This window comes from Sarcophilus harrisii, chromosome 1 (genome assembly GCF_902635505.1).
Source record: "Sarcophilus harrisii chromosome 1, mSarHar1.11, whole genome shotgun sequence".
Taxonomy (NCBI): Eukaryota; Metazoa; Chordata; class Mammalia; order Dasyuromorphia; family Dasyuridae; genus Sarcophilus; species Sarcophilus harrisii.
In genome coordinates this window covers 673,662,938-673,788,223 of record NC_045426.1, presented here as the reverse complement: position 1 = coordinate 673,788,223, position 125,286 = coordinate 673,662,938, and the positions used below count along the sequence as shown (strand labels likewise).

The following is a 125,286-nucleotide window of genomic DNA, read 5'->3' as shown; positions in this document are numbered from 1 at the left end:
TAGCATGTGACTTATAAATACAGTACCCAGAAAGAAACCTAGGTTTAACTTTACAAATCTCAAAGGGCTACACCCTTATACTGTTCTCTTGATTTTTCTTACTTCATACTTCATCCGTTCAAATTAGACTTTCCAAGTTTGCCTGAATTCTTCACAGACCTTATTATTTTTTTTTCTGGCATAGTCATGCTTTTTTTCAACTAGGTAAAAGAGGCCATTTTTTGCCTCATTTCTTACCTAGCCTTAATCACTGATTAGCTATTGCCTCAATGAAACTGAGACACACTGAAGACCTTAACTTTAAGACCAAGGTTTGTCTATGCTCCAAATCATTATTAATCAGAGAAATGCAAATTAAGACAACTCTGAGATACCACTACACACCTGTCAGATTGGCTAGAATGACAGGGAAAGATAATGTGGAATGTTGGAGGGGATGTGGGAGGACTAGGACACTGATACTTTGTTGGTGGAATTGTGAATACATCCAGCCATTCTGGAGAGCAATTTGGAACTATGCTCAAAAAGTTATCAAACTGTGCATACCCTTTGATCCAGCAATGTTTCTATTGGGCTTATACCCAAAGAGATACTAAAGAAGGGAAAGGGACCAGTATGTGCCAAAATGTTTGTGGCAGCCTAGTTTGTAGTGGCTAGAAGCTGGAAAATGAATGGATGCCCATCATTGGAGAATGGTTGGGTAAATTGTGGTATATGAATGTTATGGAATATTATTGTTCTGTAAGAAATGACCAGCAGGATGAATACAGAGAGCATTGGTAAGACTTACATGAACTGATGCTGAGTGAAATGAGCAGAACCAGGAGATCATTATATACTTCAACAATGATACCGTATGAGGATGTATTCTGATGGAAATGGACTTCTTCGACAAAGAGAAGATCTAACTCAGTTTCAATTGATCAAGGATGGACAGAAGCAGCTATACCCAAAGAAAGAACACTGGGAAATGAATGTAAACGGCTTGCATTTTTGTTTTTCTTCCTAGGTTATTTATACCCTCTGAATCCAATTCTCCCTGTACAACAAGAGAACTGTCCGGTTCTGCACACATATATTGTATCTAAGATATACTGTAACCTATTTAACATGTATAGGACTGCTTGCCATCTCGGGGAGGGGGTGGAAGGAGGGAGGGGAAAAATCGGAACAGAAGTGAGTGCAAGAGATAATGTTGTAAAAAATTACCCTGGCATGGGTTCTGTCAATAAAAAATTATTAAAAAAAACAAACAAACAAAACACAAATAAAAACCAAAGTGAGCCTCAGATGCTTACTGTGCAACCCGAAGTAAAAAAAAAAAAGACCAAGGTTTGTCTCTGCATCCAGGGTCATCTCCAGTCGTCCTGATCTCTTCTGGCCACTGGACCCAGATGGCTCTGGAGGGTAAAATGAAGCAGGTAACCTTAACAGACCTCCCAAATTTAAATCCAGTTCACTTGCATTTCATAGCACCACTTCCCTAAGGTCATAATCTTCTTTGAGAATGAAGGACAAACAGCAACAACTTCACACTGCATCAGTTCAAATGAGTCTCTCCAAGTTTCTCTGAATTCTTCATAGACTTTTTTTCTGGCACCATCATGCTTCATGATGTTCCTATTCCATAATTATCTGGACATTTCCCAATTAATCAACATTTACCCACTTTGTTTCCAGGAGTTTATTTTAATTTACTGACATAAACAATGCTATTATGAATATTTTGACATGTACATATGGGTTTTTTTGTCATTGATCTTTTTGAGGTATATGTCCGGTATTTGGATCATAGGGTGGAAAAATATTGCTGATTTAAATCACTTTTCTCACATAATTCTCACATGTTTTCCAGAAGATTCAGACCAGTTGCATCAGGATTAATAGACCTTTGCAGTCCAATTCCCCATTACAGTGAAGGATATTAAAACCATGTGACTTGTCCATGGTCACAAGATATAAAATGTCTAAAGAATTATTTAAATGTCTTCTTGAGTCCAAAACCTGTACTTAATCCACTTAGCTGCCTTGTATATTAGTATGTCTGTGACATACATAACTTCTGGGTTAGCTTCTGACTATATCCTAGTTCTCTGTGTAAATTGTATGACTTGTTCTCCTGGTTCTGTTAATCTGCATCAGTTCACACAAATTGAGATTTTCTGAAACCATAGCATTCATCGTTATCTTATAACACAATATTTTGTCACATAACTTGTTCAATTATTCCCCCAGCTAAGGAGCATCCCTTCTGTTTCCAATTCTTTGCCATCACAAAAAGAGTTACTAAATGTTTTTGTACATATAGGCCTTTTTCTTCTTTCCTGGATCTCTTTAGAGTAGAGATATAATAGCGTATTGCTGGATATGCACAGTTTAAAAGCTTTCAGGGCATAATTCCAAATTGTTTTGCAGAGTTATTGGACCAGTTCATACCTCTAATCAATAATGCATTAGTATAGTTATTTTCTCACATCCCATTTGTAATTTTTTTTGGTCATCTCAGCCAATCTGATGAGGGTAAAAGTGACACCCCAGAGTTGTTTTAATGTTGACTTCTCTTAATGATTTAGAGCTTTTTTTTCATATTTTTCAAGATATAGATAACTTGGAATTCTTTCCCTGAAAACTGCCTATTCGTATCATTTGACCATTTATCTATAATCTCCATCTACATAGTCATTTAATTTAGCTTGTGACTTATAATATTATATTTCAGAGAAAAACTTCCTTGATTCCTCCAGTCTCTTCAGGGCAGGGACAAGGTGTTATCCTTTGCTTGTCTGGAGCCCTGCCAAGGTCTGTTACAGGGCTAATTATCAAATGCTTATTATATTGAGCCTGGAGTTTCCCATTCCTTGTTTTTCTTTTTAATAGCACAGTAGTCTCATGCCTCTGCTTGTCTTTTCAATTCTGTGGAAATCCTCAGACTTAGGAGGTGATTCACAGAGACAACATCTGGAAGGGAAAATTCTGATGATCCTGATATGGAAAATTCATCTTGTCTTCATCTGGGTTTCAATGAGCTTCTTGTTATTGTGCTTATGGGGGGAACAATTTCTAAAATTGTTTAAAATATAGGGAGAGAAGGAGCTAGAGCAGGGTCCAGGGAGGAGTTTGATTGTCTAAAGATATACTAATCAATTAGGCCAATTCCAATAGATTTGTGATGGAGAGAGCCATCTGCATCCACAGAGAGGACTATGGGGACTGAATGTGGATCACAGCATAGTATTTTCACCTTTTTTTTTGTTGTTGTTTGCTTGCTTTTTCTCTCTGATTTTTTTTTCTTTTTAATCTGATTTTTCTTGTGCACCATGATAAATTTGGAAATACATCTGGAAGAATTGCACAAGTTTAATCTATATTGGATTAATTGCTGTCTAGGGGAGAGGGAGATGGGGAGGGAGAGAGAAAAATTTGAAACACAAGGTTTTGCAAGGGTGAATGTTGAAAACTATCTTTGCATTATTTTGAAAAATAAAAAGCTAATTATTTTATAAAACATTATACTAATCAAGACAGTCTCAGAGGTTGGAGGCTGGATAGATGGATTAACAATGGACTAGAGCTTCACATCATTCTATGCTATCAAGACAGTCTGACCCTGATTATGACTGATAATAGGAACACAATAATAGGAACTTAGCAGTTCCTGAGAATAAGCTGGTTCAGAGTTCACATCAGTAGGTGCTATTATTAATCCCAATTTTATAATTTAGAAGACTGAAGCAAAGAAAGGTAAGTGACTTACCCAGCATCACCCAGCTAGTCAGTGGGCTGAGGCTGGATTTAAAATAGATCTTCCTGACACCACTGGACAGCTAAGTGGTGCAGTAGGTAACAGGCCTGGAGTTAAGAACATTCATCTTCCTGAGTTCAAACCTGGCCTGAGACATTTACCAGCTGTGTGACCCTGGAAAAGTCACTTAATCCTGTTTTCTTCCATTTCCTCATTTCTGAAATGAACTGGAGAAGAAATTGGGAAACCACTGGTATCTTTGCCAAGAAAAGCCCAAATGGGGTCACAAAGAGTAGGACTGAAATGACCAACCAACTTCCTTCCAAGCCCAGTGTTCAACCCACTACACTCTCTGGCTGTTAGTGCCAGCAACACAGGCAATGCCCATAAATAACCCAGGGCACATAGTGACTATGTTTCCAGGTGCAAACAGATGCTAAGTGTAGTGATCTTAAATAGGAATCCTGCAACAAAGATGGTGCCTGGGAGCCATAAGGAAATAAGAGATCCAGCATTGCAGAGCACAGACTGCTAGAATCCTGCTCAGCGAGCCCTTAACCCCCTTTTTCTTTTCTTTTTTTATTTTATTTTATTTTTATTTAATAGGCTTTTATTTACAGGTTATATGCATGGGTAACTTTACAGCATTAAAAATTGCCAAACCGCTTGTTCCAATTTTTCACCTCTTACCCCACCCCCACCCCCTCCCCTAGATGGCAGGATGACCAGTAGATTTAACCCCCTTTTTCTCCCTGTGAGACAGTAAATGTCCTTTCCTGTCTTCCTTCTTTTGTTATCTATACCCAAAGGTCTGGGAGAAAAATACGAGGAGCTCTAGGAAAGCGAAATAGTGATGACTTCGGAATAAAAATATATTTGACTACATATATACAACGAAGGTTATAGCACCCTCCAAAATCTGTAAAGAAATAAGGGAGGAGAGACGGGTGGACAGGGAAGCAAAGGATGGGGGAAGAAGACAAGGGAGGGATCCATAGGTAGAGGGAGGTTAAGTAATAGCAAGACAAGTTAGAAGCAGAATTAAAAGCAAAGGGTAAAGCAGAGATAGGAAACATACTTGTGTACGTAGATATGTGTATTATCTATCTACATATGTGTATATAAATATATCCTTTCTTAACCATAGCCTGGGTGGGGAGGATAAAAAGGGAAGAAAAGAATAAAGTAAAAAACAGTGCACAGCAGAGAAGAAAAGAACTATTTATAAGAAAGTAAAGAAAAGATGGATACTCATGAATATAATTCTTCTACTTATATATATACTTTCTTGAATTAGTATTTGTTGTCATGTCAAATGACATGTGTCATTTGTGTGTCATGACACATGTCATGACATATGTATGTCATTTGAATTCTTTCTGGTATTCTGCTGGGTACATGATACTGTTCTCTTTTTTGTTTCATCTTGTTATATATTCCTTTTGTTTTTCTTTTGTCTTATTTTGTTTCTTTAAATAAATTTGAAAAAAATAAAACAAACAAAATAAAAGTTTTTTTTTTTTTAAAGTTGTGTTTGGTCTGCTTTCTTTTTTGCTTTATTCTATGCATAATCAACTATGTATAAACATAGTATGTTGTTTCTGAGTCCATAAATTCATTATGAAACAACCCTAGACTATAGTAATTTCACATTATGGAGGCTTCAGCCAGGTAGAGAATAGAGTATTTTAGTATTTAATATTTTAATACATTGCATCCCCTAGGTTAAACTTGGAATCTGGGCAGTGAGATTTTAACAAAAATTGCTTTTGTGATGGAGATGAGAAGAGCATCCTTCTTAAAGGCTTAAAAACATCATCTGGTGGCCTAAAAATATGCACTAATCTATTAGAAACAGCTACCTCTGTGGGAATGTCCCTGAGTAGTTGAGTGTTTGGCCAGATCTAATAACTAAAGCAGATCACCATCTGGTGGCTAATTCAGAGATTGTTCCTGATTAAATAAACTGTTTTGCTGTATACATGGTAGAGCCATGTTTCCCAAAATGCTTGAGGGAAGTAAAAATAAGCCACAATAAAAGAAAGGGTCACATGTCAGGGTCTATTTTGTAGAAGAGAGAGAAAGTTTTAGCACATTTTTGACTTTTTTACACAATTTATGGTGTATAACTTAAGGGCTTGTTTCTTTTTGATTAGGTATGGGCTGATCTATATGCTCTGTAAAGTTTCTTCCAAGTCTGAGATTTGATGACTGTGAACCTCAAAATGGGCTCAGATGGGTTTTTTTTTTGAAGGAAAGTCCTTTTTTTTTCTCCTTGTGGACAGAATTGAAGAACCTGGATAATAGTGTCATTTACCCAACATTATCTAATCCTGGTTATCCTTTGTAGGATACAATTCCTTAAAGATGGTTCTTCCATCATTTTAGTTCAACAAGCATTAATATTAAGACACTGTGCTAGGCTACACAAACCAATGGAACACACCAAATTAATATCAAAAAAGCAATCGGGCTCTAAGTAATTGTAATGGCCAGTCTCGGTCCTGAGAACAGGACCTCTTCCTCTCAGCAGAAAGGTGGGGGGGCTATGAGTGCAGAATGCTGCCTACATTGTCAGACAGTCCTTAAATCTGTTGGTTTTGCTGCACTTTCTTTGAGAGAAGACAGGGTTTAAATCTGGGGACTGGTTGATAAACTACTGTATGCAGAAATTATTATTTGACAATCATAAAACTTGCTAAAGCCACAGAATAATAAATTTAAAAATCCTTTACAATCTTTTTAGATTGACTTCATATTCATGTGTCCTTCCTCCTCACTAGTTTATACATCACATTCTATTGCCCAGGTTGTCTTCAATACTGGGAATGCTTTTCTTCTTTGTCTCTGACTCTCAGCAGCGAGATTGGTATTGTTCAGTCATTTCAGTCACATTTGACTCTGTGACCTCATTTGGAGTTTTCTTGGCAGAGATGCTAGAGAAGTTTGTCCTTCTTCAGCTTATTTTAATAGACAAAGAAACTGAGATAATAGGGTTAAGTGACTTGCCCAGGGTCACACAGCTGGTAAGTGTCTGAGGCCAGATTAAAACTCGGACAAGTCTAATTGACTCCATGCCCAGCACCCTATCCACTGAATCATCTAGATGCCCTTTGAATCCTTAGCTTCCTCCAAAGTTTAATTCAAACACCACCTGCTATAGGAGGCCTTTTTTGATCACCCTAAAAATAATTTTTTTACGTTTTGCATCAATTTGCCAATGTGGTATTTCTTCCAACAAAATGTAAGTTGCTTGAAAGAAGGGGCTGCTTCCTTTGGTCTTGGTCTTCTTAGAGCCCAGCACAATGCCTGGTCTATAATAGGCCCTTAATGAATTCATGATGAATGAATGGGTGAATCAAGGGACTTACTTTTGGACCTAGTCCCTTGAGGCCGCTGCCATGTGGCCAAAATGATTGGTTCAAGAAATAAAAACGCCACTAATGAAGTGATATTAGAATTTATTTTAGTTTAGATTTATCCCAAATTTACTCCTGAACACTGATGATTCTTAGAATGCTAAAATTTCCATTTAAAGAATAGCGCCCATTCAAAAAGACCCACTGCCTATCTTGGGCACAAGGTTCCATGTCAACCGATTTTGATTGTCACACCCATATTTCTGGATCATGTGGAATCATATATAGTCATTAATACTTCAGTGAAGCCTTGGAAGGCAATTCGACAGTAAACCCTGTCAGGATGAGCCACGGCCTGTCCCCAGGCCCTCCAGGCCAAGGTTCTATCAGAAACTTGCTGTGTTTTCCAGGCCATCTTCACTTCCCAAGAGAAGCCAAGTAGGTATACCAGAAGAGAGCCACTATATTGGCAAACAGCACTCGAAACTGGCAAAGGAAGAGCAGGCAGAGTCAGGGTGAGGGAGGTGGAGGGGAGAGGAGAATGTTCTTACATGAGGCTATCTGCTCTTCCTCACTTCTGCCGGTGGCTAGCCCTTCAGTCAGGGCTGTACCAAGAAGCGGCTTAATGCTTTAAATGTCCAAGCTCTAGTGCCAACCACCACAGCACATTCTAATCACCAGACAGCAGCTTACACTGACTGCCACACCAGAACCCAAACGGACCTCCATGCTGTAGCCAGGGCCCAACACCTTGCTATCACCCGCTCAGATCACAGCCAATGCTGGCCCCAACTACAGGTCATCGTGATGGCTGTGTGCTGTACTGACCATCTGGCCACCACCTTTCTAGCAACTGTTGCACAGCTAGCCATCATGTGGTTAACAGCCCACGCTAGCCAACGATCAAGTCGATTGAATAAATCAGGTGGCTAGGAGGGTGCCACAGTACACAGAGTGCTGGACCTGGAAGCTGAAAGACCTGCTTCAAATCTTGCCTCAGATACTTATTTGTTTTCTCTGCATAAGTCAATCTTGTCTCAGATACTTAATTGTTCTCTCTGCATAAGTCATTTATATTTTGCTTGCCTCTCTTTCCTCATCTGTAAAATGGAGATAATAATAGCACTTACCTCCCAGGATTGTTCTATCAAATGAGATAATACTCGTAGCAAATCCTTAAAGTTATATATAAATGCTATCCCTCCTCCTCCTCATTATTATTGCTATGTACTATACTGACCTCTCTGTCATAATCCAATATTGAAAACCAAACCAGAGTCCACAATAACTACAGCCCGACACAAACAGACCAACTTGATCTGATCCCCATGCTGGAGCTCATTCCCATCACCCCTCTATATTAAGACCCAAAGTCCATGTGGACCACAACTCCATGACCCAAAGAGCCTACTATGCTGTGACCCATTCTGATTAGCACACCATAATCCCTCTTACTTTTATACCAAGACAGAATGTGATCATTATACCCTAGCCAATTTGACTCACTGTGTTTGAGCAAATATCCTGATTTTTAAAAAATAAGTTGGAGAGAGGAGAAGCATAGAATTTGTAAACTATAGACTGGTGGGTTTGATTTCAATTCTTGGTTAAACTCTAGAATGTATTATTAAAGAGATGGTTAGTGAAGATACAGAAAGTGAAACAGTGACTATAAAAACCCCTATGGCTTCCTCAGGAATAAGTGGTCATAGCGGACTAAGTTTATTTCCCTTACTTTTCCTATTATAAATCAGAGGAATGCTCTGAGAATCAGAACATAAATACAGATTTCAGCAAAGCATTTATCAAAATATAACATCTCTGTTATCTCTGCAAACAAGATAAAGCAATGTAGATGCTATAAAAAATGAGTTGGGAGGATTTGGAACCAGATGAATAACTAGATCCAAACGGTGATAATAACTCACTTTGGGAGGAAGTCTCCAGAGAAGTGCCTTAGAGGTTTGTTTTTGGCCCTGGGTTTCTAAAACTATCTTTCTGCCAACAACTTAGAGCTCTGTTTACTGACAGACGAAGTGAGGCTAGAAGACGTAGCTAACATGCTGGATTATATAGCTGGGATACAAAAAAGATCTCAAGAGGTTAAAATGATAAACCCAATCTAACAAACTGAAATTTTAAAAGGTTGCAAAGATCTATCTCTGGTACCAGATGATCAATTTCCTAAGTATAGGATGGGACAATGTTATTGGACAGCAAGCTCAATTTTAGTGAATAATAATACATGGCAATCAAAAAGGCTAATGTTGTTCTGAGCCTTCTTAAGACAAGATATAATATTCAGAATTTGGGAGACTGTACAGATCATATCTCTAGTTGTGTGTTCAGTTCAGGGAACATTTTAGAGAGAATGTTGTAAAGCTGCATAATATCCAGATGAAGTGGCTTATGATGTAAATGATCAAGAACGTTGGGAGCCACATCATATGAGTGTTGGTTAAAGGAGCTTGGGAGGTCTACCCCAGAGAAAAGACCTGGAATAGGGTAGAGGGGATGGAACAGAATAATTGTCCTTACTTTTGCTTGATCCCAGAGAAAATCAGAAGTAGGAGCAAAGGGCAGAAGAGAGGCTACTTCTATCCCTCTAGCCTGGAAAGTCTTCCCACCTCACCTTCATCTCTTAGCATCTTTAGCTTTCTTCAAGATTTAGGCTTAGAGCTTCCTAAAAATAGAATGGGTCACTTTGAGAAGCAGGTTGATCTTGTTTATGGGGTGTGGCCCAGGGGATTCCTTTTTAGATAAGGGCAGGGGTATATAACCTTTGAACTCTCCCAACTCTGAGATTCTGAGAATGCATCAACAATACCAAAGGACTGAAGTCAAGTACTTTTGACTGTGGAAGGTCCCTGAAAAGATCCCAAGCTAGAATAGAGAGAAAGTGGACTCTGAGAGTGAACAACGAAAGCAAAGATATCCCTTAAAAGCATATGTTTCCTTATTTTTTTTATTTTGCTGAGGCAAATAGGGTTAAGTGACTTGCTCATGTTCACACAGCTAAGAAGTGTTAAGTGTCTGAGACCAGATTTGAACTCGGGTCCTCCTGAATTCAGCGCTGGTGCTCTATCCACTGTGCCACCTAACTGCCCCAGTTTCTTTATTTTCAGATAGATTCAAATCATCATGATGAAGATAATAGGGATTGTAATAATCATCTTATTAGAAATCTCTCTGGAATAATGAGTGAGAAAGTGAAATTGAACTATGGCCATACAACTCCAGAATAATTTCTTACCTGCAGAGGGATATAGTTAATGTTAATAAACTGAATTGGAGTCCATACTTTCCAGTTCATTTGTAGAGCAGGCCAGTAACCTGTTTTCACCTTTGCAAAGAAGGCTGCCATGTCTTTTCCCTAGAAAATGAGGAAAAGTGTTGATGTTGAAATGACACACCTATGGCCATCAGATACTACTTACCACCACACTGGTCCTCTGCGATCTCAAGCCTTCCACATTTTTGGCCATTGTGGATTTGGAGACAGACCCTTCTGGGTTTGTTCACTTACCTGGGATCAGTGATCAAATGCTCAAAATATACACACATCCCCCAAGTTCTTTCATTCTCCTTGATCCTCTATTGTGGGTATTCAAGCACCAAGAAAGATTTGCTTGGGAATAAGAACTGGAGCACTGTTTTCCCCCAAAGCTAGACTGAACAGAAGAGGCCTCCTGAGGCTAGTGCTGCTAGTGTGAAGGTCAAAGGCCACACATCTTAAGTAGTCAACATTCAACAAGCATTTATGAGGTGATAACTATGTGTGTTGGCACTGTGCTGAGTGTTGGAAACGAGAAGAAAAAAACAAGACTGCCCTCAAAGAGCTTACTTTCTACTTTACAGATAAATGAGCCCAGATAATTTGAGGAGCACCAACAACTCAGTTCTTTCTTCTGCAAAATGAGGCAATTGGTCTAGATGATCATTGAAGGCTGTTCAGGCCCCAAATCTATGCTTAATTAGGAGGATCAGGAAAGGCTTTCTATGGAAGGTGACCCCAAAACTAAGTCAGGAGGATGTACATTTCAGGCATGGTGGACATGATACCTAAATTTATTCTCCAGGGGACAGTGTATATATCCAGAAATGCACCTCAGACTGGATATATTGCAGGGTAATTTATATGCAGGATAGGAGATATAGAGAGTGAATATGGGATTAGGTTTTGTGGGCTATAGGGACTCAATCCACATATGTAGGTTTTTATTTTCTTGCTAAATCTTTTGTTAGCATCCCTTTTTCCTCCATGGAACATTACCCAATTGACTATTCCTACAGCTCCTGTGGCATTCTACTTTATATTGCTCTTATCCATTAGCATTGCATATCTCCCCCACATCTCAGATGAATGTAAGCTCCCAGAGGGCAGGAATTAATCAATAAATAAGCATTTACTATGTATATCTACTGTGTTTCAGGCTCTATACTAAGAGCTGGGGAGACAAAGAAAAATGTAAAAAAAATCCCTGCTCTTGGAGAATATAGAGTTTATAATCTAATGGGGGAGACGGAATATTCCTATATAGGGATATGGCTTGGACTTGTGATGTCAGTGATATAGGCAACTCCTTTATTTATTTATTTTCTTTTGCTGAGGCAACTGGGGTTAAGTGATTTGCCCAGGTTCACACAGCTAGAAAGTATTAAGTGTCTGAGGCTGGATTTGAACTTCAATCCCTCTAACTTCAGGGTCAGCACTCTATCCACTGCTTCATCTAGCTGCCCTGGCAACTCCTTTATGAGGAAAGGCCTACTTTGAAAGGGATTTTCTTTTCTCTTTTAAGTTTTTACAAGTGAGCCATTTACTTTGAACCTTCTTTTCTTAGAGAGTTGCTCAGAGTCAGGGATTCCAAGAGGCAGAAGTAAAGAGTGAATGTATTCCAGTTGGGGAGGGACAAAAGCACGGAGCCAGAGAGGAAGTATTCTGTATAAGAGCAATTCGGCCAGGATGCTTGGATGTGGAGGTTGTGGAAGGGAGTATATTAAAAGCAGATTAGGATAGGGTTGTGAAGATCTTTAAATAATAAACAGAGACTATATTTGATCCTTGAGGTAACAGGGAGCCATTGTAGTTTAGCGAGTAAAAGAGCGACATGACACTGTGTTCTCATTTCTGCATCTCTGAACCACTGCCTTGAGCAAAAGGCCTTGATTATAATTTACACTTCACATATACATATTAAGTTGAATTGAATTAACACTGTCTTCTGGAAATTGGTAAGTGAAAATGATCATATGGCAGAGACCAACCTCAAGAAGGTTCATGCAGAAGAAGAAGAAGAACAGGAAGGCTGGGCCAAAAACAAGCCGGTCCACTAGGAGCCTCTTGACTCCTGAAAAGGAGACAGCAGCAGGGATCCAGTGGTCCAGGTACAGGTAGAAGAAGTGACTGAGAGGCCCTGAGAAGAAGAAGCTGGCCCACACCCCCACAACATGGTTAGTTGTGACTTCTGTCCATGGTGCTGACCGGACTCAGCCTGCACCAGGATGGCTCAAACCCTTCTTGCCTATAGGACAGTGAGAGACTCACTAGCCACTAGCCACTTTGGCCAGCAACCATGAGCTATTCTTTTGTCTCCTACAGTTGGACACCCAATTCTCTATAACCAGGTACTCTGGGCAGGGGTTCTTAACTTGGGGTTGGTGAACCTTAAAAATTAATAGTTAGGTAACTCTTTAAATATAATTAGTTTTCTTTGCTATCCTTTGTATTTTATATTGTGAACTTAACATTATTCAGAGAAGGGGTCTACAGTCTTCACCAGATCTGCCAAAGGGGCTTGGGATAAACACAATAAGGTTAACACTGAAGAGGTCCTGAGATCCTTTCTGTGGGTCCAAGAGGTCAAAACTATTTTGATTTCTAATGTATTAAATATGAATAACTATAAACAAAAGCTCCTTGGAGATCCCCAACATTTTTAAGCATGTAAAGGGATTAGAACTATTCATATGGAGCAACTAGAACAGAGGCTAGCTGGGCTTGAGTTGGGCCATCTCTGTGGAGGCTTGTTTGGGCACTAAATGCTGAAGGCACCTGGAAGTTGCCTCAGGTGCCTGTAATGCTTGGCTTGTTGAAAACCTGAGTTTAAATTTTGCTTCTGACACTCACTAGATACATGACTATGAGTAAATTGCTTCAACTCTCTCAATTTCTGATTTCTCATCTGTGAAATGAGAAGAATAATGCCTGAAGTACCTACCTCACAGGGTCGTGGAGAGACTCAAATCCTGACTGTCACTTCCTTCCTGTTACTTCCAAGCCATTTAACCTCCCTTTGACTCAGTCTCTTCACCTGTAGAATGAGGGAGAGGTGGACTAGATGATCTCTGACATCCCTTCTAGCTCCAAGTCTAGGATTCCATACAATTATGTGCACATAAATATGTCTTGTAAATCTTAAACACTATAAATGATAGCTATAAATATATAGCTATTGAGCTATATGGCTCAATGAGACTGATGGTTCAATAGTCAGTGTTGGACTCTTGACTCTTACTAATTCTCTGTGTAACCCTGGGCAGGTCACTTAGCCTCAAAGTGCCTCACTTTCCTCCTGTGTAAAATTAAAAATTGAATTTTGATGCAGGTCATCTTGTCTGCATGCCCCTAAAGAGGGACACCTGGAAACGGGGAATGATTTGCAAGAACATACATTGTTTTTCTTGCGGGAAATTTTAAAAAATCATAACTACATGAATTCTTAGGACCCCAAAGACTTGTTTTGGATACAAATGTTACCAGTTTTGAACTTGGGTACTGCTCTGTAGCAATCCAGCACAAGGGACTCAGGCATAGGCTTCTTTAGGTTGAGCCCCATCCTCCACAAAGGGATGGGGAGAGACTTCAGGCTTCAGACACCAACAATCTTACTTCTCCCAGAGCTTCTGGGAACAGTTCCTTCAGATTCCAGTGCTTCTCCTGCCTGGAGCCACCAGCTCCTGCAAAGGCAGCCCAGCTGAGAAATGCCTCTGACGTGTCCTCCCTCTGCTAGTTCTCTGCCTTTGACTTAATTCGATGCCCTATAATTCTGATCCAACTCTCTGAGTTCTATTTCCTAGACTGAAGCTGCTACTTCTGCCACTTCCACTTCCACTCCCTTCTTCCCCCTCCTTTTACCATCACTACTAGTGCTATCAGCACCACAACTACTATCGTACTACTATTACTACCATCACCACTACTACCACTCCTACAATTACTACTACTACCACCACCACCACCACCTCTACCACTACATTTACTACTACCACCACTGCTATCATTACTACCACAATTACCACTAACACCACTAGGAGTACTACAACCACCACTATTATTATTGCTACAACCACTACTGTCACCACGATCAACACTACTAACACTATCACCTCCACCACTAGTATATTCCTACCAGCACCACTACCACTACTACTACTACCCACCACCACTACTACTATTACTTTTACCACCACCACTACTAATACTACTACTACAACCACCACCAATCACTATCACCACCACTACCACTAACTACTACTACTAGAACTACTAACACTACTACCATCACTACTACTAATACTACTATCACCTTTACTACTAATACTAGTAACACCACTACCACTACTACTACTAAAACTACTATTACTACTACCACTAAAACTACTACTGCCACTATTATCACTACTATTACTATAACCACTACAACCACCACTACTACTAAATATAACCACTACCACCACCACTACTAATACTACCACCACCATTACCACCAGTACTAGTACTATTACCAACCACTACCACTACTCCCTTCTATTATTACTAATACCATACTACTACTATCACAGACTACTACTAGTACTACCACCACAAATACTACCACAACTACTGGTAGTATTACACTATTATTACTACAACCACCACTACTACACTATTATTACTACAACCCCTACCATTACCACTACCACCACCATCTCTATTAATACTAGTACCACCACCACCATTACACTACAATGACTACAACCACAACTATCCCACAACCACTATTACTAGTACTATCACCACCACCACTACTAGTAATACTACCACCACCACTACCACTATGACTATCACTACTATCACCACCATCACCACTAATTACTAATACTAACACTATTACTACTACTATTATTACTACTAGCACCACTACCATGAGAACGACTACCACTACCACCACTGCTGCTACTTCCACTATTACCACCACCACTACTATGACTACAACCACTATACCACCACTACTAGTACTACTACCAGCACCAACACTACTACTACTAGCACTACTACTATCACCATCATCACCATACTAGTAGTACTACCACTACCACTACTACCATTACTACTACTATTACTACATTACCACTCTCCCAATACTACTACTAATTCCAGCACCACCACTATTCCTTCTACAACAACCACCACCACCACCATTACTACCACTATTAGTAGTACTACTATTACCACCACCATTATCACTATTACTACTATTGCTATTACTAGTACAACTAACATCCTCACTACTACTACTTACTACTACTACTACCACCATCACCAACAGTACAACTACTATTACAACCACTCAATCACTACTATTACTATCACCAGTACCAGTACTATAACTACTACTATCACCACCACTACTATTAGTAATACTACCTTTACCACTACCAGTACAACTACTACTACCACCACTACTAGTAGTAGTACTGCTACCACCACTATGACCACCATCATTACTACTGCTACTACTTGTGCTGCTGCTATTATTACTACTGTTACTACTATTTGGTCTAGACTTGGGATTTCAGGGAGTTCCTGGAGAAGCAGCTCCCTTCTTCTACTTATGATCTTAGAGAATTGCACAGGATAGACACTAAGAGGTCAAGGGCCCAAGGTAAAACAACCTTTAGGCATCTTAGGCAAGACTTGAAGCCAAGTCTTCTGACCCCAAGTGTGGCTCTTACTAACTGCTATTCTTGTTGCTGTCTTTATACAAACCCTGTGGGATTTCAGATGAGCAGAGCAGGTGTTCCTGTTCCTTTCCAGAGAAATAGCAACGCTACCAAATTATAACTTATGTCTAAGGAGTCTTAAAGTTTGCAGAGTACTTTCCTTACAATTTCTCACGGAGTGGGGAATGACAGTGTAACTATTCTCATTTTTATAGAAGAGAGTACTGATATTGGGAATATGAACTGTCTAGATTAGGAGCACATAGCTATTAAGGCTCTGAAGCAAGTTTTGAATTTGGAGTTTCCTACTCTGAGTTATAACTTTATCCTATCTATCTATTTCACCTCTTAAATTATATATCCTGGGCACCTCTCTGTATTAATTACATGTTTTGTTTCTTTCCAAATTTAAGAATTTCGATGACTATGAAGTCTGGAGTCCTGCCTCTAACATATGCTGGTTGTGTAACTGGTCAAAGTCCTTTCTCTCTCAGTCCCCTGTCAGGTGATTTGCCAATCTGAAGGTTGGTGGCTTGGAGTCAGGAAGATCTGAATTCAAATCTCACTTGTCTCACTTGCTAGCTATGTGATCCTGGGCAAGTCATTTAATCTCTGTCATTGTAAATGAAAATATGTAAAATGAAAGAGTTGATTAAATGACCTCTCAGGTCCCTTTCTGCACTAAATCTATGAATTTATGATTATGGTACTTCAAGGTTGACATACAATCGCAGATTTCATTCTTCTTGACAAAACAAATAAATGAGCCCTGAAACAAAACAAAGATAACAACAATAGGCTCTATGTGAAGACAGAAGTAGGAATAAATGCTATATAGCTGTGGCATTTTCCAGTTTTCTTTTGTGCCTCTTTTTTGGAAGGTTGGAACTTAAAAGAACCATTAATGGCTAATTGTCTAATCTGGAGCTGATTCCTTCTGTTAACCCAATCTATGCTGATATGTAAGGGTCTTTTCTTTTTTTTTTCTTTTATTTTTTACAAGGCATTTGGGGTTAAGTGACTTGTCCAGGGTCACACAGCTAGTAAGTGTTAAGTGTCTGAGGCTGGAATTGAACTCAGTTCCTCTTAGCTGCCTCCTTCTTAAGTGTCTTAATATCAGACCCTTACTCACCCAAAAATAGCATATCTGAGAGGCCCTCTGAGGTCCAGATTTTGAAACCATCTTCCCTTTTTCCGGACTCTCTCAATGATCTGGGACAGGAAGTTCCCAAATGCTGACAGAATCCCACTGTAGGCAGAGGACATGTAGTTAGAAGGATGTTTGTCTTTATGGATGGGGGAGGAGAAGGGAAATAATATGTATTTAAGTAGCTAAAGGGCTGGATCATAAAAAGATGAATGGGATTTGTTCTGCTTGACTCCAATGGAGAACGAAGACCAATGGGTGAAAATGGGAGAGAGGAGGAAGGTGGCAAACATAAGCTTGAGATGAGAAAAAAAAATCTTTCCAACCATTTTTCCAGCTACATCCTAAAGTGGCAAGGGTTGCCTGCCATTGGAGGTCTTCAAGCAAAGACCTCCCTAGTTCCTTCAACCAATCTTATAATTTTGAGTCTCTTTCCTATCTTGACCATCCATACTGGTATGCTCCAGCTCATCAATGTCCTTTCTAAAATATGACACCCATACTGGTCCAGACCAAGGTTTGAACGAGGGAAAGGACAATTCAATAGATTAAATATTTCAAAATTGGAAAACTCCTAAGAGTTTCTGCATCTTCTCTCTAGCACAAGTTGAGACCAAAGTTTTTAACTTTCTCTCCTTAGCTCTGTCTCTCCACGCCATTCTTTGTCTGGATTGCACTAAATGTAGGAGATCACTTATCGGAAAAGCCCTCCAAGGACCAGGAAAAGAGATGAGGATAGGTTTCAAATTTAACTACCCTGGGAATGAAGTTTCCTTTCCTCATCATAACTGGGGGTCTGAGAGATAGGGCAAATCTAAATATAAGCCAGAATGCAATAGGCAGAATCTCTAAGAGAAAAGATGGAATAAACCAAGTGGAGTTTCCCGCTTTTCTGTTCCCACTCCCCCCTTCTCCTAAAATATCAGCAAAAAGGTAGACCAGAATGCTTGTCTGGCAACTGGAACAATCCAATATGCATTTATTAAAGGGCCTCCATGTACAAAGCATTGTGTTCAACACTAACACTAGGGTTAGACAATTTCCCTGCCCTGGAGGGGAAGGAAAGTGAAACAATGTGTTCACAGATTAATACAAAATATATACAAAGCAAATCCTGTGCAATGAGGGAAGGGGAGTGAAGGAATACTATCATCTGAGGGGATACCTGAAAGCCTTGGGCAGGAAAGAGCATTAGATCTAAGTAAGCCTTGAAAAGACAAAAGTGAGGAGAAATATAAGGCATGGGGGCAATCTGTACTGAGATATATAAACAAGAAATGGAATGTCCTATAACAGAGAATGTAAGTAGGATGGAAGTTTTAGGTGGAAGTTAGAATCAGTGAAGAGTAGCAGTGGGAAATAAGCCTGAAAAAGGAGGTTAAAGTGAAGGATTTTAAGTCCCATACTGATGAATTTATATTTTATTCCAAGGCATAGAGAACCATGGAAGCTTCTTGACAAAAAGGAGAATTATCTTTCTTTCTTCTTCCTCGACTTTCCCTCTCCCCCCTCCCCCCCCCCCCTTTATGAACAGGCCTCATGTAGGGAACCTCTCAGAAAAGTCCTCCTAGTAAGCACCTGTTTTCCAGCTTGGTTTAGGAGAGCTGCCTGACCAGAGAGGAGTTAAATGACTTATTTGCCCAGGATCATACAGGTAGTAAGTATATACCCGTTCTGCTTATTCTGTGGCCACGCTACCAGCCTATCCAATATGCCAGGCTGCCTCACAAGTCAGATGTGTACTGTAAAAATATAATCTGGGCAGCTGTATATTGGACAGACTGAATAGGAGAAAGGCTGGAGCCAGGGAGGCAAAGGGAGGGAGGCTATTGCAACAGTCCAGAAGGAAGCTGATGGACAATGCGGTGTCAGTGGAAGAAGATGACAGATGCAAGATATATTTTGGAGACAAGTAACAAGACAAGAGATGGATTGGCTCCTGCCTTGAAGTTGATTGTTAATTGAGCACTGGAGCTCTGTTTGGAAATCAGAGCCTTGCCTCATGGCTGCAGAGTGAAGGCAGTGATCATAGACATGCTTTGCAAAAATGCTGCCTCTATAGTTTATGGGAAAAGAAGAAAAGCACCTCCTCCCTGAAATCCCAACAAACAGAAAGGCCCTGCTGAACAGCTGTGGGAGCCACGGAATGAAGAGGGCAGGGGGCTTGAGAGGCAAGAGGAAACCAGTAGGGACACGCAGCTGTGCTCCACCCGGTCCCCAGTATTTCAGCTTCCCCTACCTTCAAAATCAAAGGGGGGGAGGAGGAGGAAGGGGGAAAAGCTTTCAGACTCCTCCCCCAGCATCTCAATCTGTCCTTAAATCAAGGGTAACTGCAGCTACAAGTCTAGGGGACGATGCCCTATTTACGGCAACCCCCAAACAAACCCAGAAGCCCCCTGTGTGCCACCGTTTACAGGCCAGGCCCCTCCAGCTGCTTCCCTGTGAGTCCGGGAGGGGAGAGGCGGGGTTCCAGGGAGGTCGGCTGTGGGGAGGGGAACCAGGGCGGAGCCTTGCTCTGACGCTCCGCCTACGACAGAAGGGGTTTCCTGGTCACTGGGAGGTAACCAGAGAAACAGAAGCGCGTGCCCCTGATTAATTGCGATCTTATAGAAAAAGGTTTCCCAAACTCTTACGGCAGCACTCTCCCGCCCCCCTACCCATTCCCTTTCCCCTTCCCCCTCCCCCTCCCCCAACCTTGGCCCCACCCCTACCCCCTTGGTGCCTAGCCCCTCTCGCAGTCCCCAGCAAACCGTTGATCAGCACCTTTCTGCTCTGGTCTCAGATCCTGGCTCCGCGTCCCTGTCCCTTTCCCCCCGGTTTGCTACGCTTCCTCACCACGGCACCCGTTTCCCCCTCTCCAACTCCCAGATCCTACATTCCTGATCCCTTCTCCGATTTCTCTGATCCTTTCGCCTCTCCAATCCCGCTTTTCCTAGGTCCCACTCCGATTCCCTCTTCCACCCTTCCTCCCCTGATCCCATTTCCTCTATCCTCTCTTCCACCCCCGTTCCCCCAACCCCCTCCTCCATTCCTCTTCCCCCAGTCTCCTCCTCCATCTCCGCTCCCATGGTCCCTTCCTCCATCCCCATCCTCTGGATCTCTCTCTCCTGATTCTCCCCTCCAGTCCAATTCTTTGGAACCCATTACCCCGTTCCCTCCCCCCGTCCTCACTCTTCCGATCGCCTTCTCTCAGACCCCTCCTTCCTCTCCTATACTTCTGTCTCCTCTTCCATCTCCTCTTTCCCAGTCTCCCCCTCTGCCTCTCTTCTCTCGAGCCCTCTCCTCCAGTCCACCCCTCTTTCCCCCAAACTCGGATGCTTCTACTCCAGTCTCCTCCATCACCTCCTCCACTTACTGTACCACCAGACCGATTTCCGCCCTACTCGCCCTCTCCCCTCTCCCCGGCTCACTGCCCCATTCCTTCTCCCCAGGACGCCTACTCTATCCCCTTTTCCATCACAATTCCCGAGATCCCGCCGCCGCAGCGTCCTCTACCTCCGCAGCCCCCTCCGCTCTCCCCAGAACAACCCACTCCCCCATCGTTCTCTCCCATTCCACTCTTCCGTCTCAGCTCCTCCGATCCCTCTCTCCTTCCCCCGTACATCCCGGCTCCCCCCTCCCGTTCCCATGGTTCCTTCCTCCTTTCCCCCTTTCACAGTCCCCTCCCCCATGCCCGCTCCCTCCCTCAACCCAACCTCCCCTCTCCCTCTCTTCTGATCCCCCCCTCCATCCCTACTGCCCTATTCCCCTCCCCAGATCTCCCCCATTCCAGCTCTCCCAATCCCCTCCCTTCTCCCCCCTCCCCTACTCCACTCCCCCAGCACAATTTTCCTCTTCAGATATCGTCATCGAACACCAAGACCTCTGTCCTCTCCCTGACTCCCCTCCCTCTTCCTCGCTTCTCCAGACCCAGAATCCCCCTCCCTCAGTTGCCAGTTCCTCTGCCCCATGCCCGTCCACTCTTTCTTCTCCCCCAGCCCCACTAGCCCGGTCCCCTCCCCCATCCCCGGTCTGCAGTTCCAGCCCCCCCTCCTCCCTCCTTAACTTCCTCTCCACTCCCTCCGTCTCCACCAACACCTCCAATCCCGTCTCCCACTCTCAGTCCTTTTCCACGTTCCCACGCACCTCTCTTATCCCATTCTTCTGTTCTCATTCCTCCATCGTCCTTCCCTGTTCCCCTCCATCCCCAATTTCTCGGTCCCCTCCTCCAACATCCCTAATCTCCAGGTCCCTCTCCCATGATCCTGTGGTCTCTTCGCACTGATCTCCTTTCCCATGCGTTTCTTTCGGCACTGACCCTCGGCTCCCCTTCCCCGATCTTTCTCCTGATTAACTGTCCCATCCCTTTACCTTGCCTCACTGTCACCTGAATTCCGATCCCCCCCACATGCTGCCCTTCTGATCCCTCTTCCAGATTTTTGGTCGTCCTCCCCAAATCCTTCACACCTTATCCTTCCCCTTAGATAGTTCTCCCTGATCCTTTTCTCTCTTTGCTCTCCCTTGATCTTTTCCCAAGATCATTCACTCCCGATCTTTTCACCTTGGTTACTCTCCTCTGATCTCTCCAAGATTTCCCCTGATTTTTTTTCTCCAGATCACTCACTCCTGATCTTTTTTCCAAGATCAGTTTCTCCTAATGTTTCCCCAAATCATTCTTTCTCGATCTTTTCCTTAGATCACTTTCTCCTAATCCTTTCCCGTAGATCATTCTGGATCTCCCTTTCCCCCAAAATCTCTCTCCTGTGGTTTGGAACCCTTTCTTTCCCTAGATTGCGTTTCCTAGATCCTTTCCTCCAATGGTTCTTCCCCAATCCCCCCTCCCTCCCCAGTGGCTCCTCCCAGATCGCTTTCCTTTGATCTTCCTCCTTAAGTAGCTCTTCCCAGATCTATTTCCCGGATTCCCCGAGCTCCTCTCAGTGACGCCTCCCGAATCCTCCTCCTCCTCCTCTGATTCCTTTCCCCGAGTATCTCTCCCTGGATCCCTTCCCTCTGATCTTCCTCCCCAACATGGTTCTCCCCAGATCCCCCCTTCCCGGCTCTCCCCCGACCCCTTTCGCTCCGACTGTGCGGACCTGGTGGCCGCCTTGGTGAGCACCGGGTAGAGGCGCAACAGCAGCAAATACTGCTTCAGCGCCCGCTGGGGGAGCGACCTGGCCCCGGCCCGCAGCGTGGACACCTCCGGAGCCATCGGCAGAAGGCCAGCCCAATGCGGGCCCCGACGAGACCTCGGCTCTAGGGCAAAGGCAGGGGACGGCCTTCCATTTCTAGCCCTCGGGAGCGGCGCCGGGCGACGCCCGCGGGGACTTCGGGCAGCTGCGCGCACGAAGCCCGGACTTTTTCCTGGTTCCCTAAGCCTTTCCCTCCTCTCCCGGGCGGCCGACGCAGCCATTGGAGCACCGTGGGGCGTGGCGCAGCTTGCCTCCTGATTGGACGCTTTTCCAGAGGGTTAGGGGGACGGGCCATGTTCTCGCGAGAGTTGGGCGGAACGCGCGAAATTTCTCCCGGGAACTAAGAAGGCCCGGCGGAGAACGGCGGCCAGAGAGTGTGGAGGCAGAGGCGAGATGGTGTCCCGGGAGCGCGGGTGGAGGCGCGCCGAGCCCGGGGAGGAGGTCGAGAACAGTCGGTGAGAGCTGCTGTCCCGCCAGCCCCTGAGCCCCCGCTGTCCCAGAGCCTCTCCCTGCCCGCCTCTCCAGGCCCCGGACCCTCCCTGCTAGTCTTACCCGGATCCGGGGTCCCAGCGCTTCTCTGGGCGGCTCCCCTCATCTCCGGGGTGGGCAGACTTCCGCGCGCGCCGGGACCCCGAATCGGGAGCGCCCCGGGTCTCCGCCTGTGCGCCCCCGGGCCCGGCGGCTGCCCTTCCCCCTCACCGCCGCCCTTCCTGCCCTCCCTTCTCTCTCCCTCGGCTTATTTCCCCGTTTCCTTGCTCCCGGGATGCTGCGGGGCCCCGCCCTCTTGTGGCCTTCCTGTCCCGCTCCACCCCTGGTGAGCGTTCTCCGCGCCAGGGATGCTCCTGTCCAGTAGTGACCTGGCCGGCGTCTTCCCCCGCTCGCCAGACGGTTCCGCGGGGGTCTTCCTGAGCTCCGTAGGGCAGAGCCCCTTGTGATCCTGGAATTGTCCGCCCTCTTCTATACCTTTCAGCTTCACCGCCCACGCGGAGTTACCTTTGGATGCCTTGCCCGACCCTTTTCTACCCCTGCTTCATTTGCCATCTGAATAATCAATTCCAAATTAACTTTGGGAAAAATCAGGAAACCTGGAGCCTGGGTCCACTAAAAATGTGCGTTCTTTTTACTAATTAACTCACCATCCCACTCACCATAGACTGATCGTTTTATCTTCCAAACTCTTTCATGACTTTTTTCCCCTTTTCTCAGCTAAAAACCCCGCTTCTTATTTTGCTGAAAGAATTCCTTCTTTTCCTTTCCTTCTCATCCCACATGAAGGGATGTCTTCCTCTTTTATCTCCTTGTGTGAGACAGAGATGGTCCTTCTTGCCAAGGCAAGCCCCTCCACTTCCATTCTTCTACTGAAAATTCCCTATTTTATCAGCTTCACTCTGTCACTTAGTTGCCAGTCTCTTCTTCCATTAGCTGCTGCCACAAACATGTATATGTCTCTGTGCTCACTGGAATCATCTGGCCTGTTAAATAGTATTCCAGGCTTCTCCATCTTTTTGTAGCCAAACTCTTTGAGAAGATGTGGTCGATATCTACTTTCTTTCCTTTTGCTCTCTTCTTAACTCTGTATATTCTGGCTTCTGATTTCAGCACTCAACCAAAATCTTTTAATTGCCAAATCGGTAAGACTTCTGAATCCTTGTTCTTGCCCTCCCTCTTGCCATCATAGCTTTGATGATGTCATTTAAATGCTTCTTGTTCACAATTTTTGCTCTTGGAAGTTTTTGTGAAACTATTCTCTTTTGATCCCCTTCCCTATCTGCTCATTCCAACTCCCCTTAGGCTCTGACCTGGGCCCTCTTCTTCCTCTATACCAGGGGTGTAAAAAATCTTTGGCCAGTGAGCCATATAAGGCCCATGAAATAATTTGGTAATTCATCCATAGGCAGTGATGAGCTGAAGGCTAGGTACAGTAACCTCCCACTGGGCTTGGGTTCTATAAATTGATAATTTCGTATGGCTCAAGAATGATGCTACATATGTTGTATTTAACATATACTTTAACATATTTAACATGTATGGGTCAACCTGCCACCTGGGAGGGAGGGGGTGGGGGGAAGGAGGAGAAAAGTTGAAATGGAAGGTTTTACAAGGGTCAATGCTGAAAAATTACCCATGCATATATTTTACAAATAAAAAGATATATCTATATCTATATATCTATATCTATACACACATATATATAAACAAATATTTATTATTATAATATTTGATTATATATCATATATATTACATACACACATATAAATATATAAATTATATATCAAATATAATAAATGTAATTATTTATAATATATATTATAATATAATGTAATAATAATATAATGTTATTATAATAATATATATATGTGTATATAATGTTGTTAAAAATAACCAGATGACCCTTGAGAGAAAAAAGATTCTCTTCTCTTGCTCTAATATTTTTGCATTTGGTAATTTCAGTTCCCATAGATTCAGTTATCATCTCTCTACTGATGATTCTCAAATCTTATCTCACCCTAACCTTTTTGCTGACCATCTTCAGCTGCCTTTTGGAAATCTCTTGAACTCAATACATCTAAAACCTAACTTGTTACTTTTCCTCTCAAACCCTTCTCTCTTCCTAATTTCTTTATTACTGTTAAAATTACCATCATTTTCTTAGGGACTTAGGCAAACAACCTTGTATCATTCTCAACATATTCCCTCATATCACCCTTACAACTCCACCCTGCCCTGACTTTAGTCCAATCTTTTGCCAAAGGCTAGTCAGTTTTACCTGTTTAACATCTCTCTTCTTTAATACTGTAGCCACCCTGATGGAGGCTCTCATCATTTCAGGCCTGAATTGTTGTACTAGTCTGCAAGTTGATGTGTCTGCCACTGATCTCCCCCCTATTTTGTTTTCTCTTAATGGTAGTAAGAATAATCATACTAATATTTATAGAGTGCCTACTGACAGGCAGTGTACTAAGCACTTTACAAATATTACCTCATTTGGTCCTCAGAACAACCCTGTGAAAGGTAGGTGATATTACTATCCCATTTAGCAGGTGAGAAAATTGAGGCAAATAGAGGTTAACTGTTTCAGGATTACAAAACTAGTAAATATCTAGAGTTGAACTCAATTCTTCTGACTCCAGGCCCAGCACTCTATCTACTGCTTTGATTAGAGCTATTTAGCTTCAATTAACTGTCCAAGTATCTTCCTAAAGCATAAGACTTTGCACTCACAGAATACTTTCCCTTTGTCTCTCTGCCTCCTGGCTCCCTTGCTTTCTTCCAGTCCCAGCTAAAATCCTTCCTAAAAGGAGCCTTTTTTGAGAGCTTGGCCCAGAGCCTGGCCCATAGTAGATGCTTTATGAATGTTTATTGACTATCTTCTCTTCTTAGATACCTTCTCCTCTCTGGGCTTTTGTGATACTTGTCTGATCAAATCTTCTCAATCTTCTTTGCTGGCTTATCCACTTTATGCCCCCCTACTGGATGTCCCACACATTTCTATTCCAGGCCCTCTTTTTTCTTGTATATTCTTTCTCTTGGTAACCTCAAGTTACCTGATGGTAACCTCATCGGTTCTCATAAATTTAACTATCACTTTTATGTAAATAACTTCCAGATCTCTTTATCTAGTCCTGACTCTCCTTTAGATCCTTTAGATCTCCTTTAGAATATTTACCTTCTTAAATTATTAATGTAGGGGTCATGTAAAAATTTCTCAAATGAAAAGGGGTCATAATTGAAAAAGTTTAAGAAGCCTTGGATGGTCATAAGTGAAAAAGTTTAAGGAGCCCTGGATTAGATCACCAGTTGACTTTTAGACATTTCAAATTCTAAATGTTTTGGTCACAACCCAAACTCAATTCATTATCAGCTTATCTCAAATAGAACTCATTTTTTCCCCTCCTAGACCTTTTCCTCTTTCAAACTTAGCTGTTGCTGTCAAAGATACTATTATTCTTCCAGTATTTCAGGTTTGTGATCTTGGTATCCTGGCTTTATCCTCATTCTTTCTCATCTCATAGGTTCAATCAATTGCCAAATCTTGAACTTTCTACTGTTACTACCATACTCTTTCTCTCTACCCAAACATCTACCACTTGGGTTCCCTTATCCTTCTTCACTTAAATCATTATAGTATTTTCCTTGTCTTGAGTCTCTCATTACCTGTTCTTCTTATATACTGCTGCTAAATTCATTTTTTTTGATTGAATATTTGACATGTGATTACCCTACTCAGCCATTTCTAGGGGCTTTTCCTGAATTCTTTTCCCTTATATCCCTCCTAATCTAAAAGTAATGTTTTATTTAAAATAATCAACTGCAGAAATTTAGGGTGGGAGAGGCAAAGCTAGATAGCCATTGATGTAGCCTCTTCTTTTTTTATTGATGAAAACAGCACCATTCCTCCATTCATCAAGTTTCATTCCTTCCAGATCATCCTTGACTCCTTATTTTCATTCAAAAATCCAGGGCTCCTTAAACTTTTTCACTTATGACCATCCAAGGCTTCATATATATACTTATATAACTAAACAGTGGCTGTCTCCATAAAATCTCTTAAATGAGGTCCTCTTCTCTCTACTCATAGCCTAGATTAGCTCAGAGTAGGCTATTATTTTTTTCCTTAATATTGAATAGATTCTAAATTGATCACCTTGCTTAAATCTCCCCATTCTAATCTATCTTCCATGCAACTTCCAAAGTGGTTTTCTGGTTTTCCTTTTCAACTGTTTACTGAGTACATGCCAGTGGCTCCCTGTTGCCTATAGGATCAAATATAAACTTGTTTGGCATTTAAAACTCATTACATTATTGGTCCCTCTCTCTTTCTTGTCTTATTTATCTTATTGTCTCAGCCTTCTTTACATGACACACCATCTCCTTATGCCTTTGCCTGACCAATTTCCCATACCTAGGAAGAGGTAGTTTTTTACCTTTTCACCTTTGCCTCTTGGAATTTCTAATATTCCTTTAAGATTTGACTTGGGTCCCCACTTGCTTAAGCTATTCCCTTCTTGCCTATTCCCTCCCCTCCAAGGTTATCTTGTATCTCTGCTATATATGTGTTTTGTATATTCCTGAGCATATATTTTTGACGTGTTACAATGTAAGTTTCATGAGGGGAGAGATTGTTTTTCTTTTGTTTTTGTATTCTAGACTAGTGCCTGCCATGTAATTGCTGTTTAATTCAAGGCAGGCTAGATGACCATCATTAGGGATTTTGTAGAAAGGATTCCTATTGTTGTTTAGGTTGCATTGGTTTGGGTCTCAGATCCTCGCCAGCTTTTAGACTTTTTGTTCTCTCCCTCTCAGATTTCTCATAATATTTTCTCTGAAACTTTTTATTGCACTGATCTCATTTTGTCTTGCATTGTTGTTAACTTGTTTATGTGTCCTGGTTATCATACTACATTATCAATTTCTGGATATCCAGAAGTCTTTCTCTTATACTTAATAATAGTTATTAGAGGCTCTTATGACCTTTTTTATGGACTTTAAAGTAGTCTTTTAGAAACCTGTCATCCGTCTCTTACCTAATCCAAGTCATCTTACCTGCTACTATCATTTTTTTAAGGCATGGTTCTTCCATGTTAAGAGGCTATTGTAATAATCTAGGTGTAGGCAATAAACACTTGATTCAGGATGGCAATAGTGGCTTGACATTAGTCCAAAGGATTTGACGAAGGAAAAATTAATAGCAATTAATGATTGATTAGTCATGGAGGAGCAGGAAAAGGAATCAGGGGTTTCACATCAAATTTAAATGCTCTATATTATGTATTCTACAACCAAGAAATTTAATTCACATATAACAGGATTTTTGCTATGTCTGGGTCTAGTGTGTTGATGTTATCTTCAAACATAGAGGATAGATTTTCCATTCTTCTACACAGGGATGATGGCTCTTCCTCTACTTCACTCTCTGCTCTCAAGCGATTGGAGCGGAGTCAGTGGACGGACAAGATGGATGCAAGATTTGGTTTTGAAAGACTACAGGAGCCAGAAGAGAAGACTGGCTGGCTAATCAACATGCACCCGGTAAGCACCTTGGTTTTCTCTTCTCATTACATTATTTCTAGCTTAGGGACATCTACTCTATGTGCTGTTGGGAGAGGTAACATGATGTGTATTGGGAAATGGAAAGGTGTTAATCCTGGATTGAAGAGTGATCAGTCATTATCTCCTAGCAAGTGAAGGGGAAATAGTAACTCTTTATGTTTCTGGTCCTGTCTCCAGTGCTTATTAGTTATCTAACCATGAGTCTGATTTCTCTGGCACTCGGGTTTTCTGATGAAACAGTAGTAATAATAACGGTAATGTTTATTTGTGAAAATCAAATGAAATAATTTTTTTAAAGTTTATATTCAATTGTACTCAACACTTTGTGACCTTGTGAACTGTACTGCCTTTGGGGTTAAGATATTGGAGTGGTTTGTCATTTTTTTCTTCTGTGAAAAATTATGTGATTTATTAAGTGACATAGTTGGTGAGTGTCTGAGGCCAGATTTGAATTAGGTCTTCCTGACTCTAGGCCCAGAGCTTTACCCACAAAGCCACCTCATTGTTCCATAAAGTTATTGTAACCTAATGAGGCTATGTACCTGTCAGCTGTCATTGCTACTTAGTATTTCTTGCCCTGGTAACAGAAACAGGTAGTAGGTGACCCTGTTTAAAAGTAAAAAGCACTTTTGATAAAAAGGAGCTGTTAATATTCTATAGAAAGGGCTTGGATTTGTCAAGAAGACTTTGTGATCAATGTAGCCTGCTGTCTTCTCTTTTTAGACTGAGATTTTAGATGAAGATAAGCGTTTGGTCAGTGCAGTGGATTACTACTTCATCCAAGATGATGGCAGCCGATTTAAGGTAAGGGGATCTCTCTCATGAGTAATCTAAGTACTTCTTGGTGTTTTGGCAAGTTTTGCCTGAACCAAGAGGAATCTAGTTACTACCAATTTCATAAGATTTTCCCCTGAGTAAAAGAGTTAGCAGGTTCTCTATTATTAGAGGTGTTGAAGCAGAAAGTGGATGATCACTTGGCAAAGATAGCTTTTCAGTTAGAAGTTGGTCTTTGAAGTGCCTTCTGCCTCTGAAATTCTGTAATGTAGGAGTTATAGGAATCAATGCACTTCCACCTGTAGCAGAGTGAGAAAACATAATCCCCAAATCTCCTCATCCTCACCTGTCATTCTTTATGTATCCAGGTTCTGATGCAAGATCTTGGTTTAAGATCCTCCCTGGGACTCAGTTTCCTCATCTGAAAATAAGTGGATTGGAACAGATGGCTTCTGAATTTCCTTTCTGTTTTGCTTTGCTCTTTATGTTCAATATGAGCCTAGAAGAGCACTGACAAACCTTATGTTGAAAGTCATTTGAAAAGTTTAAATAATTATAATGTGATTTTAATTGGCTTTGTTATTTGAATTAGGTAACATCAACTCCAATGGCCATATACAGAGGTTAATTAAGGTTAAACCTTAATAAGTAATGGTTTGTAATTTCTTGAGAAAGTCAGTGGGTGATACTTGATCTTGAGGAGTCTGTGAGGTAGTGGAGAATTTAATTGCTGTTTGCATATAGATTGAGATTTAATAACCATCTGTGAAGCAATTCTCCCTGACAAGGTTGAAGCAAAAGAGTGAGAAGACAGAGGGAAAAAAACTTATTCTGTGAAAGGATTGAATTTAATCTTTATATTGCAAATAAACAAGAAGATTTTTAAGAGACTTGCCTACAATCTTGGCTTCTTAATAGTAGGACTGTGTTCCAGAAGTGCAGAGAAGTAAAGAGTAAATAACAGTGATGGGTAGGATGTGTGATTATAACTGTGATGTTTCTTATAACTAAAACATTATAAATAAGTATTTACCTCTTTGACCAGTAATTATATTGTTTAAAAAATTTTGTAGCAAAATGTTGATAATTTTTAAGCTTCGGAGATTAGAAACTTTGATATATAGTGGGACTTGTTTATAAAAAAAATATTTTCTCCAGTGTAATAAATAATATTTAATAACATGGACTAAGGGCTCAGAGCTAATTTTTTAAATGAGAAAGTTGTTGCAATTTTAAAAATTCATAAGGAAATGTTTAAATGTACCTTTGGATTACTTAAGAACTCAAGAGGATAAGAATAAAAGTGGTAACCAGTCCAGTAGCAGGCTGAAGAGTAACTATCTCATGTGAAGATGATTGACTTTCAAACTCTGCTACAAAAGAAAGTTTCCTAGTTGTTTGTTCTTTAACTTCTCCACCATTAAATGAGATATTTACAAAGTGCTTAATAAAATGCCTGATACATAGTAAATGCTTAATAAAAACTTACTCTATTCTTTACATTAACTTCTGATTGGGGGCCTTGTGTTATCCTCTCTGTGCTTTATTATAGTATTAAGAATAGTAGTACATCCTTTGCTGCTGCCAAGGAATGCTGAAAAGAACACCTGCCCTCCTTTCTTCCCTTTTTAAAATTCTTGCTTGGATGAGTTGTGATGACTCTTGTTCTTTTCCAGGTGGCACTGACTTATAAGCCATATTTCTACATAGCAACAAGGAAGGTAAATATGTGTATTTTGTTGAATCCTGATTTATGTGATCTGTGCATTACTTTGTAGTGGGCCTTGGAATCTGGAAAAAAAAGGTTTATAGAGTGGAAAGTCAGGAGATGCATTACGTTTTAAAGGGAAGAGCTCAATTTCTGATCTCATTGTAGGGTTGTGAGCGAGAAGTGTCATCTTTTCTCTCTAAGAAGTTTCAGGGGAAAATTGCTAAATTGGAGACTGTTCCCAAAGAAGATCTGGACTTGGTAAGTGTTTCATGTACGAGACTGGAAGAAACTTAGGAAATGAGTTAGTTTGCTGTTTTGTGGACTGGGGAACAGTGAGGGTTGGAACTGGAGAATCATCAAAGGACCTTGGCTTGATTTAATTTAAAGTGTTCTCTCAGTCAAGGTGCTCAAGAACTCCCATGTTCTTTGAGCTAGTTTCCATTTGACTTTGTTGTATTATAGTCACTCTTGGTCTCCTTCATTCATTAGTATAATCTCTTCTTGCATTTATTAACAAGATTTATTTTCATTTCATAGTCAAATCACTTGGTGGGCTTGAAGCGAAATTATATCAAACTTTCTTTCAACACTGTGGATGATCTTGTAAAAGTGAGGAAGGAGATTTCCCCAGCTGTGAAGAAGAATCGAGAGCGGGATAACACCAGTGATACCTATACAGCTATGTTGTCTAGGTAAGCTGCAAACAGAACAATTGCAATGTCCTAGACGATATCCATTCCATTTTTCTGATCCTAATGAAGTAAGTATGTGTTCTTATGGAGCAGCACTTTCAGCATGATGTCAGGCTTCATTTGGTTGAAATATCTTTAAGAAATCAGAACAAGTGCTAATATATTTCATATGTTCAGTGGACCAATAATTTTTTTTTTTTAATCTTGATTTAGGGAGTAAAGTATACCTTATGTCTTACTAAAGGAAGTGTTTGTGGATTGATTCCATTCCGAAGTTGATTTTAAGTCACAAGTATATTTTATGATTTTTATCAGTTTTAGATGTTTAGAAAATATTAATTATGAAAAACCTGATGTGTAAAAACTGAAACTAGAAGGTGCAGGAGAAAGAATAGTAAAGGAAGTAGAAGTACTACTACTACTACTACTACTACTACTACTACTACTACTACTACTACTACTACTAGAAGAAGAAACATCTCACTTTAGACAGAAGGCAAGCTAGTCTGAAATACTGAAGCCTCTTATAACTTTCACATATTCTGAAGATGGATTTTTAGAATGCTCTAATCATTGATCACTTCTTAAACCTTCTGTTTAGCATATAAAAGCATATAAAAACAGTGAGTGTGAAATCTAGTGTCAGCAGTTTCCAGTTCTTATGAAATAACAGAGGAACACATAGTAAATAGTAGTAGGGTGTAGTTGGGGGAATAGACTCCTTCTCTCCAGGAACTCAGACCTGACTCTTTATTGGCACAGTTCACATTTGTGAACTCTTATTTGTAAGTCTTAGAATTTCATATTCTTAAGGACCATCTTGATGAACTCAATTAATTTTGATTTTTGTATTCATAGTACCAACTTTTCTGTTTTCATCTCTATAAGTGTGCAACCTGGATTAGAGGAATTAATAATTATTTTTCCTTTTTTGTGGAGTGCATTGATGGGCGGTAGTGTAACTACTGATGAAGAGGGGGCCTCTAAGAAGATCGCTGACCAGTTGGACAATGTTGTTGACATGCGAGAGTATGATGTTCCTTACCACATTCGTTTGTCCATTGACCTGAAGATCCATGTGGTGAGTACCAAGCTTGAGTGGTGCTTGCTTTGGGAAGAAGACCTTGATGTCAAGGAAATGCTGAAGTGAAACTGAGTATGTGAACTGAAGTGTAGAACTTCTTATTTAACATGAGCTATCTTTTTTGGTCCTCCTTATAGGCTCATTGGTATAATGTCCGGTACCGGGGCAGTTCCCTTCCCATTGAAATCACCCGACGAGATGACCTTGTTGAACGACCTGTAAGTAATACTGATACTTTCTTAGCTGAAGTTATGACAAGCTCTTTCCATAGGACCTCATGCCCTTTACTCAGAGTAGAATTGAGTGTTGGTGGTTTGGGATGTTTGCCACAAGGGGGCAAAGGAGAGCTAATCAATCGTTCATGTACTTTTCCATCAGGAACTGACTTGAAACCATTTCATTTTACAGAAATGACTTTTAAGTATCATCATCTTTTTGACTGTAATGATTTATACCTGTGCAATTAGACAAGGGAGCCCATATTGGCCATTTCTAATACCTTTGGACTGGAATCTGGGGACAAAAATCCACCAGTGAATTGTGTTTGAGAGGACAAGGGTCAGAAGGAGCATTACGGATCTATATGCCTTGGGACCAAGAAAGAAAAGCCTTGGGCTTCCCTTCTCTCAGAAATGGAAGTGTTATTATCCTAAAGAAGGCCAGCTAGATTGCCACTGAACCTGCTGTATCTTTTGTTACTTTCAGGATCCTGTAGTTTTGGCATTTGACATTGAAACAACCAAACTGCCTCTCAAGTTCCCAGATGCAGAGACTGACCAGATTATGATGATCTCTTACATGGTAGATGGTCAGGTGAGTGCCTGGTCCAGCATTTGAAATCTAAGTCAGAATATAAGCTGAGAAGTCATTCATCATCTCTAGTCATATTGGTTACAACTTCCTAAACAGCGTGGGAAGATTAGGGAGTGCCTTCTAATCTTAGAACTTGAATCTTAATATGTTTCTTCTTTCAGAGGATAGGACGTCACAGAATGACCATTAAAGTTATATGTAGGAGGGATGGTCAGCCACATTTTGATGGAGTGATTTGGTTTTTATTTGTGTTTCTGTTAGTACTATTTTTAACTACAGGTTTCTACCCAACTTCATTAGGGATACCTGATCACCAACAGGGAGATTGTCTCTGAGGACATTGAAGATTTTGAATTCACCCCTAAACCAGAATATGAGGGACCCTTTTGTGTTTTCAATGAACCTGATGAGGTATGCATGTTTTTTTTTTTTTTTTTTTTGACTGAGGCAATTGGGGTTAAGTGACTTACCCGGGGTCACACAACTGGGAAATGTTAAGTGTCTGAGGCAGATTTGATCTCAGGTCCTCCTGACTTGAGGGCTGGAGTACTCTATCCACTATGCCAGCTAGCTGCCCCTCATGTTCTTCTTAAGAGAAGTTATCAGTTCTTTCTCATTCCTAGGGAGCTCTCCCTGCCCCCAAAGAGTGTTTTGAAAGAAGCCACTAATTTGCTGCTATTTTTTTTTGTCATGAATTAACATTGTACCTCATTGAACTTAGTTGAAAATAAAGGTATTAACCCGTCACGGGAGGGATTGATGTTAGATTTTTCCAGGAATAAATGAATGGAATAACATTTTAAAAATACTTAACTATGTACTAAGCAGTGGGGATACAAAAAGAGAAAAACAAGATTGTCTCTGTTCTCAAGGAGAACTTTCCTAAATTGGGGAGACAACATATAAAGTTGGGTGATTAGGACCAATCCTAATTAGTAGGGCAGATGACCTTGCCTGAAGGTCTGGCGAGGGAATGTGCAGCACTAGGCTTGGTGGGCCAGAAAGCAGAACATTTGATAATACAAATGTTAAATCCTGATGATCTTAACACTATCATCCATAGGTAATTGATGATTCTTTGTTCATCTGTGATGTGAGTGACCATGTCCCTTGTCTTGGAATTAGGATTGGTTGAAGGTCCTAGCTCATTACTATTGCAAAGGAATCAGTGGATGGGAGGACCTCGATGTAACAGGGGCTCTCATTTCCTTCTCGAAAGAATGTTAGTCCACAGACAAAAAGATGGAAACTATCAGTAGGGAGTTTAATGGGAAAACTCTCCTGGGCCTTTTAGTGCCTAGAATCTGGATTTAGTGATGGGATCTGGATATTTTGTAGATAATAGTAGGAGAGAGGTCAGGTTTCTTCTGCCAAGGAGTGTTTAAGCCAATAAAAATGTAGCAAATAGGTCTTAAAAGATAGACAAAGCTATTGACCATTATATCCTTTTACTGATTTTAGGCTCATTTAATTCAGAGGTGGTTTGAACATGTTCAGGAAACCAAACCTACCATCATGGTGACCTATAATGGTGACTTTTTTGATTGGTAAGTGTAAAAGCTTAAAGTTTCACTGACAGTTATGAAGAGCTAAGAATTGGGGTAGAGGGGTTTTCTTGACTGAATGGCTATGCTGCTCAGTATATTCCATTCTGATAAGAGGGCACTCTCTCTTCCCAAGGAACTTGTGATAAAGTGAAAAAGAGACAGTAATTGCTGCAATTTTTGCAATTCATACTCTAGGAAAGTTCCATCATTCTGGATCCTTGAGTTTGTCATTCTTTATAAGATGAAGAGAGATAGTATTTGGCATTTATCTTGTTCACAGAGTTGATTGTAAGCATTTCCTTTTGATACAGTAGTAGTAATAATGTAATAATTTTTATACAATTGTTTTCAGTCATATATGACTCTTTGTGACCGCATTTGGGATCTTCTTGGCAAAGATAATGGAGCAGTTTGCCATTTTCTTTTCTAGCTCATTTTACAGCTGGGGAAACTGAGGCAAGCAGGGTAAAGTGTCTTGCCTTACAGTCACCCACCTAAGAAGTGTCTGAGGCCACATTTGAACTCAGGAAACTCATGACTCCAGCTCTGGCCCTCCATGCACTTTGGTACTACTTATTTGCCCTAATTTAATAAAAATTCATGGTTATTTAGCATTTTATGATTCTACAACAGTTTAACTCTCTGAGCAAGATAGAGTACAGATCATTTCCCTATTGAAGATCACCCAATTTGTGAGAGGGTAGGAACCTAACTGGATCTTAGTGCATTGTTTCTTTGCAGTCTTCCTTTGGCATTATGGCATTAAAGGGGATACACGAGAGAGTATACTCTTGTGAAGACCGAGTTAGTACCCTGGATACCTTAGAATCAGCCAGAGTCGGGATAAGCAAACGTCCTTGGTCTTTATTATTGGTCTGTAGGGGTAGAAATTTAATTGGTTGGACGCAGGATCTCCACGACCTCTCCGCTTTGTCTCCTGTCCAAAAGTGACTCTGGCTAGTCTTACTCCACCCCCTAGTCCCTCCCACAATTCTCTGTATACACCAATTATCGAGCCAGCACAGAATAGTGGGAAGGGCCATTTTCCAAGCACATGCTAATAGAGTACTGTCCAATTGGTAATTAGCCTTAAGTGCTCGGTTGTCCAACCTCAGTGCATCAACTCAAGAGTTTCAGCCCTTTACATTCTCTACTGTCATCCTTCCCTGTTTGCTTTGTTTTATTCCTTTCCATCTTGCTCTAGGCCATTTGTGGAAGCCAGGGCAGCAGTTCATGGACTGAGTATGCATCAGGAGATTGGATTCCAAAAGGATAGTCAAGGGGAGTACAAGTCCTCTCAGTGCATCCACATGGACTGTCTCAGGTGGGTGCTGCAGTGCTTCTTCCCTCCAAGGGACTTGTGGTGCTGTGCTCACACTACCAAGCTGTAGCATTCTTGGTTGGATGAGACTGAGTCAGAGTAGGAAGTCCTACCAGCCACAAGGATCATGGGAGTTGGATCTAGGAGGCACCTACCTGAGAGGCCTCCTAAGCCAACTGCTCTCATGCTATAGAAGAGTGTAGTAAAGCCTGCCACGGTAAATGAAGTATTTTGCCAAAGGTTATAGAGATAGTAAATGGCAAAGGCAGGATTTTAATCCAGGTCCTTTGATTCCAAATCCCTTGTTTTCTTCACTGAATTATGCAGTTCTCATAAGCAGTTACACCCTTGGGGGGAGGCGGGGGCTGCCTACGTTTTGCTTGTCTTTGTTAACTCTTCTTGATACACAGTAAGGATCTTTTGTCTTTATTCTTTTCATTTCCAGATGGGTAAAGAGGGACAGTTACCTTCCAGTGGGCAGCCACAACCTTAAAGCTGCAGCCAAAGCCAAGCTAGGGTATGACCCTGTGGAGTTGGACCCTGAGGATATGTGTCGAATGGCCACTGAGGAGCCTCAGGTACCATTGACCCCCATGGCTTTTGTGGACCATTAGATAGCAAGTGCCCTGGGTCTTTGAGGAAGATGGACAGTGAATATACCACTTAAAAGAAGGAGCATTGCAAGTTAAGACAACTCTGAGATACCACTACACACCTGTCAGACTGGCTAGAATGAAAGGGAAAGATAATGCGGAATGTTGGAGGAGATGTGGGAAAACAGGGACACTAATACATTGTTGGAGGAATTGTGAATACATCCAACCATTCTGGAAAGCAATTTGGAACTATTCTCAAAAAGTTATCAAACTGTGCATACCCTTTGATCCAGCAGTGTTACTACTGGACTTATATCCCAAAGAGATCTTAAAGAAGGGAAAGAGACCTGTATGTGCAAGAATGTTTGTGGCAGCCCTCTTTGTATGCCAGAAACTGGAATCTGAGTAGATGCCCATTAATTGGAGAATGGCTGAATAAATTATGATATATAAATATTATAGAATATTATTGTTCGGTAAGAAATGACCAATAGGACTATTTCAGAAAGGTCTGGAGAGACTTACATGAACTGATGTTGAGTGAAATGAGCAGAACCAGGAGATCATTATATACTTCAGCAACAATACTATATGATGATCAATCCTGATGGACCTGGTCATCTTCAGCAATGAGATGAACCAAATCAGTTCTAATGGAGCAGTAATGAACTGAACCAGCTACACCCAGCGAAAGAACTCTGGGAGATGACTAAGAACCATTACATTGAATTCCCAATCCCTATGTTTTTGCCCGCCTGCATTTTTGATTTCTTTCACAGGCAAATTGTACAATATTTCAGAGTCCAATTCTTTTTGTACAGCAAAATAACAGTTTTGACATGTATACCTAATTTGTATTTAATTTATACTTTAATATATTTAACATGTATTGGTCATCCTGCCATCTAGGGGAGGGGGTGGAGAGGAGGGGAAAAATTGGAACAAAAAGTTTGGCAATTGTCAATGCTGTAAAATTACCCATGCATATAACATGTAAATAAAAAAGCTATTTAAAAAAAAAAGAAGAGCATTGAGTACTGGTATCTTGCCACTTAGGAGGGCTGCTTTTCCTAATTTGACATTTACTGTTGTGAATGCTCCAGCTTACCTCAAGTGGCCAGAAACTTAATTCTATATGGCCTCCTTCTATATTGCTAGTTATTCACCAATATTTTAGATTTTCTTTGAGTTTGTTACTGTATATAGCCACATTTAATTTGGGTTCTTTCACTTTTCTTCTCAGACACTAGCTACATATTCAGTATCGGATGCTGTTGCTACTTATTACATGTATATGAAGTATGTCCATCCCTTCATCTTTGCTCTCTGCACCATTATCCCCATGGAACCAGATGAGGTTAGTGCAACCTTTGCCCTTGGTGTGTATCTGTATTAGTGATATCCAATGAGACTTCTGTATGAGACAATATAGAGAGCTTCCTAATGGAGAAAGCTGTGGTGATGGGATAGTAGTCATTATGGAAGATGAGTCTTGCTACATCCCTTCAGGGAACTTCATCTACCTAGGACAATAAAGATCTTAAGTAAAAAAGAGAATCTAGAGCCCTCAATGACATCAGTGAGTCAATGAATAAATCACTTAATTGTAAAACTCTGTTAAGCTCTTGCACATAGAGAAGCTGGAGCATCCAGCCTGCTCTCATATTCTAATAGAGGAGATAGCACACCTCTGGAAGGTTTCAGCTGTAAGTCAGATGGAAAAGTCCCATGGTCTCTAAGAATAGAGCAGCAAAGCAGGAAGTCATGCTTCTTTAATAGTCTTTTGCAGGGATTAAAATCCTATCGGTTTCTGATGTTGAGCTCTTTGAACAATGTAGAGAACTTTTTTCTTTGGGTCGTCAATAACTGTGTGTAGCACCTGGAGGAGCAGCTGCTGGGCTGCCATAGGGACTGTTTCTCAGGAGGAGAGTTGAAAGCAGTAAGCTGGAAGTATTGCTGTTCCCAAGGCTCTTGGTTTTAGGGTCCTGGGCTGAATCCATCAAGTCTGAGAGGAGATGTGTAAAGATGTGGTGATGGTTGGTCTTGCCTGACATGTGCTGCCTCCTATCTCTCTGGCTGCTTCAGCCAGGTGGGCTTGCCCACGTGTGAGTACCAGTTGGTTGGCAGTTGGGGAGGATAACCTTCTGGCTCCTTCTTCACAGGAGTTGTCTTCTCAGGGACACAGGCCTGGGCTAGAAGCAAGAAAACTGATCTGGACAGAGGTGCCCAATATGTAGCTCATGGACCTCTTGGGGACCAAATACTCTTTAAGTGTGACCTGAACTAGATTAAAATGTAATTGGAAAACATCAAGATAAATAAAAATAAAACAAAATGTAGATAATGTTTATATGTGTTTTCCTAATACGCAGCCCACCAAAGTTCCCTTCACAGGGAACATATGTGTAGTGCCTTCTCATTTCTGTTTTGATAGCACTGGTCCAAGGGGTACTGCTACTCAGAGTATTTGTGTCCATCCTGACTGAGGCAGTCAGTCATGCAGTTGTTGCTTGTGGTGTTGAGGAAGGCAGGCTCTTTCTCCACAATGAATTCTCCCATTAGTGATGATTGCAGGGGCTGCATTGGAGGCAGGTTGGTGGGCTTGTGGGTCCTTCCATTCTCAAGGCTTTTGGTTTTTCCCCATAGGTCCTGCGGAAGGGCTCGGGGACCTTGTGCGAGGCCTTGTTGATGGTCCAGGCTTTCCATGCCAACATAGTTTTTCCTAACAAGCAAGAACAGGAGTTCAACAAACTGACTGAAGATGGCCACGTATTGGACTCAGAGACTTACGTTGGGGGCCATGTGGAGGCGCTGGAGTCCGGTGTCTTCCGCAGTGACATTCCCTGCCGATTTAAAATGGTGCACCTCTTTTCTGCTCTCCTTGCTTTCCTCTTGGCTGCTTTGGGAGTCTGGATGTCCATGTCCCTGCTTTGTGGGTGACAGGAGCCAGTGTGGGATGGTGTAGATAGTAACTTTTCCTTCTTCTCTGGACATCCACCCCTTGCATTCTTAGGGCGTTCTTGAGCCCATCCCACAGTACTTAGGGTGCCATTTATTAAGATCATTATGTTGCAGTAACCTTCCTTCTTGGTGCCTCTTTGGGGATCAGCAGGGATTCTAGATAACATGTGGATTGTCAAGTAGTCAAGCATTTAGTGCCTGCTGTGTGCTAGGCACTGTGCTAATCCCTGGGGATACAAGGAAAGACAATAACTTCCCAGTTCTCCAGACATTCATATTCTCATAGTCACAGAATGACTGTAACGTCAGGAGATTGCTTTCATAGGTCATTTCTAAAAGTGGCTGATTTCTTTGGCACTACATACACATTAAAGCATATTTTCTAGTTGCTATATGGAGTTTTTAAGGTGCTCTTCCAAATAATGTGTGTATTGATCCTGTAGACAAAGTTTAGGCTAATTCATTTGACCTTTGTCAGTAGAGAGAGCTCCAGAGTGTACAAGTAATGTGAGTTATAGTCTTAAAAAACTGGATCAGCCATGTAGGGCAGCCATACAACATAGGCGCTGAGGATCAGTGCAGTAATATTTCTTCCTGTTATTGTGTCATCTTGTCTCTCTGCTAGAATCCTGCAGCCTTTGACTTCTTGCTGCAGCGTGTGGAGAAGACCATGCGCCATGCTATTGAAGAAGAGGAGAACGTGCCCATTGACCAGGTTACCAACTTCCAAGAGGTAACAGTCCACGACCCTTTGGGAAAACAAGATGGGGAGGTCTGAGAAACTTCTGAAGTAACGTGCTTTAAATGTCTAGTTCTTCTTGTGTGTTCAGATGGTCATTGTTTCATCATGCTCTTGATCCCTGCATTTGTCACTTTTTCCTTTTATGAAGCTTTATAGACACTATCTTCCAATGGAAATTTGGAGAGGATTGAAGTTAGATGGGATCCTCCTTTTTTGCTTCCACTATTATTTCGAGTAAATTTCATCAAAATGATATTCTTACTTCAGCTATTCAGTGACCTTCTAACTGGACTTTTTGCTTCCTCTTATCCTTCTTTAATACATCTTTTACACTGCAGAAACAGTATTCTTTCTGTACAATTTAAACAATATGTTTTGTTGATATTCACTTCTTTTTCCACATCCCCATCTATTATGTTGGATTCCCCAAGCTCCTTCTTGTAACAACTAACAAGTCAAGCAAAATTAGTTCACATCTGAAGATGTCCATATCCCTCATCTTGGCTGAGAACTGAGAGAGTTATGTCTCACCAGGCTGGAGGCTGGGATTAGATACCGTGTTGATCAGAGTTTTCACATGGACCAGGGATTGGTATACTTGACGCCTCCTTTTGATTATGCTTCTTGATCACACAGGCTGTCATATTGTCTGTGATATTGGTCCTGACCACAGGCCTTTGCAGATAGTTGGTATTAAATGCTTTTTGAATTTTGTCCAAGGATAATGGAAATAAAACTTATATTTGAATTTTGATTCAGATTTTGATCCTAATTTTGGTTGTTCCTTAAAGGAATAACCCCTAGACAACAACCTTATCTGCTTTGATTTTCAATTTATATTTCCTTTTCCTCCTTCTGTAGGTGTGTGATGAAATTAAAAACAAACTGACCTCCCTCAAGGATGTTCCCAATCGAATTGAGTGTCCTCTCATATACCACCTGGATGTGGGTGCTATGTACCCCAATATTATCCTCACTAACAGGCTGCAGGTGAGGACAAGCTTCTCTTATTAGAATTGCTGGGAGTTTGTTTAATCAAAGTTTTCATTCTGTCTCTCTTTTTAATGTCTAGCCTTCTGCCATAGTGAACGAGGCCACGTGTGCTGCTTGTGACTTTAATAAACCAGGTGCTAATTGTCAGCGAAGGATGACCTGGCAGTGGAGGGGAGAGTTCAGTGAGTATCTGGTCATCATTGGACAGATAGTTGCTCATTTTAAACACAGCTACTTTTAAAAGGATTCATATCCTCTGGTCTTTTTTTTACCTTTGTCCTCTTGCTAGTGCCTGCCAGCCGCAGCGAGTATCATCGTATTCAGCAGCAGCTGGAATCAGAGAAGTTTCCGCCATTGTTCCCAGACAAACCAGCCCGGGCATTTCATGAGCTGTCCCGAGAAGAGCAGGCTAAATATGAGAAGAAGCGACTGGCAGGCAAGTACTCTGTTGGTGATCTTCATCAGGGTTTCTGCATTGGAAACAGTTAAAAAATCATAATAATAAAGCTTTTTATTTTCAAAATAATGCAAAGATAGTTTTCAGTATTCACTCAGGCAAAACCTTGTGTTCCAAATTTTTCTCCCTCCATTCCCCCCCACTCCCTCTCCCTAGACAGCAAGTAACCCAATATAGCTTAAACATGAACAGTTCTTTTAAAGATAATTTCCACATTTATCATGCTGCACAAGAAAAATCAGATCAAAAAGGGAAAAAAAAAATGAGGAAAAAAAAGCATGCAAAAAAACCCAACAACAAAAATGGTGAAAATACTATGTTGTGATCCATATTCAGTCCCCATAGTCCTATCTCTGGATGCAGATGGCTCTTTCCATTATAAGATTATTGGAATTGCCCTGAGTCACCTTATTGTTGAAAAGAGTTGAAGACCATCACATAAGTGTTGTTGCCATGTACAATGTTCTCTTGATTCTGCTCACTTCACTTGGCATCAGTTCATGTAAGTCTCTCCAGGCTTTTCTGAAATCATCCTGCAGATTGTTTATTACAGAAAATAATATTTCATAACATTCATATATCATAATTTATTCAGCCATTCCTCAACTGATGGGCATCCACTCAGTTGCCAGTTTCTTGCCACTACAACGAAGACTGCTACAAACATTTTTGCCCATTTGGGTCCTTTTCCCTTTTTTATGATCTTTTTGGGATACAGGCCCAGTAGAGACACTGCTGGATCAAAGGGTATGCACAGCTTGATAACTATTTGGGCACAGTTCCATATTCCTCTCCAAAATGTTTGCATCAGTTTACAACTCCACCAACAATGTATTAGTGACAAACATTCTTAATATGTTAAAATGAATTAAACTGCACCTGTCATGGTGTATCCTACCTTCTTCCTTAAATTGCCCTAAGTGCATGTATATTCTATCAATATTGCTGCAGAATTGGGCTCTATTTTATTTGTCTTACTGTGGTATGTTTCTAATTTGGCTCCAGTTGTCTAAATCTTTTGGGAAAATCCCATTCAGACAACGTGGACCCAACAGCCCCTTCTCACCATGGGATCTGGTGATCCAGGGAGACACAAGTCCTCTCACTGGAAGTCCTTTGTCTCCATTGTGGTACAGATTATTGCCGGAAAGCTTACAAGAAGATCCACATCACCAAAGTGGAAGAACGTCTCACCACCATCTGCCAGCGGGAAAACTCCTTCTACGTAGACACTGTTCGAGCTTTCCGTGACCGACGATATGAGTTCAAAGGACTCCATAAGGTAAAGAAGTCATGGCCTGCTTGGGAGTGTTGTGGGTTGTGTGTGTGGGGGGTTTGGAAGAGACCTCATCTGAGTCCCCTCTGTGAACATCCCTTTCTGAGCCGAGAAACTTTTGGCTGGTTTTCTTCCCTGAGTGGGATCCTTCAGTCTTGAAAGGTCTATCGTAAACGCCCACGCTCAGATGGACAGTGAGTTTCAGTTCCTTGGGCTTTGAGCCCACACCCAATTAGGGGTATGATATGAACCTGTCTTAGTGAGGGGTTCCTGCAGTGTAAGCTTTTATGGTTGAATGTTTTTGATCTATTATCTTTATTTATTTTTTATTTTTTTGCTGAGGCATTTGGAGTTAAGTGACTTGCCCAGGGTCAAATAGCTAGAAAGTGTTAAATGTCTGAGGCCTAGATTTGAACTCGGGTCCTTCTGACTTTGGGGCTGGCGCTCTATCCACTGCACCACCTAGCTGCCCCTTTCCTATTATCTTTAGAGAGAGAGAATTTCATTCAGTTATTTTCTGTTTGCCTCAGTTTCCTCATATGTAATCATGGGGATAATAACACTTACCTCCCAGGTGATTGTGGTAATCAAATATGACAATATTTGTAAAGTACTTAATAGTGTCAAGCACATAATGGACACTGATTAAATGTTAGCTTTATCATCATCATCATCATTATTGTTATTATCTGGAGGTACCAATATACCAATGTATATTGAGGTCTTAAGTTTGAGTGCTTCTGCTTTTTATGTATTTAACATAATTAGTAACAAAGATTTAGAATTCATTGAGCTTTCAGGGATGACTTTTCTCTGTCCCTGATTCAGGTATGGAAGAAGAAGCTGTCTGCTGCCATGGAAATGGGAGATGCTGCTGAAGTCAAGCGATGTAAAAACATGGAGATTTTGTATGATTCCTTGCAGCTGGCTCACAAGTGTATCCTCAACTCTTTCTATGGCTATGTGATGCGCAAAGGGTATGTAGATACAGCTGATGGAGCTCCCCCTATCTTCATTATTAGGCTTCCTATCTTTTCCCTTTCTTCTCATTAACAGTTGATAATCTTAAGCTGTAATCTTTACAGCTGATATCAGTGAGGTACAAGTGCTGAGGAAGTTCACAGTAAAGAAGGATGACATCTGGTTTGGGGAGATGAGGGAAGGTTTCCTGCAGAAGGTGCAACTGGAGCATAGCTCGGATTCCAGTAGGCAAAAATGGGAAGAAGGAGAACATTGCAGAATGAGCCAGGGTATCAAGGAAAAAGCTCAGGACCTTTTTGAGAGATGACAAGTAGGCTAGTTTGATTGGAGTCTGGGAATATAGTAAAACAGGAGGGGACAAGGCTAAAAAGACAGAATGAAGTTACTACCTTTGGGAACCAGCAAAGATTTCTGAACAAGGGGCAATATCAGATAATAAAAACACTTGAGGATTTGTTTGGTGCTTGACATACGTCATCTCCAAGCAACCTTGTGAGGTAGATATCATAGGATCATAGATTTAGAACTCCAAAGAATCCAAGAAAGCAGCTATTCTAGCTCCTTCATTTAACAGACAAGGAAAGTAGGCCTTGGAGAGGATGGACTTGCCCAGATGGAATAGTGTCAGAACTGGCATTGGAATTTGAGTCTAGTGGCTCCATATCTAGCGAGACCATATGACCATATTGCCATTCATCATTAGAGATGCACTTTAATTAAGAATGATTTGGTAGGGATGTCTGCAACATATTATTAGGGAGAATTATTAGAGAAAGGGAATGTTTACTGATTGTAATATTGGAATATGAAGTCCTAAGTGGCAACTGAGAAACCCCCCCCCCCCCCCCACTCCCAACAACCTCAACTATAGCAATTGCAAAGGTAAGTAGAGGATTTATAAAAGTGATTACATGGCAAGTGTTGTGTTATGTACTAGGGATACAAAGACAGAAAGCAGACAGTTCCTCTTCTTAGTGAGTTTATAGTCTGATGAGGGAAGGCAATACCTAAAGGAGATCCTGGGGATGGTATAGAGGGTACCCATGAAGTAGCAGAAGAGAAGGAAAATGATTCTGAAGAAGGTCCAGGGATGAGTGAGGTGACATGTAGTTGCAATTATTCCTAAATGGCAGTCCTGGGGAGAGAGGGAGTCATCAGTGAAGAGGAAGAGCCCTGGTGTGGAGAAATGTATTAAATGGGGAGAATGCCAGGATTACTGTGTAGCTAGAGTTGGCAGGACTTGCCAGGTGATGTTCTGAGAGATGACTGAAGATTTGAGCTTGGATGACTGACATGTGGATGTTCATGGAGTCATCCATAGAAATAGGGGGTGTTGGAAGGACGAGCCAGCAGGTTGGGATGAGTGCAAAGGTGATGCTAGTTTGGGACATATCCAAAATCCACAGGAAAGCAAGGAGAAAAGGGCATCTCTTTTCTAGAGACTTGTCTTTGCGTAGAGACCTCAAAGAATCTGCTCCTTTGCCTCAGAGTTTTTTTTTTGAATACCACCACAGAAACAAAAATGAATTTCATGAGAAGATTGGTCATTAGAGTTATTTTTTGAATACCACCACAGAAACAAAAGTGAATCTCATGAGAAGATTGGTCATTATACCTTAGAATCAGGAGTCTTACCTTTTCTGCTCACTACTAAGAGATTAGTAGTTTGTTTTTTCCCCCAGATTTTTTTTTTTTTTTTTTTTTTTACCTCTTTTGACTCTCCAGCAGAGATGTTCCTCCTCTTCCTCCATGACCTCATTGCCAGGCTGTTTGCTTTACAGGGCTCGATGGTATTCCATGGAGATGGCAGGAATTGTCTGTTTCACGGGAGCCAATATCATCACACAGGCCCGGGAGCTGATCGAGCAGATTGGGTGAGTGCTGAGCATAGATTCCATGGATCAGCCATTGAGGAATGTAAGGGAAACCAGACAACCAGAAGGCATAGGGAGCTCATATGTAGTTTGACATTGTGAAGCTCATTATAAAGAATCATTAAATGGTCCTGAGTTGTATGCAAGTCTCAGAGTTGAAGGGGTCCTGAAAGAGTTCTAAAAAGTCATGAACGGTCATGTGCCAAACCTGATGCAAAATCCCTCATACAAGATCATCAACTCAATTCAAGTACCTTCAATGAGTTTTCCTATATTAGGAAGCTCTTTATGTTAAGCCAGAACTCCTGTGATGTATGGTCACTAGTGTTGCTTTGTTCCTCCAGAAGCACACAGAAAACAAGCTCATTGCTCTTGTGCAGGATAGCTCTTCAGACATCTGAAGATAATTTGCTTGTTCTTTCTCTGACCCCAGGTTTTTTCTTTAGACTAATATCCCCCCTTGATAGTATAGTTCTCGGTTACCTTTCTGGCCTTCCTTCCCCTGCCTTCCTGGTTGTCCTTCTGGATTCATCCACTTTGGAACTGTCTTCACTGAATGTGACACCTGTGTCCAGACGCAATGCTCCAGTTGTACCCTGGAACACAGTACAATGAGGCTATTACCATCTTGGATCTGGAAACAAGACTTCTATTAATGCACCCTGAGATTGTTAGCTTTGGGGAGATTCAGACCACAATCTTGCCTCATGGAGATTCTCTTAACCCAACTCTGGGGTCCTTTTGACATTCACTTAGCCATTTCTTAGACAAGATGATCACTTGGCTTGGTATGTTTTGGTGAGCATATCTCCATTCTTTTGTCTTTGCAACAGACATGTATTAAATACCTAATTATTCACAGAAAATTAGATTACAATGCAGTTAGCTGGAGGTTATCTCCAGTGGAATGGCTCAAGGATCTGTTTTTGACCCTGTGCAGTTCAATATTTTTATCAATGATTTAGATAAAGGCACAAGACGGCACATTTCATCTCATTTGTGGATGACACAGACCTGGGAGGGAGAACAGTAGATGACAATGTCAGAATTCAAAAGGATCTTGACAAGTTGGAGCAGCAAGCCTAATATGATAAAATGAAATTCAGTGGGGTAAATTTCAAGTCATCAGATCAAGATTGGGGAATAGTAGTTCTTTGGCAGTAATTCTGAAAAAGACTTGTAGGTCTTTGGCTGTGTGGTATAGCTGTCAAAAAGCCATTGTGATCTTGGGCTGGTTTAAGGTAAGAAGGGCATATGCTTTATGAATCATGCTGGGAGAAAAAAAATCAGAACAAAAGAGAAAAACCACAAGAGAGAGAAGGGAAAAAACAACAACAGAAAAAAAGAAGTGAACATAGCATGGGTTGATTTACATTCTGTCTCCTTAGTTCTTTTTTCTGGATGCAGATAACATTTTCTGTCCAAAGTCTATTGGGATTGCTTTGAATCAGTGAAACACTGAGAAGAACCTAATTTTTCATAATTGATCATCATACATTCTTGCTGTTACTGTGTGTAAAGCAGGGGTCCTCAAACTACGGCTGCGGGCCAGATGCGGCAGCTGAGGACGATTATCCCTCTCACCCAGGGCTATGAAGTTTCTTTATTTAAAGGCCCACAAAACAAAGTTTTTGTTTTTACTATAGTCCGGCCCTCCAACAGTCTGAGGGACAGTGAACTGGCCCCTATTTAAAAAGTTTGAGGACCCCTGGTGTAAAGTATTCCTGGTTCTGCTTGTTTCACTCAGTATCAGTGAGGCAGTTTTTCTATCTAGTAGCCTGGATTTGAACTCAGGTCTTCCTGACTAGGCCTACTTCTCTATTGCATCACCAGTTGGCTCTACAAAGAATGAGCTTACATTCTAATGCAGAGACAACAAGTACATATGCAAGAATACGCAGCATTAATATAAATTTAATAAATACAAGTATGTATAGAGCAGTTAAAGAGAAGGTAGTTTGCACTGGCAGTTGGGAGACTCAGGCACGGCTTCATGGAGAAGATATGGGAGATGATGCATTAAAGAAAAAGGGTGAGGAGAGAAGGTAGTTCAAGCATTGGGGATAGTCGGTACATAGGACACTTGGAATATCATGAGTAAGGAACAGAGAATGGTCAGTGTGGCTATTTTTCAGAGGGTGGAGGAGAGGGGAATAATGTCCAAGGAGGCTGGAAGATAGATTGGAGCAAGGTACATGAGACTTTACAGGCAAACACTTTACACACTTCATCGGGTATTTATAGTGGGTGGATTTGGCCTGAATCACTTCGCTGTTGAAAAGAGCCACATCCATCAGAATTGATCATCACATAATCTTGTCTTTGCTATGTAGAATGATCGCTTGGTTCAATTCACTTCACTCAGCATCAGTTCATGTCTCTTCAGACCTTTCTGAAATCATCCTGCTGATCATCTCTTACAGAACAATAATATTCCATGACATTCATATACCACAACTTATTCACCCATTCTCCAACTGATGGGCATATAGTGAATGGACTAGAAAGTTACTAAGACCTCTAACTCAGTGATTCTTTGATATGCAAGGTATTGACATAGAAAGACAGAATGGAATATCAATGCTCATAGTGAGATATGTACACATGGGAGGATATAGAAACCAGGGATTGCTAGTTAGAATAGGATACCGAAGAGGACATCCTTTAAAAGTTTCACTGATCCATTTTTGACCAGACATAGATGCTGATACATCTGCACCTGGCCTAAGTACATGACCACCCTCACCAGGATAGTTTCTAGACTTTCAGGCATGTCCTCCAACATTTAATATGTGGCTTCCATTCCAGGAGACCTCTAGAGCTTGACACGGATGGAATCTGGTGTGTCCTACCAAACAGCTTTCCAGAAAATTTTGTCATCAAGTCAACCAATGCAAAGAAGCCCAAGGTGACCATCTCCTATCCTGGAGCTATGTTAAATATCATGGTGAAGGTAAGTCAATGGAATTAGCTTTTTCTTAACTTTCAATTAACTTAATGGGACTGTATTTAATTTTCCAAATAGATGTAAAGATAGTTTTCAACATACATTTTTAAAATAACAGCCTTTTATTTTCAAAACACATGCAAAGATAGTTTTCAACATTCATCTTGCAAAATCTTGTGTTCCAAATTTTTTCCCTCTTTTCCCACCCCCTTCTCTAGTAATCCAATATACATTAAACATATGCAGTTCTTCTGTATATATTTCCATATTTATACCACACAAGAAAAATCAGATCAAAAAAGGGTGAAAAGGGGAAAAAAAAGCAGGCTAGTAACAACAACAAAAAAAAGTGAAAATACTATGTTGTGATCCACATTCAGTCCCCATCATCCTCTCTCTGGATGCAGATGGCTCTCTCCATCACAAGTCTATTGGAATTGACCTGAATCACCTCATTGTTGAGAAGAGCCACGTCCGTCAGAGTTGGTCATCACATAATCTTGATGTTGCTGTGTACAATGTTCTCTTGGTTCTACTTACTTCACTTAGCATCAGTTCATGTAAGTCTCTTCAGGCCTTTCTGAAATCATCCTGCTGATCGTTTCTTATAGAATAATATTCCTTAACATTCATATACCATAACTTATTCAGCCATTTTCCAATTCATGGGCATCCACTCAGTTTCCAGTTTCTTGCTGCTACAAAAGGCTACCACAAATACTTTTGCATATCAACATATGTTTCTGTAAAATTTTGTGTTCCACATTTTTCTCCCTTTCTCCCTTACCTTCCCCTTTCTCAAGAAAGCAAGCAATCTGCTATAGGTAAAACATATGCAATCCTTTTAATCAACTACAGTCCTATTTGCAAACCCAAACTATTGTTTTGCACAGGATTATCAGTGGCAAATGTGTGAAATAGGAGAAGAGAGAAAAGGAAGCAGTGATTAATAACAGAAGATCATGCTTGATTTGTATTTTATTGTTAGTTGAAGAGAGGACACAAGTGAGATGATCCTGAATCAATGGGGAAGTACTCCATACCATGAGTAAGGGGATTAAAAGTGGAACCTCAGAATAAAATCATGTGTGCTTGCTTGGTTAGTAGTGGAGAAGAAATAACTTTATTGAAAAGTAATCTCACTTGAATAAATCATTAACTGTTTGTCCTTTCTTCTTGAAGAGGTCCTTAACATCAGGGAGGTGATATCATGACATGCAAGTTAATTGCATTTCAGTGAGAGAGGGCTGGACAGAGTCACCTGCCTCATTTTCCCCTCCAGAGCCAATTGGTTCCAGTGGCTGGATAGAGATCAGGACAACTGGAGATGGCTTGATGCAGTAGAAGTTTTTTTTAAGTCAAGTTCTTCAACAGGCCCCAGTGTGACTGAGGCCGAACTCATTTAGGGATTGAGGCTAGGTAGAAATTGAGGCAAAAAATGGCCTTCTTCACCTAGGCAAAAGAAATCTAAAGTTTTAAGATTTGAATCTCTGTTCTCTGACTCCACATTCAACACTATCTCATAGCTTTAATATTATGTGCTCTATGATTGCTCCCAGCTCAGACCCTGATTCTAAGCTCTCGCCCAACACAAACATTCTGTACTCCAAGTTCCCTCCAACTCTGCCAACCTGTGCATCTAAGAATATGTTGATCATTCAACATGGGGGGTTCATATGGACCCCCATCAGAGTTTATGGGTATGAATATTCCCTTTACCCTTGAAGGTCATGACCTAGCCATTCCTTTTTATGAGTAATTGACTTAAAATAGTGCTTCAATACAGTGAAGTGCTTTACATATGATCTCATTTGATCCTTGCAACAGTGCTATGGAGAAGACATAACAGCTCATAGTTCCATTTTGCTGATGAGAAAGCAGCTTTGAAGAGGTTGAGTTATGAAGTCTTTTGAAAATTACTTTTCATTAGGTTATTGAAGCAGAGAAGGCATCAGCCTTGCAACTGAGCAGTAAAATAGAGAGAAAGCAAGACACATAAGGAAGTAGAAGATGCAAGATGAGAAAAAGAAAAGGAAATTGGAAATCATGTGCTTTTAATGTTTAGTCCTTTCAGAGAAGTCTTAGTCAAATTTATTTGACATGACTCCGCATCATTTTGCACTTCTTTTCACAGTTTTCAAAAGTTTTTGATACATTTGACAAGGCTGTAATAAACAATCATGACATCTAGTGGCAAAAGGGGGAAGCAGAAACAACTTCAAAAATCTTCACTTATGTCAGTGGAAATGATTTTGGAATTTTTGCTGCAGGGAGAACAAAAGTGTGGTGGGGAGAGTATTGGACTTAGAAGAATCAGATCTCACTTTCAACTTACTACTTGTGCAATCCTGAGCATCTGTTTTCTTCTCTGTGAGATGGGAACAATAATAATAAATTCAAATGATGCTAATGTCTATTTTTTGAAGTAGTTTGTGACTTTATTCTAAAATATCTTTTTAATCTCGTATATAAATTGTTCCTTTCCTGTGCTTTACAGTGAAGCCAGCCTGGTTTTCTTGATGTTCTTCACAAAAGTATACCTATTATTTCCCCACATTTGTACGGGTTAGTTTCCATGTTTGGAAGTTGCCTCTGCTTCATTTCCTTCACAAGTCAGTCCAAGTGCCACCTTTTACATGAAACCTTTCCTGATCCTCCCAGATGTTCATGTCCTTTCCTCCATAATGATTTTGTACTTTGTATGCATTTTGTATGTCTAATCAATGTACTTGTTTTCCTGATAGAATATAAGCTTCCTAAGAGTGTTTAATTTTTGTCTCCCAACACCTGTCACTATGCCTGACATATGGTAGATATTTAATAATTGCTCACTTCCTTCCTTGTTTGGTAAAACACTTTGCAAACTTTTAAATCCTGTGTAAATGTTAACTACTACTATTGTTATTAGACTGAAAAGTTTAGTGCATGACAGGGGAGGCCTCTAAAATATATTTAGAAAAATGAAGTTGAGCCTGATTTTGGAGAACTTTAAATATTTTATGAAGGAATTATATTTTGTCCTAGAGACAATAAGAAACCAATGGTGATTTTTGAGTGAGGGTCAAGATATTGGGGAGATTATTTTGGCAACTTCGGAAAAGTAGTTTGCAGGGGATAAAGACTGGAGATGGAGAGACCAATGATGAAGCAATAGTTTATTTGTTTATTCTCCAATGTTTCTTTAATAAATAATAAATGGCATCTTTTGAAAATAGTCAACTATGTCTTCCATCACACATAGGTTATATATATAGAAGTTCTATTTTTAAAGATCCAATCCTCATTGCTTTCTAATCCAATAGGCATTAATTACCCATTGGACATTTTGAACTAGATGGGCTATAGTATAGTATTTCAAAATTTGCTGTTTCTCTTTGGAACATCAACATCTGTCTTGTTAACTCAGATGCACTATCTTAGGATCATCCTAGATTCCTCAGTCTCACTCATTGAGTTGATGCTATAGTTTAATATCCATTTAGTTGAGGTTATAGTTTAATAAGTATCTGAACTGAAGGAGTGGTTACATATGAGAGGAGAGAAAAAGATAGTTTTGAGAGCTGTTGTAGAAGTAAGATTAGTAAGATTTGGCAATGATTAGCTATGGGGATCAAGGGAAAGAAAGAGTCAAAGATGATGCTTAAAGTAAGTAGAAGGATGATGTGGCGCTTGACAGAAATAGGGAAATGTGGAAGGAGGGTAAATTTCAAGGGGAAGATAACATTATGAACATGTTGCATCTTAAAATGTAAAAAGAACATTATGATGGAGATATTTAAATAAGATTTTGAATCTAATCTGTGTCTAGTCCAATTGAGTGGGACTAGCGTTTAGGAGAATAATTACTACTGGATATATAGATGCTAATAGAACCATGGGAAGGGAAGTTGCCAAAATCATCTCTCTGATTTATAACAAGGAAAAGAGTATATATCGAGAAGGGACAAAGACCTAGGATTAAAGCCTTTGGGGACACTAATATTTAGGAAGCAGGAGAAGAATGATTTTCTTCAGGAAAGAAGATAGGATGAGAAATATAAGTAGTAGGAGAATTAGGAGAGGGCATTGTCACTGAAACAGAGATTGGAGGATGACAGTGTTAAAAGGTGTAGTGGACAAAGTAAGATGGAAACTTAGAAAAGTAATTGAATTTAGCATTTATTTACTTACTGATGATCTGGAACAAAAGTTTTCCTATAGTGTTGGGAATTGAATTTTTAGTCATATGAAAAGGTACTTCAAATCACTGTTGATAGAGAAATTGAAATTAAGACAACTCTGAGATACCATGTCAGATTGGCTAAGATGACAGGAAAAGATGACTGATGTTGGAGGGGATGTGGGAAAGCTGGGACACTGATACATTGTTGGTGGAATTGTGAATGGATCTAACCATTGTGAAGAGCAATTTCGAACTATGCTCAAAAATATTTTGGAATTATGCTCAAACTGTATATACTCTTAGACCCAATAGTGTTTCTACTGGACTTAATATCCCAAAGAGATCTTAAAGGAGGGAAAGGGACTCACATGTGCAAAAACGTTTGTGTCAGCCCTTTTTGTAGTGACAAGAAAAAGTGGCTTCCCATCAGTTGGAGAATGGCTGAATAAGTTATGGTATATGAATGTTATGGAATATTATTGTTCTATTAAAAACGACCAACAGGATGATTTCAGAGAGATCTGGAGAGACTTACATGAACTGATGCTAAGTGAAATGAGTAGAACCAAGAGATCATTATACACAGCAATAAGACTATAATGATGATCAATTCTGATGGATGTGGCTGTCTTCAACAATGAGATGATTCAAACCAGTTCCAATTTTTCAGTGATGAAGAAAGCCATATTATCCAGAGAGAAGTTTGTGGGAATTGAAGGTGGCATTTCCATGCTTTCTCCTGATGTTTGCTTACATTTTGCTTTCCTTCTCAGGGTTTGTTTTTTTTTTTCTTTCTAGATCTAATTTTTCTTCTGCAGCAAGATAACTGTATAAATATGTATACATATATTAGATTTAACATATATTTTAACATGTATTGAACTACCTGCCATCTAGGGGAGGAGGTGAGGGGAAAGAAGGAAGAATTTGGAACTGAAAGTTTGGCAAGGGTCAATGTTGAAAAATTACCAGTGCATATGTTTTGTAGATAAAAAGCTTTAATTAAAAAAAAAAAGTGTTGGGATGAAAGACAGATTAAAAATATTGAGGAGTAGAGCATTAATTGGAAGCAATAAAGATAATTTTTTTGTAAAAAAATTCTTTTTAAAAATTCTTTATTTCTTTTGCACATTCATTTAAAGGAAATTTTGAATTTGAAATTTTCTCCCTCCCACCTCTGATCTATCCAATAACGCAAGAAATGTGATATCAATTGTACATGCAAAATCATGCAAAGCATTTCCATATTGGCTATGTTGCAAAAGAAAGCAAGACAAATAAAGTGAGAGAATTTATGCTTTAATCTGTATTGATAATCAGTTCTTTTGTTAATGTAAATAGCATTTTCCTTTATATATTTTTAGAATAGTCTTGGATCGTTATAGTGATTGGGATACCCAAGTCATTTCACAGTTTGATCATTGTACAATATTGCTGTTATTATATAGATTGTTTTCTGATGTTGCTCCTTTCACTTTGCATCAGTTCACATAAGTCTTTCCAGGTTTTCCTGAAGCCATCCTTCCTGCTCATCATTTCTTATGGTGCAGTAATAGTCCATCAAAATCATATACCACATCTCGTCCAGTCATTCTCCAATAAGAGCATCCTCTTAATTTTCAATTCTTTGCTGTCACAAAAAGCTGCTATAAACATTTTTAGCAGGTATTTTTCCTTTTTCTTTAATGTCTTTGGGATATAGAGCTAATAGTAGTATTGTTGGGCCAAACGGTATGCACAGTTTGATTGCCTTTTGAGCATAGTTCTAAATTGCCCTCTAGAATGTTTGGATCAGCTCCATCAGCAGTGTTGTCCCAGTTTCCCACCAATATTTGTTATTTTCCTTTTATGTCATATTAGCTAATCTGAATGTGAGGCAGTAGGTATGAGAATGATATTTTTTTTTTTTTGAGAATGATATTTCAAAGTTGTTTTAATTTATATTCTCTAATCAATGATGATTCAGAGCATTTTTTTAGATGACCATAAGTAGCTTTGATAACTTCTGAAAATTGCCTGTTCATATTCTTTGATCATTTATCTACTGGAGAAATGACTTGTATTCTTAAAAACTTGACTTAGTTTTCTATGTATTTGAGAAATGAAGCCTTTTATAAGATTTTTACTATGAAAGGAATCAGTGATAAAAAAAAAAATGGAAGGAATGGCATAGTAATATCAAATTTACTTGAGAATCGAGAGACTTTTAGGCAGTAGGAAAAGAGCAGTACCTAAGGAAAGGCTGAGGATGAAAGATAGGGATTGATCTAAAGGACATATTCCTCGGGGAGAAAGGAAGATTCAGAATCAAGGATACCAGTAGAGGAACTGATCTTGGTTATAAGAGTCAATTCAAGTCTAGAATGAAGAAAGAGAATGGAGACCTTTGAGGTATGAAGTAGGGAAGCAGAGCCTCAGAGACACCTTGATTGTCTCAAGTGAGGTGCTCTAGTGAGATGGATTGAAGAGAAATGGCATAGAAGACTTAAGATAGAAGATTTGTAATGGTTCTTGGAGAAGGGAGTATGACTGAGAGTCGGGGAATGATGGAGGATTGTCCTGCAGTGGTGAGAGCCAAGATTAAATAGCATAAATTTGTAATGGACTGAGTCACCATGGTTGGTATTTCTTTCATTGGCTCTTGGCCCAGTTTTAATGGTGGGAGAAGATAGTTTGTAGAAATATCACAGAGTGGAGGGGGTTAGCTTGACATGAGAGGCCAGGGAGGAGAGATTCAAGGCTGTAGTAGGACCATGGAGAGTTGAATTGTGGTCTGGACACCAGACTCCTAGAAAGGAAGAAGAATGGGCTGGCATTTGATAGACTACTGTAACAAGTATATGATATGGCTAAATGATGGAACCTCTGTTAATGTGCTATATGTATGCTTAATACCATTAAGAAGCTTTATGTAACCAATTATGTAGTCCCCACAGAGTATCATTTTTCTTCTTAAAATGATTAAAAGTTTATAAATGTCACATCTTTGTTCTTATATCATTGATGATTTATTTGCTTATTTCCTATGGGATTATGTGATACTCTTTACACTAGGATTTCTAAAAGCAGGGACTTTCTGTATATTTAGAATTAGAATATATTTTCATTTCAGTTTTGAATTTGACAAATTCTATTTTACTTCAAACAAAATAATTAAGTTATATTGTAGAGATTTAATCTTGGAGACATTAGAAAGGTATCCTGATTGAATTTGACCAAACCACCCATAGAACTGTAATAATATCTCTTAAATTGATGCAGAATACCAACTCATCTCTTTGTGTTACTGTTTTTCTGATTTTGAGCATGTTGTTTCTCCAATTAGGAAATAAATTTCTCTTGGTAGACTTATACCCTTCTCTTGGAGCTCTCCAAGTTACTGCCTCTACAGTCCTTTCTCTGCTGTGCTCTCCTTTCCACGGTTAGCTTGGATTCTCAAGGAATGGGGGAGTGCATCTAGCAGTATCTGTCCTCTGACCTGTACAGCATTAACATTTTAACCTCATTTAAACTTCAATTAAAATTTTAACCTCATCCCCTTTATTCTGCAGCTTCTAAGAAATAAAAATGTTCTTCTTTCTCATAGAAAGACTATGCAGCCTTAGTGTTTACATGGATTACAAAGAGAGCTGACTTGAATATTATGGAAGTGAAATCCCTGCCTTGAGTTCAGGAGTATTCTTCTGATGGATGTAGGGAAGGGAAGGGCTTAGAAAGATGATGTCCTTGTTTGATTTGTTCTAATGAGTTGCCTGTGAGGGAATTTGTAATTCTCTTTCCACTTAAGTACTGCCTAGAGCTCCGGAGACCTTAACTCTGGAGAGTGAGAGATTTTTGTCTGTTCACCTGCAGGAAGGCTTCACAAATGATCAGTATCAAGAGCTTACTGAGCCCACTTCCCTCACTTACATCACCCGCTCAGAAAACAGCATCTTCTTTGAAGTGGATGGTCCATACCTTGCTATGATTCTTCCAGCTTCCAAGGAGGAGGGGAAGAAACTGAAGAAAAGGTAGAAGAAACTCTTCCTAGTTAGAGAATATTGACTGTGGAATTGAGTTTAGCATGTGTAGACCAGCTGAAGGTTGAGAACCCAGCACTTCCATAAGCCAATGGGACAAACAGTAGGAAGTTCTGCCAATTCCTAAAGGAATGGAATTGATGGCCAAAGATTTTGAATGTGAAGAATAATTTCTTGGAGGAGTTTTTGCGCCTGATTTTGAGATTCTTTTTTTGCTAACTCAGTTGGCAGATGGGCTTTGAGAACTGCTATTTCTAGATTATCTATTATTGCCTTGTAGCCAAAGCAGGAAGGAGCCTCTTTGAGCTTAATGGAGCCCGTCCTCCAACAGTAGCCAATGCTGGGCTCTTTAGCTTGATAGGACATGGTAGAGCTTATAGCCTTTGAGAATTCAGGTCTCACCTTGGTGCCAGAATGACACACTGAGAAGACCCTCCTCAATGGTTATGGCACAGAGGATGGTTATGTTATTTTTAAACTGCCTGTGTTCCTGTGAGAGTTCTCCTATGGGGACAGGACAGCTCTTGGTTCAAGAACAACAGGCTGGATGTGGAGGGGCATCAGGGGCATGGCAACCTACCTGCACATAGAAGAGAAGGGTAAAGGACATGTCCACTAACTGATTTCCTACACTCTTGTAGATATGCTGTGTTCAATGAAGATGGCTCCTTGGCTGAGCTAAAGGGCTTTGAGGTCAAACGGCGTGGAGAACTACAGCTGATTAAGATCTTCCAGTCGTCAGTGTTTGAAGCATTCCTAAAGGGCAACACCTTGGAGGAGGTCTATGGGTCTGTTGCCAAAGTAGCAGATTATTGGTTAGATGTTCTCTACAGCAGGGTACGTATTGCTCCTGGTGTGCACTGTTTTTACATGTGGTAGTACTAGGGAGCACTGTCCATTTACAGTGAATATACTTTATATGTGTTATCTTAGTGTGAGTCAGGATGGTGGTCTTCTCATATTTGAAGGGCAGTCATGTGAAAGAAGGATTAGACTCCTATGGGGTTGAACTAGGAACATTGTTACAGAGAATCAGGTTCAAGTTGCAAAGATGGTCTTCTTAAAGTCCAAAAGTCAAGCAGGCTGCCCAAAGGGCTCACTGCGTCTCCTCACCCAATGACTTCATGACCACCTGCTGAGATATTATAGCGGGCCTTCCTGGTCGGCTCTGAGGTGGAATTTTTGGCATCCTCAGTGTATTGTTTGCAGCCCTGGGATTCTGCAAAGCCCAGCTAAATGTGCTCACTTTGATGTTTCTCCCATGTGACATTGCAGTCCTCCATGCATTGCCTCCTTGCTTCTGCTCCTTAGAACCCCTCAAGTCTTGCTTTTTAAAAATAATTTGTATGGCATTTTTCCACAGGATTTATTCACAGACCTTCCTGTTGAGAGGAGAGGTTTCATTACCTTTTCTTCGGAATTGTTATTTTTTTTTAGTTTCAGTATACTCTAATCTTTTCATTAGGAATGCTTGGAAGTCCTTTGTTTCATTCATTAAGGTTTATATTTTTCCTCTACAATACACTCAGTTTTGTGTTTAGTTGTTTAGTCATGTCTGACTCTGTAACCTCATGAACCATAGCACTCCAAAACTTTCTCACTCTCTTAAAAGTCTATCCAAGCTCATGTTTGTTCTTTCCATGACACTGTGTTTATCCATGACCCTCATCCTTGGCCATCCCCTTTTCCTTTTGCTTTTAATCTTTACCAACATCAACTTTTCTCATGAGTTCTACCTTCTCATTATATTCAGTTTAGTAATTAAGATATTTTTGATTGTAAATCTCCCTCTTCCGCTCCTCCTCTTCTCCTAACCCTCTTTGCCTTCCAGAATTTTGCATTCAAAACCTTTGTTCTCTTCTTGTGGTAGCTACTAAGTTATATGTAATCCTCTCTGTGATCTTCTCCTTTGCCCTCTGATTCTAAAATCTCTAGGTAATTATTGAAATATTTTGGTCAGATTAACTTTTTTGGTCATAGCTTTCAGGTACAATGATTCTTAAATTATCTTTCCTTGTTCTGTTTTCCAGATCAGTTGTTTTTGCTTTGAGTTACCTTGCTTTTTTTTTCTATTTTTTCAATCCTTTGACTTTGTTTTTGATAGATCTTAAAATTTCCTGAAGTCATTATCTTCTATGTGGTCCATTTTAATTTTCCAGGAATTTATTGAATGGATAAAGGTTTCCTGTCTCTTGTGATAATCTGTTTATTACCTTTCAATCATTTTTTTCCTTAGCTCTCATCTCTTTTATAATTTTTTTCTCTAATGTTATAAAAATATTTTTTGACACTTTAAAAAAAAAACCCAACCTTTTTTTTTTTTTTTTTTTTTTTTAAACCCCTATTTGCTTCCAGGAATTATTTGAATTTGTGCCCAAGCTATAATTTTTTTTGATACTTTGCTTGTAGATATTTTGGAGTCATTTGCTTTTAGGTTTATGTCTTGAGCATACCTGTCATCATCACAGCTTTTAATGATGGGATTCTTTACTTTGTTTGCCTGTTCTTTCAGCCTACTTCTTGACTCCAGACTAGTTCTTAGGGCCAGTCTCTGCACACTTCTGGAGAGAATGTTTGTGCTGCTGCAACTGCTGCTTTCATAAGAGTATTGCATATTGTATGATTCCAGAATCTTAGAAACACAAGACTAAGAACCTTCCAACTTGTGTAATTTCTGAAGTGGTCTGATTCCACGGCAAAATTTGATGGATCACTCTCTCCCTCTTCCCCCAACTCTGGTGTGAACTCTTAAAATTCATGATCTGGGTTTGGGTCTGAACAATGTGCCTATGAGCTTACCCTGTTTGGAGTTCTAGTAGATTGCTTTTGGACTCTCCTATTCTTAGCCAGGCTGGAAGCTGTGTTGATTCAGTAACAGAACTAGAAGTTTCCTTTTGTGCTAAGATTCCATCCCTACTTATTCTGCTGTAGATTTTAGACTTAGCTAGAACTAAGATCCTGCTTTGCTTCTAGGGTCTAAGCCATATAATGCTTCTTGTTTCTGAACTTGTGCTTTGCTTGGTACACAGCCTAGAACCTAGAATGACATCTTTAGATACGTATCCTCAACTTGGTTTCCTCTGAAACTGGGAAGTCAGCAACTGATCCCTGCACTGTTTTTTCTGTATCTCTGTACCCTGCACAATTTTAAACTCCTCTTTGATTTGGGTCTTGTCCTGGCATACAATCTTTTCCTGTTCTAGAATATTTGATATGACCATTCCTGGTTAGATTTTGTATCTAGTGTTTAAAGATGTCTCTGACTATCTTCCAATGCTGACCTGGACTAGAAAAATATCTTATTGCAATTTTTTTTTTCTTGGATTTCCTGATAGTGCTCAATTGGTTGCATTTTCTAGCATCTTTCTTTCTTTTTTTTTTTTTTTTAAGTTTTCAAAGCTCCCTTTAAACATTTTCTCTTACACAAGGCATTTCATATCCCTCAGGTTGCTAATGACCTACCAAAAATTATCTTTTACTTACTTTATTAATATTTTATTATTTTTAATATAACCTTATAAGTATACATGCTGTTGTTTTTACTTTTGTAATCTCAGTGCCTAGCCCAGTGCATAGTAGACACTGAGTGTTTGTTGATCTCATTTGATCCTTATAGTGAATCAGAAAGCTAGGGAGGAAAAGAAAGATGAATGGTTCTGGCAAGGATCACAGAGCTAAAAGTGTCAAAGTTAGGTCTCTAGCCCAGACCTTCGGAATCTCATTCTAGCCCTCATTCCCTAATACTGTGCTGCTTAGCCTTATTGTGTGAGTTTCTGTGGGAGACAGGTATAAGTAACCCAAAAGAGTCAAATCATCCCTTCTGCCTTTGAAGGCAGATAAACCCTTAGGCTTAATGAATTCTGACCAAAGGAAGTTTTCCTCACTAATGTTTTTTTTGAAATCTCCCTCAGCTAATTTAGAGAATCATAGAATAGAGGCCTTCAAGATCATTTATTCTAATTCCTGTCCTTCTTCTTTTTAATAAATGCAGAAAGTGAAGTTAAATGGGGCAGCTTGGTGGCAAGTGGATAGAATTCTGGGCCTGGAGTCAGGAACACCTGTGTTCAAATCTAGCCTCAGATATTTCCTAGCTGTGTGACTCTGGGCAAGTCCCTTAACTCTGTTTGCCTCGGGTACCTCATCTGTAAAATGAGCTAGAGAAGCACATGGCCAACCATTCCAGTATCTGTGCCAAGAGAACCCCAGATGAGGTCACAGAGTCGACACAATTAAAGTGACTGAACAATAATGATAAAAGAGTAAATGATAGGTAAAAGGTCAAAAGACAAGTGGCAGGACTAGGAAGAGACCCTCTATTATCCCAACCCTCAGTCCAATATATATTCCATCATATCCTGCTGTAAATATATTCAGACTATAGAAATTCTGAAATGGGAAATTCCATGTGAGGGACAATCTAAGGGGAAATGTTGTTAGGCTTCCATACTGTTAACATATCCCTAGAAATGGTTTGTGGACTCTCCTCCCTAGGCAGCCAACATGCCAGACTCAGAACTGTTTGAACTGATCTCTGAAAACCGCTCCATGTCTCGGAAACTGGAAGACTATGGAGAGCAAAAATCCACATCCATCAGTACAGCCAAGAGACTGGCCGAGTTCTTGGGAGATCAGATGGTGAAGGATGCTGGGCTGAGCTGTCGCTTCATCATTTCCCGCAAACCTGAAGGGTCTCCAGTCACAGAGAGGTAATTATTACAAGAAGCTCAAAGTGCTGATGATGCATTGAGAAAGAAGGAGTCAGAAGGTTAAGAAAAGATATGCACATTACGATCAAGCAAGATTGAGCATTAACTGAGTCTCTCTGGGATATCTGTGATTGGATTACAAACGTTTTACGGGCCAAGCAATGGGATTTGTCAGGGATGATAAATAGGAAGAGCACATTCTGTTCTGGATAATGGGGTAGAGGAGGTGCTGGGTCCTTTTGGCGAATAACATGGACATTGCTGTGTTACCTAGGGCCATCCCACTTGCTATTTTCCAAGCAGAGCCCACAGTAAGAAAACACTTCCTCCGGAAATGGCTCAAGAGCTCTTCCCTGCAAGACTTTGACATTCGGACAGTAAGTCATAAGACTGTTCTATACCCAACTCCTCAAGAAGGGAATCCTGGCAAATGAGACTATCCAGGATTCACCAGGATGACGCCTGACCCAAAGGCTTGCAGATTTAGAATTGGAAGGGACCTCGTGGGTCACCTAGTCCAGCCCTCTCCATTTACAGATGAGAAAACTGAGGCTCATCCAGGTTAAGTGATCTGCCTGTGGTCACACAACTAGGTGGAAGCAGAGATGAGATTTGAACCACTGGGTGCTCAGAAACCAAAGCCAATGCTCTTTCCCCTGGACATCCTGCCTCCCTGGCCATTTTTTTGTGACTCTCAGTGAGTTCCTGCAGTCACAGGACTCTAGAATTACCTTAGTGGCTAAAAGTGACATGTGGCTGGAACAATGGGAAAGCTTGATGCTGGTGTAAAAAATACCAGTACAGAGGACAGCCAACTTGTACCTGTTCTCCAAAATGTGCTTTCTGTTTCTCGTGCCTCTTGGTCCTCTGATTGTGTTTTTCTGAATCACATTCATAAATAGATCCTGGACTGGGATTACTACATCGAAAGACTTGGGAGTGCCATCCAGAAGATCATCACCATTCCTGCAGCCCTGCAGCAGGTATGATTGAGAGCCACAAGAAGAGGGCCCAGAGCAGCCCGAGAGCTGGACAAACACCTTTCCCTGATCCGGATGCTGTTTTCTCTAGGTGAAGAACCCAGTGCCACGTGTCCGACACCCTGATTGGCTACATAAGAAGCTGATGGAGAAGCATGATATATATAAGCAGAAGAAGATCAGTGAGCTTTTTATTCACGAGGGCAAAAGACAGGTAAGAAGGACCTTGTTGAGGACAGATTAGGGATGCATGGTCAAGGGAGTGTCTGTCTCAAGACAAGAGACAGAGCTCGCAGCAATGCAGGTATGTAGCATTGGCGTCCAAACCTGCTTGATATGCCTTACCTTGGTGATGAGGCTTTTATGATAGCACTCCCAGCCTGGCCAGCTCCTTCTTCACCCCGCCCCCCAGGGAACATATTCTTCTTACCTGTTAGACTTAAAAGCATCACCTGTTGCTTTTAAGCTAAAACTGTCCTCTCTGCAATTGCTTAACCATGATCTATTATTTCAGCCCTTTCTAGATTCCTCCCAGCATCTCTTTTGCAAATCTCATTTCCTTAAATTCTTTTTCTTCCTCTGAAAAAATTTTCTTTGGTGAATGCTTCTTTTTTATTTTAAATATTTTTTTCTCAATATTTCTTTTTTCTTTCTTTTTTTTTTTTTTTTTTTTTTTTTTTTGCTGAGGCAGTTGGAGTTAAGTGACTTGCCCAGGGTCACATAGCCGGGAAGTGTTGTGTCTCAGACACTTTGTTTTGAACTCAGGTCCTTCTGCCTTCAGAACTGGTGTTCTATCCACCGCGCTGTCTAGCTATCCCTGAATGCTTCTTATTCTTAAGTATTTTCTGTTTAATTTCATTCTAGTCATTAGACACAAGTATTTCTGTCTTTCTCTTTTTGGTGAGAAACAAAAAATAGTCTGCCTTTCTTTCTAAATAGCTTGCTTTTGCCTCAACATCCCTTCTTTCCATACTTCCTGATCATCAGCTTAGACGTGTCATGTGGTCTGTCAGTCAAGACATCATCATTTTGATAATGATAAGGGAATGGTACTTACTGAACAACTACCAGATGTCAGAAAGTTGGTGGTATGAAGCGTGAGTTATACTACTGCCATAGTCCTCGACTCTTGGACTTCTTGTTTCTAGGTCACTATCAATCAGCATCCAGAGGGTAGCCAGGGACATGGGATTCTGGATATGGAGGACCTCGGTGTCACCAAGCCGTTGCAGCCAGCAGTCCCGATTGCCACCAAAAGGAAGAGAGTCCCTATAGAGAGCCAAGAAGAGTCCCAAAATTTAGAGTTGACACAGTCTTGGCGAGAAATTTTGGGACAGCCACCATCTCTTGGTACAACCAAGGTAAGTCAGTGAAGGGGTCAACACAAAGTCCTCATTGTCAGAGGCTCAAACTCCTCCATGGACTCATCTCCCCAAAGGGACCTGCTGTGTCCTCTGACCCCTGATCTGGAAGCCTTTAGGCCTCTTAGTAGAACCTGATTCTTAGAGCACATCCAAAGGGAAACATTCTTGCAAGCTGTCCAGAGGGTACTGGTGTTTCTGAAGCTATTGTTGACTTTTTCCCTTCCTGCTTACACAGATCCTTTCACACTTTCTTTCCAGGAAGAGTGGCTCGTGTGGCTCTCATTTCATAAGAAGAAGTGGGAGCTACAGGCCCGTCAGCGCCAAGAGCGCAGGAAGAAACGGCGTGTGGAGACCAAAGACAGGGTGCTGAGCTCAGGCGTCATTCGTGACGGCCCAACCACAGGACTAGGGCACTTCCTGCGGAGAACAGCCCGCAGCATCCTGGACCTGCCTTGGCAGATCGTGCAGGTATGGAGGAGTAATTTCCTAGATGGGGTGAAGAAGCAAATATATTTTTGCAGTAAAATCAAGACTCTACTAGATCCAGCTTCAGAGAAATGAGGCCCTGGGACAATGGAGACCCGGAAGCTAATTGTTGCCTACAGTCTGCATCAGGATGGAATGAGGAGGAGAAAGACAGGAATTAGGTTTCAGGTTTAGCTGAGTTAGTGCAGCACTTTGATCGTCCCTCCAAATGACAATAATGTGTAACAATATCTCTAGTCATTCTTTGGAGCAGGCTAGGAGAAAGAAGGCAAATCCCAGTGGTGTGAGCTGGCATTCATACCAGACTGGGTGGAAGACCAGACCCCATGGTCCTCTGGGCTGTATTCTGGAGCTTTTCTTTGGCAGTGGTGTTGTCCTCAGGATTTGGGCAGAATAAACCATGCTACAGGTCAGGGTCATTACTGCGCTATGTTTTGTGTTCTCCTTGCAGATCAGTGAGACTTCCCAACCTGGCCTGTTCAGACTTTGGGCTGTCATTGGCAATGATCTACACTGTATCAAGCTGAATATCCCCCGTGTGTTTTATGTGAACCAGCGTGTGCCTAAGGAAGAAGATGGATCTTCTTTCCGTAAGGTGCCAGAGACAACCCCTACAACATGGCGATCCTATAGCATTGGAGGGGCTAGTGAGATCAGCAAGCAGATGCATTTTGGTATTCTGCTTGGTCTTCCTTTCTTGGTTTTCCTCACTCTGATCCTCCAAGAAAACCTGTCCTATTGTAGTTTTGAATTGACCTCTCTCCCGTGCTATCCCATCAGAATGAGGAAGGATAGATATCTCATGATGTCTTAGCATGTTGTTGCCAGGATGGTGTATGTAGCACAAGGCCCAAACACTCCTGAGTGCAGCACAAACCCAATTTAAAATGTAACTGAGAAATATTTAACCAAATAAAAATACAGTAAAATATAGATTTGGTTACATTTTAAAATTAAGTCACTTTCTGGTCCTCAGAGCTCTTTTTCTTGAGCCTGTTTTTGAACCTTACAGTATAGCTCTGATGGCTGGAGCATTGGATTCAGAGGCAAGAGGCTGGAGTATGAGTCTCAGCTCCTAACAGCATAGACATGGCTAAGCCCCTTACTTTCTCTAAGCCTCAGTTTGCATATGTGTAAAATAGAGAGAATACCTCTATCTCTTCACAAAGTAATTATGACAAAAGTAATTTATAAAGCTCAAAGTGCTGTGGAATCATTCATTATTAGAATTATACTTCTTGGGCATTCAGGCAGTGTCTCATCTTGAGTTCCCCAGTCAGTGTGCTCATTTACTTCCTCAGATACATGTTTATTGAGGGACTATCTTCCACTGTGGGAGACCTAAGTGAGAGAGTCCTTGTTTTCAAAATCCCAGCCAGTTCAAGAGATCCTAGACATAAATACAAAACACTGCTTTACTGAATGAAATGTTCAAATATGTAGTACACAGAGAATGAGAGTTCGGATGGGATAGTTCACTAGGAGTGATGGAAATCAAGGTAAGTAGAGTATTGGGACTTGAAGGAGCAGGATTCTGAAAAGCAAGAGAAGCAAGAAAGACCTTTTAGGAGGGGAACTAACATGAGCATAGCACAGAGAAGGAAGGGAAAGGGGATGAAACAATCATTCTGGCTGTCAGAGAGATGGAACATGAGGTTACCAAGAAGGAAGGAGCCTGGGGAATAGGGGAAGAAGACTCAGGAGAAGCTCAAGCACATCTTGAATTAGGTGAGAATCGGGGGTCAGAGATGGGAGTGGGAGGAGCACTTGTTTTTCCATAGCACCGTTCCCATGGGATTCATTGAGGGCTGTGCATGAGTTAGTTCTGTCTGTACTGACAGCCCTGTTACTCCATTCATGCTTTAATTCTAGGGCCTTCACCAGACTTTTCCCCTAGGATCATAAATTTAGAATTGGCACAGCTTTAGAAATCACTTAGTCCAACTCCCCCAATTTGTGGATAAGGAAACAGGTTTAAGAAAGCTAAAGGGTTTTAACTGGCACAACTGGAATTTGAAGCCAAGAGCTTGGACTTCCACTCCAAGCCATCTAACCCCTATCCCCTGCTGCATCCATGGCTTTTGCTGTGATCTTGTCAAAAGGAGCACTAAGACCTGCCGTGAGCTCTCTTGTCAATTTTTTAAAAGGCAGTTTGGGGACTATTCTGGAAAAACCCATAATTCTTTTGTCAGGTGAACAGAGTTCTCCCTCGTTCCAACATGGTCTACAATCTGTATGAGTATTCAGTGCCAGAGGACATGTATCAGGAACACATCAATGAGATCAATGCTGATTTGTCTGCACCAGACATTGAAGGCGTCTATGAGACCCAGGTAACTGTCCCTCTGGACAATTTTAACTTCAGAATGCATCGAGATTTGGGCTATGAGTTGTATTTACCAATGGATCCATTCTGCTGATGCCAGCTATGTGCAAGGTCCTGCATTTGATGTTGTGAGACTCCAAAAAAGTATAAGATACAGTTCTTACTCTCAAGGTAGCTTAACATGTAGTTAGAGAGATTCTATAGACAGGGTCTGACTAGATACAAAGCAGTATGAGTAATTTGTTTAAACAAACATAATAGAATTTATCCATATAAATGAGTGCTATTCTTATTTTAGTATTGGATTTTGAAATTCTTAATTAATTTCAAAGATGGTAATAGAACTTTTTTTTTTTTTTAACCATCTTCAGTGGTTTTTTTGTCAAGAGTGGATTTGAATTTTGGAAACAGTCAAAATGGTGTAGCAAAAAAGCCCTGCAGTTCTGAACTGAGTCCTAGCCTTGCCCATATGTACCTACTGATGTGCAGATTACTTTTCCCTCTGAAGCTCAGTTTATTCAGCTTTAAAATGGGGATTAATAAAAATGGGGAAAAATAAAAATTACCTGCTTCACAAGCATTTTGGGAAGAAAGCATAAACCATTCTCTCTATCTGCTCTGCGCTCTCCCCTGCTTTCTACCTCCAAATACCCTTCAGGAGTCAGCTCAGATTTCACCACTTCCAGGATGCTTTCCCTGACTACTAAGTCCTTCTGCTTACTCAGTAGTACCTGCTGCCTGTATCATTTATTTGGCACTTAGGGCTTAGGATTACTAATTTTTCTCACAAGCACATGAAAAGAAACTAAAAAGTAAAGGTACATTACATTAAGAAGTACATTACACTAAAAAGTAATGTACCATTTTTAGTTAAAAAAAAAAATACTCATCATTCCAGAGAAGATGTTTCTGAATGATTACTATATTGGGCTCTGTCAGGCTAAGAGTTTTGAACATGAAATTTAAGTGTTTGAGATTTATTTTTAATTTAATTAAATTAATTTATTGTATTATATTTAATTTAAGAATGGTATGTTAGCAATGTTTTAGAAAGTTTAATGTAGCTTCTGGACATAACACAGGTAGGGAGGGAAGAGGGCCAGTAGAGATTCCAATTGGGAGGCTGTTATAGTGGTCTAAATGTAGATGTGTGAGGGAGGTTGGGCACAGTGATGGAAAGGAAAGACTCGGGGTTATCAGATACAATATATAGGACCAAAGGAGAGGCAAAGGAGAATCAAAGATGAGGTTTTGAGACAATTATCTTGGGTAGCGTCCATTCGATTGAAACACTTGGCTTGCAGAAGTTAGAGCAGAGCAGGCAAAAACAACTGTGCGGAGACAAAGAAGTCTATTTTCTATAGTAAGGGAAATGACTTTCAAACATGGAGGGAAATCAGACACATATGCCAGTCTCCCAGTCAGAGAACCTGCTGACTAATACCTATGACTATCCAGGGAGTTGCAGCCCTGACAGCGAGGGGTAACGGCAGCAGTGTGATGAGTTTGATTTATTGCAGCACTTCATGATCAGAAAATAATTCTGGGATTTTGCTGTGACAGAGATTATTCACAGGAACAGCACAGTAGAATCAGGCTAGGAGTCAGGAAGACCCTGGCCAAGTCACTTAGAACTGTTTGCCTCAGTTTCTTCATCAGTAAAATGAGCTGGAGAAGGAAATGGCAAACCACTCCAATATCTTTGCTAAAAAAGAAACCTCAAACAAATCCAGAAGGGGTCATGAAAAGTCAGACAATTGAAATGACTGAACAGCAACAATGAATCTGGAGTAATAAAGGATCCTTGGTAGGAGTGAAGGGCATTGAGAAGAGTCTCAGGGGAGATCTGCTCCATCTTGTTGCTGACTAGCTGATCTAGCTAACCCTTTTTAGTAGTCATTTCTCTCACTGGAAAACTTGGGATGAAGGGGACTTCACCAGATCCTGAGACCCACTGTTCTGCTTTAGGGCAGCTCCAGTTAGTTTTTCCTTAGAGTGAGTCAAGTTTGCAGTTAGAGGTACTGCCTTTGTGTCTTCTGTCCCCCTTTGGTTCCAAGGCATACGGACTGAGCTGTTCCCATAGCCTTTTCTGACCACCTTGCCATTGGTACCTTCACCCTTTCCAGGTGCCGTTGCTGCTCCGGGCTCTCATCCAATTAGGCTGTGTATGTATGGTCAGTAGGCAGCTGGTACAGCACCTCACGGGCCGAGAAGCTGAGACCTTCTCTCTAGAGTACTTGGAAATGCGTTCCTTGGCACAGTTCAGCTACCTTGAACCAGGTTTGACCTCTTCTGTCCCTTTCCCCAGCTCTGGTGTGCTCCACCTGTGGAGCGCTGGGCTCAGTGAATTCTTGTTCCGCAGGAAGCATCCGGCACATCTTTCTGTATCACCACTCTCAGGGCAGCAAGGCGCTTTTTGGGCTCTTCATCCCCTCCCAGCGCAAAGCTTCTGTGTTTGTCTTAGATACGGTAAGTAGCTCGTACGCTAAACTTCCTGAAAAAGACCAGAGTAGATTGTCAGGGTGGACCAAGGGTGGACCAAGTTGGTGGGAAGAAAAATGCCTGCTCAGAAATAAGAGTGTTTCCTTTTCTTTTTTTTTTTTCTCCCATAAGTTTTCATTGATGTCTTTTAATTTTTTTCGTCATCATAGTTTTCTCCAATGTCTTTACTCTTCCCAAAGAGTCATGCCATGTAACAAATATATTTTTCAAATATTAGTTTTTTTAAGAGGAAAATAAGAGGGAAAAAATTGGTAATGACTGATCAGTACTTATTGAAAAAGGCTGAAAATGTGAAATGTATACCACCTGTGGGCCTCCTACTTCTGAAAAGCAATTGGTTGGGAGTGTCCATATATCTCTTCTTTCAGTCATGCTTGATCTTTATAATTTTATAACATTTACTTTTGATTTTTGTGTGTAGTTATTTCCATTTATATCATAAATCATTGTGTATATTGTTTTCTTGGCTTTGCCTCCTTCACTTTGCATTAGCTCTTGTAGATCTTCCCATGCTTCTCTTTGTTCATGTGTCATTTAGTCTGACTCTGTAATATTACATTTTATGCATGTACCACTTCCCAGTCGGTGGGGATCTACTTTATTTCCAATTTGTTGCCCTCATAGAAGATGATGCTATAAATATTTAGAGGTATATTGGGACTCACTTTCTATCAATGGCTTCCTTGGGGCATAACTTTGTAATGGAATCTTTTGGGCAAAATATGTGACATTTTTCTCGCTTCATTTGCATAATTTCAAATTACTTTCCAACATGATTTATTAGGTTATAATTCACAGTAAATTGTTCCTATCTTCCCACAAACCCCCTCCCCCTAACATTGACTATTGCTAATTTTTGGTCATTTTCCCAATTTTACAGCATATAAGGGAGAGGGGAAGTTTCTGTGTATGCCTTTGTTCTTTGTCTTGCATTCCCACCATCCTTGGGCCATTTAGCTCTCCAAGTCTGAAGGAAAGCCTTTCCTGGAAGTATGTCTATTTGAAAATCAGGTCTCTGTCTGAATCACTTGAAGGTTCTGCTACCTTCCTATTCTATTCCCCTAATGTGTCAGTGGCTTTCAAATCTTCAGCCTTTCTGAATCTATGACAGACTAGTGTGACTCAAGAATAGGATGTTATTTGGACAGGTGCGCAGTAACCAGATGCCAAACCTGAATTCCATGTACTCATCGGAACACCGCCTCCTGTTGGAGAAGGTGGGACCCGACCTCCTACCCCCCGACAAGCACATTTTTGAAGTGCGAGCTGAGACTGACCTGAAGACCATCTACAGAGCCATCCAACGACTATTGCTTGGCTACAAGGTAAGATCTCATCAGGAATATTGCCATCTTTGGACTGTCCAGCCAAACTGGACTTGCACACGGGTGACCTGTCTCTTGCCTCCCCACTACCTTTCTCACAGGAAGAACGCCGGGGTCCCACTCTCATTGCTATACAGTCTAACTGGGAGCTAAAGAGGCTGACCACTGGGATGCCAGTCTTTGAGGAGTTCCCATTGGTTCCAGTCTGTGTGACTGATGACATTAGCTATGGGGCCTTGGACTGGCAGCGTCATGCAGCCCGGCGCATGATCCGGCACTATCTCAACTTGGACACTTGCCTGTCTCAGGCATTTGAGATGAGTAGGTGAGTAGGAAAAAAGCCTCTTACCTGGTCTCCCAGTCTCATCTCTTCCCTCTCCAATTCGTATTCCGCATCATTTCCTAAAGTACAGACATAAATATATTACTCTTTCTCAGTAAACTTCTATGACTCTCTTTTTAGGATCAAATGGAAGCTCTCCTGCTCAGCTTTGAAAGCCCTGCACAGCATGGCCTTACCTGCCTTTTCACCCTTATTATATGTTATTAAATATTTTTTTGTGAGGCAATTGGGGTTAAGTGACTTGTTCCTAGGGTCATTCAGCTAGGAAGTGTTAAGTTTCTGAAACTGGATTTGAGGTCAGGTCATCCTGGCTTCAGATCCAATGCTCTATTCACTGCACCAAGTTGCTGCCCCTTTTATTATGTGTTATGGCCTAGCCAGTATTTTGTGGTTCAGCCAGACTGACTACCTTGCTGTTCTCACTCTCTGCTCAGGTTTCCATCCATGCTTTTATCACCTCTGTTACTTGCATTCCCTCAGTTCCTTCTAAACTCTGCTCAAGTGACTAATGCTTTCTACAGATGCCTTTTCCTGATCTCTCCTGCTGCTTGTCTCCCCCTTTTCCAGTTTACCTTGCATGTAATTAGTATATTACCCACCCACCAACCCTGAAAAAGTGACAACTTCTTGAGACAAGGAATATTTCATTTGTCTTTATTTATTATTGCCTGGCACATAGTAGGCACTTCATTAATTGGTGAACATGAGTTTTTTTTATTTCTCTGGACAGATATTTTCACATTCCTGTTGGGAATCTCCCAGAAGACATCTCTACCTTTGGTTCAGATCTCTTCTTTTCTCGCCACCTCCGACACCATAATCATCTGCTCTGGTTTTCTCCTACATCCCGTCCTGACTTAGGTGGGAAAGAAGCTGATGATAATCGCCTTGTCATGGAATTTGATGATCAAGCTTCAGTGGAAATAAACAATCCTGGGTGTTACTCCACTGGTGAGTGTGGCACCCATTTAAGAGGAGTAGGGCCACTTAGTGATGAACTTGGTCTCCAGAGGACCAAAAAAAAAATGTTGCTCTTTGTTCTAAGGGGCTGACCCCATGGTGCTACTCAATACTTCTGGATCTCCTTCATGAAAGCCTGGCTGTGGGGCCAAATGTCAGTTATCCCCTTCTGGGCTACAATTTCTGCTGTGTTACTAAGCTATAGCATAGCATGGTCAGTAGAGAGAACGCCAAGAAAGAGCCTATTCCTAGGGGATCACTATTGCTGATTCTGTTTAGTGCAGCTGGTGATTGATTTGAGGACACGAGCTCTGGGTTTTCTGTCAACAGTGTGCTTGGAATTGGACATCCAGAACTTGGCAGTAAATACCATTTTGCAATCTCACCATGTTAATGATATGGAAGGAGCGTCCAGCATGGGCATCAGCTTCGATGTCATCCAGCAAGCCTCTCTGGAAGAAATGGTCACAGGGAACCAGGCAGCCAACATCCCGGCCAGCTATGATGAGACTGCTCTCTGCTCTAACACATTCAGGTATGAACTGGAACCTCCGAGATACTGTCTTCTTCATCACTGAGTGTTTCACCTTCCTCTTACTGCCTCAAGAGGCTTCTGCTTAAATTGTGGCAGGCCCCACAGCAGTCTAGTGCTCAATATACCTTTGTCCCCATCAGAGAGATTGAGCTTAACTTGTCTGAGTCTATGTAGCCCAAGAGGAAACTAAGTGATGTGGCTCGTGTCACACAGGTGCTTCAGTTCTCAAAATCCGTAGAAGTTATCCTCAGTTTATAGCATTCAGAAGTTAAGTACAGGACAGGTCTAGATAAAGATTTCTAAGTATCAGCAAAAATCAAGATGCCATCATGATCCTGCTGGCAATGAAAAGGGATCAATGGGAGAGATGAGGTCAGAGCCATTCGATTAGGAAGTAGCAGGCGTCATGGTTGATCTGGTCACTGGTGTGGTGGCTGTAGCCTGTTTTGTCTACCAGGAAGCTCTTGGCTGTCAGCTTCAAATCCAAGCACAACTTAACTTTATCAACTCTGGCTCAGAACAGTGTCCCAGGTCTGCTCTAAAGGAACTTATAATCTAGTCGGGGAGATTGAATCACACAAAATACGATATATTGCAGAGTAATGACTGAAAGAGACAAGAGGTTCCCAGCCTGTTTGCAAAGTAGGAATCTTACTTGAATGGAATTTTGCTGAGACTTTTTAGTAAGATCTTTTGATGACATTTCACCAAATATAAGACTGGATTTTAAAAATCTTATATTTTCAGATAAATTTTATTTCAAAAATTATAGCAATAGCATGGTAATCACACATTCTATATACAGAAATATTATCTCAAAATATTTTCCTGACAGATTGCCATCCTCATTGTGTAATTGAGAACCAACCACATTATAATTCATTTTGTAAGATGTTTCTCAACAGTTTTCATTTTTCCTTTTTGATATATAGGTCAGTGTTTGGGGAATAATATGGCTGATAATCACAGTTGCTCAGAGGTTTCAAAGCTCTTTTTTTTTTTTTTTCTTTTTGGGAAGCAGTTGAGGTTAAGTGACTTGTTTGGTGTCACACAGCTAGTAAGTGTCTGAGGCTGTATTTGAACTTCTGACTCCAGGGTCATTGTTCCATCCCTTGTGCTACCTGGCTGCTCCTCAAGGCTCTTTTGGCATTTTATGTTATTTTTTTCCTCACAATAATCCTTTAGAGTTATACAGGGAAGAAATGGAGACATTTAGGCTAAGCACCTAGCTCAAGGCCAAAGTTATACAGGGAAGAAATGAAGACATTGAGGCTAAGCACAAAGTTCAAAGTTAATTTTTTTTTTTTTTTTTGACTTCAGCTTCAGAATTCTTTGAACTCTCTCACACCTGGATTGTGAAGCTTGTGAAACTTCATTTATATTCTAGGGTATTTTTTTCAAATTTTCTTTGGCATTAGTTTTTGTGATTTTATAGGAACCATGAAACTTTATTTTAAATTGTGAATTCACATGCTGGATAATTTCACTGTGAAATTAGGATCATTTTTATGATGCTCAGGTTAGATATTGCATTCCTGTCTTTGGGATTTGATATTCAAACTCAGTTCATTAATATGTTATTGGAAGAGTTTAAGCTATCAATTCTCTTGTCCTTTTTTGCATTTTTCAAATTCCCCACTTTTATTTAATTATCCATAATTGGAAAGAATTATTCATAACTGGCAATAAATGATGCCAATTTAGAAAAAAAAGTTTTTTTTTTTAAAAGAAGAAACTAAGAATATAAATAGACACTACCAGGGCTTTTACTGGCATAGACTGATGGTCCTTAAATATGTATCTTATCTTGTTAGATGTATTTAGTGGCTTTCTCTGTGCTAATGAAGAGCTAGCTGTGGTTAAATGACTTCAAGTGGTACAACAGACATTGAGAGGAAATTAGATGGCTGATCTATCCATTTGAAAGACATTAACTTAGACACTATAGGTTTTTTTGGTAGTTCAGAAAGAGAGAATAAACTCTTCTGGGAGGTGAGAGAATACTCTTTGAGGAAGTAGGAGTTGAATTGAGCTTTGACGTATGGATGTAATGCAAAAGAACAAAGGGCTTAGAGGACATCTTTTTAGCTGGGAGAATATTCCAAGCAAAGACACACAGACAGAAATGTATTTCCATGTTCAAAGATGAATTTGGCTGGAGTTTGTGTAGAAAATAGATGGACATGAGGCTTTGGAATGGTATCGAGGGACAGATTTCAAAGACATTTGAATGCCATAGAAAGGAAGTTAGATTTGAATCCTGTAGTAATAGACTCATTTAAGAGTGGTTCATATCAGAATTTTGATTTTAGAAGCCTATGGTGTAAAAGTGAGTAAATGCAAGATGGGCAGAAAGAAGAGAAGCTAGAAGCAAGGAGAACAATTAAGAAGTCATTGTGATACCAGCCTAGACTTGAGATGAGGAGGATGTGATCAAAGGTAGTGGCAGTGAGAATGGAGAGAAAGGGAGAGGAGTGAGGTGTATTGTAAAGGAAGGAACAACATAAATTTGTGTGAGTTGTGAAGAATGATGATGGTGTGTGTGGAGGTGAAAATATATATTGCTCTACTTTATAGTGACTCTGGTTAGGCTGTTGGACAGTTCTGGATGTATGGAGTTTAATAGAGTCCAGGATGGGTTGGACTAAATGAGCTCTTAGGGTCCCTTCCCATTCTGAAATTCTGTAATACCGTTAACCGGGTATGATTCCTGTTGAAAGATGAGGGAATAAATCAAAGCTCAGAGAGGTGAGCTTAGTTGGCCAAAATCACAGAGAAAGTGGCACGGCCATACTGGGACTCAGATTTTGTGACTACCAATCCCTTAATCTTCTTGATTACTTCAAGTCATAAACAAGGATAGTCCAGGACAAAAGAGTGAGGCAATAGAGAAGTGATAAGTTTGTTTTTTTAACTTGCTAAGTTTTGGGGTGGTGATTTTCCAAGCAGAAATATCCCCATGAGGTAAATGGGAATGGACATGTGATAAAAGGTTATTCTCTCTGGGATTCTTTCACAGGATCTTAAAGAGCATGGTGGTGGGCTGGGTGAAGGAGATCACTCAATACCACAACGTCTATGCTGACAATCAAGTGATGCACTTTTACCGCTGGCTCCGGTCCCCATCCTCTCTCCTGTATGACCCCGCTTTGCACCGGACTCTACTTAGCATGATGAAGAAGCTCTTTCTCCAGTGAGTAACTTTTGAGTCTTTAGGAACCTACTGGATTAGTGGGAATATCATCTTGCTGAAGCTCTTCTGTCTGTTACAACCATATTGCTGTCCCCATCTGGCAAACTTCTCTAATGAGTGGTACATACAGAATCCTAAAATCTCTGTGTGGGAAAGGGATCAATGGCCATTCAGTCTCACCCATTCCTGAACAAGCTGTGACCTCTGCTTATGGACCTCCAGTCCACTGATAGCCATATTGATATAGTGACAGCCTTGAGGTCTGCAGTGTAGGCTGCCGTAAAGAGCATAGTTCCCTTCTCAGACAGGTGGCCTAATGCACAAGAGGAGTCTTCTTATTCAGAGGTTATCCTGGGGTTACAATGATGGACATTTTAATAGTACATTTTTTACAAATGTATACTTTTAGTGACAAAATTCTATGGCTGGTAGGCGTCTCCTTTATAGTGCTCTACCATCTTCTCATTCCCTTTTGGATAGCTCTCATTATTAGGAAGTTTTTTCTGGCTTCCAGAATAATTTTGCCCCTTCACAATTTGTATTTGCTGCTCCCCTCCCTGACCAAGCTGAGCAAGCCTTCACCTTCCTTTCACAGAAGTTCCCTGTAGGACTGAGCAGAATCATTCCCCTGGTGGAGAAAATTTCGAGAAAAAACAGCTGTTAGGACTCTTTCCTCAATCACCGGGTCTTTTCTTTTCCATTTTAGGCTTGTAGCTGAGTTCAAACGTCTGGGCTCCTCAGTCATTTATGCCAACTTCAATCGCATCATCCTCTGCACCAAGAAGCGTCGCATTGAGGATGCCATTGCCTACATAGACTACATCACTAACAGGTGACAGCGGGGGCAGCCTTATCACCAAAGTAGCCTTGGGTATGGTAACAAGAGCAGGCAGCAGCTATGTGCTGCCTTCGGAGCTTTAGCCTTCCGTGAGCAAGTGCCTTAGTTCAAGAAAAGACCACAGTGGCTCTCATGCTGGGTTGGGGATGAGCAGCTGTCTAGGGCAGACACACCTGGAACCATTTCTCATGAAGGATCTTTAAATATTTTTTTAAGTGTACTTTTATAATGCCAGAAAACTCCACTCCCTATGCCACGTATTTATGATGTCCTATAACATGTTACAATAAAAACTGAGTTGGCTGTGGCTTTTTAGGAAATCTGAGCAAAATTGTGGTCTCTGTGCATTTTCAGCATCCACTCCAAAGAAATCTTCCATTCCTTGACGATCTCCTTCTCCCGGTGCTGGGAATTTCTTCTCTGGATGGATCCTGCTAACTATGGAGGAATCAAAGGAAAAGTTCCATCCCACGTCCACTATGGGGAGGTTGTATCTCTCCCATCTGTCTTTTCCTCTCTGTTCCTACTGTTGCGTACCCATTATAGGACCTCAATCCCACCATCTTTATTCCTCAATGATACTTAGCAGGTTTTCCTCCCCCACTTTTAGTATGGATTTGTTCACACTCCCTCAGCCTTGAAATGGTTCAGTAGCAGTCTCCTCTCTCCCAATTAAAGTTCAGATTCTTTTGTTAGACATGCAAAGACCCTTGGAATCTGCTGCTGTCCAGTCTTCTTGGCCTTCTCTGCTGTTTTTATGCTTGATCCTCTGTGTTCTAACCAAGCCGGCCTCTTCACCACGTGCACTTTTCTATTCATTTCTGCCTTTGTTCATACTCTTCACTATGTCTGCCGTTCTCTCTCCCCTTCATACTTTATCTGTTAAAACCAGACATTTATATAGAACTTGGTGTTTCTGAAGTGCTCTACGTATGTGCATTAGCTTATTTGATTCTCGCAGCAATCATATTAAGTGTGTTAAAGAAAAAATATCAATACTAATATAATACTTGGCAATGATAGGTCCAAGTTTGCCAGAAATGATTTTATTTAATTTCACATTAATATCCAAGCATTTCTAGCTTGAAGAGAAATGTTCAAAATGCTGTAGTCTCCCATGCCCTACAATATAACTCAGTATCCTATAACTTCAGATAACATTTGTAGAAATTCTGAACAAATAAAAGAATATAATATATTAGTTGGGTTGGGTTAATTTTCCAGAATTATTGTGTAAGAAAGTTACTCTCCCATTCCTCCTGGACCCCTCTCTTACAAATCAGTGAATTTTTCTAGGCCAGAGTTTGTTTGGCACTTAGTTGTTTTCTTTAAGAAAGGGTTTAACTTTTGTTTTACCCATTTTCATGAGGGAAAAAGTTTAGAAAGGTTTTTAGGGTACAGAAACATTATTCCTTAATATTCTTAGAGAAACTATAGAGGAGATTTTTTTTTTAATATGCTTCCACAATACTAAAAGTATTATCCCCATTTTCCCTTTTAATCTATTTGTTTATTTCTTTTTAGTCCCATTTTACAAATGAGGAAACCGTGACTCAGAAAGATTGTGAACTGAGTTGCTATATATTAGCTAGCCATACTGTTCTTCTCAAGGCACTTTGGTTCCTTGGTGAAGATGAGAACATGTTTGATTCAGCTCAACATTAGATATAGCCATACTGCCCTTCTCAAGGCACTCTGGTTCCTTTAGTTCAACTCAACAATTGTTTATTACGTCCTCAACATATGCCAGACTGGGGCTGGGTTCCAGATATGGTCCTATTTAGGGTTTATACCATGTACACATAAAAGTAAATGATGACTGGGGGAGTGAGTGAGGACTAACCACTGGGGGAGGACAGAGAAATCTTCACATAGGAGACAGCCCCTCAAAGAAAGCAAAGGATTCTAGGAAATGTGCTAAAAAAGGAATTCTTTGAAGCTTATCCCCAAAGAGACAACTCTGCTCATGGACAGAGAGAGATGTGAAATGTTATTGTCCAGGGGTCAATGAGGAACCCAGCTCGGCTGGAGCAGAGCAGATGAAGAGGAATAAGATAATTCAGTAAGGCAGATTTAAGCCAGATTGGAGAGTGGGGGGTGCAGGAGCATGGTATGAGTGTCAGGCTAATTAATTTAGATGTTATCCTAGAGGCAAGTAGGAGCCACTGAGGATTTTGAGCAGGGGAATGATAGATGTTCCTAGATGAGGCATTCTGTTGGAGGGGATTGATATTTACAGTGAAGACACTGAAAATGGAAGCAAAATTTTAATTGGTAATGCTTAAAATCCTTTAGCAAAACACCCAGAAAGAGCAGACAGCAGAGAAAGAACAAGAGAGTGAGGAAGAAGAGGAGGAGGAGGAAGAAGAAGCAGAGGAGGAGATGATAGAAGAATCTAATGTGGAAGACTTATTGGATAACAACTGGAACATTGTACAGTTTCTTCCCCAAGCAGCCTCTTGCCAGAGCTACTTTCTCATGATTATCTCAGGTGACTACATCTTTGGGCTTCTTACCTCTATTTATCATCCTCAGTTCCTGTCCTGTTTACTCTGACATCTTACATGATGGGGACCCTTCCATCTACAGAGGGCACCTGGGCCAGATTCTTTGGCATAGACTATGATAGTAAATGGGCCACTCTCACAGTGTCACCCATACCCCAAAGTAATCCTAGTACAGTTTGCCTGACAACTAGTTTCCAGTCTCGACTCATAGGTCTCCATTACCTTTTTAGGCTGCGCATCCTGCTTTTGGGCAGTTCCTTATTAAGAATGAGACAGCCAACCTAAATGTGCTTCTTTGTAACTTGCACCTATTGCTTCTGGTCCCACATACCAGGCCTACTGACTCTTCCAAAGGGCAGCCATTCTGCTCCCTCTTTTTCTTTCTCACTCCTCCCATTTTCTGACTTTCCTCCTGAGGACAGTTTTCCCTGCCCACCTTTCCAACACCAGCTATGCTTGCATCCATCCTTCTGATGCTCTGGTTAGGGTGGGGGAATTGGAATGCTTCTTGCTGCCTATTGCTGCTTCTGGGCTCTCCTTCTCCCTCTGCTTTCTCTACTTTGCCTTATCTCATCTGTTATCATTCTACTCGCTCTGCCCTGAAACCCTTAAGCCTGGTCTTTGTCTTCTCCGTGACCTCCTGTCCCTTGACCCCCTCAATTCTCTCCCAGACATCATTGGTGTCCTATCTGCACCTTCCTCCTTTTGATGCAGTGACCCCTTCGTAAATCAGGTTCTCTGCTGTCCTTTTCTCTTGAGTTCCTTGACATTTTTTCACATCAGTGCTCTTGGTTTGCTGAATATCAGTCTTAAATTATTCTCACTGTCTGTGGCCTCTGCTCCTTTATGATTTATGCTACGTAACTTTACTTGGGTCCTCACTACTGGAAGGCTTCTTAGAACACAGAATATCAGGACCAGGAGGGTCCACTAGCCTAGATTTATTGTTCTTCAGTTGTTTCAGTCCTGCTGACTCTCTGACCCCATTTGGAGCTTTCTTGGCAAAAATAATGCAATGATTTGCCATTTCTTTTCCCAGCTCATTTGACAGATGAGGAAACTGGGGCAAACAAGGCTAAGAGACTTGCTCAGGGTCACACAGCTAGTAAGAGTCTGAGGATGGATTTGAACTTAGGAAGATGAGTTTTCCTAATTTCATGGCCAGTGCTTTATTCACTGAGCTACCTTGCCCCCATGTTATTGCTGTTATGATCATGTGATAGTCTTTTTTCCTATCTCAGGGCAATTTGAATTTGATATCTGAAATCATCGCTTTGAGACAAAGGCCCCAAAAATCTGAAATAATTTTAGAAAGAAATTTATTAGGTTGTTTGGTAATGGGAGGGCAAACCACAAATGTCTAGTTCCTTCCCATCCCCAGGGAAGGGAGGCTTTTGAAGGTTTATACTATATAGGATTTAGACAAGGAGATCCTCAAGTGTTGCAATTAAGAATTCTTCAGGGAGAGCAGCTTAAAAGCAAGGCTGGTTGAGATGGATATCAGGGAATAGAAATATTTAGTAAATTTTGGGTGAAGCCAAACTTAAGCTTGGGTGCTCCTCAAATAAGACTTGAGTGGAAGGTAGATCCAGGATCAGGAACCCACAGTTCCTTCTTGCCATTCCTAGAGAGTGTGACATGGTGGGTTCTGAACAGTATAATAAAAGATTTTCCACAATATGAGTTTGACATTTGAGATCTGATCTTTCAGGAGAGACTGGACCTGCTACTACACTGCTTTACTTCCTGGTGCTTTTTGTGAAAGTCACAGAACTTTCTTTGTTCTGGCTTGATGGATCTTTTCTTTTTTAATATCTCTCATTCAAATGTTTGCTTATGATGTTCCATAAGACTCCTGAGGTCCCATGTGAGTGTTTGGGGTTGCAGAATGCTTTTGGTTTTGTTTATCCCAAGAAGTTGTAATTTCTTCAGAATTGAGTTGTGTGGACAAGTGTTTTTACCTCCTGAGTCTAGAGCAGTGCCTAATCAACAAGTGTCGGGGCCTGTAACCTGAATCTTACCCCTTTTTCTCTGTCACTACCTTCCCCTCCAGCATATATTGTGGCCGTGTACCACAGCATGAAAGAGGAATTAAGACGAAGTGCTCCTGGGTGCACCCCCGTCAAGAGGAGGGGGAACAGCCAGTTGTCCCAGGAGGCTGACGGGGTAGCTGGGGCTCTTCCTGGTGAGTGATGTGTCCTAGCCATGGTCTACAGCCCTGCCTGAGTCTTGCTACATGTTATATGTAGGAATTAGTGATCCCTCATTTGAGCCCTAAGCTCTTTTTTGGTAGCTCCTTCAGGGGATAGGGAAAGTTACCAGGCTAGCCAAGACCTGATCAAGAAACTGCAGTCTCTTCTTTCCCAGGAATGATCACCTTCTCCCAGGATTATGTAGCCAATGAGCTCACCCAGAACTTCTTCACCATCACCCAGAAGATCCAAAAGAAAGTGATGGGCTCCCGCAACTCCACAGAGCCCTCCGAGATGTTCCCAGTCCTCCCTGGCTCCCACTTGCTGCTCAACAACCCTGCCCTGGAGTTCATAAAATATGTGTGCAAGGTAAGGAAGGACACCTTTGGGTTCCATGCTGTCCTGCTCCAAGAGGACTCAGCCTTTCTTGGCATGTGGCTGGAGGGTGATGGGAGGAGAAAGTGGCGAGTGTTCCCCAGGACCCTAGAAGGCACCCTCTTTCTACAGTGACAGCTGACCAGCTGCCACCTGCACATCCTGGGGCCTGGGGCAGAAGCCACGGTGGATGCTGGGGTGGAGGGCCAGGGAAAACTCTGCTCTCGGTGCTTGATCTCAATTACTGGGGCCTCATCCCCATCCACTTCTTCCCTACTCCAGTCTTATTGGAGTCCTGGCTTTCACCATCTGGTGTAGAAGAGAAACGTTCCTATTTCTGCAGCCAGTCATCAGTAGGGAGGTTTTATTGGCATCCTAATTGGAGCTAAGCATATATATTTTATAAAACAGGTTAAATTCCACAGGGCTGCTGATAACGTAGACTTCAAATTATTGTCTGCTGGGGCTGGAAGGAGTCTCGGAGGGCATCTAGCCTGAGCCTTTCATGGTAGTGATGAGGAAACGGGCCCAGCAAACTCTGGTGTCTGAGCTAGGACTAGTGTATTTCCCACTAAGCCTTCTGGATTGCATTGATTTTTGTGGGTTGACCTTGAAACCTTTCCACTTCAGAACACTGTTTCTGTGGCAAAACATATTCTGAGTCATAAACTAATAAGTCCAGAGCTTTCTGTACTTTATGACAACAGCAACAATTAGAGAAGTGCAGAAGAACCAGCTCCTGTGCAGTGAGTCGAAGAGAGATGATTTTAGTGATTGCCCCCAGGTCAGAGGAGGGTGGCCCTGGCGCCTAGAGGACGGCAGCATGTGGCCTTCCCAGAGTCCTCAGCCAGCTCACCTGGGCTGTCTCTGCAGGTGCTCTCACTGGACACCAACATCACCAACCAAGTGAACAAGCTGAACCGCGATCTCCTGCGGCTCGTGGATGTGGGTGAGTTCTCAGAGGAGGCTCAATTCCGGGACCCCTGCCGCTCCTACGTGCTCCCTGAAGTCATCTGCCGGAACTGCAACTTCTGCCGCGACCTGGACCTTTGCAAAGACCCCTCCCTTTCTCAGGTACAGATCAGCCCCCTTCTTCCTGGGATGGGAGAAGACAGGTCCAGGTTTTTCAGCTCCCAGTTCCAGGTCTCATCCTCACTCCTCCTGCTGGTAACCTCCACAGAGCTGTGGATCGGCTGTGGGCCCAGGTTCTCCGTCTGAGGGACACTAGTGGGGGCTGGCCCCTCTCACTGGACTCTGTTCTTTCTGCTCCTTGGCCTCCCCCCGTGTCTGTGTGACATCACGCAGGTGCGATGCACAAGCACAGTCTGAATCCTGCAAAGGAGGCCGCCCTGGCCCCAGGCCTCATGGCTTTGCCTTTTCCTTCCCTCTTCAGGACACCTCGATCTTGCCTCAGTGGCTTTGCCCCAATTGCCAGACCGCATATGACACTGCCCACATCGAGATGGCTCTGGTAGAAGTTCTGCAGAAGAAGCTGATGGCCTTTACCCTGCAGGACCTGGTGAGGGGCTGGGGGCAGAGCCCTGGGGGGGCCCTCCAATCTCCTGGCTCAGGCTCAGCACCTCACATCAACAACCTTCCATCTGGGGCCTTTCAGCACTGGGCCTGCTTCCCCATTCCCACCCACCATCATTAACAAGCAGGAACAGTCCTTTCGAGAGAAGTCTTTCCCCTTGGAGGACCTCATGGACACGGGGGCTGGCTTTCCTAGTGAGAGGAATCAAGTCCTTTATTTTGCCCTTGAGAGAGAGGGAAGGGATTCTGGTGGGGAGCCAGGGACAGAACCACCCCTTTTCAGTCCTACTTGCACCAATTGAGAGAGTAGCCTCTCCTTCCAGGAGGAGGAAATGAGTGAGCCCACTAAGAGTCCTCCAATCATTCAGCAAGTTTTTATTGACACCTACTGTGCTCAACCCGAGGCAGGGGAGGGAGAGAAGAAGGGGGATACAGAGGGAAGAGAAGAAGCTACTCCTGCTCTCCAGGAGCTCACAATACATGCAGGGGGAAGTGAAGACCTTAGGCCCCAGGACAAAGTTAATACTAAGTGCTACGTTATGTGGGATAGCTTATGGAGGCAAGAAGAAATTGAGGGGGGAGCAGTGGGAGGTAAGCTTGGCCACAGACCGTGGAAGGCTGTGACTGTGAAACCCAGGGAGCCCAGACCCGACCAAAGGAGGCGGCAGGGAGGGGAGGGGCTGGCATTGGAGGGGCCACCGAGGAGCCTGAAGCTTTGGGGAGTTTCCCTCTTCAGCTTTCCTGTTGGTTTTAGATCTGCCTCAAGTGTAAAGGGGTGAAGGAGGCCAACATGCCCATCTACTGCAGCTGTGCTGGAGACTTTGCCCTGACCATCCAGACCAAGGTAGGAGCGGACCTGTCCTTCCCGGGGCTCGTCCCTGCCCAGCTTTCCCGCCGTTCCCGTCTGCGACGGCCCTTGCAGGGTTTGTGGTCTCCCTCGTGTCCTTCCTTGGCCTGATGGTGGTTCATTTCTGTCTCTGCAGGTCTTTGTGGAGCAGATTGGCATCTTCAGGAGCATTGCTCGGCATTATGGCATGACCTACCTGACAGAGATGATTGAGTGGCTGCTACAGATGAACCCCCAGCTTTCCAACTAGAGGCCAGCTGGAGGGCGTGGCGGACACGGGCCCTCGGCGCTCTTAGCTGGACCTCTTGTCGCAGTCTTTGCCCTGGCAAGCTCTTCTCTGGCGGGATGGAAGACACTACCCTCATGGCACTTGGAAGTGATTATGAGCATTTCTAAAGCCAGGGGAGTAGAGGCCAGTGGGCAAAGCCCAGTAGCTCAGGGAGAATCCCCAGAGCTCAGGAAACGGCAGCTGACTGGCCATGAGCGGGCCACGGAGGTAAGAGGGGGGAAATTGTTCCCTCTCTTCCCTTCCTGAGCATTCATCATGTGAAGAGTAAAACTAGTCTTGGAACTCTCCGGGAAGGAGGCTTCTGGGGCCCTGAGATGTCTCGACTGTCATGGCTACATCTGTGGCTGAGAATCAGGTGAAAACTTGGGGGACTGGTTCCTTTGTGAATAAATATCATTCTGTAGAGAACTACTGCTTCTCCAGGCCCATGGCAGGGGAGGCCTAGGGAACCTGCTGCTGATGGGCAGAATTCTGGTCCCTGCCTGAAGCGCTTGGGCAGGGAGCCGCTGGGTGCCTGGGCCTGAGTCCTAGATGGCAAATGTGCAGCTATGGCTACGGGCTTGTCTGGAAGCTCTCGCTTCCTCCAGAACAGTGCCCGTCACCTGCCTGCACCCAGCAGGAGCATGTCAACAGTTGTATCTTGAGCCAGATCGTTCTCATTATTGCATTGGGCAGGGCTCTACGGTTTTGGAAAGCAAGATTTGTGGCAATTATCTTGGGAGAATTGAAAGCCTGAAGTGTCCCAAGCATCCTTCCCCCATTGGCATTTTATGTGTCCTGAGGGAAACTTAGCACTATTGAGCTGGGGCTGGTGAGCGAGCCAAGCCCACAGGCCTGGCCAGCCCCCTCCACAGTTGAAGAATTTGGGAGGAGGGATGGAGGGGGTTGTCCAAGGAGATGGCACCCAGAAGAAGGCTCTTCTGGAGGAGATGAGGGGGATGTCCTAGGAAGCCTGGGCCCTTGGTAACCAGACCCAGCCTGTGGGGGCTCCAGGCTGGCCTGAGGTAACACCAGAAAGTGACGGCTGCTCCCCAGTGCTGTTGGAAACTTGAGCTGCCTGCAGGTAGATGAAGCCAGAGTCAGCTTGGCCTGCAGAGGCTCTGAAGTGAAAACAAAATCAAATTAAAGAGAAGGCAAGAGCTGGGGAGGGGGTGGTGGGGGTGTTAGGCAAACTGGGCTTCCTGGAAGGGCAGTGGCCAGATATCCCAGGGCTGGGCCCAGGGAGTCAAGGGGCGGTGTATCCCGAGCATCACCTGCACAAGGTAACAAGGCTAGGAGGCTGGCCCTGGGGATGGCAGAGGTGACCTTAATGACTGGCTCCTTCCACGTGACTCGAGTTGAGCTGGGGTTAATGAGGCCACTTAAAAGTCTTTGGATGGGTGGGCAGGGGAAGAGTCCCAGGGACACTGATACTTGGGCATTGGAAATCAGAGCCCTTAGAAGTGGCTTTCTCCATCTCTGAGCTGCTGCCCAGCTGGAAAAGCCAGTTTCTCAAGTCTTTAGGGGTGTAACACAGATAGCCTGTACATAGCCAGAGCTCTTCTGTGGCAACCCACTTTTAACAGGAGACATAGATGTGCTTGTTAATACACAGGGTGCTTCCCTGCCTCCCTCCCTCTCATGGACTCGGCTCCTCCGACCACAAGCGCATAATGCTGAAGCCCTGGGATCCCTGGGGATTGTGGTATTCCAAGCTGAGCTCCTTGCTAGTCTTAGGTGGGTATGGGGATGGGGGGAAGAGCCTAGTTTCTGTGGTTAGGGAGGCGGGCAGGCCTGAGGACGATGGATTAGGAGGAAAGGAGAAATCCCCATCTAGGATGCGCTGAGAGGTTGGCGTCTGTGTTAGCAGCCAGAAAGAGCTTAGCAGCCTGATTACCCATAGACACTCGAGTCACTCCTATGCCTAATTGGGTTACTGTCCGCTTCCTCTTCTCCCCATTCCCAGCAGTGCCCGGCCAGCTTGCATCCACTCTCTGTAAGCCCCTTGCTTGTCCCTGCATCCATGTCCCTCTTTTCATTCACACTTGGCTTTCATTTAAGCTCAGCGGGCCAGGGGCTGACTAGCTTTTTCCCACCACTTGGGATCCTTAGTTCCCAACTCCATTGCCATCTACTTTCCTTGCCCCAAAGAGAGACTGATCTCAGCCTTTCTCATGAAGTATGAGTCGAGCTTACCTGCTCTAGGGAAGGGGAGAAGGGCTGAAATTTGAGGAGATAAGTGTGTTAGAATGGACAGCACTGCCCAGCAGTACCAGGGGCCAGATTCAGAATCTCGGAAGTTTGGGAGGGACCTGGAAGTGCATCTAGTTTAACCCAGACCTGAACTCGATTCCCTCCGGCATACCCACCCAGCAGTCCCCCGGCCTGTCTGAAGCTTCCCTTTTAGCCTCTGAGCTGGCCCATTCCACTTGGAGACAGTTGTGTGATGTAGCATCGATACCATGGCTATTCTACCCTCTGGAACGCTTTGTACCAGGGGCCATTCTCAGCTCTGGGACCTGTATGGTCTCCCTGGACAGGGCTCCTGTTGTCAGGAAGACTGAGCCAAGGACCTGGTCCCCAAGTCCAGCTGTTCCCTTCACCTCTGTCCCACGAGCTGTGTCCAGAAAAAGGGAGTGTTCTTCTCAAGCTGCCTCTTGGCCCTATCAGAAGGGGGCCGACAGGCCTTCCGAGCCTGGAGTGATTGGCTCACGCCATGTTCCTGAGAACAGGTAAGGTCCAGCAGGCTCTGATCACATATAATTTATTGGAGCTCACTGCCAACTTGTTCCTATTTGCATAAGGGGGTTCATTGGGGGGTATGAGGGGACATATATGCCAGGGTGATGACGCCAGAGGGGCATGATACGGAAATTTCTCCCACCCAACCTTGGAATATGAACTTGGGTCTTAGGAAGGAGTATCTGTCACCAAGCCATCTGGCAGCAGACTCAAGGGGAAAAAGAGAGGGAATTGTAATGTGTCCAGTGTAGGGGAGGGAATTGAGGTTTCAGTTGGAGGGAACAAACCAACTTCCTTGCTGAGAATCTGGAGTGTGACTGGTTCAGAGGCAGAGTTCTGAAATGATTGACTTGGGAAGATGAGGGAAAGGCTAAGAGGTTGGAGACTGGAGTGGGAGAGAACCATCTCTTCTATACCCCTTCAGCCAGAACCCCACAAGAATACAGACAACACGGGGCCCAGCACAGGCCTGTTGATCCGAGCTGCCCCTCAGTACCAGCAGCCTGGGCCCAGAGACCCTCTTTCAGTGGAGCTGTTGACTTCAAATGACCCCATGGTCCCAGCCAGGGCCTCAGTCTCTAAGCAGCACAGGGACAAAGTGGAGATGGTGCTGGGAGTTCAGAGCTGGGACAAGCCTTTGGGTTCCATGGGCATGGAGTCCTGTGAGGAAGCCTGTGGGCTGGAAGGCCCTTGTTCTTCACTCGGATCCTGGGTATCCACCATCTGCTTGGACCAGGGGCAGAGATGGAGTACAGGCTGATCCCCAGGCTAGAGATTTCTGCATGATAGGGATTAGGGCTCTGGGCTACTGGCCCCTCTTCTGCAAGTCATTTTCCTGGGGTCCTTCCCTGAACCTCAGTTTGCTCATCTGTAGCAAGGGGAAGTGGAACTCTGGCTTGGAAGTCTGGCTCTGGTTTGTAGAGCTGTCTGCAGGGCGCTGCCCAAGGGAGAGAGAGGGAGGGGGAGTAGGCTGTACCTTGTCAAACTTCCGGTGACTGTAGACCTTATTTTTGTTCATGAAGGTCAGTAAGATCCAGTCGCAGAGGAAGGAGCCCTTGGGATCAGAGATTAGGGGGCTGAGTAAGTGTTCCGCCAGTCCTGTTCCCTTCTCCAGAACCCCAAGCAAGGACACTTACCACTCCAATGGAAGTCAGCGCTGTGGCCACGTTAATGATGGTGGGAATCAGGCTAAATTTCCCAGCCTTGTAGGAAGAGACATACTTTTAGGCTTCTTGATCTGACAGCCACTGCCTTGAACCCTTCCCTTAGATAGTATGGTAACCCTTGAAGGTTCTTGTTGACCTACCTGACCATGCACGATAACATCAATTCGGATCCCATAGGCCTTGATGAGCGTGCGGGAGGCTGTGCCATTGATGTTGTAGTACTTAGCAAATCTGGAATGGAAGGGCCAGGGGTAAAACATGCCCCCGTAGTTCCCTGTGCCCTCAGAGGCAACGCCCTGACATGACATTTGGATACAGTTTAGGTCCTCAGGCCTATCCCCAAGCACTGGGCTCCTGGCTCCGGGTTTCTGACCTTTCCAATCCTTCCTCCACCCAGTCGCCAAGGCCGTGACCACCCGTTTTGGCACAAGCATTGGCCATGTCGCTCCTTTTCGGGAACCTTCAGCGATCCAAATCCAAACTTTGCCTTTGCCTAGCTCCTGATGCATTTCACCAAAAACCAGACCCAGCCTCTACAGGCTAACTTCAGAGTGCTCACCTCTTTCTAGCTCTTCTCCCTCTGCCCAATGCACTCCCTCCACAGCTTAGCATCTCGGGCTTCTTCAAGAAACAGCTTGTCAATCATTCAGTAAGCACTAATGTTAAGTGAACAGAAATCTCTCTTCGTTCTAAAGCCCTCTCTTTTAATTATTTCTTTGTCCTATATATAGCTTATTTGTATATATTTGTAATATGCATGGTGTCTCCCCCATTAGATTGTAAGCTCATTGAGGGCAGGGACTGGCTTTTGCTTCTTTTTATATCGGTGGCACTTAGTACAGTGCTTAGTATACAGTGGTTATTTAATAAATGTTTATTGACTGATGGTACTAAGGATCCAAACACTACCTGCTCTCAAGCTTATAATTTACTGAATCCAGATTTGCGGTGATTAGCAAGGAGCATTTATAAAATACCTCCTACTAAATACTGAAACAGACTCTGCCCTCAAGGAGCTTATGTTCTATCCAAGAGCAGCTCCCATAGGGCCCTTTCCCTGAACCCTCTAATTTTTAGTGTCCTCTCCTCAAATTATGTATATACTTGTGTTTACACATCATAGTCCCACCCCCAGTAGTCTGTAAGCGCCCTGAGGAAAGGAACAGTTTATTTTCCCTTGGTGTGCTCAGCACCTACCCCAGAACCTGGCACAGAGTCATTTAAATGTTCGTTGCATTATGATAAGTATATCGACTATGATTTAGGTACAAACTCTCTCCTGTCCCTCCTTGTGGCGGGGTGGGGGTGGGGGTGGGGGGAGGGAGGCCCAGTCTTCTCCTCAACCCTAGCCTGTTGGATGAGCCCTCCAGTGGGGTTTCCCCGGCCACTGTGTGCTGCCTGGGTAGACTGGCAGGGGACTGAGTCCTCGATAACTGCTCCCAGGAACTTTCAGGGCGTACCTGTAATTGTAGCCGGAGGAAGCCGGGATGTGCTTGGGGTCGAGCCTCCGGAAGGAGTATTTGGGATTGCATTTGGACTCAGACAGGTCCAAGTCACAGTTCCAGTTGATAATGACCCCAATGACTCCTCCCTGCAGAGGAGGAGGAGGAGCTGAGATTACAAGGATATCTTCGGCAGGGTGGTCCTGCCTCTAGATTCAGAGGATTGTGGTTCAAATCCCACTTCTCACCCCAGACAAGTTACCGAAACTGTCTAGCTTCAGTTTTCTCTATAAAATAGAGGAGTTGGTCAGATATCCCCTGAGGGGTCTCCTCATTCTAGATCTCTGTCAGTATGATTGGGGTGGAATGAGGGTTCCTTATAAGGTCTCCAGAACTGGAGGTAGAGGAAGCAAAAGGTTGAGAATCAGGGCTAGATTGAACTTCATTATATAGGTTAATTCTGAAAAAAAAGTGTCATGAAATAAATGTAGGGATCTCAGAAGATATCTGACCCAACCTCCTCATTTTATAGCTGAGGAAGGAAGCAGTTCCCTTCCTCCCACCCCCTGAGTGAAATGACTTGCCCAGAGTCACACAGGTAGCAAATTGAAGATTGGATTCAAATTCAGATCTCCTAACTTCAAAGCCTTTTTCCCCCATTGCACCACACTTGGCAGCTCAGCCTACATAGACTGAGAGCCAAAGTGTTCCACACTTAAACCTTCTTCCAGCTCTCCCTCTGCCCCCTTCAAAATTTTCCATAGCTTCCTTGGCCCACCTTGGAGCCTGGTGGGCCAGCCAGTACCAGCTGTCAATAATTCAGCAGGTGTTACCTATACCCGACTTTGCCAGACAGATCGCATTTCCCTGTCCTCTGCTTCGGGTGGCAGGTAGGCCCAGCCCATCTTCTGAGACAGGAGAGAGTCTGTGACCCTCCTGCAGGGTCAAAGATCCTCTTGCTGCTCATTCTCCTTTTACTGGGGCGTTGGCTGCCTTCAGTGCCTTTACCAAGCTGATCAGAAATCTCAGGGGAAAAGTATGAGTAGGAGTTCTATCCCTGCTCTTCATATTCCAGGCCTGTGCCCATTCCCCAATCCCAACATATCATTCATGAGCCCCTCGTGTCAGTGCATTACTGAGTTCCCAGTCTTCCCATCTTCTGAGACAGGAGAAAGTCTGACCCTCCTGCAGGGACAAAGATCCTCTTGCTGCTCATTCTCCCTTTGCTGGGGCTTTGGCTGCAGTTAGTGCCTTTACCAAGCTGATCAGAAATCCCAGGAAAAAAGTACTGAGTAGGAGTTCTATCCCTGGTCTCCATATTCTAGTCCTAAGCCCCCCATCCCTATGCTCCATTCCCCAATCCCTACATTTCACTCCTGAGCCCCTCATGTCATAATGTATTGAGTTCCCAGCCTTCCCAACATTTTGACTTTATTTCTGAGTATCCATACTTTTTCATTTTACCCAGTCCATATCAAGACTCCTGAATTCAAGCTACCAGTCTCACATTTGGAGCTCCCATTTCTGTGTCATGATCCCCTTAATCCCCTCCACGCCAAACCTTTGGTTCCATTCCCCCCACCCTCATCCTTCATATTTTCCTCCCTTTCCCTGGCCCCAGATCCCAACCTTCTGGGCCAGCTCTGTGAAGTTCTCTCCTGCCTGTTCCACAATGAAGCCCAATTTAAATATGGGACAGTAGAGGTCGGTATCAGCATTGAAGGTGCAGTGTTTCAGGTAGCCATCATCATAGTCCCTTATGTTTCCCCTAGGAGATGGAGGATCATGATGGAATTGGGAATTTCTTTCCCGTTGCTCCCAAGGGGCCCACCTCCCCTAGAAGTTGGGGGTGGGGCAGAGATATTTCCTAAGACAGAAGAGCCCAATCTCATCTCCAAGGCTAGTATCGTTATCCCCTTCCCTTCACCCTGTCCCTTGCTTTAAGCCCCATGGACTACTTATTTGTCTCTTACTTGGAAAATTGGAATTTGGGGTAATGTATGCTGTTCTTGATGAGGATGGTGAACTGGGGGGCCATCTTTCCCAGGAACTCACTGAGGAGGAAGCACAGATAAGGAGTGAGGGTCCCTCCCCAGTCCCAAACAGTTATATCACAAATACACACTCTCCCCCACCTCATACTCCAAGGCAAAGGAAAGCAATTTGCTCAAGACCTTATATTGGTGGCAGAGCTGGAACCAAAAGACAGGTCTTGAGATGAAAGCATTAAAGGCTGGGAAGGGGCCTTCATAATGTCTTATTCAGCTGTCTCATTTTACAGATGAAGTTGAGGCTTAGAAAAAATGGCTTGTCCATTTGCAAGTACCAGAACTAAGATTTGGACCCAGATCCTCTGACATTTTATGCCAACTTGAGGAATATCCTTGATCTGGCTAAGAGGCCGCGTGGCAGAGTAGAATGTAAACTAGTGGAGGGGATGGGGTTTGAGTTCAAATCCCACCTCTGACACCACTCGTGGAGTCTTGGATAAGTTACTTCCCATGGTTTTCTCATCTGTAAAATGAGGGGATTGGGCTAGATTTCCAGTGGGATCTCTGCCTGTGAATTCTGTGATACGGAGGGGGCAGGGCAAGGGCCAAGGTGCTTCTATAGGGAGCAGGCAGGCAGAGCAGTTTCCCTTCAGCCTAAGAACTTAGGTGCTGGGGGACAGTGATGGGTGCTGATGATCTCTGGACCTGACGGCCGCTCCGTCCTCCACAGGGCACCAGGCTGACACCTCACATGTCTTCTTGGTCCCAAAGTAATAGGGAACACAGCGTCCAGTTCTCTCTCCTAAGGAAATAGGGGTAGCATGAAGACTTGGGGTGAAGGGGGGGAAGGATAACTGGGTCCTTGAAAGCAAGATTCTGCCCTTAAGCCATCCTGTGCTCCTTGACACTCACCATTGCCCAGCATGTCCATCTCCCCAGCTATGCAATCGTCATCAGAGAAGCAGGTAGCGTTGCGAATGCGGATGCTCTGGAGGACATGAAGGGTAAACCTGCTGAGCCCCAGCCATTGCCTTCTGAATCCCTTTGTCCGTTCCCTTCCTGGCCACATTTATGGCCAAAGAGGTAATGTTAGAAGAGATCTCCTAGGTCATTTCATACCTCCTTAGTTTACCGATTAGGAAAGCTCAAGAGAAAGGGAAACGTCTTGGTCTAAATCATATAGGTACTAAGAAGGAGGGATTTGAATTAAGTTCCCCGATTCCAAATCTTCCCCTCTAAATAGGACTCTTTTCCCCTCCTCCACTTTCCTTAGTCCCTCCCTTCCGATTAGCACATCATTCTGCTCACCACCCTATCTAGATCGGAAAAAGAATGATCAGTGCAGTAGACAGCTCACCTCAGGGCAGGTTCCCAGGGTCTGGAAGGGAGTGATTTCTGCCCGAGTGATGATGGAAAATACACTGCCCCCCTAAACTCCAAAGAGAAGAAGGGGTCATGGGCTGAGGTGGGGCAGAGGACTGGCAGTAGAAGCCCTGCCCTTCAGTTAGCCCCATCTCTCTCAGGAAGGACAGATGAAACTGATCCCTTTGGAAGGGACCAAGGGACAGGAGAGCCATTACTTCCCACCCTCAGGAACCAGACCACATCACTGGGAAGAAGGGATGTCTGTGGCCCATAGAGGTCCTCACCTCAGGGGGTTTCACATACTCTTCTACATCCCATACTTTGTCCTGGGACTTGGTGATGCCCTTGACCTTCGTGATGACAGAGCTCTCAGGCCCAGTCTCACTGTCCTGGTAACCTTTTTGAATGATGAACACATACCTGCCAAGTAGAGCAACCAGGCCTGCTCAGGACTCCCCAAGGACACTTGGGGCTGACTCTTGGGCTGCTCTCCACGAAGAGGACCTTTCCTCTTCCAGAGCCCTCCTTCTCTTACAACATGTCAGAGGAACCCCAGGGGAACTGACTTTTCTCTGGGGCTGTCCCATCACTATTCTGGAATCATTTCTCCTATTTTTTTGTGCTTTAAAAGGGGAGAAATTGGGTCCAGCCAGCTTCCTGAGACTGTCTCTCCCATCAGCCTCTAGCATTTCTCACAATCAGCTCTGCCCCATTTCTGTTTTCCACCCTATCCTGCCCTGCCCTATCTATCTCACTCCCCCCCTCCACCTCCAGGTCTGTCTCCTCCTTCCAGCTGTTTTCTTTTCCTCTTCCAGCCCTCCTTCCGGCTTCTGTCTCCTGCTTCCAAGTCTATTCCTTTCGCTGCCTTCCAGGTCCCTTCGCCTTTCTTGGCCCTTGGGATCGTCCCCTTTTAGCTCCCTTCGCGTTTATCCCTTCCTGCCCCTCAGGTCTGTTCCCTCATTTCCTTCTGCCCCTTCCCCCCTCCAGTTCTGTTTCTGTTGCGCTCCCGCCCCCCCCCCCCCCCCTCCCCTTGCCTATCTTCTCCAGCAAACAGCGGCTCCTCTGTCCCGTTTGGTGTCTCCTGGCCGCCCCCCAGGTGTATCCTCTCTTGCCCTTCCCGAGATCTGTACCCTCCCAGCCCCACTCCGTTCTATCACTCGCGCTCCCCCTGAGCCTTCCCTCTCCTGCTCCCCAGGGCTGCACCCCCAGGTCTGTTACCCCTAGCTCCCCCCGCTCCCAGGGCGTCCCCTCTTGCCCCCTCCTGCCTGTTCTCCTTCCCGTCCCCTCTCCGGGGTCTCGCTCGCACCAGACAAAGTAGAGAAGGATGAGCAGCTGCACTGCGCGGTAGATGAAGCCCAAGTTTCTGTTCTTCACCACGATCACTTTGGGCGTCTCGTAGTCCCAGAATCCCCAGAAGACGTTCCAGCAGTTCTTGGCCATCAGCCGGGCCGAACGCTCCTTCTGCGGGGCTGCGGGTTCAGAGGTGGCCATGAGGACGTGGGGCCCCGGGGCCCCGGTCCCCTGCCCGCGCTCTGCCGGGCCCGGGGCGCAGGAGCCACCCCCCAGTGCCTGGGCCCCCTGAGCCGTCTGTGGCATGGGCCGCTCGCTGCCAGTCAAGCCGCCTCTGCGCTTCCCAGAACACTGACCCGTCAGTCCAGTCCCAAAGTGCCCCGGCCACCTCCCCCCCGCCCCCCGGGGCGGGGATGGGGGAACGGAGATGCTGGTGGCGGCCACGCCCCCTCCGGGCCGGCCACCGCCCTACAGCCAGGTCGCCTCCCTCTGTGGTCCCCGCCCCCCACCCCTGGCCGCACTTGGCGGTCTGCAGTTGGGAGTCGGGGCAGAGACCAGGCTGGCTACCTCCGAGACGCGCCGGCTTCCTTCAGCAGGTAAGGGCCTTTGGCATGGGGGCAGACTGCAGGCTGGGGGCTGGTGCGCGAGGCTCACGCTCTCTCCCTTTTCCTTTGCGGGCGTCTAGGCTCGCTGTGCGCCCTGAAACCTCCGGGAAGGATCCTGCGGAGCCCTTGCGGGGCTGGCCCTAGGAGCGGGGGTCCGAAGGGAGGGCGTCCGTGCCCAGTCCTGCCTCGGGAAAACAGCCCTCCGCCGCCGCTATGGCAGGTCCGAGGCGGGAGCCTTCTTGCGGGTTGCCTCCCCCGCTGCGGGCGCTGACTTGGGGACCGGGCGAGAGAACTTCCAGGACGGTGGGGATGGATGGGATGGGAGACGCAAGCCGTTAGCAGCGAGACAGGACAAACTGTTAACTGGCCACCTCCTGCTTGGCAGGTCTTGCGTCTGAGAGTGGCGGCCGGGGTCGGGAGCAGGATCAGGGCGCGGGTGACACACGGCCCGAAGGGCTTCCCCTTGAGCCTTCTAGGACTTCTCTGCCCTAGAATTTAAAGTAGGGACGGAAAAACCCCGCAGAGATTCCTCAGGCTCGGGTCTATCCCCACTCCTCACACTTGAAGGCCGAGAAGGGAAACTAAGGAAGAGAGAGGGAAAGGCTGCTGAGAAAAGGCCAGCGGGCCATGAGAAGGAGCCCTGAAGAGCTCAGAAGGCTGCGTCGCAAAGGCGGGCAACCCAGCAGTGCCTTCTGCTCCCAGCGGGTGCCTTTGTGTCTCCGTTTTATCTTCTGTACTCTTTGACGACCCCCAAGGTCTCTATCTCCTGAGATCTCTCGCTGGCCATAGTTCTAATATATGCCTCTGTTTCCTTGTCTGTCAAATAGACAAGATCCCGATTACCTAGAGTCATAGGGCCATTGTCGGGGGTAAGCTGTCCAACCCAGAACATAGTTACCCGGTTCCTCCAGCGACCTAGTGCAGCAATAACAAAGGTTAGTAAAATGCCTACTATGTGTAAATACAAATGAGGTTTCTGGGGATATGACCTCTGCCCTCGAGGAGCTTAAATTTTGGGGGGACATAACTATGTTCGTTTCTTATTTTGGCTGTCATTCTATTATCAAGCAGGCAAGGAAGCATTTATGACGCACCTACTGTATGCCGGGTGCTAAGGCAAAAATGAAATGATTCCTGCCCTCCCGGGAGGGCTCCTCAGAAGTTTATTTTTTTGGTAGGAGAAGTAGGAGAGGACTACGTGTACACATGTAGATACATACAAAATAGATATAAAGTAATTTTGGCAGGGAAGTACCAGCAGGTGGGGGAGATCGGAAAAACCTATATAAAATGATAATTGAGCTTGGAAAGAAACTAGTTTTTCAGAGATGAGTGGGAAGAGGAAGGACCTTTGAGGAGTGAGGGAACACAAAGCTTGGAGATGGAATAAAGAATATCAAAGTGGCTAAGCTAAGTTCATGGTCAGGGCTGTTTAACAAAATACAGTTTATCACACAGATATTTCCACTGGAAGACAAGGATGATAACAATGATTTCAGTTCCTGTAGCAGATTTCATGAGATTCCCAGGGCACATGGAGAGTTCGAAGACAGATTTTTCCTTTCTTTTTTTCACTTTCTTTCTCTGATTTCTTCTCCATTTTTTATCCTTTCTCAAAATCTTCTTTTTCTCCATCTCTCTCAATCTCCCTTTCTCTCCCTCTTCTTTTTTCTTCTTTCCTTCCTTTCCCTTTTATACATATTCCTCCTTTGCTTTTGCCTCTTAGTCTCTCTTGCTTAAAATTTTTTTTTAATATTTTATTAAAACCTCGTTGACCATCAGTACAAACAGCTAAATTCGCCTTAGTATCTCCTTATGTTCAAATCAGTCATTTTCAGTGCATAAAATATCATGGTACAATTTCTGTGCTTCCTTCTAAGTTCCCATTAAATTTTTCTTCTGGTTATAATTAGCCCATCTATTCCTCTGGTTTTGCTTTTTCCCATTTTGCATTATTTCATAAAGGTCTCTCCAGTTCTCTTGGGTTTCTTCAGAATTGCACGTCTTAATTTAATTATAACCTCTCTCCTTCCTCGCTTTACTCCTGCCCCCAACTTCTTTCCCTTCTCTCTGGAGCCTTCCTCCTTTCCCTCCCCTTTTCCTTTCTCTGCTTCCTCCCTCCTCTTTTTTCTTCCCTATAAATAAATCTTTATTAAGGAGATTTCAGTCTCTGTTTGAAGCAGTGGGGACACGACAACAAAGAATGAAACAATCTTTACTTTCAAAAGGAGATTATGTTCTGTTCCTCTTCCTTTCCCTTTCCCTGTCCTCTCTTTTTCTGGTGTCTCTGTATCTCTTCTTTCTTTCTCTCCCTCTTTGTCTTCCCTTATTGGGTTCCGTTATTCCTATTACTTCAATTGCCATCAAACAAACAAACAAAAGCATAAATCCTCATTTAAAGATTGGAACTCCAGGACATCTCTCCTGAGCCTTGAGTCATACAACTCCATCCCTGCTCTGCTACTGCCAGACATCCTTGGTCACTGCAGGGTCCTCTGACCCCTACCAATGAGCCATCTCCCCTCCCATCCTCCAAAGTGCACTGCTTGAGAAAGTCACAGTTGCCAAGCAGTGAGGCAGAGAAGGAGGCTGATCACACTGGACCCCTAAGTATAATTTCCCCCAGAGAGCTTTCTGTTTAATTAAAGAAGCCAAAAGGATCCTGTGGGTCCTGGAAAAGATTCTGTCCCAGCTACTGATATGGAGGATTCTTTGAGTCTTTGATGGGGTGGTTCTTGTGAGAGCAAACTAGGGTTTTGTCCTTAGTGACAGGTGAGAGAGAAAGTGAAAGGAATGATGGGAGGGAGGAGAGAAGGAATGGTGAGATGGAAAGGGAGGGAGGGAGAGAAGGAAGGGAAGAAAGGAAGAGACAGAGATAGAGGGAAGAAGAGAGAGGGCGGGGGAGAAAAGGAATGAGGGAGGGATATAGAGAGAGACAGAGGAAAGGAGAGGGGGAGAGGGAAAGAGAGGGAAGGACAGGGAGAGTTGGAGGGAAAGGAGAAAAAGAGGGAGGGAAAGAGAGTGAGAGAAGAAGGAGGAGGAGGAAGAAGAGGAGAGAAAGCAGCTAGGGGGCTAGTCTTCAGTTTCCTTATATTATGCTCATTAAAATGACAGCCCCTTTCCTCTAGGATTATTGTGAGGACCAAATAATATAATGCATGTAGAGTTATGCAGAGGCTAGCTGTTCTCTCTCATCCTCTTCTTCTTGAACTGTTCCTTTTTTCCACCTCGTTTGTGGGGTTCCTTGTTCTCTTCTTGACCCAATATAGTCAATATTTCCCAAGAATGAGCTCTTGGCCCTCTTTTTCCTTTACATTCTGACACTTGTCAGGCCTTCCTGTGGTTTCCACCGCCACCATGATGCCCAGAATTCCCACACCTCTGTCTCCAGTCCTGACTCCACCTTCTGGTGCCCAGACTCACATGTCTTGCTGGGCATCCCTACCCAGAAGTACCACTGGCACTGCCAACTCAACATTCCACAGCCCTTTCTTGGATCCATTCTCCAAAGCTTTCTCTCCCAACTGACTCCATGATTTCTGTCTGTGGCAGCACTGATCACTCCGTCTCTCATGCGCAAGGCTTTCAAGTTATCCTTAGTTCTCTCCTCCCAGCTTGAGTCCAGTCTATCCATCTGATTCCTGTCAGTTCCATCTTGGTCACATTTCTCAGTTCCATTCCTTTCTTTTTCTACCTCCTGTCAACAACATCCTAAGGCAGGGTCTCTTGCCTCCTACCTAGGGCATGGTGAGATCCTCTTAACAAATCTTTTTACTTCTTCACTTGCTCCCCTCTAATTGATCCTCCATGCTATTCCTAGAATAACATTTCTTATTTCTAGATCCAATCATGTCTGTTATATTCTCAAAAATCTTCATTGACTATCGCCTCTTAAATTTAGGGCGTTGAACTTAGAGTTAAATCAGATATTGTCACAGATATTAGTTGTGTGACCCTAGGCACTTACTTTCTATTTGCCTCATCTTCATTGACAATACACTGAGAGAAGAGAGAAGTAGAATAGAGTAAATTATCTCACATAAAAAAGACATGAAAGAGTTTTTACAATGGAGAGGAACAGGGAAGTAAGTAGGAACCAGTACTTGAATCTTATTCACAATGGAGCTGGCTGAAAGAGGAAATAAAATACACACTCAGTTGGGTATGGAAATCTATTTTACTCTATAGAAAAGTAAAACAGGAAGGGGAGAAGAGAAGGGACGGGGGGCTGAGAGAAAGGAATGAGGAGGTTGACCTCAATGGCCTCATTGAGCTATATATCTATCATGTTAGGATCTTTTGCCTGCCATTCAAGAAGATACAAACTGTGACCTCTCTGTCTTTCTATACTTTATCTTACTCACTTTATATGTATTCTATGTTCCAAATATCCTATAGGCTTCATCCTCACCTCCATACCTTTGCTGAGATGACCTTTACATGCTGAATTCCTTCTCATTTTCCTCCTTTTTTTGGTCTTTAACTTTATTCTCCCATCTAATAAGTGTTTTATTTTTTTCAATTGCATATATAGTTTTCAACATTCACTTTTATAACATTTTGAGTTCCAGTTTTTCTTCTTCTTCTCCCTCTCTCCCTTCCCCAAGAAAACAAGCAATCTGATATAGGTTATACACATACAATCATTATATTGAACATATTTCCACATTAGTCATATTGTGAAAGAGGAATCAGAACAAAAGGGAAAAACCATGAGAAAGAAAAAACCAAAAAAGGTGAAAATAGCATGCTTCAATCTGCATTCAGACTCGATGGTTATTTCTCTGGATGTGGATATAATTTTCCATTATGAGTCTTTTAGAATTATCTTGGATCATTGTATTGCTGAGAAAAGCTAAGTTTATCAAAGTTGATCATTGACCAATGTTGCTGGTATTGTGCACTATGTTCTCCTGGTTCTGCTAACTCCAGAGTTGTTTTAATTTGCATTTCTCTAATCAATAGTGATTTGGAGCATTTTTTTATTTGATTATAGATCTGTTTGATTACTTTATCTGAAAGTTGCCTGTTCATATCCTTTTACCATTTGTCATTTGGGGAATGACTTGTATTCCTATAAATTTGATTCAGTTTTCTATATATTTAAGAAATGAGGCCTTTATCAGAGAAACTTGTTATAATTTTTTACTCCATCCTCCATCCTATTTCCCTCCATCCTATTTTTTCTCCTCCCTTATTTATCCTTATCTCTTTCCCTCCTTTCACACTATCCATCCATAAAAATATTTTAATCCTGACTATTGCTTCTCCCAATCTGCCTTCCCTTTATCTGTCCCCCTCTCCTTCTCTTATCCCATTCCCCTCTTATTTTCCTGTAGGGTGAGATGGTAAAATGGAATAAGATAAATTCCTATATCCAACTGGGTATGTATGTTATTCCCTCTTTCAGTCAATTCCATTGCAAGTAAGGTTCAAGTACTGCCCCTCACTTCCCCATCTTCCTTTCCACTATAAAAAAATTTTGATAAAATTATCATAAAAGAATTATAATTCAATTTTTGTTTAAAGTAGGGAATCTATAATTCCAAAGCCCTCACTAATTTCTAGGCTTCCAACTTTGGTTACAACCCTTCACATTCGTAAGATTAAAACAATCAACATTAAATGTGGCCACATAGTTTATTAGGCACAGTGAAAATACAAGGAAAACTAAGTGTTCCCTACATCAAACCCCCTGCCTAGTCATCTCCTGCAACTTCTCTTAGTATCTTCCTGCTCCTGGGGGCCTAGTAAAAAGTACTGAAGTATTTGCAGATTATTAAGAGGGAGTAACTTAAAAGGGTGAGAGAAAGGGGGGAAGGAGAGGGAGGGAGGGAGGGAAGGAGGAGAGAGAACATGAATGTGTATGTGATTCCAGGTTTAGATTTTAGGATTTAAACAGGGATGTGGAGTAAAGTTGGTATTTCTACTTTTGGTACACAAGTCTATGGAGCTTCATGTTAATTGATTGTCTCTTGCATTCAGGGGCTTCTCTCATTCTTGTTCCTGTTTCCTCTCTTAGGTCACTTCTGAAGCATTTGTTTTACCACTGCTTTACCACTACCACAAGCTTTAAAAGCTTGGGCCATGAGCTTTGGTAATGGCCAGTCTGATATGCTTGCCCCTTTCACTGCAGATAGGGATTGTGATATCTGTTGATCCAGGAGTCTGATTCTCAAAAGTCCACTGCTCTTCAGTTTGGAACTCTACCCAAAGGGCTGTATACTGTGCATATCCTTTGATTCAGCATTACCACTGTTAGGTCTATATCCCAGAAAGATAAAAAAGGGGGAAAGGGGGAAAGATTTGTACAAAAATATTTGGAGCAGCTCTTTTTGTGGTGTCTAATAATGGAAACTGAGGGGATGCTCATCAATTGGGGAATGGCTAAACAAGTTGTGGTATATAATTGTAATGGAATATTATTGTGGTGTAAGAAATAAGCAGGATGATTTCAGAAAAACCTGGAAAAACTGATACAAAGTGAAGTGAACAGCACCAGGAGAATGCTATACACAGTAACACCAATATTGTACAATGAAGAACAATGGCTTGATTATTCTTAGCAATACAATTATCCAAGACAGTCCCACAGGACTCATGATAAAAAAATGCTATTCATAGCCAAAGAACTGATGCCTGAATATAAATTGAAGCATACTATTTTTCCCTTCCTTCCTTTCTTCTTCCCTCTTTCTCCTTCTTTCCCTTCTTCTTTCTTTCCTTCTTTCTTCCCTCTCCCTTTCCTTTTTTCTTTCTTCCTTCTTTTCTTTCCTTCTTTCTTTCTTTTTCTTTTTCTTTCTCTTTCTTCTTTTTCTTTCTCTTTCTTCTTCTTGCACAAAATGACTAATATAGATATGCTTTCCGTGATTGCACATGTATAATCTATATCACATTGCTTACCATCTCAAGGAGAGGAGAGAAGGAGGGATAGAATTTGGAACTCAAAACCTTTTTTTAAAATATTATTTTTAAATTGTTTTTACATGTAATTGGAGGGGGGAATAAAATATCATTTTTTAAAAGCCTACTGGTTTTGCTCAAACAATGGACAGAAAACTCTAATTTGGCTGTAGCTGTGCTCTGGTCCATGTATGCTAAATGGGCAGGTTAGAAGTCTTTAACAGGGACTAAGAGAAGTGTAGCGAAAATCCCTTTAGGGTACCAGGGTCCAGATCATCTTCTCCTCTGCCCATGTCGCCTCTTACTCTTGTATGGTGCTCTGCCTATTCTAGGAGTATGATCCCTAGGAATTCAATACATACTTCTCTCTATGTCCCTAAATGATCATGTCCCCACCCTCCACCTCCACAGCACTTCCAGAAAAGATAACCAAGTATGGCAAGGATACAAGTTCAGGCATAGCACAGGTGCAGGTTACACCTTTACAAATCTAACTTTCTCAAGAAATAGCTCCTTCTGGCTCCACACACTCTTCTCTCCTTCCTCCTCTACAGGCAGTCAGCTCTCTCTCTCCCTGCCTATTATGACCATATTCACTTATGGCAGACTCTGGCAAATCACTTAACTTCCCTTGGTGTCATTTTTCTCATCTGTAAAATGGGGATAATAGTAGCACCTACCTCCCATCATAGTTGTGAGGACCAAATGAGATAACTTATAGAAAGTGCTTACATAAACTTATATTAAAGTTTATAAAGCACTTTAAAGTCTGGTATAAATGCCAGCTATCATGACAGAGTTAGACTTAAGGCTCAAAGTTCAAAGGCTCTAAGATCAATGTTCAGTGATTGATGAACAGCTAAAAATTGTGGTATGTCAATGTAATGGAATATTATTGAGCTGTAAGAAACGGTCTATACAAAGACTACAAAGAAGTGTGGGAAGACTTATGGGAACTGATGCAGGGTAAAGTAAGCAAAACCAGGAAAAGGGTACATAGCAGTACACAATCACAGCAAAATCCATGGAAGGAACATCCAAAACAAAAGAGAGTGAGCAATTGTAATGCCAACCCAGCTTAGTCTCAAGAAAGAGTTTGAAGAATCTTGTTTACTTCACTTTTCCTTTCTTCTCCTTCCTTCCTTCCTCTCTCCCTCCTTTCATACTCCTTCCCTCTCTCCTTCCTACCTTCCTTCCTCCCTCCCTCTCTCCCTCTCTCCTTCTTTCCTTCCTTCTTTTCTCCCTTCTTCCTCTTTCCTATATTTTATACACCAGTAAAATTGGGCTTCACATTTTTCCTATATGCCGCTCACTTTCCCATTTCCGTGCTTTTATGCTAGCCTGTCAAGCTAGGAGTACGCTGCTAAGCATTTAATGATTGGCTCTTTGGAGGGAGCAGGTGAGTGCCCTGTTCAATATTTGTAATTTAAAATTGCTTTAGTAATATTTTCCCAATCACTTTCTTAAGTCTAGATTATCAACATAACAATAAATCTGATCCTGATTTATAGCATTTGCAATTTCACAGGTATAAATGTTCACACCCAAAATTCAATAATTAGCTCTAGTCTAAGCTGGCTCTAGCACATTCCTGCAGGTTGTTTCCTATGCTTGGGATGCTACTTGTACTTATTTTTCTTGTATGTGTGTGTGTGTGTGTGTGTGTGTGTCCATTATTTGGGATATTTGCAAGTTGAATAGTCTGCTCATATCTGTTGGCTTGTTTTGCAGGAATACTTCAGTTGTTTCTCTTTTATTAATCATTTTGTATGATTATTAGACTCACGTTTGCAGGATATATTAATTCAGGTGGTACCTTAAGCATTGACTTTTCAGACTATACTATTCCATTCTCTTTTGTGGTTTCAAAAGGGCATGGAATAATCTTGTGTCATGTGAATTTCTTCTCTTTTATGTCTGAAGGTGTTTTCACCTGGCCAAAATTTATTTTGTCATTCAAATTAAAATTCATATTATGAGTCTTAGAGTCTTCAGGTTTTTTTCATTAAGGTAATCTCTGGATTATTTTGAGTAGTGCTTTGTTTTCTGTATTTGAAGTTCAGGGAAATTTGCATGTATTATTTACTGCATTAAAGTGTTCAAATTTGTGTATTTGTCATGTTCTTCTAGGAAACCTATGATCCTCAATTTGTTTCTATGTATCCTATCTTTGAGATCAATTCCTTTGGCTTATATAAAGTTCATATTTTCCTTTAACATTGTTGCCTTTTGTTTTATTTTGTTTGTTTTTTTCACCAAAATTTCCTTTACTTCTATTTTTTGTTTCCCGAATCTATTCATCTCATGTCTTTAGAGAAATTCTTTGTTGTGAATTCACATTTTTCTAATCTCCTATTTGAATGTTCAAATTTGAATTGGGAACTTTAGGTTGCGACCTTGTTGTTCAGTCATTTCAACCATGTCCGACTCTTTGTGATCCCACTTGGAGTTTTCTTGCCAAAGACACTGGAGCGATTTGCCATTTCTTTCTTCATCTCATTTTACAGATGAGGAAACTGAGGCAAATAGGGTTAAGTTACTTGCCTAGGGCCATATAGCGAGTAAGTGTCTGGGGCTGAATTTGAATTTAGGAAAATGAGACTTTCTGACTTCAGGCCCAGTACTCTATCCACTGTGTCACCTAGCTGATCTTCTTTTTTCGGGATTTCATCTCTCCTTTAAACAGTTCTAGGATTTCTTATTGTTATTCAAGTTTGAGAGTCTCTAGGATTGTATGTTATCAAGTATTGGCTTACTTTCCTTTTTCTTATAGTATTTATTAAGAAAACTTGATATTCCTTTTGAAAACTTGGTATTTACCTAGAATTTGATTTTAGAATCTTTTCCTTTGTGCTCTGGGCTTTTACTGAGCATTTTCTCTCTGACAATTCTGTTGTATTAGCTTATTTTTTTTTATTTCTTCTTCTTCTTCATGTATTTTTTTTTCATTTTTCATTTCATTCACTTTAGGGCTTCTCCCCCATTACTGGTCAGAACATGGCCAATACTGACCTGCTCAACTTCCTCAATCTCTTTGCTGAGAGAGATAGTGTTCACTAGCCTATGTCCATGCCTTCAGTATCATGGTGGAAGGGGGAAAGGAATGACACCTGCAAAGTTTCACTCTCCTTTCTTTCAGGCTATTGAAAGAGCCAGGTATGTTTTTTTCTGGAAGTAGAAAAAAGAGTCAGTTACAGGGTAAGGACTCAACTCTTGAAAAGAAATTGATTTTTTTCTTTTGCCTTTACTTCTTTTGTGCTTAGCAGATGAGGAGAAGATTTTTCTCTTCTCCCCACTCCATCGGTAATGGCACCTACTGAGACTGAATGTAAATAGCAATCATTTCTGCTTTGGCCAGAAATCCTGAGGGTCTTCTCCTTCCAGATTTTTAAAATTTACTTGTTTTTCTTTTTTTTTTTTAACTAGGTAAAAGAGGAGATTCTTTGCCTCAATTGCTACCTAGCCTTAATCACTGAATGGGTACAATCTCAGTCATATTGAGACCTCTTGAAAAACTTAGCTTAAAAAGGCAAAAGTCTCCCATTGCACCCAGAACCATTTCCAGTCCTGATTTATATCAGATGGCTCTGGAGGGGAAAGTGAGGCAGGTGATTTTGCACAGCCCTCCCTCACTTAAATCCAATTTATTTGCAAATTAGTGCATCATCTCTCGGATGTCATGATCCTCTTCGAAAATGAAGGACATTTTTGATTTGATTTTTCTTGTGCAGCATCATGATTGTGGGAATATGTTAAGAAGAATTAATCACACATGTTTAATATATATCGGATTACTGGCCGTCTAGGAGAGGGGAAGGGGGAGGAATGGGAAAATTTTTGGAACATGAGGTTTTACAAGGGTTGAATGCTGAAAATTATCTATACATATGTTTTGAAAATATAAAGCTTTAATAATAATAATAAAAAGAAAATGAAGGACAAACCACAACAAAAACCAAACTTCTTTGCTGATACAAAAAAGAAAGAAAGCTCCTGCTCTTAAGGAATTTATAATCTAATGGAGGAATAACAACACACAAAAGAAAGCTAAAAAGAGAGGGAAGAGGAAAGTGTCTGGTATGGGGGTATAATGGCAAAGTTGAGAGCAATGTAGCCGGATGAGAAACAAAGAGATGACTAACTTTAGGAGCCCATTTTCAGAGTGGAGAGAAAATCAGCCCTGAGGAGTCTAGTTGAGTTTTGGAGAAGAGAGAAACAGTACAAAGTAACCTAGCTGATTGACTTGCCCCAGAGAGAGTATCCAAGGGAGTCACATGAGGACACCATGAGAAGAAAAGGCACCTCAGGGCCCTGCAGTATTAAGGAAATGAGTTGTCTTGGCTACATATTTTGTGATATTTTGTAATACCTTCTCAACAAAAGCCTTACTCATTGGGCTGGATCCTTGAAGGATGTGATATCTCGGCTGATGGGTCAGTCTGTTGTTGGCCATGTCACACAGGTCATTTGGCTTCTGTGACTCCTCCTGGGAGCTGGCTAAAGCTGCCATCAGCTCTGGTTACTGGTTGGACCTCTGACAACTATGATGGTTCTCCCAGTTTTATTGGTTATCTGGCTACTTTCTATCCAGAATGCTTGCTTGTTTAAGATTAGGAAAGGAGTGGCGGGGAGTGGGTATCACATATACTTCACGATTATCTGAAACAGACAAAGGAGAATTGAATACATTCTTAGGTTTCTCTCTCTCTCTCTCTCTCTCTCTCTCTCTCTCTGTGTGTGTGTGTGTGTGTGTTCTTTGTGAAGGGGAGGTCACAGAGAGGAAAAAGTATTGAAGACACGAAGGAGAAAAATATACAATTAACAATCCTAACTGTGAATGTGAATGAGATGAACTCATTTAGGGTAAAATGGAAATATGGAAGGGAATGGACAAGGGGCAACTATACCAAAGACAATAGTGTCTTTGGAGGGTATGGTCACCAACAAGAGGGCAACCAGCTCAGACCTTCCCATTTTACTAACAGGCACAATCCCAGGAGTAGTTAGTTAGATAGTGCTGTGCAGAGGCAAAATGTGAGATGCAAAAACTATTTTATATTCTCATATAAAGATATGTTAAGATATTATTATTATATTATATGTGTAATATAATATATTATTATATTATCTATGTTAAGATATTAGATGTCATCATTCCCTAATTGATAAATGATCAAAAGATATGAACTATGTCCAAAAGACTATGAAATCATGAATATCCTTTGACTAATCAATACCACTACTAAATGTGAATACCTGACGAGATTTTTTTTTAAAAGGAAAAGGACCTATATGTACCAAAGTATTTATAGCAGTTCTCCTCTCAAGGCAAAGAATTAGAAATTGAGTGGATGTTGGAAAAATATTAAATGCTCTTGGATAGGGCGAGCAAATATAATAAAGATGACAATACTACCTAAACTAATCTATTTGTTTAGCGCTATACCAATCAGACTTCCAAAAAGCTATTTTAATCATCTAGAAAAAATAACAAAAAAGTTCATATGGAAATTGAGTGGATGCCTATCAATCAGGGAATGGCTGAATAAATTGTGGTATGTGATTATGATGGAATATTATAGTTCCGTGGGAAATGATGAGCAGGATGTTCTCAGAAAAACCTAGAAAGTCTTCCATGAACTCAAGCAAAGTGAAATGTACTGTGTACAAAGCAATAGCAATGTTGTAGGATGATCAACCATGAATGACTTTGTTTTTTATTTACAAAACATATGCATGGGTAATTTTTCAACACTGACCCTTGCAAAGCCTTCTGTTCCAAATTATTCCCTCCTTCCCCCCACCCTCTCCCCTAGATGGCAGGTAGTCTAATATATCTTAAATGTGTTAAAATATATTTTAAATCCAATATATGTATACATATACAGTTATCTTGCTGCACAAGAAAAATCAGATCAAGAAAAAACTGAAAAAGAAAACAAAATGCAAGCAAACAACAACAAAAGAGAGAAAATGCTATGTTGTGGTCCACCCTCAGCTCCCATGGTCCTTTCTTTGGGTGTAGATGGCTTCCTCCATCATTGAACAATTGGAACTGGTTTGAATCATTTCATTGTTGAAGAGAGCCACATCCATCAGAATTAATCATCATATGGTCTTGTTGTTGCCATGTATGATGATCTCCTTGTTTTGCTCATTTCATTTATCATCAGTTCATGTAAGTCTCTCCAGGTCTCTCTGAAATCAAGCCCTTGATCGTTTCTTATAGAACAATAATATTCCATAATATTCACATACCACAATTTATTCAGCCATTCTCTAATTGATGGGCATCCACTCAGTTTCCAGTTTCTGGCCACTACAAAGAGGGCTGCCACAAACATTCGTGCACATACAGGTCCCTTTCCCTTCTTTAGTATCTCTTTGGGATATAAGCCCAGTGGTAACACTGCTGGATCAAAGGGTATGCACAGTTTGATAACTTTTTGCGCATAGTTCCAAATTGCTCTCCAGAATGGTTGGATCTGTCTGTGAATGACTGATGAAAAATGCACATGCAGAGAAAGAACTGGTTGTGTTTAAATATAGATTGAAGAATACTCTTTTTCTTTAACTTTATTCTTCTTGAAAAAAAATTGGAGGAGATCTATGTTTTCTTTCATAACATAACTTTTATGGAAATGTTTTGCATAACTTCACATGTGCCTTCTTAATGAGGGGTTGAAGCTGGGAAGGAAGGGAGAGAATCTGGAGCTCAAAGTTAAAAACATATGTAAAAAATTGTTTTATATGTAACTGGGGAAAATAAAAATAGCAAATGTCAATTATGAAAATAAAAAATAAATGTTAAAAGATATTAGGCATCAAGCAGATTGTAATAACTGTATGTTAAGTTTCTGAATCCAACAAGCTCTCTAACATCGGTTATTCCATGGGTGTGACATTTTGGTGGTGTTGAATTATTTAATCATGTCCGACTCTGTATGACCTTGCTTGGCGTTTTCTTAACAAAGATACTGGAAGAGTTTGCCACTTGTTTCTCCAGATCATTTTACAGATGAAGAAATGAAGACAAACAGGGTTAAATGACTTACCCAAAGTCATCCAGCTAGTAAGTGTCTGAGGCTAGATTTGAACTTAGGACTTTCTGACAGAGACCAGTCCTCTGTGTACTACATTGCTACTTTGCTGCCCTGAATGGCATTTCAAATACTCTTAATTTCAGAATCTGTCTCCTCCAATAGTGTCTGTAACTTTCCAAACTGAGATGGCATTTGTTGTTATTATTGTTTAAAGCAACAAGCATGTGACTTCAGAGCATCCATATACAACTAGGATTTCTAGTTGTAGCAATCAAGAAAAAGAATTTCATAAATAAAAACATTAGGATTTCTCTTTCTGCCTTCTTTTGGATTCTGGTTATCTTAGACCATGGAGCTGACTGAAATTACTTTTGGTTTTAGAAAGGTCTGAGAGGTCCTGGGGAATCAGAGAAAATAGTGTTCTATCTTGTTGCTCATATGGCCCGCAAGTCTCTAGAAAGCACCAAAGAGCATTAAGAAAGAGAAATTTCCATGTCCCAGAAGGTACCAGTTGCTCTGCTCCACCCCACGTGGCCTCCCAGTTGAGAGAATGGTTTGTGATTGATTTTCATCTCCAGTTCCTTTGTGGGTACACAGATTTACTTTGAATGAATAAAGGGGGTGGGTAGAGAGTTACAGAGCCCAAAATAGAGGAATAATTCAGTTCACTTCAATTCATTAAATCCCTCCACAACAGTCAAAGTGATATTCCTAATGTGTAATTCTGATCATATTATTTTCCTGCTTGAAAAGTTCCAGTGGCTTCCTCATTCCTCTAAGATAAAATATGACTGTTCACAGACTCCAGCTACACTTTCAAGCTGATTACCCATTCTTCCTCTTTATGTGCTAAGTGGTTTATTTGCCCATCTTCATACATACCTTCTCCAGGCCTGTGCCCAGTGTCTTCTATGACTAGAATGTCCTCCTTCTTCCTTTCTGACTCTTAGAATTTCTTATTGCTTTTAAAGTTTAGCTCAAGTGCCCCCAGTTGTTCAGCCTCTTCTTTCAATCACTAATTTCCTTTCCATGTTACTTATACTGACTTGTATATGTACAAGCATCCCCCTCTCTCTAGAATGTAAATTTGAAGGGCAGGGGATTTCATTTTGGGGCTTGGGGTTTGCAAGATTTAGCACAGAGCCTGGAACTTGAATGTTTAGCATTATTTTTTAGTATCTTTCCTGTGCCAGGCATTGAAGACACAAAGACCCCTCCCCCCCAAAAAAATCTCTGCCCTCAGAGAGCTTATATTCTTAGTCCAGAAAACAAGAGGTCAGATGAAAGGGGGATCAAAACACTGGTACATCAGAAACTGATTTAATCAGAGGCCCAGTAAATGATCCAGAATGAAGGAAAATCACATTTTGAAAACTCTGAGGACTCAGAAGGAATCTTGTGGGATATAGCAAATACATGGGGAAAAGGATTTTGGGATGTGAAAGGGAAATTTCATATAAATTTGAAAAGCACATTTATCCAATGTTGAACAATGGAGAAAAACAAATGTATTACGTGACCTAACCAGCTCTAATACTTATTTTCTCCCAGGGATGTTGCTGGATCTATTCACAAAGGTGGGCATCTTGAAGTTGCTACTGACCACCTTCTTATTTTCCCAAGGTTCCATGAAATATCACAAGGTGAGACTTATACTGTATTCCTTTAAGGGATTTCTTTCCATCCCAAAATTGCCCCATTTCTCTCATGGGTTCATAACTGAGGTGGAAATGCCTTGTATGGAGCCTCCCTCTCCTTTCTGTGGGTCCAGCTCCCAAAATGGGATGCTCAGAAAGAACAGTGGATATATCAGAATGGAAATATCCTTTGCTCTTTCTTCTGAGGCTCCCACCTCATAAAATAATCTCAGTATCTTTATTTCTCAAGCCAACTGGCATTCCCTTAACTAAATTTCTGTGTAGGTCTATTTATTTTGCAAAACATCAGTGCTTTAGACAAAATCACCATCGTTCATATTGGTCTACATACTTAATAATAGGTACAGTAAATCCACAAATTAATTCTTAAATGTTCAATTAATCACAGTCACATAACAGGAACTATTTTTGATTGATAAAGGAAAAACACACTGAAAAACTTCAATTTAAAAAAAATTGAAAACTTTAAAACATTACATTTTAAAAAGTATTTTTATTTTGCTCAGTTCCATTTAAAACAGGTTTTTTTTTGGTTTTTGCTGAGGCAATTGGGATTAAGTGACTTGCCTAGGGTCACACAGTTTAGGAAGTGCTAAAGTGTCTGAGAGCAGATTTAAACTCGGGTCCTCCTGCCTTCAGAGCTGGTACTCTAACCACTGCGCCACCTAGCTGCCTTTAAAACAGGTTTTAATATTTGTTTTTAAAACTTCCGACTTCTGGATTTTCTTCCTTATCACCACCTCCAGCGCCCGTTAAGAAAGTATATGTGAAGATATGCAAAACATTTCCATAAAAGTCATGTTGTGAAAGAAAACATAAATCTCTCCTCCCCACCCTTTAAAAAATAATTCTCAAGGAAAATAAAGTAAAAAAGAGATGAAGGGAGAGGAAGAGAAAGGAGAAGGGGAGGGGGAGTATGCTTTAATCTGTATTCAGACACAATCAGTTCTTTCTCTGGATATGGATAGGATTTTTCATCATAAGTCCTTCAGAGTAGTTGTGGATCTGAATGTTAAATTTTGGGGAAAATATTTTTAAAATTTTGGAACACTTTTACAATTTTGATTTTTTTTCCCCCTCTTTTAAGCTAAAATTGCCAAGGATTCTCAAGTAAAATTTCTTTTCAGTGGGTCCCTGTCAATGCAATGGGATGCCGGATGAGTCCCTATAGGATAGTCCAGTTGTGATATTGGCTTACCCTACATGGGTGGTAATATAGAACCCATACTTCCTTTCTAGCTCATTCATCCTCCCACCTTATGCCCACAAAAGCAGATTTGGCATTTTTCAGGGAAGTAAGCCATGGCTACAAACACATGACAAAATCCTATTATTTACCACTGTGGCTCCTGAGTCCCCACTAGTGGATGGTCCTAGACCTGAAGTTAGCTAAAATAGCTTTACGTTTGGTGCATCATTTCTATTTTAGAGAGATCTGAGACACCTTGGGGTCTAGTCCTCCATTTTGTTGTTCACGTGATCTGGAAATCTGATTCTGTTTTGATATCTGTAGTTTTGAGAAGGAGAACTACCTTGAAATTCCCAAAAGATATGAGAGTTTAATAGGTTTCTATTAGATGGGAACTGCTTGTTACCTGAATTATACTTTGAAGGAAATGGGAGATGAATTCTTTGAAGTAGTTTTCAGGAGGCTCACTATCAATTGGTGGAGTGAGAAAAAGGCTTTTTGTAGATGGTGATCCTTGAACTGAACCTGGAAGAGGGTGAAAGAGGTAGAGGTGAGGAACAAGAGCATCCCAGGTTTAAGGGACGGCCTATACAAAGGAATTGGGAAGATACAGTATCATGGGTAAGGAACAACAAGTTGGTTAAAGGGTAGAGTGATGTGTAACCAGCCTAGAAATAGAGACTCTAGCCAGATTGTGATGATCTTGATATGTTTGTGTTTTATCCTAAAGGCAATGCAAAACCACTGAAACTTTTTGAGGAGGGGAGTAGCATGGTCCCATTTCTGCTTTAGGAATATCACCTTGGCAGCTCTGAATACAGAACCCATTAGAAAGTTGGTAGACTGGGGGGAATAATAGAATATGGATGATCCATGGTGGGGCTTATATTCTATATCAATCTGTAGTATTTTTAAGGATGAAGAATAAATATTTACTAGATCAGAAAGTAGCACCTCTAGTAGAACTAAGTTGGGCCAAATCTGTGAAGATTTTGTTTTTTAAAAATGAAGAAAGAAAAAGAAAAAAGAATCAGATGTCACTTTGTTAATGAGTCTATCAATCAGGTACCAAGTCCATTATATTAGATCAAAATTTTAAAATGATTAGTAAGGATTAAGGACTGGTCTAAACCATTAAAACCACAGTAATGGAAGGTAGAGGATTAATGGAAGATATTTTCTGCACTGAATTTTTTTCATACTTGGAGGAGGCGACAGCCTATTCCCTATATTAATGAATACACAGTGAAGTCTTGGGAAATTCAAGTGAAATTGATACATCTGAACTTGACCCGGGATATAAAAAGACGAGGACTAAGAGAATGCATTGAAAATAAGAAGACAACATTGACTAGAACATATTGGAATAGTAACCTAACTGTATTTTATTCCTTCTTGGGAAGACCCAAAATTGTAGATTCGTGATAGCTCTAAGAGCAAGAGAGAATGCTAGCTCAGAAATGAAATATGCTCTTTCTCTGTAGAATAGGAAACCAAACGAGGCTTGATGGACCTTTTGGGATCAAAACAAAAGGAACCAAGGCAATCCTGAGAATTATAGCCAGAGATAAGATAGGTCATGAAATGAATGTGGTCCTATTAGAGAGCAGCTCTGACTTAATAGGACAACTAGGCAGCACAGTGGATAGAATGCTGGGTCTGGACTCCAAAAAACTCATCTTCCTGAGTTCAAATCTGGCCTCAGAAACTCACTATCTGTATGACACTGGGCAAGTCACTTAACTATTTGCCTCAGTTTCCTCCTCTGCAAACTGAGTCATAGAAGGAAATGCCAAAACAACTCCAGTATCTTTTCCAAGAAAACTCCAAATGGTGTTATAAAAAACAATAGTTTATATTAAGGCAGAGTTCTATCAATGGCAAATCATTGTCAGAATTAAGAGAGATCGAGAGAGAAAAAAAACCCTGACCTCTTCCCTCTTAATCAAAGAAACAATAGAAATTTTTACTTCTTTGGAGACTTTGAGTATACATCAACCAAGATGAAACTAGTATCTTAGATTTGCTGGAAAGGGATCTAATCTTTTCATAGGGGTCTGCTGATCCCCTTGTGAAGTTCTGAGAGGGACACAATTGCCTCTTTTGGGAACTGTTTATTTGGCATAGAGATGCTGGAACTGTTGTTCATTCATTTCAATCATGTCCAACTCTTTGTGACCCCATTTAGGGGTTTCTTGACAAAGATACTGCAGTGGTTTGCCATTGCCTTCTTTAGCTTATTTTACAAAAGAGAAACTGAGGCAAACAGAAGTGATTTGACCATGGGTCACACATCTAGTTAGTGTCTGAGACCAGACCTGAATTTAGGAAAATTGGTCTTCCTGATTCTAGGCTGATCGCTACATCCTCTATTTACTCTATTCACTGTGCCATGCTGACCCTATTATCAATAGTCATTTACTGTGACTCAGGCATTGTATCATACACTGGAAATAGAGACAAAATAGACAGATAGTTCCTGGCTTCATGAAGCTTATAATTTAATGGGAGGAAACAACAGGCAAAAGGAAGCTAAGGTGTTAGGGGGAGAGGATTGGGGGGAAACGCTAGGAAAGCTACAAAAAAAAAAAAAAGGATCTAAATGATTAAATACTGGTTCACAAATAATCAAATGCCAGACACCAAAGAACAAAACAAACCTCTAAACCGGTCTTGGATAAATGAGTTCAGAGACTCTAAACCCCCAGCGTGGGAAGTATACAGAAAGTTAAAGATCACAGATATGTCCAAGAAGAGTAGATGGTATTACAGCTCCAGGAGAAGCATTCATAGGAATGGATGCATTAAATAAAAACTTTGCTCTTTGTTAGATTCTGGAAATTAGAACTTAATTATTGGTCAAGAAAGTCTGACGGGATCTGGTAGTCTTGTCTGTCCTCCCCAAAGGAGGAGAATTAAAGGAGGAGATAAGGAAATTGATGAAATCTTGAAGGACTTGGTACATGAAAACATAATTCAGAAAATAATTAATTCATATGATTCCCCTCTGGGTCAGAAAAAGGCAAACAAATGGAAAATTTACAGTGGTCTACAGGAAATTTAATTCTGAGAATGAACCCAATAATGGAGCCTTCCCCAGTGTTTTGGAAATGATAAACAGGAAGTGGAGGGAATTATAGAACATTAACTACCCAAAATGCAATGGTCAGTTGTTCCACAGAAACTACAGAAAGGGCAATCATTAGTTACATTTCTAGTGATGACTTTGGAGGGAATATTGATTCGCCCACCAGTAGGAGAAAAGATTTTAGTTCTAAATCCCCCAAGAGATCAAAGAGGTACAAAAGTAGGATTATTTGGCTTCTGGACAAGCCACATTCCCTATTTAGGTATGATGTGAGCCCTAGTTTATGAGGTAAAGAGAAAATTTAATTATTTTAAGTGGGGCCCCAAATAATGATTTGCATTAGAACAGGCTGTACCCACATCATTAGTTGCAGTCTCATAGGATCCCTTGCATTGGTTAGAAGTTAAATAGTTATGGAAGAGATTTTTATGACTTGGTCTCTGTAGACTAAGCCAAAAAAGGATCATGAGAAAGCTTACATTTCAGTAAGATTTTGGTGTAGAAAAATGACTGGTCCTCAGACATACTATAATATTATAGAAAATAATTTACCCTGTCAGTATCTCACACTGGTAATATAAAAGCAGAGGGACTGAGTCAGTGCTGACTTTATAGATACTGAGCCCTATATTAACACGGACCAAAATCACCCTCTCCCGTACCCCTCAGTATGTTGGGACGACATAGGCCATGCTGGGGAAACCAAGAGTAAACATTCAGATGATGGGATCTTAGCAACACTGATCCTTGCATGACAGACAACTCCATCCATTCCTTACCAGTCCCATCTTCTAAGATGCTCATTCATCCACATCGGAGTCTGTGCCGGCCAGTCAGAACCCATATTTCTTTGTCTCTACAGGATATTGGGGACGTTTGCCAGAAGCATGTGGAATGTTTCAGTGAGTGCTGTGTCAAAGACAGTAGCATGGTGAAACGCTGTATCAGGAGGACGCTTTTCTTGCAGTGTAAGGATTGGAAGAAGGTAGGTTGGGGCTTTGTCTCTGGTTGGGTGAAGGGCAACAGTTGGCAGGTAACGGGGAAGGAGAGATGGCTCCAACTTTGGGCATCAGCCCATTCCTGCTTAAACTGTGGTTCGTACCCCATATGGGGTCTTTTAACTGAATGTGGGGGTTGCAAAATTATGATTGATTAGCAGTAAATGTTTGATTTGTATGCCTTGTTTATATATTTATATACCTGGGTTCATCTAAAAATTTCTCAGGGGAAGAGATACTGTGAATGGAAAAAGTTTAAAAAGCCTTGCTCCTAGAAAGCAAGATGGAGGATAAAGGGGGAATCCAGCTTGCTTCTCCTGTTTCCTCTCTAATTTTTTTAAAAGTTCTTGATTATTTTAAACAATATTTCATTTTCCCCCAATTACATGCTAAAACAATTTAAAATATTTAGGGTTTTTTTTTTTGAAGTTTTGAGTGTCAAATTGTATCCTTTCTTTCTTTTCTTACTTTCTTTCTCCCTGAGGCAGAAGCGATTATAGGAATGATCTGATCTGATCTGACCTGATCAGTAAGCGATCTGATATAAGTTATACATATGCAAAAAAAGATATTGATTATTAATAATGGAAAAACAGCATGGCTGTAGTAGATTTAAGCAGACTTGGTTCAAGTCCTGCTTCTGACACATACTGACACTGTATATCACTTAAAACGGTGTGAGACAGTGGTGTCAAATTCAGATAGAAACCAGGGTCATTAAACTAAGCATTCCTCCCCTTAGAGAACCACATATTACTATGACCTGGGGTCTGTTGTGTTTTATTTATTTTGTTAAATATTTCCTAATTATATTTTTTGGAGGCGATTGGGGTTAAGTGACTTGCCCAGGATCAAACAGCTAGTAAATGTCAAACATCTGAGGCTGGATTTGAATTCAGGTCTTCCTGATTTCAGGTGAATACTCTCTCCACTGCACCAGCTAGGTACCCCTGGTGATGGGGGATTGATTGATATTCTTTACCTGGAAACTCCTCGTGGTTTCCCCGGAGATCGCCTTCAGTTTCTTTATCTTGTATGTATATAGTTATTTTCATGTTTAGAATATAATCTCCTCGAGGTCAGGGACTATGATTTTGCCTTTTTTTGTTGTTCTTTTGTATGTCTGTGGCTTATCACAGTGCTCAGTGCCCACTAATAGATGCTGGTGAATGCTTGCTGGTTGATTTATTGATTTGCTAATTGACAATTTGGACTTTTTGTTTATGTGTCCTGCTTCACTTGTGGAATGCAATGATCCAGCAAGAGTGTTTGGCATAAATACTCTGTGTTGGGCTAATGTCTCAGCTTTTTTATATCTGTGTGAATGGTTCTTTTTTCTGACCTGATGAGACTTTTATAATGAGTTGTGGAAATTCTGGGTAAAGATACCGAACAGCTAAATCATCGTCCTTGCTCGGGCCTAAATTGTTTGGGGACCCTGATTTGACTGGGACAGTCAAAGTTGGGGAAGGATGAATAATACCTAACCAATCTATTCCTTTAGCCTTTTGGATATTTATGCCAACACGCCTCTGAGTGCCAGAGCAACTGTTGCATTGTCGTCAATTCTATTCAACAGTCACGTTGTATCTCAAAGACCATTTTGATGCAGTGTATACCTTGGAAAAAGGTAGGTCCGAACCTTGTAGCTTAGGAGAGCTGCTTAAAAGGGCAATCCATTGGTTCACCTCAACTCTTCACCCTGTCATTTGCAGTGTCGAGTCTTTGGGGACTATTGGCGGGGGGAGGAGGGAATTTTAAGAACAGAGGAGGGAGCAAGGTTCCTATAATCTAATCCATGTGTTCTTCTAGGCGGAAGGAAGCCTCTGCTCTAGCCACAAAGAGTGTAAAAGCAACTGCTGCCTCAACAAATATGAAAATGTTTTCCGTTGTATCCCAAAGACAGGAGTGCTCAAAAAATGCTTTCTTCCGGTGAGTATCACAACGGACAAGTCATTCAATCAACAGTCATTTACTAAAGGCCCGTTACGTGTCAGAGACCAGTGATAGACGCTGGTGATAATGAACATGTTATCCTAAGAGAGTTTACATTCTGTGGGGAAAACAAGCTTTCTAGAATGAAAAATCTTGAAAAGTTTCACATGGGAGATGGCTCTTGAGCTGAGCTTTGAAGGGAAGCAGGGATTCTAATAGGTGGGGGTGAGGAGGGGATACGGTTCAGGCCTGGAGGACAACCTATACAAAGTCAAGGAGATGGGGCATTGCTTCTAAGGGGAGAGGGGTTACAGAGGCAGGAAAGGATTGGAGCTAGGTTGGGAAGGGTTTTAAATACCAGAGCTGGTTACATTTAATTTTAAGAAGGTAAGAGGGATCCATTGGACATTTGTCTACTGACAAGTTATCCCATAGAGATGAACTAGAGTTTTTCAGTGCCCAATAGTGCACTTCCTTCCCTCCTTCCTTTATCCCTTCCTCTTTTCTCTTTCCCTCTCTTCCTCCCACCCTCCCTTCCTTCCTTCCTTCCTCCCTTCCTCTCTTCCTCTTTTTCTCCCACTCTGTCTCCCTCCCCATACTCCCTCTTCCCTCTCCTTTCCTCCCTTCCTTCCCTTCTTCCTCCCTCCTTCTCTCCCTTTCTTTCTCTAACCTCTCTCCCTTTCCTCCTTCCTTCCTCTTTCTCTACCTCCCTTCCTTTCTCCTTCTCTCTTTGTCTCCTTCCTTCCCCTCTTTTTTCCTTCTCTCCTTCTCTTCCTCCCACTCTCCCTCCTTCCCCTGTCCCTCCCCTTTCCCCTTTCTCTCTTCTCCTCTCCCTTCCTTACTTCCTCCTTTCTCCCTGCTTCCCCCCCCCCCCCCCCATGTCTTCCAGGAGCTTTTACATTCTAACAGAAAACTAAAAGGAAAATGCCAAAGGAGCCTTATGATACTAGTATTTCACTAGGAAGCAGCCCCACTCCTATTATTTCTTGCCATTTATGTAATTACACACAATTCAATTTGATTGAACAAATACGTATTAATTCTGTTTTGTTCAGGCACAGACTAAGCATTGGAGCTATCAGGATAAAAACAAAATGATGCTTGTTCTGCTTGTTTTCTGTTGGGAAAAAATCAGAGGAAGTTAGATGTGTATACAAGTAAGGAAGTATGAAGTAGATTTAGAATAATATAATTTCAAGGAGAGGGTGCTAATAATTGGGATGAGCAGCTAAAGCCTTGGGTAGGCAGGTCACAGTGATACCTGAAAGTAGACTTTGACAAATATTGTAAATGATGACAAAATACCTTAGGAAATTAAGTTTTCTTTTCTCCTTATCTCCTTAGAATGAGAAAAAAATTGAAATTGAAGAGGAAGTATCAACAATAGGTACTGCAGATTAACCAGAGAAGATGAAAGCTGCCTCCATGGAACAGCCAGTGACACTGTGCACCAGGCAAAGCTGGTTGCTACTAAGATAATGGACTAAAAGCTCGCACTTGTAACTGGTCTTTTCTTCATTGACCTTGAAGCTGAGTAGTTGAAAGACAACTTCCTTCTTCCTCTTTATCCTACTCCATACATCCAGATGGACATTTGAACCTCTTTCTTTTGTGTCTGTTTCACTGCTGCAGTCATATTTTTGCTAAGCTTGACTCTTTCAGATTAAAAAAAAATCATTCTCCTTTGTCTTTATTTAAATATGGTTTTAACTTCTGATTGTATAAAAGGCAGTTCTGAGGAGATTTGATATTTCCCAGGATATAAGCTAGGACCCAATTGATGGTCAAAGAAACTACCTAGAGAAAGAAACATGAGGGGATATTTATTTAGCTTTTATTCTTAGTAAGAATTGGATAAATTTCATGCTTCCTGTATGACTAAAAGATTCTTAAACTTTCATATTCAATGTTACTGCTAATGGCCAGTGAAAGGACATTCTGGAAATTCTGGTTACAACTTTTCTTTGACTCTCACCCAAGGAGAAGGTCAGGAAGGAATTAGAGTGTTATGGGCCAGAACTTGAAATAAGGCACTAAGTGGAATTGAGGAGACAATGGTTAAATCTAGTTTAGCCTTGATTTAATCCTACAACAAATAAAGGTTTCCTAGTGATATAATGATTGGTGTATACTCAGTGTGGAGCATATAAGCAAGAAGCTCTCAGGGCCAGAGAAGACAAGTGTACTAGAAGTTCTGGGAGGCTGAGACAGATTCATTCCATCGTCCACCTTTGTGGTGGCTGGAGGCTGAAGTACAAACATTTGGATTTGGGGAGATTCAGAGGGCAGAGAAGACGGGAGAACTCAAGCTCTCAGAACCAAGGGGAGAGATAGATCTTTAAGAAAGCTAACCGGGCCCCAGGAAAGGAGACAAAACTTTGAAAGAGATAATAAAGGATTTGGACTTTAATCCCTAGCTACTCATGTGGTGATTACTGAACTCAAACAAAGGCTGCTCCCAGAGACCCCAAGAAACTGAACCAAAGAGAACATTACACTAGAGGAGCTAGCCCGTAGACAGAGAGAAAAGTGTCCTGAGAGGATTTCATCCTTATTCTCTTTCCAGTTGGTAGGAAGTGGATATTTTGAGCTCCATAGTGATACATCTTGGTTACAAAAGAAAAAAAAGGGGGTCATTATAGTGGTTTTAAAAGAAATGTACAGAAGGAAACAGAAGGAAATTCAGAAACACATAAACAGAAATTTGAAAATAACATGTTGGGACAACTCTGAGATACCACTACCCACCTGTCAGATAGGCTAAGATGACAGGAAAAGATAATGACAAAGGTTGGAGGGGATGCGGGAAAACTGGGACACTGATGCATCGCTGGTGGAGTTGTGAACGAATCCAACCACTCTGGAAAGCAATCTGGAATTATGCCCAAAAAGTTATCAAACTGTGCATACCCTTCGATCCAGCAGTGTTTCTACTGGGCAGGAGATACTAAAGAAGGGAAAGGGACCAGTATGTGCCAAAATGTTTGTGGGCCCTGTTTGTAGTGGCCAGAAACTGGAAAATGAATGGATGCCCATCAATTGGAGAATGGTTGGGTAAATTGTGGCATATGAATGTTATGGAATATTATTGTTCTGTAAGAAATGCCCCAGCAGGATGAATACAGAGAGGATTGGCGAGACTTACACGAACTGATGCTAAGTGAAATGAGCAGAACCAGGAGATCATTATACACTTCAACAATGATACTGTAGGAAGATGTATTCTGATGGAAGTGGGTTTCTTTGACAAAGAGAAGATCTAACTTAGTTTCAATTGATCAAGGATGGACAGAAGCAGCTACACCCAAAGAAAGAACACTGGGAAATGAATGTACACTGTTTGCATTTTTGTTCTTCTTTCTAAATCCAATTCTCCCTGTGCAACAAGAGAACTGTTCGGTTCTGCACACATATATTGTATCTAGGATATACTGTGACATATTTAACATGCATAGGACTGCTTGCCATCTAGGGGAGGAGGTAGAGGGAGAGAGGGGAAAAATCAGAACAGAAGTGAGTGCAAGGGATAATGTTGTAAAAAAAAATGACCCTGGCATGGGTTCTGTCAAGAAAAAGTTATTATAATAAAATTTAAAAAAAAAATAAACAACTTTGAAAAAATAAATACATAAATTTACCACCATGCTAATAAAAAAAAAAAAGAAAAAATAAAATAACATGTTGGGTACATATAAAATGTAAGATGTAGGTAATAGAAATTCATGGATTCATGAACAATCCTTTTTTCTGTTCTCTACAGATGAAAGTGACAATATTCATGTTTGATGGTGTTTTCCAGTTCAGAATAACAATTTTTTAAAAAAATATCAATATTCAAAAGAAAGCAAAAAGTTGGGAGAATTTTACAGCAAGTATCTCTAATAAAGGATTCTTTCTTAAATATAGAGTCAGATTTGTAAAAATACAAGTCATTACCCAATTGGTAAATGGTCCAAAGATATGAACAAGCAGTTTCTGGACAAATTAAAACTTTCAATAATCATGTAAAATGATTTATTAGAAAAATGCAAATTGAAACAACTTTGAAGTACCACTTCATACCTATCAGATTGGCTAATATTACAGAAAGATAAAATGATAAATGTTGGAAGAGATGTGGGAAAATTGAAACACTAAAGCATTATTGAAGTGAGTAGAACAAGGAGAATATTGTACACAGATTGTACAGCAATATTATAAGACAAACAACTGTGAATGGCTTAACTATTCTCAGCAATATAATGATCCAGGACAATCCCAAAAGATTTTGATGAAAAATGCTGTTTACCCCCAGAGAAAGAACTGATGGAGTCTAAATTCAAACTGAAGCATATTTTTTGTCTGCTTTCCTTCCTTCCTTTCTTTTTTCCTTTCTTCTCTCCCATCTTTTTCTTTCTTCCTTCCTCTCTCTATCCCTTCCTTCTTTTCATTCTGTAATATAATAGGGGGAAATAATACATTATAATGAAATAGGGGGTACAGAAAGTACATTATAAAGGCTGGGTAGAGGTGATAGGGACATGGAAGAGATGGGATCATTGTAGGGAAGAGGAACTATTAAAGAGTAGAGTTCCCAGGGACTCTTCAGTCTTCAGTGAGACTTAGAGAAAACGAATAGGTTTTTCTCCTTTAAAAAAAATTTCTTTCAGATATAGATCTGGTAGTAGTATTGCTGGGTCAAAGGGTATGCATAATTTTGTAACCCTTTAAATATAGTTCCATTTGCCCTCTCTCTCTTCTTTCCTCTCTCCCTCCCCCTCTTCTCTCTCTTTCCCCCTACTCTTTTACTCTCTCTCTTTCCTCTCCCATATATATGTACATAAAAATCTATTTGGCAAATATGTATTTTTTTTTCTATCCATCTCCCCATATGTCTGTGAATCGTCTCTATATCTCTTTGCCATTAACTCCTTTGCAGAGACCAGCCTGCTCTACCAATCCTTTCTAGGTATCCAGGTCCACATCTGCCTAGAGCATAGGATTTGGGAGTCAGGAGGACCCGAGTTGTAATCTTCAGATACTCACTGGCTGCATGGTCTTTGGCAAGTCATCTAAACTGTTTCCTTATCTATAAAATGGGCTAATAATGGCACCCACTTCTCAAGGATGGTGAGAGGATCAAATGAGTTAACATATGTAAAGCTCTTTGTCAACCTTAAGTACTATATAAATACTAGCTCTTATTAGTAGCTGTAGGTAGACTGCTCAATCTGGATTCTGGAAGAACTAAATTCAAATATGGATTGAGCCATTTGCTAGTTTGTGTGTGAGACTCTAAGCAGGTCACTTAATCTGTCTGCCTCAGTCTCTTTATCTGTAAAGTAAAGATAATAGCAGTTTATTCACTAGGTTGTTAAGAATATCAAACGAGATATTTGCAAAGTGTTTTGTAAACCTTGAAACAGTATAGAAATACTGTCATCATCAAGTGTGATGCTATGCTAGTTGTTAGAGTGGTGCAGTCTGTGTAAGGAGCACTGACTTTATACACCATAAATTCAAAATTTCCTTCTGCTCCTCCCTGATCTCTGGCACTGGAGCCCCTCACATTGATGAAATCACAGCCACCTTGTTTCTCAGATTGCTTCTTGTCTGTTGACCTCAGTTTCCCCACCTGTAAATTGAAGGAGTTCCTCCAAACTCTTAACTCTTGTGCTCTGGTTGTTCCTTCATTCCCCTTTCTACAAGTTTCTCTTTAAGAATGCTCTCTCCTAGTAGTTTGGAACTATGCTCAAAAAGTTATCAAACTGTGCATACCCTTTGATCCAGCAGTATTTCTGCTGGGCTTATATCCCAAAGAGATTATAAAGAAGGGAAAGGGACCTGTATGTGCTCGAATGTTTGTGGCAGCCCTTTTTGTAGTGGCTAAAAACTGGAAACTGAGTGGATGCCCATCAGTTGGAGAATGGTTGAATAAATTGTGGTATATGAAAATTATGGAATATTACTGTTCTGTAAGAAATGACCAACAGGATAATTTCAGAAAGGCCTGGAGAGACTTACATGAACTGATGCTGAGTGAAATGAGCAGGACCAGGAGATCATTATATACTTCAACAACAATACTATATGATGACCAGTTCTGATGGATCAGGCCATCCTCAGCAACGAGATCAACCAAATCATTTCTAATGAAGCAGTAATGAACTGAACTAGCTATGCCCAGAAAAAGAACTCTGGGAGATGACTAAAAACCATTACATTGAATTCCCAATCCCTATATTTATGCCCACCTGCATTTTTGATTTCCTTCACAAGCTAATTGTACAATATTTCAGAGTCTGATTCTTTTTCTACAGCAAAATAATGTTTTGGTCATGTATACTTATTGTGTATCTAATTTATATTTTAATATATTTAACATCTACTGGTCATCCTGCCATCTAGGGGAGGGGGTGGGGGGGGTAAGAGGTGAAAAATTGGAACAAGAGGTTTGGCAATTGTTAATGCTGTAAAGTTACCCATGTATATATCCTGTAAATAAAAGGCTATTAAATTAAAAAAAAAAAACAAATTGAAGCTTTATAATAACCCTGTGTCAAGTAAGTCTATTGGTGCTATTTTTCTAATAGCATGTGATTATATCATATTTCTGTAATATTTGGTAATTCCCACAATATTTCACACTTTTTCATTATTGTATATTCTATGGTGATCTATAATCAATAATCTTCGAAGTTTTTATTGTAATTGTTACATGTAATTGTTATGAACCTCGCTCATGTAAGACAATTAATTTAATCAATAAATGTAGTGTATATTCATACTAAAAAAAAAAAAGAATGCTCTCTCCGACTTACATGAACTGATGCTGAGTGAAATGAGCAGAACCAGGAGATCATTATATACCTCAACAGCGATACTGTATGAGGATGTATTCTGATAGAAGTGAATTTCTTCAACAAAGAGAAAATCTAACTCAGTTTCAATTGATCAAGGATGGACAGAAGCAGCTACACCCAAAGAAAAAACACTGGGAAATGAATGTAAACTGCTGGAATTTTTGTTTTTCCTCCCGGGTTATTTTTACCTTCTGAATCCAATTCTCCCTGAGCAACAAGAGAACTGTTTGTCTCTGCACACATATATTGTATCCAAGATCTACTGTAACCTATTTAACATGTATAGGACTGTTTGCCATCTGGGGGAGGGGGTGGAGGGAGGGAGGGGAAAAGTCGGCACAGAAGTGAGT

General features: G+C 41.7%; 4 protein-coding genes across 8 annotated transcripts; 2 read left to right on the top strand and 2 right to left on the bottom strand.

Annotated features, from left to right (window-relative positions):
• Positions 1 to 7,186: 7,186 nt before the first annotated feature.
• Positions 7,187 to 22,635, bottom strand: PXMP2 (peroxisomal membrane protein 2). 2 transcript variants are annotated; one of them, XR_004232649.1, is made up of 6 exons: positions 22,303 to 22,635; positions 17,216 to 17,332; positions 12,367 to 12,529; positions 10,355 to 10,474; positions 9,640 to 9,784; positions 7,503 to 7,587 (listed from the first exon to the last, which is right to left on the bottom strand). XR_004232649.1 is itself a non-coding variant. In XM_003760905.4 (5 exons), exons 1-5 carry the CDS (start codon positions 22,617 to 22,619, stop codon positions 7,519 to 7,521), a joined length of 786 nt encoding a protein of 261 aa, XP_003760953.2. In that variant the 5' UTR covers positions 22,620 to 22,635; the 3' UTR covers positions 7,187 to 7,518. The 2 variants fall into 2 exon arrangements, 1 of the variants encoding a protein (XP_003760953.2); XM_003760905.4 differs by lacking the exon at positions 9,640 to 9,784 and having other exon boundaries at positions 7,187 to 7,587.
• A 46-nt stretch (positions 22,636 to 22,681) lies between these two features.
• On the top strand, positions 22,682 to 85,108 carry POLE (DNA polymerase epsilon, catalytic subunit). Of its 3 annotated transcripts, XM_003760915.4 has the most exons (49): positions 22,792 to 22,853; positions 28,284 to 28,428; positions 29,173 to 29,253; positions 30,900 to 30,944; positions 31,100 to 31,192; positions 31,472 to 31,626; positions 32,566 to 32,707; positions 32,848 to 32,928; positions 33,416 to 33,523; positions 33,824 to 33,934; positions 34,985 to 35,070; positions 36,275 to 36,394; positions 36,837 to 36,969; positions 38,231 to 38,344; positions 39,634 to 39,846; positions 40,574 to 40,681; positions 41,552 to 41,680; positions 41,763 to 41,865; positions 41,973 to 42,119; positions 43,277 to 43,422; positions 44,245 to 44,393; positions 46,179 to 46,271; positions 49,080 to 49,224; positions 57,233 to 57,390; positions 58,041 to 58,236; positions 61,891 to 62,105; positions 62,380 to 62,482; positions 63,008 to 63,088; positions 63,177 to 63,299; positions 64,234 to 64,446; positions 64,708 to 64,917; positions 65,387 to 65,530; positions 67,128 to 67,268; positions 69,388 to 69,541; positions 69,624 to 69,730; positions 70,912 to 71,088; positions 71,190 to 71,413; positions 72,162 to 72,382; positions 72,722 to 72,926; positions 75,946 to 76,119; positions 76,826 to 76,951; positions 77,312 to 77,444; positions 79,253 to 79,448; positions 81,518 to 81,649; positions 81,832 to 82,025; positions 82,905 to 83,105; positions 83,425 to 83,550; positions 84,319 to 84,408; positions 84,548 to 85,108. In XM_003760915.4, the coding sequence occupies exons 1-49, from the start codon at positions 22,792 to 22,794 to the stop codon at positions 84,659 to 84,661; spliced, it is 6,867 nt and encodes a 2,288-aa protein (XP_003760963.1). In that variant the 3' UTR covers positions 84,662 to 85,108. The 3 variants fall into 3 exon arrangements, 2 of the variants coding, with proteins under 2 accessions (XP_031811375.1, XP_003760963.1); XM_031955515.1 differs by lacking the exons at positions 57,233 to 57,390; positions 58,041 to 58,236 and having other exon boundaries at positions 22,682 to 22,853; XR_004232439.1 differs by lacking the exons at positions 77,312 to 77,444; positions 81,832 to 82,025; positions 82,905 to 83,105; ... (1 more) ...; positions 84,319 to 84,408; positions 84,548 to 85,108 and having other exon boundaries at positions 22,682 to 22,853.
• Positions 85,109 to 87,414: 2,306 nt separating this feature from the next.
• P2RX2 (purinergic receptor P2X 2) lies at positions 87,415 to 95,047 on the bottom strand. Of its 2 annotated transcripts, XM_031956848.1 has the most exons (12): positions 94,692 to 95,047; positions 93,670 to 93,805; positions 93,378 to 93,449; positions 92,933 to 93,008; positions 92,726 to 92,822; positions 92,003 to 92,083; positions 91,659 to 91,797; positions 90,048 to 90,178; positions 88,728 to 88,818; positions 88,558 to 88,623; positions 88,398 to 88,475; positions 87,415 to 88,144 (listed from the first exon to the last, which is right to left on the bottom strand). In XM_031956848.1, exons 1-12 carry the CDS (start codon positions 94,979 to 94,981, stop codon positions 88,040 to 88,042), a joined length of 1,362 nt encoding a protein of 453 aa, XP_031812708.1. In that variant the 5' UTR covers positions 94,982 to 95,047; the 3' UTR covers positions 87,415 to 88,039. The 2 variants fall into 2 exon arrangements, with proteins under 2 accessions (XP_031812708.1, XP_031812637.1); XM_031956777.1 differs by having other exon boundaries at positions 87,415 to 88,475.
• Position 95,048: 1 nt separating this feature from the next.
• LRCOL1 (leucine rich colipase like 1) lies at positions 95,049 to 120,138 on the top strand. The gene is made up of 6 exons (XM_031957214.1): positions 95,049 to 95,271; positions 110,778 to 110,869; positions 116,024 to 116,146; positions 117,664 to 117,789; positions 117,972 to 118,091; positions 119,439 to 120,138. The coding sequence occupies exons 1-6, from the start codon at positions 95,103 to 95,105 to the stop codon at positions 119,493 to 119,495; spliced, it is 687 nt and encodes a 228-aa protein (XP_031813074.1). The 5' UTR covers positions 95,049 to 95,102; the 3' UTR covers positions 119,496 to 120,138.
• Positions 120,139 to 125,286: the final 5,148 nt, after the last annotated feature.

Excerpts from the sequence above, each read along its gene's own strand:
- LRCOL1 (XM_031957214.1), top strand. The coding sequence starts at position 95,103 with ATGCTGGTGGCGGCCACGCCCCCTCCGGGCCGGCCACCGCCCTACAGC. Across the intron at positions 117,790-117,971 it reads AGTGTATACCTTGGAAAAAG|GCGGAAGGAAGCCTCTGCTC; the intron begins GTAGGTCCGAAC and ends GTGTTCTTCTAG. Across the intron at positions 118,092-119,438 it reads TCAAAAAATGCTTTCTTCCG|AATGAGAAAAAAATTGAAAT; the intron begins GTGAGTATCACA and ends TTATCTCCTTAG.
- P2RX2 (XM_031956777.1), bottom strand. The coding sequence starts at position 94,981 with ATGCCACAGACGGCTCAGGGGGCCCAGGCACTGGGGGGTGGCTCCTGC. Across the intron at positions 93,806-94,691 it reads ATCCTTCTCTACTTTGTCTG|GTATGTGTTCATCATTCAAA; the intron begins GTGCGAGCGAGA and ends TCTACTTGGCAG. Across the intron at positions 92,084-92,725 it reads GAGGACGGAGCGGCCGTCAG|TGAGTTCCTGGGAAAGATGG; the intron begins GTCCAGAGATCA and ends CTTCCTCCTCAG.
- PXMP2 (XM_003760905.4), bottom strand. The coding sequence starts at position 22,619 with ATGGCTGCGTCGGCCGCCCGGGAGAGGAGGGAAAGGCTTAGGGAACCA. Across the intron at positions 12,530-17,215 it reads CTCAGATATGCTATTTTTGG|CTTCTTCTTCTCAGGGCCTC; the intron begins GTGAGTAAGGGT and ends GGTGTGGGCCAG. Across the intron at positions 7,588-10,354 it reads TTAACTATATCCCTCTGCAG|TTTCGAGTGCTGTTTGCCAA; the intron begins GTAAGAAATTAT and ends TTCCTTTGCCAG.
- POLE (XM_003760915.4), top strand. The coding sequence starts at position 22,792 with ATGGTGTCCCGGGAGCGCGGGTGGAGGCGCGCCGAGCCCGGGGAGGAG. Across the intron at positions 63,300-64,233 it reads TTCACGAGGGCAAAAGACAG|GTCACTATCAATCAGCATCC; the intron begins GTAAGAAGGACC and ends TCTTGTTTCTAG. Across the intron at positions 71,414-72,161 it reads CAGGCATTTGAGATGAGTAG|ATATTTTCACATTCCTGTTG; the intron begins GTGAGTAGGAAA and ends TTCTCTGGACAG.